The following is a 142,926-nucleotide window of genomic DNA, read 5'->3' as shown; positions in this document are numbered from 1 at the left end:
ATAATTAAAGACCATATTTTTTGTTTGTCCGACAGAAAGTTAAACCAAGTTTGGCAATTTTGAATATACTTAATTTTAAATTTTGCGCCGCCTCCGAAAAATGTGCATTGCATTTAATATGATGTATTTAATAATTCAACCAAATTCATCAAACGATGGTGAATAACATTGCCGTTTAAATAGAAATTATTTCGCACTTTTCACTGCATTTTCTCATACTTTTAAGCAATTATATTTAGAGCTAGTGCGTATTCATACAAATTAACTAGAAATTATTTCATACATTTCACTGTAACTTTTTTGAAGTCAGTTAAATTTTCTTTCCAAAAAATTATTTTATCTTCAACTGAGCCAACAATCACACCCAATATAGGCCCCACGTTACTTTCAATATAAAGAGTCAACTGAAAATTTCTTTCCGTAAGGCCAACTCCTGACTAGGTACAATAAACCAACAGTAGGCAGACAATTGGCTCTACTACATTTCAATAAAACAAGAGTCGAAAGACTTGCCCCGTCGTTGTGCCGGCAACAAAGCTTTTCATTTGTTTTCATTTTTGCTTTAATTAAAGTAAAAATTAAAGTAGACAAATTTGATGAATAATCAACTAATAAAGTTCAATATACTGTACATAACAAAATTTCAGTGAGCCAACTATGGCCCAACTATAATGGCTATTATTCATAAATAACAATAGAGAAAAACTCATTTTAGAATATAACAACATGTTCTTGTTTGTAACAAGATTTCCACAACGTCTAAGGACAACGTTTAAGCGTTGGGATGCTTTGGTTGGTCCGACATAGTATTATTGTTGCAAGTTTCTTGTTAATTAACCAACTATAGTAATTGTTGGCTCAACATTGGGTAATTGTAGGAAAATGTCATAATCCTTTTAACGTAGACCCTTATTTGGGCATTTGTAGGCAAAAGCACTAACTATATCCCAACTATTGGAAACCGTTGGTCAACCATAAATGCTACTAGGGTACAGTGTACGACGTAGATAGCACCGCGTCGGGGCGCCTGACCCTCGCGACACCAGGTATGTCTTACGGTAGTAGAGTCTGAGACGGAGTTCTACTCCTTGCACATCGTCAGGAGTCCAGGACCCGACTTGCATCCGTCTCACTGCACTTTTGGGACTTACTGCGCCGCGCCGAGAACCTGGACTTCGTCTGACGTGTGCAGAGAGTAGAAGATTCCTCGGAGCCGTCGATTAGTCTTTCTCTCGAATCAGGCGCACTAGAAGACGGCAACTGATCTCTGGCCATTCACACAGTTGGCTACTACACTTATGACATGAAGTAATAGTGACCAAAGTGAAGAACGGAGTTGCAAGTCCAATATGGACTTACGAACAAACAAAATAACTGAACAAATGATTAGTAATTATTTGGCAGAGGATAGACTCGTACACGCATGCCTTAAAACTAACCAAACTAAACTAAGATACCCACAACCAATACCAAGCTACGATAACTAAGGGAAATTGCAAATAGGAGGGACGCGAAACGTGGACGCGCGATCGCGAGATCCATACCGACCGCGACCGAAGGATCGTCGAAGAATGAGCTGTCACTCCTCGTGTACCTGTGTCGGTCGAGGGTCGCGGCTCGTTTGTGCCTCCGAAAGTAGAGAAGGGGAAGGACGAACAACAACCGCGTAACGGTCGTTTCGAAGGCTCGTTGAATAATTTTCGTGAAAATAATTCGTGAAACATTTATGTCACGGCAAAATCATATTCCCCATCATTGTTTAAATAATGAGTATTGTTAATGATGAACGATAAAAACAAATGCAAAATATAATATTAATACGGTCTCGTATTTGTTAATTTAAAAGATTAGTCTCTGTTGCTTCTAAAATTACTTCTAAAATTTGTTTAAAGAATACAAACAATCGGATTATCACTCGCCAAATTAATATCGAGTGATTGATTCAAATGGATCGAATTTACGGAGTGCGTGCGTTTCGTCTCGGAATTGTCAGTAGACTCATCGGTAGGGCTGCATCTGACAATTCCTGCCCTAGACGCGTCGTTTTTCTTGTTATATGAATTTCGATATCGTTGGTTGAGTCTCGATATTACGACTCTTTTTCGACCAACGCACGTCGAGTACGCTAAATGATTGGATGAGTTCCGTGTTGAACTCTATTCTACCAATCACTCGTAATTCGATATATCAATTGGCTGAATCCAAAAATTATTCGGCATCATTCGACTGATTGATTATGGAAAACGAAGATGGTTGACGAAGTCTCGATGATCGACCTCAATCAATCAATCTTACGTTGATTGCTGTACAATCAGAATAAGCCGAATATTAAGGATTCTAACAACCAATTGATATGTGATTTTAATTCAGAACTGTGTCTGATATCGCGTCTGTTTACCTTAATACGAACACTTTTTGATTAGAACCGTGTCTGATAAGCTCGATCGTTTTCGGTCTAAGATCTATGAAAAACTGAAAAACTGCAGCTCAATTCGATTATTTCGTTGACCCCTCTTGGGGAAAGAGGAGAAAATCGAGTGAATTGCACTCAAGTATGCGGGGAACTCTGTCAATGGGTCAAGACAAATAAATTCAACATGAGTGAAACGAAAAATATATTAATTCTGTCTTTGTCTGATTAGCCGTGTCCACATCCAATCGATATATTGATTTTTCGGAACAGCTGATTCGTCGCTATTTGGCTAACGGCAGGTTCTCGAAAGATCAAGACGGTTGAGCGACTTTGAGTGAAACAGAACAGTCTCCTTCCTAGTCGTTCATTTTTCAAATCTCATATAGGTTATCAGAAATACTAATCAATATTAAATTGAAGTAACATAACATAATAATTACTAAAATTAGTTTAATAGGCGATTTAAGAATAACAAGAAGAAAACTAATTAAAATACGCAATATTTTCTGTGGCCTTGTAACAAACCCTTGGATTTTATAATTTATAGTCAATAATTTCGAGAAAAGAATTGAAAGTACTTATATTAATATAACGTTTATAGATCGGCAGCACCAAACACGAAGTAACCAACTTCATCGTGTCAGACTTGAAGACAGACGTTCCGTACAACTTCAAAATAACAGCAAAGAACAGTGTTGGAACTGGACCACCGTATATAGCAGAAGAATCGATTGCACCTGGCAAACGAATCAGTAAGCAAATAAAGCTACTTGCATTTCAAACTATGCTATTAATTTCTCACGTGCTGAATTTTAAAAATTTCATTATGACCAAATTTAGCATGAAAGCTAATAATGGTAGAGGAATTTTAATAATTCTGTACTGTAATTCATTTTCTTTAAACTCTCAAATGACGTTGTGAGATCTTTTCCATTTAACCCTATGATGACTTTTGAAGTATATTTATATTATTTAATCAAGGTTAGATAAATAGAATGGAAGAATTGTCTGAGTTGCATGTTAAGAAAATTATAATTAATTTTAAATTTCTGTGTCATATGACTCCATAACAGTATTTACCATAGTAAAGTATACTATATTACTATATTTTTAATGGAACGCCTGCACATGCCTGCAAAGTACCTATAATTTAATTAAGCGGAAATTAATAATTAAATAAAGCAAAATAAGTTATAAATATTCTAGAAATGTGTAGATTCAAATGAGATCTCCAAAATTGCCCAAGAATTGAGTGTATTCTTTATTATCACAGGATCAAAAATATTAGCCACACTTTGATGAATGAATACGCTTGATTCTTACATTGATACAATTTTTTAACTAACAACGTCATTTGTATATATAAAATGACAGACACATCACTGAAGGATAAACCAATTTGTACCTAATGCTTCATCATTTTATCGATATTATTTTCTTCTCTATAATATACTCTGCATTTTTAAAGCTTCGCTTATTTAATGCTTTCGCTATCTCTCAGAAATAACAAAGCTCACCGAAACCAGCATGTACGCTCTGCTAGGCATATTCCCATCGACGAAAATGATCGTCAGCAAAAGTGAGTGCCATGATCTTGGCGTACCCTGCTTATTAAATATTAAACCTGTCCCCTTTCTCTCGTATAACTATCTCAAATCAATTTCAGCACCACCATCGAGTCCTCAACACGTACAGGTGACGAACGTTACCAGCAAGAGTGTAACTCTCAGTTGGTCACCGCCGGCTAGCACAGGAGGCACCGAACTCACAGGTGATTTAAACGAAAAAGGAACTTTTCTATATATGTATCGAAGTTTCCAAAAATATTTTGTCTTTCAGTCGTCCCCTTCTCAGCTATCATATTTATATCAATATTAAATCGACTCTACCCATAGTTTAAATATAGTAAAATGAAATTCGTTAAAAAGGAAGGTAGGCATTTGTTCCTTGGCTTAACAAGTGGAATATAATACAATGCCTATAATTAATTATAACGACCAACTCTTTGTCATATACCAACATGATGAAATAGCATATTCTAATTATAAACGTATCATAATAAAGATAAATATCAATCTCAGTCACTTTTAGACTACGTACACTTTGATTCAATATTCATAAATGCAATAGATACAGTAGATCCTTGATTATTGCATGATGCTTCGTTCATTGCAAGAATTTTCAACCCTCTCTTCCTGCAGTAATTAATGTTCTACCATACCTTTTCATCTAATCTTTGGGGGTACTTAAAATTAAAGAAAATTAAACCTCTGAAGCCTGGTTATGCATCTAGTCAAGAATTTCTACATCTTACTACTACGACCAAATAACTAAACATATTTCGACTTTTAACAGGATACGTGATCGAGAAGAGACCACTAATTGGAAAGGGAGCAAGATGGACGAAAGTCGTCACTTTGGACGCCACGACGCTTCAGTATTGCGTTGAGAACTTAAAAGAAAGCGAATTTCTCTTCAGAATCTTCGCTGAGAACAACGTTGGGCTCAGTACACCGACAAATTCGGAACCAGTAACGTTAAAAACACATGCTAGTGAGTAACCAGTCTAAGGGCATTCAAATTTGTTCTCTAATTTTATATTTAAAATTGTGAAATTTTCTTTTACAGCTGTACCCTCACCACCCACGGCACCATTGGAAATCAGACAGATCGCAGGCAACACAGTGGTGATTTCCTGGGGCAGACCAGAGTCCGATGGCGGGGCGCCATTAGAGGGCTACAAAATCGCCATTAGGGACGCCAAGAAGACGATGTGGATGGAAGTAGGTCGCGTGAACGCAGACGTCCAGAAACTTAACATCAGAGACCTCCAGGAGAACCACATGTACCTGATCAGAATCTTTGCCAGGAACGAAATCGGCTTCAGCGATCCTTTGGAATCCGACGAACCATTCAACATTGTACCAGTTTCTGGTACGATCTCTCTGCATTATATCGCCGTATTTGAATTACACTGTAACTGCGCCAAACTATAGTCATATTATAATTCAACCAAAGAATTTTCAAATTTTTTGAAACTTAATTTAGTAATCTAATTCGAAAAACGACAATATTTTTGTTACTTTTGTTATCAAAATTATTTTTTCAAGCAAGTAAAATTGTGATAAAACAAAGAATGAAACAGACTGTACCTATAATAATCCTAGAATTAGACATTCACTATCGAAGGCAGTTTTCATACTAATTGATACCATTTGCAGCAGACTTAAAGGGGGTATCCTGAATTAGGAGGTCTAAAACAAGCTGTTTTTCGTGAATTTTTTTAGAATTAAAAAAATAATTAATTCCATCGATCTTTTTATTCTATTTTCATGCATATTTGAGTCGACTGTAACGCACATTGACATTCACAATTGAAACCTCCTATCGGCAGAAAAGATACAGGTCGTAATTTTGGTTTGACACAAAAAAACCAAAAGAACTTTTCATTTTCATACATTTTTCTTCTATGTGAACTAAGAAAAACCCGCAAAAATGGTGAAATGTGAAATTACTGCAAGTTTGATGAAAAGAACGAGTTCTTTAGGTGAAAAAATCACTTTAACCTGATAAAAAAGTGGTTTAAAATTTTTTTTGTATGAATTTTCTTAGTTCACATAGAAGAAAAATGTATGAAAATGAAAATTTCTTTTGGTTTTTTGGTGTCAAACCAAAATTACGATCTGCATCTTTCCCGTCGATAGGAGGTTTTAATTGTGAGGTGGTCTACACCTCAATGTGCTTCGCAGTCGACTCAATTTGTATATTTCTTCTTGAAAAAATGTTGTACAGACTACTCAAATATGCACGAAAATAGGATAAAAAGTTCGATAGAATTAATTATTTTTTTCCATCCTAAAAAAATTCACGAAAAATAGCTTTTTTTAGCCCTCCTAATTCAGGATACCCCCTTAAAGGGCTTGTATTTGTTTAACAATTGCGAAGCTAGAAATATGATAACTGAAACAACTCCTAATTTCACATAACTACAATATACCAAATGTCATTAGCAAATTCCTTACACAGCACAGACCTAGGAAAGCAAACGATTTAGTATACATATACCCTCATTCATAAGTAACTAAACACTCTCAATCAGAATGAATATCTATATAATGTCACTAATCTATTAATGAATATCACTTGTTTTTCTATATTTAGTTTGTGTTTCATTAAAGAATATATTTTATCAGCAGTTTATTTACTAAGGCTCTACTGAAGTAATCAACGTATTTTACGTTTGTTAGAGAAGTTCCGAACTCTAAATTTGTCTTATTTTCCAGAACTGTCGGTAGTGGAACCAATTGCGGAAGCCACGGAGAAAGGTGAAACTGCATCGCTGAGCTTCAGTACAGAAAACACGAGTTCATGGCTTCGGGAACACAACATGGACGCCGACATTCACTCGTACGCAAGGGCGAGACTTCTCAGACAAGACGAATACTTCTTCCGCATTTGGCACTATGCTAAGAAGCTCTTCGAATAAGCATTTTTACGATTTTATTGTGGAGAAAGTGGGAAACGAACCCGTTTGTTCTCCTTCTTATCAAGGACCATAAGAAATTTAACTCATAAGATACCAAGAAAGAAAAAACTTAGAAAACAGTGGGGCACAGAATTAATTACCAATTTCGTACGATACGGAACATAAATCTTTCTTTTTCTCTAAAGAGAATTCGAATCAGGTGTATTTATACGAATTTTTTCTTTCACGAAGTTTTTACTACACGATAAAGAGATATATGGTGAAGAGATTAGGAAACGAACCTGTTCGTTCTCCCTCCTACCGAGAACCATAAGAAACTTAAGTCATAAGACACGAAAGAAAATGAATTATGGAAACAGTAGAGCAGTTTCAATGATCAATTTCATACGATATAGAAACAAAATCTGTCTATTTTCCAAAGAGAATTCGAATCGGGTGTATTTATACGATTTTCTTCTTCCACGAAGTTTGTATACAGTTAGGTAACGACTTCTGATATGTACGATTTTCGATGTTTCATCGTATTAGAAACAAAGAACGATGTATCGTTGAATTGTTCCTCCCTAGAATCGAACGTGTAGCGGCTAGATTTAAACTAAGAATCGATACTGGATGGGTGTAGAATCTAGTCAGCGTAGAGTAATGTATTTTTTCTTTTTTTTTTTCTTTCAACGGACCAAGACTTCCTCACGCATACTTGGAATTGATACGGGGAACCGAAGGGTGCCGTTTAGCTCTTCCGGTTCCCAAAATATACGCCGTCTCTTCGTAGTCGTGTCGTTGGAAATTCGAGTCGAATAGACAGGATACATCGCCATGTTCGTTTTCTTCAAAGAAACCAAGAAATAGTATAAAAATTTCTAACATGGACGCTTGCAGGTCCAATTTAAGACAATAGAATAGTCTGGTACATGCGTGTGTTTTTAATTGACCTCATGTTTGAATTCTCTTCGATAAAATATTATTATAAAAGTAACATCAATTTTATTAATATTATTAATTTTATTAATTTCATTAGATCGGTGGTACACTTATTTCAGGATTTTACCAAAGAGGACCCAATCGTGTGAAAGAATAATATACTAATGAAAAATAAACTCATGCCTGCATCAGACTATATCATTGCTCTAAATTACACCTGTATCGAAAGTCTTTACGATGATTTCTTTTGAAATACACATTTTATCTTAATATTAATATTTAAATAAACAAAAGCCTTAAAGATTTATTAAAACCCATCGTAAAGCTTTCAGTATACCGTTTCTTTGTTTCAAGACTGCATTAAAATTTAACGAGACGTTCATTGATAAGAAAAAAGGTGAATCGAATCGACCCGTCGTTCGGGCGAATTTCCAGTTACGCGAATGTAAGAAAGAATCGTCCTAACTTCCTCGAGATTCCTTTTCATACAAAGAATGCTCTGATCGAGCTAAGGAAACCTCATCAACCCCCGAGACTCTCGGAGAATGTGATAATCGATCGCTGGTAAATCGAGTACCTTGCGCAATGAAGTGATTTAAGAACGACTAAGGATATACGTATCCCCCTCACAAAAACCCCTTGAAACCATATCCACCTATATTCCTCCCCAATGTCACAGATGTCCTTTGTATTTATATTATCGCGAACGGAAAGCAGCGCTCAGTTACACACCCGAGTTTGCGAGGATTACTTTTAGTATTTATTCGTAATTGTAATAATGTATATTTTATTGTTACTTGTTACCATTACCGTTATGATAATTCTTAATAAATTGCCGTCGGTATCGGTGCCGACGTTGATGCGACTGGTCGATAAAGACTAGAATTACACAACGAAGAAATGCCACGCGCGGTTGGTGTCGCGAGACGTGCAAAATATAGATGCAAAAACACCATCAAACCATTTCACCAACGACGCGTCGCATACTTCACGTTATATACAGTAAGACATTTTGCGAATTAAATTATTGCAAATCGTATGGTTTGGTGTTTCTTTATTAAACGGACCTGATTATTGAAAGACCTTAACACTTATCCTCAAAATGTGAATACTACTTCAATGGGCAGAAAATCGATAAGATTTTCGTAACAATTAATATTCTACCTTCTTTTGTAAACAATTCACATTACTATCCTTGTGAAATATATTTTCAAATTCAACTCTTCACAATTGTAGTTTTTAAAGGTGGTAATTTTTATAATAGCCGTATTTGTGAGAATTGTCTTTTAATAGCAAGCAATTAGTCAATCATCAGGAAAGCGCGATTCAAAGTTTCTAGGCGTAAAACAAAATTTTTAACGAAAAAATATGTATTGATGACTTAAGGATATTCAACAATTCTCTTTTCGAAAACAATCGATTTAATAGAAGATCTATTTACTCGGGATTGCTATTCATATATTGAGTAACTAGTCTTCATTTTTAAACTTTTAAACTATCACAGTTTCTCTTGTGTTTCCCGGGTATTTACGCTCAATTGAATATCCATCTAGTGGCGAATAAACCGAACTAATTGAATTGAATTGAAATACTTTTTTATTGGGTAATCCTTAACGGACTGTTTACCCCTTTATACATACGTATTTGCATAATTAAACTAATTGTCTAAACACATTATAGGTTAATTTAATGCCTGGCTTGTTATCAATATATATACTTATATAATAATAATATTCTATAGGAACTCAATTTAATATCATTTTTAGTTATCTTATAAATTAAATTTCTTCTTTTATATTGAGAATTATGGAAATGAGAGTTTATTTACTTAAAGGAATCTTTCTATAGTCTATTAATATCTAATACTGAACTTATACTTAACTTAAGAACTTTTGTTTTCCTTTATTTAATCGTAATATCAACTAAAACTTTTATTTTTCTGTTAATTGCATGTCTATATTTTCATTACACTGTCCTCACTCCTCTACTCCTCTCTCTCTTTTTTTTTTTTACATACTTATAAACATATGGTATTATATGAGTATTAACATGTATTATATTATCTAATTATCTTTGTAATATAACAATATATAAAGTATCGTCTTAACATTATACAATATATACTTATTTCTAAACCTTATTTCTATATCATAAACATAAATCTCTTTTCATTAACTTAACGAAATAATACTGTTCTTCTTTCGATTTCCCTTTTTTTTTTTGAAAGCGATATTAATTTGTATAAGTAAATTATTTATTTTAATTAACTACCTATCCGTTCTTAAATTTCTAAATTACAACTTTTTAAAAAATGACACACATTTCTGAATACCTTTAATTTATCTAGAAAACCGAACTAATTTTCAGAGTTCAGTCAGCACCTCTATAGGGAAAAATTTGTCCTCGAATAGTTCAAGCTATCACCGCTAGAGGGTCCCATTTTTATGGTATTTACCGACGTATTGGTAATTTACCGACAGGTGTTGGTACATTACCATCATGTCGGTAAATACCATGGAAATAGCACCATCCAGCGGTGACAGTTTTCCCAATAGAGGCGCTGACCAAATTCCGAAAATTAGTTCGGCGTGTTCACCGCTAGATGGCAAAACCAATTTTCGGTGGGAAGTTTGAATTTGTTTTTATTTAAAATTAAATGAAGTTCATTAGAAGCATTTATAGATACTATTGAGTCTCTCGTTGGCTCCCTTTTGTCCTTAATAGATATAGACTAACAGATTAATGTTTCGTACACCTAAACCTTTCTCGAGAAATGCTGTATAAAAGAGTGAAAACCGCACAAAAGTCCGTCAAGTCGTTCTGGAGATTAGCCCAAGCAAACAGATAGACGCCTACCAGGAACTTTATTTTATACCATGTAGAGATAAATACAGCTATAATGAAAGTTTTTATTTCTTCTAGGACAAATATCATAGATGATTTATATTGAAGTACGTTTCGCATATCTCCATAGTGTTGTGCAAATTGTTGTAACTATTTCTCAAAATTTTTTAATAAATTTGTCAATTATGACAACAAAATTATCACGAAGAAAAGTATCAAAAAAGATGTAAGAATACAATAACAAATATATTGACACAATATTGCCACTAATTAATGATGTTCTCAACACTGAAATAATTATGTTTGCGGTTCCAAATGTGTAATAGTATTCAAAGAACTCATTAAAAGCTACACTCAACCAAATAATTAGGAGCTTCGATGTAAAGCAATTTTACTCTCCCCCAAAGCTGCGGAAATTTTCTTTTCGATTTTATAAATATTCAACATTTGTATCTGGATCAAAATGTCGAATAACGAATAAAAGATAAGTAACCTTTGTATTTAAGTATGTATAATGTAAATTGTATTATACATTAAACGAATATGGGCTCATTGATCGAAAGCATCACATATCGTCGTTATACATTTTTTATGACCTCATCCATCATATATTTATTACAGTACAATAACGTGTGAATATTACTAAGTGCAACGAAAAAAGATCACGTATATACAAAATAAGTTATTTCGAACTTGTATAATATTTCTAAGACATTCCTGCAATGTTCCGTGATGTAATGGAAGCACACAGTTTGTACAATAAATGTGATATTGTATATTCAAACGATTTAAGGTAGGTCTCCACGATAAAACATATCATTTGCAGAGATTAATTTTATTACAGGTATACTATACCGATACTTTTGTTTTTCCCCTATTATCGGAGGTCGCAAAACTTGTCGGTCAGTGACCAGAAGCTAGCAAAAGGCTTAGTTATTTTCGATCTTCCGAGAGTGAGCATCTTGGCACCACTCTCTAAATAGTAGCTTTAAAACACAAAATAAGACCGAAATCCAGGCTCACGGCCGGTTATTTACCGTATCTTATTATTTCTTACGTAATACGACCAAGCTTGATCATAATTAACAAAGACGAAAGCGTCACAGTATTTTCTAACTTTTAAATTTAAGATACTAACATACATATATTTGTTCCAATAATTACATCAATATTCCAAATAATTTGATTATATCTATGTATATGCTTATACTTGAAATGAGTTGAATTTCCATTCATTTGGATTAATTACTTGATGTTTATGAATTGTGCTATCTGTTATTATCATTTAAACGATATGCAAGCCCATCCGTTTTCGCTTACAACTAAATCGATAGTTATTTATTTTCAATCGTAAAATGCACTTACAATGAGGGACTCAGGCGGGGCGTGTTAGTCATTTGTTTGCTGCTGTATCCCATGCGATGAAAAATTTTCCATGAAAACTTACGGCTTCGACTTTCACCCGTATCGTGGTAGAAAAGTTTCCATGACCCTCCGTGCTGGCTGTTAAATTCCTATGAAGAAACGCGATAACGTTCAATGACTCTCTTTTTTATAGGAGCTACACAATATATTGTCATTATCAAGTAATTCTTCAACGTACTCGGTTACATAAGGACGTTTGAATTGCCTGCACGATACATATTGTACGATAGACGAAAAATCAAACAGGGTAATTCATTAGTACTCGATGTAAACAACTTGTGTATTTCAGATAATTAATTGGTAATGGAGCGTTTGTATTCAACAAAGGCACTTGTTAAAATAAATACTTCAGTATGGCACCATCTTCAGAAATACAAAAATATATTTGCGAACGAACAATAATTATTGAATTATAAACGAAAATCGAAATACAAATTTTTATATAGTTATTCTCTTATATCACTTTTGAGAGGTATCTTTATTTTGGGCACTCTATTTTTGTCTTATACCCATTGATCCCTTTCATTATCTTATACGTAAGTAATGTGTTTTGCTTGTTCGTTTTTTATCAATTTAATATGCGTCAATAATTTTTATCATATTTTCTTGTGAATAAATGCGAACATTTATAATATAGAGACGACAATAATCAAAAAGTGTCATTTATTTATTGTATGTATTGTTTTAATTTATATTATTTGTGACGTCACAGCTTTGTATGTATATAGTTCCATTATTTTCATATACCATAAATAACAGGATGGACGCTCCCCTTTGGTTTAAAATATCTATTTATTTCTTTTTTAATCAGTTGTTTATTTATACTGCATTTCTGTGGAAACTGCCTCACCTCGTATATGTTTTATTTTTTAAGGTTCACATTATATTTTTATTATATTTAAAGAAAACCTCATCCATGCGATCTAATTATGGTAATAAATGAGAAACGTTTAAAGTATTGTTCATGAACCGAAAACCTTTCTTCACGTCTATTTATTAAATAGTTATCCAAAAGAAGTTTTAGAATTTTTTTTAATTAGGACACAAATGGTATTCAATATATCCAATTTGTCATTTTAAATGAAAGTACGCATGATTATAATTAAGCGTGCAAGGTGATGTCATTTATGACTAGATTGAGAAGCGTAGTTTTTATTAATAAACAAAATTCTAATACCGCTTTTAGAAGACTTTTTATTTATATTCCAAGTTCATTCGTTAAGTCGTGCTTGTCTTTTATGGAATATCCTTCTTACACGTAGCCAGTAGTTATTTTCCAGGAAACTAGCAAACCCAAGGTGCATTTATAAAAATATACATATCGATAGTAGGAGTCGAATAGTTGTACGATTGATCGCCTCAGCGTGGTCTGCGTCATTCGAGTGGAAAATTTGAAATGTGTTGATGCCGAGATATCTACATAGATAAAATGTAATCGTCCCAAAAAAGACCCCCTCTTGATGGAAAATTAGGGGTACTACCGTGATTCATGGATGGGAAAGAATTACACAAGGAATATTTCCTTTTTCCTCTGTTATACAGTGGATGTAGAAAATATTCGTACACCGATCAATTTTCAAAAAGACTGTGTAAAATTGTAATTTATTAACTTATTTTTTATAAACAATGACATTCTACACATTCTCTACAATCGATCTCTAGAATAAAATCTCTAGAATAGATAGATATAAAAAGAAATATAGCTATTTATGTAAGTTGCGAAATTAACAAGAAAAAAACAATTAATCGATAAAAATGTTGAAGCAATAAGTATTCGCATAACTGTTTAATTTTTAGAACTTGATTAAAAACAAAAGAAATTTACATTAATTTACAAGTATATAATACTTCCTTCGTGGGATTTCCTTTCGATTTTATTATTGATTTTATTATTTATTATAATTATTGCATCTCTTCTAAGCGTTAAATTAACTAAATTATTAGTTATTCGAGGTAGGATCTTTTTCCTCTATTAGAACCTTTTTTAAAAGTACTTTACTGGAAATTTGATGTTTTCTAATTCGAACGGAGCAATAAACCAATGTGTTTACGTTACAAACTCTACTGTAAATGGTTCGTCATAAGAATCGTACAAATACTTATTGCTTCTATACTTTTAACCACTTTTCGCTTTTTTTTGGTAATTTCACAAATTATATTAACTAGTAAATGTTGTTTGGACTATATCTATCTTAGAGACTTCCGAGAATATGTAAAATATCATTGATTACAAAAAAAGAAGTTAAGAAACTACAATTTCACACAAAAGTTTTTTGGAAAATTGATCGGTGTACGAATACATTCTACATCCACTGTACATGTAAAGAAAGTTAGCAGTAAGCAGTCACTGTGTGACTAAAAGTCTTGTTTCTTTGAATTTTTGTTTTATAACAAAATGTGTTTTCATTTTATATCTTTTTAGAGCGTAAATTTTATTAATCAATTATTTTATTTTTAAGATCACATATTCCTTTTCGAGGTAGCAATAATTTCATGTGTGCTCTTTATTTTGTAATAATATGTAGTGTAACAGAATAAATTGACTCTGTAATAATTTTTTAACAATTTCGTATCTACACTTTGATGTAGTGAGTACTATTTTAAATGTATGTATATTTTGTTGCAAATATAATGGAATTGCAAAATAATTAGGTCAAAAATTTAATTTTGAACCGTTTGATCATTGTATCATTGTACATGATTAAAGGTGTGCCTAGCTCAAAGAATAATCTTTGGAAGGATAGCGACAACTGATATTGTAATAAAAAAAAAAATTATCTGAAACTGGCTTGTTCCGAAAACGATATCGTATATTGATATTAATAAGGAATCATTGAATCAGTGAATTATATAATTTTATCGCATGATTATACATCGTTAAGTTGCGGTTGGATGATCTTTAGTTTCTAGAATTACGTCGTAGGAAACTTTTTAAACGTATTTATTTAGTATTTTTTCTATTTTGTACTAACTATTCCAACACTTGTAGGTTTTCTAAGGATAGCTCCAAGGAAAGAAACCAAAACGTTAATTTAAATTAAATCCAAATTAAGATCGTTAACGACCAATTTTATTTATTTGTACTAGCACTTGCACTTTCATATTGACAAAGTTCTAACAGAGAATAATTGTTAACTTTGAAAGTGGAGACCTGAAGTCTTGAAACGACACAACTTAAATGAATGTTATGATGACTACTTAACGTGTTTACTTTATGGTACGTGTACAAGACAATACAACGTTCACAAGTTTCTCATTGTTCTTTAAAATACAGTGGGTGTAAAAAGTATTCATACACCAATCAATTTCCAAAAAGACTGTGTAAAATTGTAATTTATTAACTTAGTTTTTATAAACAATGACATTCTACATATTCTCCGAAATCTCTGGAATAGATAGATTACAAAAAAAATAGCGATTTATGTAAGTTGCGAAATTAAAATATATTCGCACACCTGTACAAGTACTTTCCTGGATCTTTTCTAATTCGTACGGAGCAATAAACTAATGTGTTTATTGCTTCTATACTTTTACCCACTTTTCGCATTTTTTTGTTAATTTCGCAAATTATATTAACCAGTAAATGTTCTTTGGACTATATCTACCTTAGAGACTTCCAAGAATATGTAAAATATCATTGATTACAAAAACGAAGCTAAGAAACTACAATTTCACACAAAAGTTTTCTGGGAAATTGATCGGTGTACGAATACATTCTACATCCACTGTATACATATTGTACTTTGCAGACAACACAGCTAATATAACACTTTGAAATATACTAGCTTAAAACTATTGTATAGAAACAAATCGAAGTTACAAGTCGATCAGTGTTATCAATGTCAGGATGTGGTGGTGCGTATCAAGTATGACTATTCGAGGAATTATCATCTGAAATCGTGACGTTCATATTAATCCTTAAAATGACGAGAGCATTTACTGCTATTTGCAGTACACTATTTAAACGGTAACAAAGGCCCGGTTTTTTCTTTTTTTGCAGAGGTTCACGCAACACTGCGTGTTCTCTCTGAGTTCGATGTAGTTGATAACGAGTACAAAGCAAATCTGCTGATCCCTCAATGGCATCGGTTTTATTGATAAAGTTCATTGTGATAGCAGTTTCTTAGATCCATGTTATTAAACTCGTCAGATAATAATCACCGAAAGTTGATCCACAGTAACACGAAAGTCATATCGAAAATACAGTATATAGGATGATTATGATATTTTGATTGATCCTGGATCCTCGCAATAACGTGAAAATGAGTATAGTGTATCGTTTGTTCAGTAAAACTATGCTGTTTCCTCCAAAGTAAAGTAAAGTGAAGTAAAGAATATGATAAACATACATTTTATATATTTCGACCGCCTTATGTTACAGTGTTTCAATATATCGCTGGCTATTAACTTATAATAAAATAATTCTTTCAGGTATAGATGAGTAATTTTACTGGTTTTGTTTTGAGTATATAAATTAAAAAATGTATGGATAGTTGCGAAAGGGACTAATGCTAATATTTTATATTTTTACGAATTACGAGATGAGAAGTAGTTATTTTATTTAATTGAATGGTCAAATGAATATGATGGTCTGTAGATTAAGGATGAAATAATAAAATTATTAAATCTATTGAACGGACTCTATTCCTCAGACTTAAAGAACAAATTGTTCAATTTGTTTCATGTTTTAAAAATGGCATACTTAGACCAAAAGGAAAGCGTGTACAAACAATCAATATTAAATAAAGGATTTGAATTTATTAAGCGATGCGCAACAAGAATTTAATTTAATTTAAATTTAATTTAAATTAAATAATTATTATTTTTATAATTTTATTTCATTAAAATAATGTAAACACACAGACGCTATACAAACTAGTTTTAAGTTAATCTATGTAAAAAAGGCGCATTAATATATGTTATGTAACGTATGCTATATAAACCATATTCGGTTTAAAAGCAACAAATAAATAAATAATGTTATATGTTCTTCGAGATGTCATTAATTTTAATTTGATCTTGTTCATTAAAGACAGTCCAAATGGATATAATACACTCCAATACTAACTATTCCTACACTGTATTCGAAGCTAAAGAATCGTTGTCCTGTTGCGAATGAAATACAGGTATATGGCGTCTCTATCTTTTCCATGGACGATTAATTTTTTAGAAAAGTATGCAAATATTTCTATTTATTACAGAAAGTTAGCATTGAAATATATCTCTATACACATACATGCATAGCCAATACGTGTGAGAAAGACTGAAAGTCTTCGTAAATATGAATTTACGAAGTACACAAGCAAAGTTCAAGGATCATTTCAATATTTCATTTGATTCGTTGTCCCTTTAATAAATGTCCTATGCTATTTGTTCATATACAGTTCCACGACACGGATCCTCTTCCATGTTTCATTGTCGAGCAGATATTACCATTCCTGTTTTCAGTATTTTTCTGTTCCCACACTATTTGTCCTTCGTCGTCCTATCCAAATAAATTAATATTTGTTTCGTCGGAGTAGATAACAATTTCCAAACAGTTTTGTCACAATTCATGTATGTTTTAGTTGTGTACGATTTTCTGTCTATTTGCATTTGAGATATGGAGGCTTTTTCCGAGCGATTTTTCCGTGGAACGTGTCCCTTTTTACGTAGAGTTCGACGAACTGTCTCCACTTTCTGGTTAATTCGTGAAAAATTTGTTGTGGTTGAATCTGGCACATTTGTCTTGGGAGTAGCTGCAATACATGTGGTTATAAATAATTAATCTAATAATCTTCTATCGATAATATTTTCTTCCTTTCTCGATCATTGGTACTTCTTATTATTTCTTCATATCAATATACATTTATATTGTTATACATATATTTATTATACATTTTTTGGTGGAAACTGTTCTATACTCTTCGCGAACATTTCTCCTGCTTCAAAATATAAGTTCCTGATGTATTTGGGTGAGGAAAGTATTGGCATGCTTTTCTTTTACTAGTCATTAATCTTCAAATTACATAAAACTGATACTTAATCATCTATTTTTAGTTTCTTAATGATACGTTATAATCAAAGCATGCCTTTAAATAATACTACATAATTTAAGAAATTCCCTTTTCAAATGTTTAGTTTACCCCAAGGACGTTCATTAAACTTTGATAGCGCAGAGATTGATGTCTCACTCAGAATTAACGAAACATATCATGTACATTTATAATATGGATTCGTTCATGGCTGGTTGAATTTAAGGTCGTTCCATGCCCATAAAAATATTACATACTCGTACGACCTCGTTTCCGTTTATGGTTCGTATAATATGAGAAGGTACAGTTGAACAATTTGTAGACCGTATAGCTGTAGATAATCGATACATTTGATTAGTTCTACTATAATTACATATTTATTTCTAAACTTTATCTCTCAATCTTCATCTTGTAATAAGGTAAGGCAACGTCTAATAACAATAGAAAAAATCAATGTAATCCTTGTAAATTAGAAGATCAAAATAAATTCGAAGTTAATCAGGACAAGCATGTTATTATTTTTAAAAGGATATAGTTAACTCATTAAATTACTTTCCATTATTTCTATTTATCATTGTTATACTCTTATCTATAGCTAATTATTCAATGCTACTAATTCAAACAATCTATTTTATTTTACTTTATCTTAGTGCCATAAATTTATTTTATTTTATCTTAAGTCCCTTTTGGTGATATAAATATCTGCCAATAACGTACAAGAAGTTGAAACTCTAAACCTTACAATGTGCAAAGTTTTCATTATATACATTTTAATTAAAAATCAAAAAAAAAATAATAAGTAATTAAGGCACCACCCAATAATTAGGAACGGAAAAATGTTCAAAAATGATTCATAGAATACTCGTTACGTAAGGAAAATAAGCAACGTAGATACAAACAAAAAATCGAGGAATTATAGCAGCTATATCGCTGCGTTAAATCAAAACATTGCTGTGGATGCTTCTGGTTTCAAAGAATTTTAATGAGAATATATGCTACCATGCTGACATGAAGGTATCATAGTAGCGAATGATAAGACGCAATAGGAAGTTGGATTTATTTACGCGAAGTAGTAATCGCGCGATTATTTCACAGGCACGAGCTCCGTGAACACTGAACCAGCAAAAAGGATTTCCATGAAGGCTAAAGAGTCGCTGATTTCATTGTCGAATCAGAGTTTCGCCGAACGTCCTTAAACCTAAAGCTACACTGGGAACAGTTTAAGATGTCGATGTACAACCTCGGCTGTAAGGAGCCGTAGTGAGACATCTTGTATTTTTAAAGAAAACGTAATCTTTTACGCAGGTTAAACGATTGCATATAATTATTCATGACTATATATGTACTTTGCACGACTTTTTTTACCAAGTTTATTTGAAAATGAGTTATTTAAAAATAGTCCTTGGAACTAGATTGTATTAAGTTGTCCCGAAAGTTTCTTCCATTTCAATATAAGTAACACATACACAATATATTATGTTTAATGTTACATTATCGAATTGCGTACGATCCATTTTGCTCCATTACTGTCACAACACTAACGTCTAAGAAATTAGGTTGTCTATTTATATTAACACTTCCACACGAAATAACTGAATGCAAGTCACGAAAGAAACTTTTGGAACAACCTAATATATATGTTCCTGTAACTTAAGAGATCAGTAATAAAGTATATATTACTGTTGTGAAATTAAATTAATATCGAACAGTTATCATGTTTGAAAGTCAGCAACTTTGGCAGAAACATTAAAATGGAGAAATTGTTTAACAGGATTTAGACTTGATTATCAAGACAAAGTGATCATGAACAACCGAAATTTTACAAATTTCGTGTAAAATAATACAAAATATGATAAATACGTATATTCACCTGAGTCCTTCAATAATTTTATACTTTCTTTTTTTTTTAATGTATTTCACTTTCGTATCATCCAATACTTATAGAATTAGAGAGTTTTCAGTGACTCAAAGGCTTTTTAACTATCGTTGGAAAATTGAGAGTTATTGTAAATGATAGTTATTCTAATATAATCTTAAATAATAAGAGACTTCGTCATATACACCTGTATGTATAACACGTGTTGTACTAATGCGTACCAGGTCGAATATCGGAAAATCTCTAAGTTTCCCATTGAAAGATTATTCTTCAATCTATTATCAATGATAAGTATCAGAGTAATAATTCGATTTATTTGCCAACAAATTTTGTAGCTATTGTCTTTACAAGATTGAAATCGGTCGACCTTTAATCAATTTCGTCACCAAGCTGCTGGTTTTCCTTAATTAAATATTACATAACCACCACCCTAAGGACTCCTTAGTAAGGAGTAATCCTGTGTTCGACTTGACTCTAAGTAACACGTCGCTAAGTACATATTCATAAACAATTTTCTACTCAGACTTCATTTGTTTTCGAAATTAATTAACAACATGTAACCTTTCTTTCGTTCTTCTACATCATTAGATGGGACTATTATTAAAAATGTATCTAATGGTATAATACAGTGAAAAATTAATACATTCTTTATATATTTCACTACTGTGAAAGTTAGGATAAAGGTAATCGTTTCGAGTACCATACAAACACTTTCCGATATCATATTTCGACTAGCATCAATCATATTGATAAAAATGGCGATTAGCCAATAATTATCGTGATACATCGATTGAAAAAGAGTGAAGAATGATTTAAAGCTTATTTCAAAGTTAAATTCTAATATCATCTTCTGTCATACTGTGTTAATGTTTTAAATGAAAGTATGTAAGCATTCACTAACTAACACATTACAATACGAAACTAAATTATAGAGAAGAGGTACGTTAACAATTTATACCAAACTATTTATTTATTGTAGAAACTAAAATTATACTAAAACATTTCGCTTTGAAATATAGAGAAGTTAGACTAAAATAGTACATAAAATAGTATACTGTACATCGTCTTCTAGGTGGAAAAATGGTCTACGTCATTAAAAGTCTTAAAGTCTCTACATGTCTCGAAGTCATAGAAGTTTGTCACATTTATTACAGTCTTATCAGTTCTATTGTTAGTTTCGAGGAAATATTTTAATCCTTTGTAAATCAATTGTTTTATAGAAAATTACACCACAGTACCGATTTAATTTTTAACATGGAGCCATCCTAATCTTACGATACACAACTTGAAGAACTATGCAAACCTGTCGAAGTCTACCAGGAAGTAATTAAAAAACACGAGCAGGACTTGCGCAACTTTGGCAGATTTCTGTTTATTATAAGTTTTTCCTTGAAAGGGTAATCTACAATCATAGCAAACGCCACGGTTTTATCAATTTTTAAAAAAAATAGCTTTGGAGAGAAAAATGTCTTCATATTTCTTTCAGCCATCACGTATTGTTGTACTTCAAATAAAAAGAAGTATTCTTCACGTGTCTCAAGTTCTTTGGAGACAACGTGTACAGTGATATACAGGGTGTCCACGCTAAAGTGTGACAATGGTGGACACCCGGTATATTGACTAATTTCCGACGTAAAACATAGCATGTTCCATAATAAAGATATTGTATATTATTTTAAATCTTTTAGCTGCAATATCTCGTTTATGATCCACTGTATTTCATCAGTGTTAAATTCTTTCTAATGTCGTTTTACAAATGTCACTGTTCGTGGAAAACTCTTTACTATAATATATCTGAAGAGAACTACAATTAAAACTGTAGATCTACAAAAAACAGTACAGAAAAATCTCATTCATTTCTGTTACAGGGTTAAGGGTTTAGCTTGAGTATAGCTGTAAATTCTACAACGCTACTTTTGAATCAAATTGTAGTTTAATCCACTGGTCACTGCGTTTATGCAACTCTTGACGAGCTTGTACTGGAACTAAACAGAGTTCCTGGGATTGCTTGAGAATTGCGTATTCGTTGACGTAGTTCTTGATACAACTTAAAGTAACCGTGAGTCAGAAATGAAAGGTTCATGCACCCACGTTTATTAGAAACATTTCCTTAGTTCTACGTAGAATCGATACGCAATACACCTACACGAGTACGTGCTAAAGAACCGAAAACAAATAGTTGCGACAAAACTGAATCTCTAACGGGAAAGTTAAAATAAACATGCATGGATATAATTATAGACATAATGTGCATACTTACTACATTTCTTCCTGAGTTTCTTTAGGTAATGAGGACAACGATTACTTTACATAAGTAATAACGATTTCTCAAGGTAAAATAATCGACGAGGAAATCACCAAGTAAGCGTATGAAAAATAAATAAAACTGTTGCTGCGTGAGACCAACAACTCACTAGTCGTTCGCCAAACTCACATTTGCATATGTATCCAAAATTAGCTGCAAGACCGGTTTCATTCTTGTAATTTATACGAGTTTTGATATTGCTAGATTATGCATACAGAGCAAGGGAGAATGATCTTTTTATATGTCGAAAGTTGCTAATAATACTTTTGACTCATCTAAAGAAAATCGGTGCTCTTTTAATTGAACGTCTTATTCTCTTATATCGTTTAATCGTGATCACCGTGAATGTTTATGCAAATTCACGTTTTCACAGATACAGAGAAAGAAATAAGCTTAAATAATAATAAGTTTCATCCTTTAAACGGTGTAACATGTACAGTGGGTGTAGAAAGTATTCGTACACCGATCAATTTCCAAAAAAACTATGTAAAATTGTAATTTATTAACTTATTTTTGATAAACAATGACATTTTACATATTCTCGGAAATCTCTAGAATAGAGTACAAAAAAATAGCTATTTATGTAAGTTACGAAATTAACAAGAAAAAAACAATTAATCGATAGAAATATTGAAGCAATAAGTATTCGCACAACTGTTTAATGTTTAAAACTTGATTAAAAAAAAAAAAGAAATTTACATTAATTTATAAATAATTAATACTTCGTGGGATTTCCTTTTGATTTTATAATTATTGCAACTCTTCTAACCGTTAAATTAACTAAATTATTAGTTATTCGAGGTAGGATCTTTTTCCATTCCTCTATTAGAACCTTTTTTAAAAGTACTTTACTGGAAATTTGATGTTTTCTAATTCATACGGAGCAATAAACCAATGTGTTTACGTTACAAACTCTACTGTAAATGGTTCGTCATAAGAATCGTACAAATACTTATTGCTTCTATACTTTTATCCACTTTTCGCATTTTGTTTTGTTAATTTCACAAATTATATTTACTAGTAAATGTTGTTTGGACTATATCTATCTTAGAGACTTCCGAGAATATGTAAAATATCATTGGTTACAAAAAAAGAAGTTAAGAAACTACAATTTCACACAAAAGTTTTTTGGAAAATTGATCGGTTTACGAATACATTCTATACTCACTGTATATTATTATCGATCTTTTATGAATGTTTACATTTATGTACATTCACATAAATTTACCCGTATTTTAAGTTGCCATAAATGCATAAATATCCGCGGTGTAATGATCACTACAGCATTTCCTCTGATTATTACAAAAATTCTTCCTTCTTCCTTCTTCTTCCTAAATGTTTATTTGTGGAATACTATATCTTACAGGTGAATTTTTAAGCACTGATACCATTTTTCGTATGGCTATGATTATGTTTTTAATGGTCAGCGAGAATTAAACACCTATGACGTATACATATATTTACAATTTTAGAATCGATAGTTGGGAATCAATTTTGAGCAATGTATTACTAACTAAACAAATTTCATTATAATTTTTTGAAAACTGAGTTTCTTGGGAAATATAGCTTCTCAATAAAGAAAAAAGAATCATAAACAAATTATAACTTCTTTTCTAGAATTTGATTTTTCCCACAATCATTTAAATCAGCAATCTTTTATCGTCGTTGTTCGTGCCTTTACTTTTAAATCCTCCTGTATGTATCAGATATAGTCCCGCAAGGACACCGTGACCGTGACATCCTCCAAGTTTTCCGGAAGTGTATAATTCACCAGTTGAACGTCTTCGTCGGCCCTGAGCACACCCTGTCTTTTCAGATCAGAGATGTTGAATACGTCAGTAAACATAGTGACGACGCTCTTTAATTACCTTCTGTACAAGGTGTCCAGAATTAAATCGATTGAACTGTGCCAATATCTTCTACGAGTATAACGAGTCAATTTCAATTGCCTATTTAAAAATACTACTATTTATACACTAAATAAATTACTCAGAATTTATAGTTTCTTTGCATTCGTAATATTTTGTCATTTTTCATACACCTGTGTAAAAAGTAAATCTTAAATTATCTAAACAGGCCCATATTCCCTAATAATTATGAGTGATTTGAAATGTTTTCTGTAAATAAAGAATTAACTCTGATTCATATTACTTTCAATGCAATAATTGTAATTTATAATTTCAACCAGGTTTTAATTATTTCTTTCATGTATTCTTTTTATAGGACATACAATTTATATAAAGAAAACCACAGATTAGAGGATATACGTTCCAATGAATTACATTTTCTTCTGCTCCTTGGAATATTTTAGCTGTTCGAAACCTTCGAGGTCGAAGGTAGTTCCTCGCTTCAAGGTGAAAAATCGGGTCTGCCAGATACCTTGAATCGAGTCGGAAACGTATTCTATTTCCAGGCGAGACTCAGCCACGTGTGAATCATCTGAAAAGAGTGAGCAGGATACGTAAAGTGTAAGCGCAACTGCGATTGCATTCCGTGTTACATGCGCTTGGTGACCAAACTTCAAATCGACGCTGCGCGCATATCGGTATGACTTTCACTCTTGTAAAGTAAAACCGTTTGTATTTGTAACGTGTAATTTGTGAAACTAACTTTATCTGGCTATTATTAATGGGGATTTCTAACAACTTTATTCGATCGATGTTTAATTATACGTGAGACATCTCTCGTCGCGAATGTAATATTACTAGTTATCCAAGGTTATTATTGTAATTAAATCTCGATTGCTCTTGAACAATATAATCAAATGGATATCGGATATTGATTTCAAGAAAACATTTTGATATGGGTAATCATGATACTTATGGGTAAGCCCAGCCACTTTGGATTTAGTGGTAACGTGTTAGATTGGTTAAAAAGCTATTTATCTTTGCGGATTCAGGTTGTCATGGTGAATGACCTTAATTCTATTCCCATTCATGTCGCATTCGCTGATTACAAGGATCGTATTTAGGTTCATTATTATTCACAATATTTAATAATTATATTTCTAAAGGGTTCGTTAAGTTTCTGTTTTTTGCATCACAGGTATATATTCGAATGTATCAAGAAAAAATAAACTATAGTGTATTCGGTATCAAAATAATAATGTAAGTGTAATAATACCATATAAACGGACTCGTCTTCTGAAAAGGGAAAATTCACTTCTGTGTGTCATAGTATGTCAATATACTATCACTTCTTATCAATTTATTGCAGGTATTATGAAAGCTTAGGCCTATAGGCAGACTTAAAAATTAATATCATATTTATGAGAAATACTTGGTATTGATTGAAGAGTCATCCTCTACGTGTAATGGCTCCAACATCGCTATTTTATTAAAAAAAAACTTAAATAAAAATCATTTCTTTATTATTAAGTCAACTGTTTTCGAAACAAAAATTATTTAATATATCTACGATTTTCACGCGTCCAAGGTCCCCTTAAGGGGGGAGAGTTTTTCAGGACTAAAACGTGTTTGATTCGTTACCATTTTGTGCAAAATTATTTTTTCAAAAATACAACTCGATAGCACTTCATATGTGCCTTTATCGCCTGAACCATAGTTTTCAATATCTGATTATTCTAAATAATTTTTTTTAATATACTCAGGACAAAAAAAATTCAAAAAATCGATAAATGCAAAAATTTTAACATGGAATTACATTGGATAATGCATGAATTGTATATAATTCATATATAGCATGTATAAAACTGTACACAAAAGTTTGAAAACGGTCATTTGACCGGTCGTGGAAGGTTTAGTGTTAAATTTCAAATAGTCCCCATAAATTTGATTGATGTTCTCTGATACGGGAATATAGTAACCCTACAAGTGCAGTCATATATTCTTCAGTTAGAGTGCTCATTAATTTATAAACTTATTAGTAGACTGCGAATATTTATGTACTTATGACAAATAAAAATACGGATAAATCTATGATAATGCGCATAAATGAAAAAATATATTACATAAAACATGTTAACGATAAGAGATACTTTCATTTAAATTTCAATTCTTTTGGTATATCTGCGAAAATATGAATTTGCTTAAACATCTACAGTCTAGTGTAATTATCTAGGTAGGTTTAGTGTTAAACTTTCTTACCTTAACTCTTTCCGGCACACGAATTCAGGTCATAAAATAGACCCATGTTGCACAGGAATTTTATTCGTTTTAAATCAAACAAAATTGTTATATTTTTATTAATAAAGGTATCACATAATGTAACAAAATAAATATAACAACAAAATAATATAAAATAACATAAATATAAATAACATAATAATAATAACATAAAATGACAAAATAATAATTATGTAATCGAATTTGTTGTTAGAGGGCGGGACTCAAAAAATAGTCCCACCGTGCGACATAGGTTCATAAATGATACTTATTAAAGCATATATTTTTTCCTAAGCACAGGGGCACTCTGCACACAGTACAAGACCATCGTGTTCGAACTTCCTTTTTTTTATACTACAAAGCGCACATCGTTTACGAGACGAACTTTCTGGAAAATGTTTTGTACCACGTTTTCTTATTTCTAATGAAACGTTACGTTTGTGTTTACTTATTTGGATTTATAACCTATACACATGCAGCTATTGCAAAATTTCGAGGTGGGATTAAAAATGTCCCGCCATGCATTACAGTCCATCAAAAAGGTGGGACACTTTTAATCCCACCGTGGCCCAAAGAGTTATGCCAATTAGATTCAAATCTGTACAAAAACCAACGCGTACCAACACCATTTCATTGTGGCGCAGATCGCGACACGGCAGATTGTATTCGCAAAAACTTTGACCATGACTTGCCCCTCGGGACTTCCGGAAGCAGATATCACGCCGGTTGAACGTCTCCGTCGACCCCGAGCCGAGCCCGTTTCGACCGAAATTCTAGGGGCCACCGCGGTCGGCTCGGTTCGGTCTTCGGATCGTCGAGCGTCGGAGGAAAGCCAAGAAAGACACGGTCGCACCGGGCAAGCCTAGCAAAGTAGCAGCAAGTAGTCGAGCAGTCTTTGGTGGTTTGGCTCGAGTGTTCCCGAGTACCGCGGCTCCGTTTCAGTCGCGCGGAAGCAGCCGACCGTTGCACGTGCTCACGGATCGGACGACAACCGCCACCATCCATGGGTTACCAGTACCCGTTCGCACATCTGGATACTTTGAATTGATTACGAGAAAGTAAGTCATCCAGTATCCGACATTTGTTCGCTCTTTATTCCCGGGAGCGTGTCTCACCCTTCGAAACTTTCACGAAACGAATCGGCCGACGCTTCTCCGTCGCCTCTCTTTCAAAAGCGACGGACATCGATGGAAGTTGGCAAATCGAGTGAAACGATTTGCTCGTGAATCAATCGTATCACGTGTTTGCCCAATTCGCGAATAACACGATCGATTGCGGTGGTGCGAGCGAGTCGATCGCTTAATAACATCAAAATCGCGATACAAACGGTTTTCTTTATACGGCGATGATTACTTGGGTCGAAAATAAGGTAAGTGCAATTTATTTGGACGCTAACCCAGTCGTCGATACTTTCAGTTTATTTCGTTGATCTGGTTGACAGTTTCATGAAAGTTTATATTCAGTTTTGATCGCTTGTAAATTTCTAATTTATCGTTATCGGCGGTATCATTTTGTTTCTTGTTACGCTAATGCGCGCTGATTATTGTATGACGATGGCTAGATCTAGATATAAAGTGTACTGTTATCTATTCAATAAAGTAAAAGGTTCCGTTAAATAAAATTCTCTATTTCTCAAAAGTTAGTTTCCTCGTACCACCGAGATCACTCGTGTTATTCTAGAAGTTTTCCAACACTAAATCAATTGACACAATAATTGAATCCATGCGTACAATTTCATTAAAATGTCACGTTTTCAAACGTCAAATTGATACACAATAAAATATTCACTCGGGCCAAAAGTATTGGAATATATAATGTTCTGTCTGTATCAGTGCTCCAAAGCGATAAATTCAAAGTTGTGTCGAAGTGTTGCAGCTAATCAACGAGATTGGGCAGTTTTATTCGCTGGGTGGATTTTGAGCGAACTGTTTTATTTTTGGGACGATGCGATTACACGGATAAAAGTTCGGTTTCGGTTGACGTTATTTATGCATTTCACGTGTGTACGGTTGGTCGCGGGAGAAGTGATTAAGTGACTTGCAAGATGCAATTATTTCAGTGTTGCACGCGTCGAGACGCAGTCAACGTATCACTGAAATACACATGATACACGTGTGGCTGTGACGTTTTGTGTTTTCATTTCTACTCACGCTCGTGTTTTTACGCGTATTCTGATATTTTTATCGGATAATGGCTTTTAATACGGACAGTCTTCTTCAGTCAGTCAATGGACTCGAATGAGAGATGGTTACAATTTTATTTAATCTCTTGAGGGACGAATTTTTTAATATTTTACAACAAAAATTGTTTATAGTAGATTTTATCCAAACTATAACAGCAGTTAGACTATGTAGAGTATAGGCTTTTTACTTTAGCCTCTTGAGGGATATTGACACATACAGTGGGTGTAGAAAGTATTCGTACACCGATCAATTTCCAAAAAAACTATGTAAAATTGTAATTTATTAACTTATTTTTGATAAACAATGACATTTTACATATTCTCGGAAATCTCTAGAATAGAGTACAAAAATATAGCTATTTATGTAAGTTGCGAAGTTAACAAGAAAAAAACAATTAATCGATAAAAATGTTGAAGCAATAAGTATTTGCACAACTGTTTAATTTTTAAAACTTGATTAAAAACAAAAGAAATTTACATTAATTTATAAATAATTAATACTTCGTGGGATTTCCTTTTGATTTTATAATTATTGCAACTCTTCTAAGCGTTAAATTAACTAAATTATTAGTTATTCGAAGTGGTATCTTTTTCCATTCCTCTATTAGAGCCATTTTTAAAAGTACTTTCCTGGATGTTTTCTAATTCGTATGGAGCAATAAATTAATCTGTTTACGTTACCAACTCTACTGTAAATGGTTCGTCATAAAAATCGTACAAAAACGTATTGCTTCTATACTTTTACCCACTTTTCGCATTTTTTTGTTAATTTCACAAATTATATTAACTAGTAAATGTTGTTTGGACTATATCTATCTTAGAGACTTCCGAGAATATGTAAAATATCATTGATTACAAAAAAAGAAGTTAAGAAACTACAATTTCACACAAAAGTTTTTTGGAAAATTGATCGGTGTACGAATACATTCTACACCCACTGTATGTGTGCTTGTATATAAAAATTATCATTACTTACAATCGCAATACCTTTTAAAATTTTTTAAATATACCGTATTACAATGAGACAGTATATTTGAATGTTAAAATCGATTTACAGATAAAAATTGCTTTGGTTTGTGTGTATTCAAACAGAAGCAACAGAAATCCATTTAGGATTCGTCGCTCAAGAAGTTATATTGTACATTTTAACAAATTTTGAAAGGGTGTTGTGATCGTGAATAACAGTAATTTTTATGTAAAATCGAACGTATAACAATTTATTCGATACATTCATTCGATCTAACAGTTATTGAGATCGAGATACATTTTTGTTCCTCAACACGAGATATGATATTCATTATTCATATTTTTATTTTTTTTTTTTATTCAATCGGCGAAAGATAAGACACTGTTATTCAATATTCGATACTTTTATTTAGACAAGAATTTTGCTTACCTTTCCTTTCAATGACACTGACGAATTGAGTTGATCGCAACAGTATCAGCGATTTACAAGAACAATTGTTTATTCGTTACTAATTAAATAAAAATTGGAATTAACATCTTAGAATAAAATATCTTGCAATCGAAGAAATAAAAATTGAGCAATTAAGTCGAATAAATGTCGCGAATAATACTCGAATAAACTTATTATTCGCATCAAGGTATACATACCTTTCGGTTTCTTTAGATGGGAAATCGATCTTAATGGCATTTTTTACAAGTTTAATATCTGAAAATTAGACTCTTCACATTTTGAGACGACATTCAAAGGTACTCGAGAAATAATCAAGCACTTGACTTGAAATCTTGTAATCTTGGAAACATGTGTATTTAAAATATATCTACTTGTGATTGGTTCTAGAATTATTGCAGCTGCAATTACAGTTCTTAAACAAGTACATCAAATTATTCGAGGGATTACTTACTTGCAGCTGTATATGCAATACGAACTTAAAGTATTCTTTTGTTTTTGATATCTCCGAGCAAAATAAATTCCAGAAGAACATACGCAATACGAATTATTTATTTAAACGCTTCGACTCTCTTTCTATGAACTCTCTTGAGATATAATAACAAGAATTCAAATACGATTCTGTATAAGTAACATAAGCAAATATAATAGCAAAAATGTTATGAGAATAATTTTTCTTGTATCGAACAAAATTATTAATGAATTATAACAATAATTTTCCTTATAACATCTTTGTATTCACCTTTGTTGTCTAATTGTGAATTCTGTAGAACTTTGTTTACATTGTAGTGTATATACACATTTCTGATGAAGGCTTGTAGTAAATAAACCTTCTCACATATGTTTTTCTGGATCTTGTACTGTTCGAAAACATCAACAAGAAAGTATGGCTACCTTCACCTACTACGTACATATCACATGTATTGAAGAACTATTTTTATTACAGTAAGCAAAATTACTCCAATTTTAGAACCAAAGATTATTCATCTGAATGTCGTCTTTCTTTGGAGGCTACCACTTGATACATCTTCTAACTATCTTCTAGTTTTAATGAATCACCATTACAAATTAATCGAGTCCTTTGTTTGATCGCTATTAAAAATTAATCGTGACGTTCTTTCTGTTTGTCGTACAAAAATTTGTTTCTAACGCACACGTTCCTAAAAATGACTCATTTTATCATTTAACAAACGGGAGCCTTTCCTTAGTCTCTTATCTCCGTTACTTACGATTCGATCCGCTTTCTGTTTTCATACCTCGAGTATCATACTCGCACTTTCTTCGGTTGGTGTCGATTGCTGCATCTCGTTCGTCCGTGGTATCGTAATCAAAGCGAGTACGGAATAAGTTCCTCTCGGTGTTTAATATTTTGATACACTATATTCAGCCACCGCGATTCATGGATGCCCGTGTTTACATTCGGTATTGTACACAGTTTACATTAATAAGTACATTAATTAGCAAACTTCGATAAGTGAACGTATAGTCGTTTCGTGGTGTTCTTTTCGTACTTCTTCTCATGAAGAAACTCTCTTCTTACCGAATTAATATATGACGTAAGTGTTGTGGTCGATGAATTTAATATCCTTGGGAAGAATGACAAAATGAAAGATTAGTATATTCATTAGTTTTAACACGCAAACAATATTTCAATCCTTAAGGTTTTGGGTCCTCTTCGAAGGTTATTGAAAATAAGCATCAATTTTTCAATGAAGTGAGGACAAAATTATAACAGAAATGAAACAATCATTTTGCACGATAAGGGACGATGATGGATTGTAAAACGTTTTTATAATCCATACCTTATAGACTACATAGTTTAAAAAATACTACGAACTCAATCTTGCGTGGGTATGTGATTTCAATTTATTAATTGTAAGTAAAATGTGATTCATGTTGAATTGATGTTATAAAAAATATAAATTATAAGGCAGAGTGTGAGAAAAATGAAGTTCCTTAAGTTTTCTATTCTTCAACATATTTGCTTTTTAATATTGTTAGTTATTCTATATAACCTTTGCAAAATTTGAAAAGGACCCAAACCATAAAGATTGAAAGTATTTTTGTCTGTTTGTTTAAGTAAAATAAAGACTAATACCCATTATTATTTTGAAAAATCAAAATCGTTGAAATATCATCGATACAAAAGGCGTTGTATATTTGTTAGAATAATTGGTAGGATGATTGGAATGAATCTTCTAATTATCTATATAAATACATGTATTTCAAGTAGCAGAGATTTCTCTGTGAGTCGAGAGAATTTGGTATTCGAGGAGGATCGCGGTTGTTGACAGTGGAATTATAATTTTCAACCATGGATTGAAATGTAATTTCTATTTTGATAAGAGTACAATGACATTTCGTCGTATTTCCTCTCAAAAGTTCGCCTTAAAAAAAGGTCTATATTTCCAGCAGTGCCTGAAGGGAGGGATTGATTTTATCGATATGTTACTTCAGGGGTTCTCATAATCTCTCGAGTGAATTTGCACACGCTTGACAACGCTGTCTGCCACTTTATCCGACGAAGATGCAACGATACTGCAATTAAGATAGAAGATATCCGTATCGTCACTATCATTCAATTTTGAAACGTGGTTATCGTGCTCGTTATGCATGTCATATTCGTGTTAATAATCTCTCAGCAGGTAGAATGGTCTTGTTTAATACAAATACCTTTAGAGGTATTTATTATTATTCACCAGGTGTGAATAATATAAAACTTGTCGATCAAATTTTAATACTCTGGACCTCGAACTTCGAAAAAATAATAAATTAAATGATTATTAAGTTTACCAGGGGAAACAATCTGGAAATGTATATTATTTTTAAGAACAAATCGTATTTATGAATTCATAGCTCTCACAATGTGCCAATTCTGTGCTATCTTTAATTGAAATTTTTTCAGAGTAATTTTTCATATCAATTATTCAATTGAAGAATCTTGGTAACTTATATTATTTCAAAGAACAATTTGTATTTAAGAATTCATAGCATCAAAGCATGGGCATTATGTATGATTCAACCTACTATACATTTTTAAGAAAAATATTCATGTCACTATTAAATTATTCAGTAAAAGAAATTTGGAAAGTCATATACTCTCTATAAACAAATGAAATTTATTAGATACCATTTAATCGCAAAATTGATCAAATATAAAATTATGGTAAAATATATTTAAGACAAACATTGATGTCACTGTTAAACCGCTCAGTGGAAGTATGTTAAAAACGTAGGCTAATTGCAAAAATCATTTCCATTCATTAGCATAACAAATTGCATGTCCTGCTTCTGTCAATTGTACTCTTCGTTAATAATTACATAATTCATTGGATCAAATGTTGTAACTGAAGCAAGGTCTTTTCTTTTATATGTTTATCAATAAATACAATTTAATATTAGCGTACTACTACATATTTATTAATATATTTCGATACAAAGTCAGGAGCTTCTTGAGACATCGGGAAACTACGTTTTAAATGCAACTCGATCACGTCTGCTTCACTTGTCCATAGCTTCCTGCAATGATGAAGTGTTAAGTTCGTTAACAGAATGTTTATTACGTCACGTGACAAATGCACTGTACTCACCAGCGACCGGTGTGGCGCAACATTTCCGTCAATTGTTCGTCATTGATATTTGGCGATCATCCACATCGAATGCAGACACATTAGATCATGCATCGTACTCGAAAATAAAACTGAACCTATCTCACTTTTTTCTTCAACCACAAAATCTTCAAATCGAAGCGACAAATGAAACTACGATTAATATTCAAACTTACACGAACAGGATACGTGTTTTTTTAATTATGCAAATAATAACAAAGAAACGGGGAACACTATCGCGTTAGTTGATTGCAATTTTTCAAACAGCTGCACATAAAATTCGCATCCGACCTCGAAATACTGGTTTTCCTGCTGTTTCGTCAACTTTGCTTGCCCGTATTTAGAGACGTTTGAACAGACGAAAGATGATGTCTGGGCAAATATTGACAGGCCATTCGACGATGAAACGTTTGACATTTAAGTAATCTTGGCCGATGCACCGCTGCACGTGCAAGAAACGTGTAAAAGAGATCTATCTAATGCGTATCTGTTGCCTAATTCGGAGCTCCAAACTATGAATTGGGACCCCTAAGGCAGTTTAGGTTTTATAAAATCTTAAAAAAGTATACTTATTAATCATTTCCGTGTTCTACGTATGTAAGTGATTAATATGAACTGATTTTATTATTTTACAAGCATAGATCGTTATATTAAATGAATTAGTGTAAATTATTAGAGTACTACTGAATGAAAAATATTAATGAAGAGATTATTATAACAAATTTCAAGTCGTGCTAAAGATTGTAATAAATTTTACTCTCGACTACATTTATATTTTCTCCGTTTATTTATTGTCTGTTGCATGTACTTTAACTTATACATGTTACCTGTATTCTCACAATTTCCTCTAACAACTGAATCTTTTAAAGAGGATCGTTAAAACGACTACAGTATCACTTGTCTGCTTTTTTTCTCTTCTCGTTCGAAAAGAAGTTGTCTCTCAGAAATCGAGTCAGATATTATCCAAAATTCCATTCTCCTCGATGAAATCATATTTTGCACGTTTCACAGTCGATGACTCATTGCTACTTATTATATATGTAACCGAATTTCGATGAATTTGTTTTAGTCATTTTCGCATGTATTTCGTCGGCAATTTTGTCTGTTTATCACCATATTAACATTCAAGGTTTGAAAGCGATAATAGTTCCTTATTGTTACTGCTAAGTATGAAGCTTTTCGCGCAATTTCGTCGCGATAACGAACCACATTTTATTGTAAGCGCGACAATAAAACAGAGACAATTAGCACCGAGATTATTGCATCCCATGTTAAAGAATATCGTCATACGAGGTTATTCTAATTTATTATCGGTACCCTTTTGCGTGTTTAACGCATCACGGTTATTAATATTAATTGAAATGTATCGGCACTTAAATCTTGCGAATCTATCGTTTTCACTTTGAATAATGACATGAATGATCATTTTTTAATAATAATTACGAAAACCAAATTTTTAGTGCGAAAGAAACGATTTGTTTGGATGATTATCGTTTCGTAGTCTTCTACTACTATTATTATAAAGCATATTCCTGATTTCTTGTATGTGTACTACATAACGTATTAAAACAATAAGTAACAATACAGTATAAATGTATACTTTACAAATTATGGCTGTCGATCATCATGTACATATATAGGATTACATATCCTTTAAGTGTAGTTGTAATCCTTTATCTTGCTCACTATCGTTCAGTTTTCTTAATGCGTACTTGTGTCCAGACATGTAGTATTACTCAAAAGTGTGCGATATTTTTTGATCTTTTAAATAAAAGAGTGCTTCATGTACACAAGTTTTATTTATATTAAATTTAGGTGAAAATTATAGTTAAATTTGGATTCATTTCATAGAAAAACAATTCATATATTGTTGTTTAATGATGGAAGGATATGTTGTCATTCATCAATTAAAGAATATCAAAGTCAAATCACCTGGGTAATTGATCGTTTAAAGAGACATATATGGTACATTGATTGAGCACAATACCTTTTTATCTTTACTTAAAACAGTGGTTTTTAATCTTCTTATTGCTCAGCTAAAGCTTATTGCTCAGATTCAAAGAAAATTATTGTATGTAATATATCACTTACGAGTGATTTTCAAAGAAATTACTATTCCACAATAATCAGTAGTTTACAATGAAAAAAGTACACAGTCTTATAAGTATAATTAGAGTAATTTGTATGCAGAACATTCATTACATCCATTTCATTCAACTCTTGACATTTGTCTGTTTTTATATTTTCATTATTTTAAATTCAATCAATAATTATAATATATACTTACTAAATCATTCCTCCTATATTAACAACGGTACGAGGTCTCAACACTGGGGGTTGAAAACATCTCGCATAATTGCTTCCAAGCCTAATCAACAGATTAAAATTATTTAATTAAAAAGCTTGAGGCCATAGTGTTTTTTCATTGTTGTCTGTAACTGAATCATTCCTTCTACATTAGCTTCACTATGAGGACTCAACACTGGCGGTTGAAAACATCTCGCGTAATTGGTTCTAAGGCTAACCAACAGATTAAAATTGTTTAATTAAGAAGCTCAAGGCCACAGTATTTTTAAATTGTTAAATGTATACACTCTTTCATTGATAGTTCGTACTCCAAAATCGGCATTTAGCTTCTATTCTTCGGTTATATCTGCCCATCCTCCAGTTCTCATAGCGCAAGGAAGATTTCTCTGACCGTTGTCCTCGGGATATACCATCCGCGACGATCAGCTCAACGAATGATGCAATCAGGTCGGATAGTAAACGATAAAAAACGCACGTGAACGAGCAAAACAGGCGTTGATCGGGCGATTAGGTTCTTGTGCTCCGGTCTTAAGGCGTTTCTCAACGGACGAACTGCCCGTATCGAGCAATTGGGCCGGTCAATGCTAAAATACAGAGAACCAATCGTGTTCTTTCCCTTTTCCTTGTCGCGTGACGTTTGAGGAAAGTGCATCGACATTCCTTCCTTGCGAAAAAATACCCTCAGGGGCTGTAGCTATGTTTGAATGTAGCCTCGGTGCGGTCATAAGGGGGCCAGTGGGCCTCAACAGATATGAAAAGCATTGTAATGTAAGAAGTTAAGGATTGACGTAAAACAATGTAAATGTGACTAGGAAAAACACGCATATGTGCAAAACTGGTGATTTGTAACAAGCAAGACTGGACTAATAGACACAATAACCAATATAAAACACATTACGTACACTTATCAAATGAAGAAGCAAACATACATTGGAAAGAAGGGATTAAGGTGTTATAAAATTTATCTAAATATTTTTCAACTTTGACCTTTGGAATGTTTTTTTTTAATGTACGAAGCCTTGAGAATATGTTCTTAAAATATTCTTTAGGATTTACCAACTCCTATTTTAATGTATGAAGTCAAGGTCTTGACAAAATTGATATTTATAGAGGATGCTATTCTGTGAAATTGGTGTTAATTATAATTAGTTGCCAGTGTCTTATTTATAGGACACACAGTGAAACTAAATAGAATTTTGTTTCACCAGTAAATTATTTCCTTAGCTTTCTAAAGTATTTTTGAGTACAATATGCAAGAGCTAAACATGCATTTCGGGAAAATAACAATTTATTACATAATGCGTTAACCATTCAGGTTAATGTAATTTCTTAAATAATTGGATTGTTTTTGTAAACCTAGTATTTCTAAATTCACAAATCTATTAATATCTACAGTAGTTTGGACAGCATGCTTTTTCCAATGAATTTGAGAAGCAGGCAATGTCTAACAAATTTTCCTCGCGTTTATTTTTAACTGAAAAGTACCAACTACTGTAGTGAATTAAACACCTCAATTCACTATTTATATCAAAATGTTCTTTATTTTACACAATATTGTTCGTTATGACACTGCCTTGTCTCGAAGTATTAGCTAGCAGCCCGGACGACGGCTTAGTCTTCCCTCTGGTCGTTCTTCACTCGCGTATCCGCTTGCCCGTGCGGGTGGCCCTTGCCGATGGTCCGATCCGAGGAAAATGTCGAGACGAAGCCATAAAAAGTGGTAGCGCCCCTGCTTGCACTTGGGACCTTGGTTGAGTGTCGAAGAGCGACGATGACTATATTTTCGACATACGCTTTCCACAACTGGGAAAACTCGACTTTCTCTCGACTCTCGTGCCCGAATGTTTACCACACTATTAACTTAAACAAAATAATCTTCCTCTGCGTCAATACAGCTTGTGGACCGCGTAATTAACATTTCGAAGGACCTTTGTAGCTCCTGTTTTGGTACCCCGTTTAGTACGGCGGTTACAACAGCCTCCGAAACGTTGCTATAATGTGTCCCTTTCATTGGAATTTTCAATTTTGGGAAAAAAAAATAATCGCAGGGTGGCAGATCAGGCGAGTAGGGTGGATGATCCAAGGTAACAATGCCTTCTTTTTAGCCAAAAATTGACGCTCAATTGCGGCTTTGTGTGCAGGTGCAGTGTCGCGCAGCAACATCCAACTTCGTCTTTAATGGACTCTCGATCGCTTTTAAATCTAGCGAACCACTCGTAAACTTGTGTATGGCTTAGCCATTCATCCCTATACATTTGTTTTAATAACGTAAGCGTTTCGGTAAAAGTCTTTTTCAATTTAATGCAGAACTTAATATTAGCGCTCTATTGCGGTGTTCCAACAATAGTCACAAAACGTCCGTTACATTTCAAGTCACACAACGGAATGTGAACGATTGATTCAAATGATATTGTGCACGGTCAACAATTAACGTTCAACCTATCGTCTTTTATTATCTGTAACTAGATGGTGCGATTAGAAAAAATTTTAGAGCAAAAATTTGGTTTCTTTTTAGACAGACCGTGTAAGTAGTAAAAGCTTAAATAGAAAGAATTAATTTTATTATCAAGCCTTGCAATTCAAATGAGAAGCATAGTATTTATCTAGAATTTATCCGAGAATGTTGCATCAAAAGAATGCGCGACGAATTATACAAATACTTCTAAAGCGATAAGTTAATTTAGCCGTTCATTGCACAAATCGATTAACTCGATAAAACAAGACTTAGAGCAGAGGCCACTCTAAGATAATACACGAATTCTTAATGTATAAAACAAATCCTCCGCGATGCGGACATGCAACAACGAAACAACAACCAAGCACCTACTATTCGAATGCCGAAAATACGATACAAAAAGACCAAAATATAAATTGAACTCAGACTTGGCCTTAACATCTCAAGATCTTGTGCAAAACACCATCAAATATTTAAGAGACACCAACCTGCGTCACAAAAGCATGTGTTCGTCGCTAATGACCTTTCAGTCGATGTGACGTAAAGCCTCTATTTAAAAAAAAAAAGATAATTATAGTAATATTTCAAACTCTATTTTTCTTTCATGAAGCCTGTTATGGTTCAGTTTACACTTGTACCTGTAAATGAGAGGAAATTATTTGAAGGAAAAAAAAGAATTCTTTGTTACTCGAACAATACAAGATCATTGTTTGACTTTTCACAGAGTAACCTACATGGATTGTTTCGCAGATATTAATTTGAGATTTCTACATCTAGAGGGTTTTTGATCTTCTTCAGATGTAATATTTCAGGTTACGGTTAAAAAGAATTTCTTATCTTAGCTGGCGTTTTAAAGAAAGTTTTATTTTGGCCTTTGGATGGAAAGCTTAGCCTACCAAAGTATAATGGAATTTACCCAAAGAACTTTGTAAAACGTTAGCTGTAGTTGTATCGTCTTTTGTATTACGCAGTCCGGTGATCGATGCCAAGTTCGATCGATATATGGGCTCACCACCCATGTACACTAATAGAAAAGGCTTTTTTGTATTATTTATTGCACTAATTATTTTTATCACATAACTATTCGTTTTTTAGACACTGCCAGTTTGCGTTACTTAATTCTACATAAGGATGTGGTCTGCAAAGAAATTCAGATAACCAATTGTACACTTTATGGGGTAGTAAGACAATGTACACATACCTTTCACTTGTTAAAGTTAAAATATTTATTGAATTAAAATATCACACTTATGTTTATAGTACTAGTTTTATTAAAGGTCTGATTATTAATCTTTGTCATGTATGTCTAGTGTAAAAGTGTTTGTTAAGTTCACGTGACCACATAATTTAATTTGTGTTTTAATTTGATTTAGTAACAAAGGATCTGGGTCTTTCAACTCAACTTTTATAATTCTCAAAATTATATTTAATTAAATTTCTTATTACACTAATACATATAAACAAAAATTATACCGCCTTGCACTGGTCCTCCTGAATCATCGATTGAAGAATTTTTCTGTACATTTTTTTTTAAAGATGCATGATTGATAGATCTATCAAGATTTCATCGCTAAATGTAATAACATAGCAAAAATAATTTTGTATATTTAAACAAATCTAAGGTCTTGTTAACTTTCATCGTTGCTAATTTACATGTTTACAGTTTGGAAAGTTCAATCGTTACCTGAAAAATATTCCAATTTTTCCTACACGAAACCTGTTAAAATTAATCATATAATTTAAATGATCACTAACAAAATTAAAATATCCTTTTTTTAAGGAATTAAATATTCTGTTCAGTGTTATTTGTATCATGTTACCGTTCTCGATTCGATGTTTTCGAATCGTTATCTCATATCACCTCAGGCTGAGATTCTCAGCTCGTTGTGAATGAAGCACGTTATATTTATACATATTTATTATTTACGCTTGCATTTCATAGCGATGGATGATATTATGCGGGGTTACTTGGCAAAGGTAGCAGGAATCGTCGTGTCTCGGAACACGTAGAGTTTTATCCAGTAATTTCATGTGTTTTCGAAAACGAAGATTTTCAAGTCCATACCTTTCGACATTGTAGTTATTCGCGCAATCCCGCGCAAACGTTTGTCAAACACTCGCACTCGCCAATAATCAATGTAAACATTCTATCGACGATATATAGGTTGTTTCTTAAACGGCGTATTTCGTGTACGTGGCACAGTTCCTGCTCTTAAAATAACGCGATTTTCTAAAAGTGTATCTCTCGGTATATTGCTGTCTAACCTCTCCACAAAGTTTAAGGTCTAGTTCGAATCAAAACCTATTTTGCAAGAACAGTAATTAATATAACTATTTTTCCTTTAATACCAACGATAAACATCGACAAACGTGTAAAATTTTGATTGAAAAGCAAAAGTGAAACAAAAATAGTAAAACTGACAGTTTAGCGTTTGTTTGTCAACATAGTGTCGAGTGATAATTTTAATTTAAACGAATGAAGCTCAAGTCTACTTGGGGAATGTTTTTGCCAAATTTATTGTCAAATATTAATTGAAAACAGCTTGTAGGCGGGAATCAATCAGCACAACTAGAAATAGTCTGGCCAATAGAAAGACTAATTCTGGCCAAGACGAAGTTCTGGCTCGAACAACGCGTTTTTTCCTGGTGCACGTGGTGCATACGCGAATGCCTAAACTTCAACTGGGCGCCGCGTTATCGAACCCAATCTTGTCGTTGCAACGTCGGAAGTTTGATGCAAGAAATAATCTGGCATTGGCTATTTTTGAATGGGCGCCTTTTATACGCATGTATGGGCATACGACACCAATCGAGCAAATCCACGTGTCCGAGAAGAGATTTACTTATTTACTTATTTAACTTTCTGCTTAAGGGATGAAGCCACATTAGAAGGCCACGTATTAAATATTTCCCAAGATATCTTTTTTTACAGAGAAAAAGTTATGTAAGGTTCTTTATTAACTTAGAGAATATTTTAGGCACATTTTAAAGTACATTTGGTCAGTTTTACGATTCATTTCACGCATAAATCCGTGAGATATCGCGTTTTGTTCGAAACTATATTTTTCCAATCTGTAAGAATGATACATAATAATAAACATCATAAAATTTAAAATACAAGCATTTTTGGATAATATATTAAATTACCTAAGTTCTCATACAAAACGTTAAAAATGGAGCCTAAGATTTTAAGTATACATTGAGAGAAATAAACGCGAGGCAATTTAGGATCGAAAGGTAATACTTTCCATGTAAAATACGACTTTCAGTTCCGATAACGTACGTGATGTTCTTCTACTTGTGATAGGCTGAATCGTCTGGATAAATACAGACTGTCGATGGTAAACGTAAATGACCTCACTTCAGGCTGCGTGAGAGTATTCCATTAAGAGAAACATAACAGCAAAAAGTAATTTAGTAGACTTGCAACAGCGAACTGATCCAGGAAATATAGTACAAGATTTATGATTAGAAAATGTCTTAGAATCTGTTGTGAGGTTTATTTAAACAAAATATTAATTCCAATGTTATTGTTCTGCAATTATTTACAAACTTTTTGACCAAGTAGTATTTATAGTCCTCTGGAGCAGTGAAAATTTGTTAATAAAAAATACAATGTTATAATTTTTTGAAGAATGTAAATGATGTAAAAGTAAAATTTATATATTTGTATTTGTATAAAAAGGGTTACTTTGTGCTCTTGATATAATAATAATGTAAATATATTCAACTCTATGTTGATACATTCGTTTACATGCTTCTTCCACTCATAGTATGGTATCATCCAGATTGTCTAAATATGTCTGTACATGTCTAAATTTTCTTGTTTGGGAATATTTAAAAATTTGCAATTCTACCTTTATGATCTTGGACATATGCAAATTGATCTCGTGATCATTTTCATGAGCACTGATTAAATAAAATTTAATATTCCATATACCTGTAACATTATTACAAATTTTCTTTCAAAACATTAACACTATTGATAAATATATTTTTATGTTCACCGATGAAATAAAATTCAATATTCCAGATACTTGTAACATTAATAAAAATCTAATTTTCTTTCAAAACACTATCGTTATCGAAAAATGTATTTGAATTCCGTTGCTTCACTTCCCTTGAAAATGTCTTCCCATACATTTAATGAAAATCTATTGGGTGAAATTATCTACAGTTATAATAAGCCATTTATTCAACATCGTCCTTCTAATTTAAAAATCTATTCAAGTTATTATTCGTAGAAACGATCATGTCCGCGAAGAGCACGCACAATCACTGGACAAATGACAATAACGATTACCATAAGTGTACTGGGAATCGTAATTCGTGTCAAGAATCATATTAAAGGAGTAATTGAGTTAAATGCATAATTCATGTACTTTGGCATCGTAATCATGCAGACGTTCCGCTATGAATCAAAGAATGGACCCACTAATTTATAATTGAATGAGTATTCTTCTGTCTACGAACGATTATTCCAATCTTTTTATTTGCGCCAATTTTCAGGCTCAATTGGTACTAAACTTCTTCTAGCATCCTTCCTGTGAACATTACATTGCCCGAGCAAATATTAACGTATGCCTCTGTGAATAGTAATGTCGTTGAAGTTGATTCCCTCTGTTTTTAGCCTTTCGTGGAAATTTTTCTGTGGTTGTGAAGTGATAATCTTCAAGATAAAGATTAATTGGAGATAGAATACATACTTTAAGATGTTTGATGGACATATTTTGTTTTGTTCAAAATAAATGAGTAAATGAAGGATTTAATTACGTAGAGTTCTTGTCTTTTTTTCATATTTTTACTATCATCTTTTCACTTTTACTGGGATCTATAAACGTGCATTGCTCTTGGCTCTGCGCGCTCTACTAACCCAGACACTATTGCTAATTGGTTAAGCAAGCACGGTCGCAATTTGTACCTGGAGAAAAATAAACGTCGAAAGTATGCAGTTTACGTAATCTCGGGCGAATAATAGTTTCTGAGAAAGATTTGCAGGCTCAATAAATATTGTCCGTCTTATCAGACCTCTTGAAATACAAACAGAATGAAGACAAAGTGTGTCAAACTAACATGAAATGCAAACCTCAAAAAATGTAGAAAGAAATACCTAATTTTTTAAATAAATTTTACATTATCATTGAGATACATGTTTTATAATTGCGTAAACCGTTGACTACACTTATTTTTATCTTGTGCCATTTATTTGTTTGTCAGAATTATCTCTTTGAATATTGCTTCAATATTATCTTTTATATCAAGAAGAAGAAGATTTGGAAATATTTAGAAAATGAAGTATTTGAATTTATTTTATTAGTTTGTTATTCTTCAGTATTTTTCAAACTTTACGTTTACGCAGATCTCTCTAAAGAAATATATTATTATTCCTGTAAGTGTAGTTTAAAATTGTTTATTAAAAAATGTATGTTTATTTTCAAAAACTGCAATGCAATTTAAGTGCTTTCATAATTTTTAATTAAAAGTTTTCATACACTGCTTAGTGTAACAATATACAAAATAAATGTGAAACAAATTAGCATACATGCAGGGGTCTATTTTTAATAATATTCAATAATCAAATAGTAGATCGTTAAAAAGTCTTATTGATAGGCTTGCAGATAAAATAGCCCCCCTTGTATTGAAAAATTACACTAAATTGTTTATTTTGTATTACTTTTAACAGAAGCAGAATAAAATATAACAAATAAGAAAGGGCCTAGCCGATTAAGATGGTCAAAACTGCCCTTAGAGCTTTATCAATGGCTCTTGAATCATTCGAAAGTTGACCAAGAAAAACCTCTCTGAGTAAAATTTTAACCCTCTAGCTTGCCCGTGAGGGTAGTTACAGGGTAAAATAGATTTTACGCTTTCCGGCGCATTTTTCGGTCTCAAATGTGTTCTGTAGTTCTGAAAAAAATCTGACACATTCCGGATCCTAAGGCACATTTTTCAGATTTTTTCAGATAATTTTTTCAGATTTTTTTGTTGGAAACTGTGGTTGTAAAAAATGTCAAACCTCAAAAAAATTGGAAAAACTTTTTTTTCTCAAAAATATAAAAACATGCTATTTTTCTGTTTGGTTCCCTTATAAAGTACTATAACAGGCAGTTTCGTCAAATATTTTATAAATTTTTTATTCGGCTGCTTAATTGTCAAAAACAAAAAAAACTGAATTTTTTCGACGTTTTTGCTGGGACGTTTTTTATTGTTTTTGACAATGAAGCAGCCGAACAAAAAATTTTTAAAAATTTAACGATACTGCCTGTTATAGTACTTTATCAGGGAACTAAACAGTAGAATAGCATGTTTTTATATTTTTGAGAAAAAAAGTTTTTTCGATTTCTTAGGTTTTTCATTTTTTACGACCACAGTTTCCAACAAAAAATCTGGAAAAATTCTCAAAAATGCACCTTATGATCCAGAATGTGTCCGATTTTTTTTCAGAATTATAGAACACATTTGAGACCGAAAAATGCGCCGGAAAGCGTAAAATCTATTTTACCCTGTAACTACCCTCATGGGCAAGCTCTAGAGGGTTAAAAATGTACTCAGAGGAGTTTTTCTTAGTCAGCTTTCGAATGATTCAAGAGCCATCGATAAAGCTCCAAGGGCAGTTTTGACCATCTTAATCGGCTAGGCCCTTTATATACTTATTGATAAGAAACTTCAGCTATTTCAAATTTTGAAACTTGTTAGAGTCCAGTTCCGCTACTGATCCCTTTTGGCTTGAAAACCCTCATCCTTATGGTTCGTACTTCCACTTTGGAAAACACCACTGTAAAGTGTCTGCTGAAACAAGTTTATCAAGAAAATATATCGTGTAAGTCTAATAAAAGAGAGTAAGCAGAAAAGAATAGCACGAATGGTCATTTAAGGACTTTGAGGACTTCACCATCATTACGTCTAATATTTTTAACCGACCCGAACGTCCAAACATCATCGCATTACGTGATATATTTTGAATGGCGATCCCACTGAACAATTTTTTTTATTCAAAACGTTTACCTTGTTAAGTTTCTCAAGCGTAGGACGTAATTACTGTCGAATTAACGTGATATATAAAATGACGCCGGCCCTTTTCTACTCGATTGAATGACACCTGTCGTAATTGTGCACTTCCTTGTTACGAAATCCTCAACCTTGTACAACGAAACGATTACGGTTCGTCGAATTCACTGTTCGTTTTGTTTCCTCCATAAAGGAACGCTTCTTTTTTCGCGATACAATAGTACCTCGGATATAGATAACATTTATTGCTCTGATTCGCGATCTGGAGTCATCCTCGTCAGCGTTTACGTTTGTTCAGCTGGAGCAGATGCCACGTGGAACCCAAATCGATATAAAATAATAGAAATCATTTTAAGAAAAGTTTCAAGCAATGAAATTCTCACTGAAAGAACACATAGCGATACTTTGAAACGATTAACTTATTCTTCGATCGAAACCAGAGAGCAAACTTAATGTATTAACTGTACATCGTAACTACAACAAAGAATAATTTCAGGAATAATGATTTATGGACTTCTATCGTCATACTGAAAGCAAAGTTGTGTCAAAACTAGTCTAGTGAAATGTATTTCGTTGTGTCCTATTTGTGATTCTCTTCGAGCAGCTTATTTAACATGTTGACTGTCAAACTAATATTCATGAAAATTTATACCAAGCTACAGTTTGGTTTTGAGACACTTGTAAACTGTATAATCTAAAATTGTACGTAGCACTTGTTTTTTCAATCTTATACAAAAAATAGAAGTAATTTAAAATTTGTTATCGTAGTGATCTTAGAATTAATGTTGTATTATAAGATTGTTACAAATTCTTTAAATAATACGTTATAGTATTCACATTTCTCGTTTTCCTATTACCTAGTAGAACAATTTACATCATAATAAGCTAGTTATAATTAAATGAAACAGAAGTCAATAACTAAAAAGCAAAATATATTGTACATAATTTAGAAATTCGTAGAATCATTCGAAACATTATAGATCCTTCTACGATTTATGCATAACAAGTTTTGAAAGTATTTGCACATCTTAGAAAAAATTTTGCAATAAATCACATTACTTCCTGTTATTTCGAAATCATCTCTTGAAATAAACTATATGTAATAATACATTATGGGAAAACTTTTAATGTGCTCATTACGATAATGTATCTTGCATTTATTTACACTTCTTTGTTGACTTTGCTTACATTTAGAGTCAGTTTCGTGTTTTTTTGCAATTATTATAAACGCTGCTATAAATCTGTAATTAAACCTACAATTCGCGTATAATCTAGACTTTGCTCCATTTGGTTATCAACTCTTCCGAGCAATGACTTTTTGAACGGAAGATGATTCAACGATGATGGCACCGAATGAGACTACGCAGTCTCCTGCATTCGGAACCAACGTGTTATTACACAGAGATACAATTGTTTTCAGTATGATAATAGTATGAAAATGTAGAAGTTCACAGATCATTATTCGTGCAATTATTCTTTCTTTTATTTACTCCGAGTAAAGAATACGTGGATGGTTACAAAGGATCACCATGTGTCCTTTCAATGTGAATTGTTTGGAATTTTTTGTAAAATGATTTCTATTATTTTATATGAATTCAGTTTCTATCTCTTAGACACTTATCAAAAAGTTTCCAATAAAAATGAAAAGGGATTGTGTCATTTTTTAATCGCGTAGTACAGTAATCGCACATGATTGAAGTCTCAGAGTAAAAAGGAAAAAAGAATAGCAGGAACTGCATGACCCGGTTTCCACGCTTGCGAAAGATTATCTGCTGTGTACACAGTGTTGGAAATGCCGTAGAATTAATTCGTTTTCACCTTGTCCTCGTCACGGTGGCTGCTCGCAATCAGAATGTTTCCGTTTAAAATATTTTGTATCTAAAATATATACAATATTTCTATAGAATTATCGTTCAACAATTTAGTTTCAAACTTTTGAAAACTGAAGGTTTTTATTTTTGTACTATTCTGAGATTATAATCCAGTGTTTTCCAAACTTGACAAGGAAAATTTTTAACAGGTTTTCTAGGGTAGTAATTATTTTTGCAGATTATTATTTTTGTAACATATTGCAAATATATGATATATTTATTTTAACTTGATATATATAGAAGAACAAATATTAATAGACTTGACACATTCACGCAGTTTTTCTTAATATTTATAATTTGTATTGAATAGTATTATAAAATCCGTATTACTTAACTGTCAGATAAAATTATGTAATTGTAAGCGAAATATCTAATGACATTTGTTATCTTTGATTACTTTTAATAGACGCAGAATATGAGTGATGAATATAAATCAGTACAGAATTACGTTGTATTCAAGCGTTTATTTTGGTCTGGTTAATGCGTTTTGCAAATTAATGCCTCAGATTAGCTCTGACTACGTTGTATTTGATCTTGATATTCAAAATAGAATGTCAATAAATGGTACATAATTATAGGTACATTGATACATATATTAACAATAGATTTACGAAGAGGGCCATTTTGATCCATTCCAAATTTCACAAAGTTTCACAGAAATCGTTAACATTTTTCCTCAACCACTTATGCGGACCTTTATTCACGTAAAAAGACAAGCATATATACAAATTCATTTTTGTTCAAGTTTCCTATTGATTTTAGTAATTCAACTTCACTTATTAAAGTATTGCTTCGGTAACAGGAATCTGATAAGAAATCTCCGTAACGTATTGTTAACCCTTTAACGGCGGGACGATTTTTGGTGCAAATTCTAAGAGGCACAGAGGTGTGCATTTAAAAAAATACCAGCTCATAGGGAATGATAAAACGGAACTTTCGTATATTTACAGTTTATTCATACAACGTTTAGTTTCAGAGATAACAATTGAAAACTTAGAAGACCTTTTGTCTGAAACTCAATTTTTGCAACGAACTTCCAACTTTTAAATTTTTATTTTCGAAACTAAGCTACCCATAAATAAACTGTAAATATAAAAAAATTTCATCTCATCATCTCCTGTAAGTTGATATTTTTTTTAAATTGATGTAACGAATACAAACACTTCTCTGAACCCATTTCTCGAGAGCTTACATATACGCCTTTCGCAGCCAAATGGTTAATGATACATAATGAAAGATGTAATTTTTACACAGAGGTGCATCACTATCCCCTCCATTTCTCGAACGTCTGTGATTTATCAAGTCGCGAGAAACAAATAGAGAAATCCCTCAACAAATGAGTCATGTCGAACTCAATACATCTGCTGCGGAATTCGGTTAATTGTGATTACGATGCTGGCTGGTGGAAGCGTGTCAGGCATTCGGTGAACTGTCATATCAATGCGATTAATGCCGGATGCATGTTTTATGTGATTCCGAATGCACTGAAACGAATAACGGCTCGGTTATCGTTCGTCTCCTGGTTACGCGAGGAGAGGAGATTACTTATCTTAATATGCTAATAAAGAGTTATCTCGTGAAAAGTTTTCCAGCGTGGAACCAGTGAAAAACCGGTTAAATAGGGGTTGTGCGGGGCTGAAGTTATCTAACACCGATAGCTGGTAACCCCTTCGATTATTGTATTAACAGTCGAAAACAGACGAACGCACTATCACTCATTGTGCATTGAGTATTGTGTACTATGTGCGTTCAGACGAAACAAAGTTCAATTGCCTTTTGACACTATCAGGTTGATGTGAAACTTTTGTTATTTCTGTACGAAGTTATACTTTGAACAAAGTTAAAGATTTCCATTTGACGACAAGGGACCAGAAATTGTGAATTACGACATACTCAATTTTATCCGAAAGATACGCTTCATCATAAGTTACTCTTGATGAAAGATTGAACACAATTGTGTTTGAAGTACAACTTCAAGCCAAGAAGTTTCGAATAATACCTAATTTTTGTACTTCAGTGCATATAGTTAGACCAATACAGCTATTGTTTATTCTTTTGAATCTTATTATAACCTTATTTTTAAATGTGTATAAATTTTGTTTATTCTTTTAAATGTGTATAAATAGATAGTGTACTTTTATTAGCAATTTGATTTAACAATTACGGTTAACTATCTCGCACCAACTTACACAATCCAATCATATTCTGCCTGTAATCATTTATATAATTAGGTTTCCGTTGAAATTTGAGGGAATCAATCAATTTTAATCAATAATGATTACTGAAATCAGATACAGTTAATTGGATTTTCTTCTTTGTTGATATGGATGTCTGATCAAGATAAAAGTTTAGGTAGCTTTTTCAGTATTCCTATATTGTACCAGTACACTAAATCATGTGAATTGTTTATCAGTCTATGTAATTGTTTATCCACAAATGTTATTTACTAATATCTGTCGTCAATATATTGATATGTTATTGATAGATTATAGATCCTTAAGTTAATAAACAGTTCAGTTATTTGTTTTCATGGATTATTTTGTTTAGATTCGAATACATGCTTGCCAATTATTATTTCCAATTTTGTATTCTAATTTCAATAGTTATTATCTTTCACAGTTCAATAATGGAATGTTATCATCACAAGTAACGATCTACTTTGATGTTTGAGTAGCATGTGTATATATCATGATAAACGGTTCGATTCAGAGATAGCATTTGTTAAAATTGTTTTGTATCATATTTACTTTATAAAATTGTTTATTTCTTTGCAATCTAGTGATCGATCTATAATAACTCACCTACTTAATTAACCTTTGAGCCTACATTATGTTCAATAAGTTAAAGGAAACACGAGGTACACTAATTTTTTAATTTTCGAAGATAATTCTGTACCATTTTTTACTTCCTCGTTTAATGTTTGCCTATGTATACGTGTCAGTATAATTATTCAAAAATTAACTGTGAAATTAATTCAGCTTAATGAAAATGTTGAAATATATGTTAAAATTAGCAGGGTAAAATATCGTGTAATTTACGTTCAGAGTACAACGTAGATAGCCTACTTCAAAGAAGGTCTGCATAATAATAAAATTTAAAAACGTTAGATACACAAATTATCTTTATACAGCTAATTTGTACATTCAATAAAACACGTAGGTCCCTTGCAGATCTTATTATAATTAGTATTTCTATTAACGAAAAGAAAGAAAAAAATAAAGGTTTGAAAATCAGTACGTTGTCTTCTTTAGTGAAATGACTCCGTCCTAGTCAGACAATTGTACTATACTGTGAACCACACGACGATATACCGCACAGTGGTCCAGATGCCCGAAAACCTGGCCAAAATGCTATTTTTGAAGTTTCGAACACACTTTTTTCAATATTGTCCGTGTGTTGTATACATATGAGTGCATTGAATGGCGTTTGAAATTTAAAAAAATAGTAATCGGTTACTGATATACAGAGGTTCAAAGTTGACGAAATTTCATGCTCCTTGATATCGTGAAAAGTGGCGCATATTTATTGTGTCACAGAAAATTTATCCTCAATAGATTCATATATAAATCATTTTACCATAAAAGTAGATATTATAAACATAAACTTTCCACAAAAACAAAGTAAAATATCTTTAGATTCACTATTGTAATTCCCTTCTCAATGTGGTATAAGTTTTAGTTATCTTACGATGAATCGGAAGGACAACAAAGATGATAGTCACCGAGTGACACGCTCTGCCAAATTTCTTGATATAAAGTAACATGTCAGGTATGACATCCAATTGAGAAAACTTGCGCAAATTTGCGCCATTTTAAGTTATTTAAATTTAGAGTCCATGCTTACAAAGAAAAGAAGACTCTTTACGCGGCATTAAAACAAACCTTATTATCCTTAATTTTAATTTAACATTTATTTATTATTGTTATTTCTGCTAATGTATTCTAACTATGTTGCCCTATAAACCTAGAAATCCTATTTCATAAAAACATCATAATAATTTAATATTTTTAATACGAGTGTCGACCATATTGGATCTGCCATTTTGAATTTTGCAATTCTGATACTAAATTCGTAATTTGCGGCCCAAATAACTCTTAAATATGAAGTTTCATGAAAATCTCATAACTTTGTAATATACATGTCGGCCATACTGGATCCGCCATTTTGAATTTTAATATTCTGATACCAGATTCGTAATTTGCGGCCCAAATAACCTTAAAATACCAAATTTCACTGAGATCCGAAAACTCCTTCTAATTTTGGCCAGGTTTTTGGAGATCCGGATCACTGTGCGCCGCGCGCCACCGCGCCGTATCACTGACTCTCGAATGCGTTCGAACACATTCAGCTGATTTCTAATTGTATCGCACGCATTGTCCATGTATTCCTGCAATTCCTAAAGAGTTTTTTCTCAAGCAGAGTGGACCAAGCTGCCTGTAAATAGAAATCGGTTGGTTCTCTCAGAGTAACTTATGCTATAACTTCGAGTGGTGCATCCCAAACATAAAAATTGTTCAGTTTAACTCTTTGTACTTCATGAATATTCTTTAATACGAAATATAGCTATTTCAAAGTAGTTTTACGGCTTTGCATTTGAAAATTCAACGTATTCTTTCTCCAAGAATAATTTACAAATTCTTGTAATTTAAATTTGATTAATCTATTTCGTTAATTTAATTCCTCGTAGTATTGAATAATACAGTAAACAATTATATATAATTTATATATCGTACATAAGAAATGTGCACAATATTCTAAAAAGTCATTTAACCGATCGTGATATGTTTAGTGGTTATTAAACGTCATACATTGCATAAACTGTAAATAAATAAACCATTGACATGATCACTAATGACCTTGTAGTTGGTGCGACTTTAAATAAAATAATTAAAAGATAACAAGCGTTAGTGTACAAATTCCATGAACTCGTGATTCGCAGCCTGTCGGAACGAAGCGATAAATAGTTTACAATTGCTTGATCGTGTGTGGACTCGAGCACGCGTGCACGTGCCATTTTCGTGCGTGCAGCTCGAGTCATCTGTCGTTTCTCGTTCGCTCGTCATGAAAGAGTTTAAATCTATCGCTGGCACGCACGGATTACTTAAGAGAAGTCAAACAGCGACACGCGTTCGTCTGGCCCGTCGAACCGCTCATTTCGCTCTGCGAATCGTTTCGCGATACGCGAAACTCTTTGCGGTCGTATCTCGGGATATTCCCGACAAGTCTGTTATTTAGGCAATGAAACCTAACAGTGTTTATTTCGTTAATTGCATCGATATGACACGAAACGAGATTAGAACATCTCAAAAGACACAAATTTCTACAATTGCGTATAGTTTAATTAATTAAATAGAAACTCAATTGAAATCTGTCGATAATGACCAAACAGTAGTAGATTCGACGTAAAATTAAATTATTGAACTATTTAAAAGTAAAGAATTTAATTTGGATTTTATTGAAGTTGTGTTCAAACACTATTTTATTTCAAATAAAGAAATTTTATTTGGCAAATCTGTCATCAAAGGATGAATTATATTTTATATTTTACAAACTAAAAGAGGAACGAAACTAGGAATTGGGATCATCGTATTGGTAGACTTTAAGGGAGTACTCTTTTTTCCAATTTTAGGCAATTTTCGTGATTTAATCTTGATATAATCTTTTGAAATTTTCGACTGTCCTACTCAATTTGTTTACAAGTTACGCGCAATATGCTACGATACGTCAGCCAGAACGGACCAATGAACTTTAGCAATTTAAAATGTATTTTAATGTAACTTGTTAGAAATATTTGAAAGAAATAATTGTTTAATTCTCTAGAAAAAAATACCCCCCTAATACGTCATAAAAGGAAAACTAGGCGAATCTATATAAAATATCGAATACTATGATACTAAATAATATGCGTTCAGCCTAAATGAACTCCTTTGAATATTTATAAGATTTTTTGTGGTAATAATTGACCGAACACGCGTTATCCAAAAATAATTCCGAGCAGTATGACTCCAATGCCTGCGGCAATTACGACTGCAAAGAGCTAACGATGGAATATTACCCGAAGGCGACGAAGGGATGTGTCGATCGAATAAATTTCGCGCGGATTCGCTTCGACGAATGTGCCTATGCAAATGAACGCTAATTGGAAATTCGCTCGCGACGTTCGTCTTCACCTATTTGCATATACTTTTCTGGACAATGTTACTTGCATCCATAAATACGTGAATAATGATCGATGGTTAGGCACAAAAATTGATCGTGTATACATATATGTTCATTACTAAGGTGGTTCCTAAAAGAAACTTTAGGATTTTATTTTTTAACAAAACATTGTACAAATGGTATTAATTTTATATGAAAATATGATTGACATTAAATTTCAAAAATCATGTTGTTTAAGTGTTTACACACTGTAACTACACTGACAATTGAATTTTTTTATTAATAAATAAAGTCCTGAAGTTCCTTTTAAAAAACACTTTATGTAGGCTGATTAAGAACACGTACAAGTGAAGTTGTCCAGAAGTAAAATTAGTTTAAAAAAATCAACTGATATCCTTAAATTACGTGACTTTATAACGTGTCTTTATCCTCTAAACATGTTTGTCTGCTTAATAACTTCCGGAAACTTTATAAGAATGATACATGAGATTCTTGACCTATTCCTATCAGCATCATTGACTGTAAATTTCATACAAACAAGTAGGTTACGCAGTTGATCAATGACACAGCAGGAGTAAAGAACATCTCATACAGTTGTTAGGTGTGAATAACGAGTATTTGGAAGAGTGTAAAACGGTTTGAGCGATTGTTTGGATTTAAAGATTGGTTGTAAATGAAATCTGTATTTAAATAGATTCTAAGAATCCACAGGGAGTTTTTGGCATAAGGTGTCGAAATATATTTATTATTAGTCGAGGACTCGCAAAATACTTATGGCACCAGTTTGTGAAACACGATTTTTGTTGTTAAATATTGTTTACAAATGCATGTAATACTTTTTCATTTTGTAGCTAGCTGAGCATTGACATTGTAACGTAACACAGTACGTGTGTATTTTCTTTTCTTTTAATAATCTTTTAATTTTATAAATTTAATTTTGGTAATCTTCAATCTGTCATCAATCAAACAGATACATATTTCACAGGTTATCTTAATCATACATTTACCGACTTTTTCTTCTGTTTTGTAAGAGTAAGAATAAAATTAAAAAGCATGTCAAAAATTAATTAAAGAACAATATATCGTTATATTTATTTTATTATTCTGACACTATAGAACGATATCGATTAAAATAATATCTATAATTATAACAAAATATAAATCACGTATCTTGTTATTTTCGAAAAGCAATAAAATTTCTATTTTATTTAACATACTTCTATAATATAGTTCACCAAAATTATACAATGTCAATCATACCACTTCAATTTGTTAAACATAAATTTCGTTTTAACGGATTACTAAAGAGAATGTTTTTAAATCTGCATTATTAATTGTCACGAGTAATTTGTAATTTTGGATTATTCATGGTAATGTGTTTAAATTCTTGGCTCGTTACGTGTACATTCCTGGAGCCGTAATCGACATGTAGGGTGAAAAAACGTTTGTTATTCGCGCAATCGTTATCCACGTATGTTCCACGACTGTTGTACAAAGTCGGCTGGTTAATAACGGAATAATACAGCGAAGATAATCGAAGGAAACCGTTGGACAGATGTTCAGTCACGTTTTCGTGTGAAACTGGATCGTGTATCTTCCATTGACTCCGCGCGACCTTAATTCGATCGACCATTGCCGAAGAAAAGCAGAAGAGCCGCCATTGTCGAGACTTAATTAAAGAACACGCGTGGTTTAGTATCTCACGAACACGGAATTTCCGCAAATGAATATCGCTAAGATCAAGTTCAATATGTACAAATATTTAATCAATGTAACACCTTCTATGAATCATGAAATTTATTTTCCTCGTAAACACAGCATGGTAGCATGAAGCTTGTTAAACATTAACAGATTTAGATATTAGAACAAAAATGAAAAAGTAATCAAAGGGACACAGATCAGTTTAAAATAAATTTCTAAAAAATAAATTGATAGTAATTGAAACTGAAATAAAATGAAACAAAAAACGAGAAAAAAGTTGTGTGATAAATATAGAATGACTGAAGAAGAAAAAATTAAGATGCTTGCAAATATCTTAAATTTATAGATTGGAGTGGTAGCAGTAATTATTCATGAAACTAAAATTTATTAAAATTGTATTACATATTGAATGTATATTTTATATATTTATAAATGTGTTTAGAATATATATACTTTTTACATGAAATGCATAAAATCTACAGTATTTAAATTATTAAATTAGCTAGCCTTTCTTGATTCTGTACCTATAAAAAATCTACAAATTATTTCTAACTAAAAAACTATATACATATTTACAATGTATCGTTTAAATTATACAAACACGAGTTAATCAAATTATCTGCTTGAAATGTAGTAATCATCGAATTTCTTCAAAAGTCATCTGTAACTTATTCAGTATTATGCAACAGTTTTTATGTCTCTTCTCAGAGGCATTGACTCATTTAGGTAAATATTAGTTCTCTTGCTATAACAAATGAAACGACCGTGTATCAGCTATCGTATACGTGATTATGTCACGTACTAGTAATATCTTCGATCTTCGAATCTGTACTTCTATCATTTCTTTTAAGCATTCGTAACCAATGATTAATACAGATGTAACAAGAATTTCCGTTGCGAATAAAAATTTCAGAACTTACTTAAAAGATAAGCATCGGCAGTCTTATCTGTGTCACCCACTCGTTTGAAAAATGTTTAAAATCTGTGATATAGCATTATGTTGTGCAACATAGTGATTCATCACTATTTTGGCAATATTATTAGCAACTAAAAAATATCTTGATGGAAGGCACTTTTTACAGTCGTGCAGTTTAGTATGGTAACAATAAATCGTTAGTACAAAATATAACAATCTATAGTTCTGTCGAGTCTGAGGAATCTGCAGAATATTAGTTCTAATAAAATAAAAATATAATATAACTATCATAAAAATTTAATAAAATATAAATATAACCATTACAAGGAACTATTTAATATAATTTATGTCTTGATTAATATTGGGACTAATAAATTTTTTTTTTCAAAAACACTTCCTTGTTGATTGTACATTGACAACGTTGCTTTTTATATTATATTTTATTCCTCGAAACATCGTATGTCGAGTTTGAATGTATACATATAGGTATCGATATTGCTCTTACGACTTGCATGATCGATTCCATTATTACGAATCAATGTCTGAGTATAATTCCTGGAATCACGTTGATAGAAATCAAGCAAATCTAGCTTCCTTAAGGATGCAACTATTGTTAGTATCTTTCCTCTGGCGAAGGAGAAATTAATCGATCAAAAAATCGATTCAATACACGTTCCGCAAACTAATTATTCAATTTCTATTGATGAAACACTTTGTTCCCTTTTTTGACATAACTTTCTATTGTATTGCAGCTTCGTTTCAGATGTGACTGAACTAAAAATTGCAAAATTCGTTCAAGCAATCTTGTAACTCAAGATTGAATTAAATGTTGACTTCAATTATTTTTTCAGTAAGTCTTTATACTTGTTCGTCTTTAAAGAAATAACAAAATTACAGTAGTAGTACATTTCAGGTATGTTATATAAGAAATAAGGCTCTACTAAAAAAAAAAAAATATCGTCCTTTTATGACGATGTTAATAATCATATTAATAAATTAAAAGTATCCCATGATGCGGATGACTGGGTTAGTGTCTAAATTAGGTGCGCTTAAAAATTAATTAGCACGAACTCCATTAAAATGTATTCAATGTACAATTTCCTCGTAGTTTTAATACTTTTGTCTTGTTTCTTTATAACTGATTTAATATTTGCTTACTGATTGTTACAGATGGAACTGCATAACAGCCCCAATCTAAAGAAGAGCAGCTTGCGGGGTGACGAAATGACGCTCAAGGAACCTCACAGGTGAACGAATATCTTGCAGTATTAGTATTATTATTACACTGTTACTGATATAGCACTATTTGTTCACCAGTATTTTCTTTTAAATCAAATTCTTCGTACGTTATTAATTTTCCGCAATGTTGCAATTGAATTATCTACCGTCAGCAGGACGGTTCCGTTATTCACTATGTTAGAATGTCACGTAACTGCAGGTTGTGTAACCATCAATGTTGCTAATTAGAAGATCATTACCGGAACGCGTATGTGTAATCTTCTATCGTTGTATTACTTCCATCCCGTTCTTTTTCTTATAAATAGTATTCTTCTTCTCGTGTAGACCAAGGATATAATCAAGAAAAACTTAATTGAAAATTTCCGAGACACAAAGTGTCAGAGAAACATCGCAACTATGATGGATGGCTCTTCACTTTCATTTTATTCGCGAAGTAATGCCCATAATTAAGGTCTATTTACACATATCCGTAACGTGTCAGTTCTGTATGCGAACCGTATCAGTAAAGGTCGATTCAGACTATACGACACGGACCGTCACGTTCTGGCAACGACACGTACCGGCATCGACACGACAAAACATTAAAACACGCGTTTCAATGGAACTATTCACACTTAAGGTCTATTTACACATGTCCGTAACGTGTCAGTTCCGTATCCGTACCCTATCAGTAACGTCACGGAGCGATGTCGGACGTGTGTGAACATGTCCATTCAAAAACAACAGAAGAATATTTAAAATCACTAAGACTAATAGAACATTACGGAACTGAACGGATACGGAACTGACAGGGTTCGAATATGTGTAAATAGATCTTTAGTAGGCAATTTATATTTGTTGACATCCAAAGTATAATATTTGCGTTTATGTTGTTTTACGATTGAAAACCAGCACACAAGCGAATAAAGCTTAGTATTTAGTTAGTTAATTTGTACACAAAATAGATAATAAATTAATTATAACCGTTTCCCTTGAATTGTAGAATTTTCTTCCAAATTCTTACAATTGGAAAAGTATTTTATCGGAATTCTTAATTTTCAGGTAAATTTGTTGCACCTTATGGTTTCTGTTTGAAAAAATATTAATCATACTGTTATATATCCATACTCATAAATGAAACATTTTGACTTTCAATAAAACTGTAAAAATTGAAAGTATGAGCTAACTACAATCAAGGATTCGTTACAATAAATAATGCTTGTATTGAGCCTGAGGTTTGCCTTTTTCATTTACTACATTCAAAATTGGTTGCATGCTGCATCGAAGTGTGCGAATTGCTTTATAAATTTCACATCTTTCTTAATGGATATGTTATGGTGTCCCTAAAGGACTGTTAGTGGTGTCCAAACGATGCTCATCAAAGACATTGCAATTTATGCAGTCCATCGATGACCGAAATAGTTAGAGGAATAGACTGGTAGCATTAAACGAATAAATTGCGAAACGCGCAAGCTTATATACATATGTGTTCCTGTTTCAATGGTAAGACCAGAGCCAAGTGTGACGTAGCTGGTTGGCATCCAACGATATTTCTCCGATCTAGCATCGAGGCATAAAACTTCCACGGCATTCGATTCGGTTTTCAACCGTTAATCTATCTTTCATAAGGTCGAAGCGTCAATTATGCAGATAATATGCAGTTGCGTCGAAGGAAACGAGATTTTCCTGCATGTACAATTCGCAGAGAGTTCGTTACGCAATCGATATTATCTACAAAGATTGGTAAACACTATCAGATGGATAGAAATTAGATTCTCAATTGTGATATACAATTGTTTATTACCCAGAAGTTGATCTCGAAGATTCATTGTAACCATGTGCGCACATTGTTAAATTATTTTTTCGTCGCATTATTCATTAAGTTTTCGCTAATTACGGGTTTCATCAAATATGCGCAACTGACAAGGTCAGTTATTCAAATGGACGACCAATTTTATTTTAAATCCCTGTTTAGTCAATGCCAAGAAGTTCTCTAACTATAGAGGTGAAACTTGAACGATTACTTTTTAAAAATATAGAAGAATAGTAAGCAGCTTTAGTCAGTCATCTTCTGGAAACGTACAAATATAAAAATTAAATTTACGAATTTAATTTCATCGAAGTGAGTAATAATTTCTAAGCATAAAATTGTAACAAGATAATTCCAAAATAGTTATGTGAACTTGAGAATTTGAAGGAAATGCAATATATTTGCAAAAGTCTTGTTTCCTTCAAGAATTGTTTTTTGTTCTATTCTATTTGAATCTTCTTTTTTATCCACGCTCTCAATTTTATTAAACCAACTTTAATGAGTCATCTAGTTATTATTCTTCACAGTCATTTTGTGCTTTAATTCATTCGAATATTTATTCATAAATGCACACTTAGTAAGAATACTGGTGAAGACGGAAATGACAACATTAGTTTAATTATAGTGTCTCTTTCTTTGGGTATTACTGGAACTATTTGGGATGACGTGTTGGTTTTTGAATGGAAAATCAGACGGATTGGTCAAAGAATTATAAATAACCCGTGATAAATTGGACGCTGTTTCGTGTCACTGTTGTTGGTACGAGGAGGGGAGTCTGAAATATTTGTTCAGTTTAAAAAGACGTCTCTGACAAGACTAAAAGGAGTTTACCTTGAAATATTAATGTCAGATCGTGCGTACAGGATACAGGATTCTTGAAATAAAGAACGGACTAGATGTCACTTTCACTGTTTTAACATTCTTTCAACCGATGCACTGACCATGGTGCACTCTATTCAGATAACGATTTTTATATAGTCTATTCTTTTTTGAAAATTCATTTTCACTAAATCAGTAATGCAATTGTTATAGTACATAAATTGGAGGTCGTTTAACTATTTCTTATTCGTTCAATATGTATTGGAAATGAAAGTTTAGATTAATGGTGTACAAAAATTCACAAAATAAAGATACAAATGAATTAAAAGATCTATATGAGAAGAGTTAGGGTGTAATTCTTGTCACTCTTAAGTTTAAACCAGACGACATTTCTACAATACTACATTCTCGGGAGTAGATTCAATACCGTTTACATTTGTAAACAAGGTTTTTAATTACAAATATGATTAAAATTCAAAGTAGGAAATAATTGAAATATCAGAATTTAAATACAGGCGTGCATTTTAAAACCAGTCTTCGTAGAGTCCTTCAACCCCCAGAAGACAATAGTTAAAGTAACTTAACAAACCTTCGAGCGTACATATTTCAATTAAACTTGACATTTAAATTAATTCATGTATTTAAATTTAACATTATTATCTGAAATTTGCCCCATCAGAAAATGTCATTTTATCTTATTTAGCCTATCACGAGAGAGCCTACACACCACTGATCAAGATCAACACAGAGATCAACTTTAAGATCAATTTCTATCGCATGCTGCGTTGCCTTTCAGTTCCGTTCTCAGGTCATGAGATTACGTCATTCTCTTCGTTGGAATAATCTTTATGCCGATTGACCGTGCAGTTTTGACTACAATTCAAGTGAAAGTGTAAATGTTTACGTCGAAAATGATCGCCAGCGTCGTGATATCCGATTCTGTTAGCGCCAAGAAGTCTACCGTAGAACATGGAACTCGTGGTACGATAATCGTAAATCTCGAAAGCAACTGGTTTGACGTTCATGGAAAAAGTTAGACGTAACTTTATACAGATATAGGGTCGCCTGCGTTGCATTCCAGTTACACTTGTTGTGACTGGTCTCGGGTTTCCGCGATAGGGAGGCATTCGATAATTAGAAATCTCATTAGTACATTTGTCCAGTAATCCAGGGTTACGAATTAATGTTATTACAGTTAAGATTTCAAGAAATTACACTGTTCTACATAGTCAGTTACAAATATTACGCGACTTCTATCGTTCTACCTTTCTAGAGTTACATCACCATTGCAACAGTTAGATAGATATTATTATGTTACTAAAGTAAATTATATGTTCTTACGCTTGTTAATTTCGTAAATTTAGTCTCTTTATTAAATTTTATAAGCAGCAACATTATATTTAATAATATGTAAAAAAATGATTATAACGTATTATTTTAATTGCAGAACTATTTCATTAATGGTAAACTATCTTGGATTGTTTTTAAATCGTGGTTAACGATTGCTTCAACAATTTTCCTAATGTGTTAGCTTCTCCTTGTTAAATCCTCCACAAATATACATATGTATATCTTGAACATATATCACATGTCATAAATACTTGAAAATTATGGATAATTTCACGTATACTTGTATGTTAGTGTAGTTTTTTACATAGTGAATTTTAGAGATTACGAGCCTATTCCTACAAATAATAATATTCCCCTTATCTTTTTAATCGCTAAATGAATTGTAACTTGGAGAAAATATTTGCTTGCATAGATAAATATAATAATTGTGGGAAAAAATGAAAAAATTGTTGTCTTAACATCCGTTTAGCTGTCAAACAATTCATAGTATGGCTGACCATGCCTCGTTATAATTTTTTTATAAACACGTGTAATATCGACCAGAGAAATACCAAATAAATTAAATTTTCTTAGACTTAAATATCCTGGAGCCTTGAAAAAATTCATTTCGAAAACAAATCTTTTATCGTGGTATAATTGACTTCCTGAAAACATTAATCTTTTGTTGATACATTTCTTTCACAGTGTCAAGCCAACAGGGGCTATTAAGATAACCTGTTTCTAGTGGATTACCTTGTATAACAAAGTCGCATAACTTGCCAACAGTGTGACTAGCAGAAATACTAGACATTTAAAATTATTTGGTCCTGAACAAAATTAATAGCCTTTTGAATAATTACATAAATTATCATGTATGATATTACTTTTATAAGTATCTTGACATCATAATAATGTCGTAATAGAATAAATGAAGCAGATGATTAATTCGTTTACATAATATCATACATAAATCAATTTTTTCGACGTTTAAGTCTTCTATATTATGTCATGTTGGATTTTAAATCTTTCAACTGTATTTTCATATATATTTTTTCATTACATATGGTGTATATGCTAGTCCTAATATGTTCAAGTACTTCTATAATCATGTTTATTTAATTACAATCCAGTAAATAATTCCTTTAATTTTTATTGTCTTTTTTTTAGTTTATCCATGATTCATTATGCATATGGTAACCATTGTTGTCGAGAATTATTTACAACAAAATGTACTAAAACAGAGCCTTGCTTAACAATGGAAAAATATAATATTATACAATTATTATTTAAGTTCAACTGACTGATGTACGATTTCTCCAGGAAAATCGTTCATAATTATGCAATTTTGTACAATATTAAATTAATACGCGAGTGAATGAGAAGTGAAGAGGAAAATAACGAACCAGGAAAAATTTATTTCGCAGAAATGGCAGCACATATGGAGCCTTCCAGTCGAAGGATCCCATTTTGGCTGTCGAGAAGGGCAGCGACATGGAAGGCGGAAGTAACGAGCATGGGATTTCCGTCAACCATCCGACCTCGTAAGTACAATAACCTTCTTTCTAGCTCTTATTTCTTTGTTTCTCCTCTTTCGAGACAAAGACCTATGAGGCTTTGATACTCAAAAATTTAAGTAATAACAAAAAAATCAGTAGATCGTATTTATTTAAGGGGGGAGGGTCAAGTAAACAACCGCTTTTTTGCGAATTATTTTTGAAGTGTGCGTAATATATATTTATTTACAACTAATTACTTGTTATTTTGTAGCATCTAGATAATCTATATAATTTTTTTTATGTAAAAATATTCACAAATGAATGAACAGCAGCTGTTTGAAGTTAGCTTCTCGAAAATGCGTCGTGCAACGCACAGATCACTCTAATTATTTGAAATAAAAAATACACTAATTTTTCGTTAAAATATAGTGACACACTTTGCATAAACTTAGATTTAAAAAAAAACATTTTAAATTTAAAATTTCACGCCACATTAAAAAAATCTTGTTATAAAAATAATGATTAAAAACATTGTTTATTTCAATTTTTATAAAAACCTTTAGGTTGATGCAAAGGAGAATAGTTTAAGGAATATTTTGTGCCAAGTTTCATAGCAATCGGCTGAGAAATCTCTAAGCTACATTGCACGGCACGCGAAATTTTGTGTTTTAAGAAAAATGCGTTTAAAGTTTCCGGATCTAAAAATAGTCCTTCGTGCACCGTTCGGAGCGCATCACTTTAATGACTCTGTAGATACACTTACTTAGACTTCGAAGTTTTAGCTGAAATGATCGGAGCACATTCTCCAGATGATAAAGTAATTTTCTAAACAAAAAAAATGGTCAAAATTTTGAATTTTACTTGACCCTCCCCCCTTAAAAAATTGAACGTAATATTCACAAATATGCTTTGACCTTTATATGATTATATTATTATATTATATGATTGATCTTCTTACGAGGATTATCTTAAATCTAATTAAATTTAATAAATTCACGACTAACAATGAAATATTTGAGACTCTGAGCGCAGTAATAAAGCGACGAGGTAAGAATACGTTCTGTTACCTGTGTGAATGTGTTGTCATGAAGCCGCAGGATAGGTTCCGTTTTGCGGTTTTAGCTCGCACACAATTGTCTATGGTCACTTTCAGATGCCCACGAATATACACTCCAGTTCTATCTCTTTACAGTACTATCTGCCATGGAAAGGTACCATGGAAAGTTCACCTGGTTTACCTTTTGTGACAGGCATATTTATTATATGTATATTATAACTCTACATAAATAAATTTTCTCGATTACATTTATTCGTAGATTGACATATAGTTCTTTGTTGACGACGAATGACCGAAATGAAAAATGCAAGATACTCTTTCCCACTTTCTATATCATTCTTCACTCAGTATAGTAATATTTCACAGTAAAAGTACTTGTCTTTTGTGAATTTTACCATCTAGTTCATAGTCATTTCATTCATAGTCTTCGTAGTCATTTTTCAGATTCGTTGACAAGTGCACGACAGGATCTTTAACAAGTTTGACCGAAAGTGTGTTCATTATTTTATTGTTACAACTGTTGCAGCATGCTGCACCAGAATTTTGGCAAGTATAAGCCAACAGAGTTTAGAAAATTTGCTTGTTTGTAGCTGTAGATTCTATTAAATCTAAGTGTCTCGTGGTATTGTTCCTTTATTTATTATGAACATATGTACATTTGTAGTCCCGCCAAATACTAATGGTTATTAGTCGTGTTATCTATTTTAGTTATATTTATGGATTCTGAATGTCTATTTCATTTTTCCTTGACAACATTTCTGATACATCTTACAATGTTGTTATTTGGAATTAGTATGGAATTTTTGTTTTAATATACTATGTAATATTGCACAATACAATTTATAATACATCTTGAGAAAAATTGTGAAAACAAATGGTACATATAAGATACATGTAAGTAGACTGCAGATATTTATGCAAATTCATATTTTTATACAATCAGATTAATTGAAATTTAAAGAAAAGTAGGTCTTATCTTCTATAAACAATCTAACATGTACTTTATTGTTGATGTATTATACATTTTTGTATATTCTGATACACTTTTATATATTCCCATATTCCACTTGCCATAAGTGCATAAACATTCACAATCTACATATAATGTAAGTCTTTAGTAACGTTATAAACGTTAGACTACACAGGCTGCCCAACTCTTGTCTTCTTTTCTTGACCCACACGTGGCCACACCATTTTGGAGTTGTCTTGACAAATTTGGCAAGACAGGGTATGACTCATACAATTTGCAACTGTAACTTGCATGAGTCATACCGTATTCTCTATAGTGGAGTGAAACTTGTTAAGTCGCATCGACTTTTGCTTCTAGGATTCTAACCGTTCCTCGCTCGTTCCCACAGTTCTCTCCTTGATTTCCCACACAGTATCCTACAAAGGCTCGGAACCATAACGATACATAAGTTCGTGTCGCCTTATATCGAACGGAATTTTGTCCTAAGCAGAATAATTTATTGACTAATAATTTCTACATTATATCTATATTATTCGACAGGTCTCTGTTTCTTTACAATATTGCTTTGTCTTCAAAATTTTATCTAATGGTTAGAAATTTCAGGTTTAATATTAACCGCCAATAAGAATGCCTTGCCATTAGAGTAAAACAAAAAGACCAATAGCAACAATGTATAGAAGTAAAAATAGAACATGTGTAATATTTATATGGTTTATTGTGTGTCCCCGAGGGGCTTTTCCTGGCCACACCACTTTCCTCGTTTCTCTTTTTCTCTCATTTTTCTGTCTCTTCTCCGCATCTTCTTATTCACTTTTTTTCCTGCTCTCTTTTGCATTCCCCTTTTCCATTTCTTCCGAATGCTCTCCATTTTCCTTCCCCCTATTCACTTCCCTCCCATCTTCCTCCTTGCTTCTCTTTCCTTCCTTTTCTACCTCTTCTCACTCATCTTCCATTCATGGTACTAGCAAACAAAAATGTTTATATCTCAGAAACCGTTGACCTTTCGACCTATGTTTACTAAAGCTTTTTTACTTGGTACAGTGTGGCCTATATACCATATTAATATTGAATGGCTTTTCTTAACACTCTATAAATTCTATTCAGTCTTTACAAAATTTAACGTCCTCTTAGTGTTTTCTTTTTGCGTGTAGAGTGGCGTTTCGTCAAACGAAGACACACAGAAGCACATATAAATCTACATATTTTAGTATCTTATAAGTATCTCTCCTAGTCTCTCCTATAAGTATCTTCATTCAAAAATATTTGCAACAGTTTTCATACTAAGTGATGCTGACTAATCCATCATACAACCAATAAACACATATGAACTTGGCAGTTTCTTAATACACGATTAAGGATTAAATCCTTGCTCCTCTTCCCTCGCGATCTTAAACTGCGACCACGATAAAATCGTCCACTTTTTTAACAATAACCACATCGCCTCAACGAGTATTCCAAGTACTATGTGGAATCGTTCCTGTTACTTTGCCGCGCTCTTCGTGCAGGTATCTCATACGTGGAGGAAGGATGTAGTTCGGCGTATCGCGATTCAACGTTGAATCAGGATAATCGTGGTTTTCCGCGGGTATTACTTTCCAAGAATAACGTAAATTTGAGACATTCCGTTGTTCGCGGCATTCCCCACCGTTCTTCCTGTTGGACGTGGAATGGCAGGATAATTTGAGGGATAATGGATCCTTCCTAACAACTCATTGGTCGTTATTGCGGCGGTTAAATCACACCGTTCAGACCTGCATCTTTTTCCTCATCGCGATCGTCACGCGCAATTAAAGTGCAGTATTCGGAACCTCGGAGTGTAAAGCGTCGTGTATCATGAGTCTACTTTATAGGGTCTTCCATTAGGACATTTTAAATCGTCAAACATATACACGGTCTGTTTAAAAAGAAACCGAACTTTTGCTATAAAAAGAAAAAAGTACAAGTAAAGTTTTTACACACACGTTTATTTACTCAGAATAATCTCCCTCTGCGTCAATACAGCTTGTAGACCGTGTAATTAACATTTCGAAGGACATTTACAGCTCCTGCTTTGGTAGCCCGTTTAGTACGGCGGTTACAGCGGCCTGAATCTCCAAAACGTTGCTATAATGTGTCCCTTCCATTGGAATTTTCAATTTTGGGAAAAGAAAATAATCGCAGGGTGACAGATCAGACGAGTAGGGTGGATGATCCAAGGTAACAATGCCTTCTTTTTAGCCAAAAATTGACGCTCAATTGCGGCATTGTGTGCAGGTGCAGTGTCGTGCAGCAACAACCAACTTCGTTTTCAATAGACTCTCGATCGTTTTTAAATCTAGTGAACCACTCGTAAACTTGTGTATGGCTTAGGTATTCATCCCCATACACTTGTTTTAATAACATAAGCGTTTCGGTAAAAGTCTTTTTCAATTTAACGCAGAACTTAATATTAGCGCTCCATTGCGGTATTCCAACAATAGTCACAAAACGTCCGTTATATTTCAAGTCACACAACGGAATGTGAACGATTGATTCAAATGATATTGTGCACGGTCAACAATTAACGTTGAACCTATCGTCTTTTATTATCTGTAACTAGATGGCGCGATTAGAAAAAATTTTAGAGCAAAAATTCGGTTTCTTTTTAGACAGACCGTGTAGCACTCCTATCAAACTGCTGGGATAGTGAAAATTCGCTATAAGTAACGAAACAATCTACCATTTACAGGGTGTCCCAGGTTTTAATAGACAAACTAGGGAAGCATATACTACAAGTAGAAATAAGAAAAAAATGTTATTTGTAGTTTTCTCAGAAAGACTTTATTATATAGTTATAAGCAAATAAAGTTAGAATGAATGACGGCAGATTTTACTTTATGAACATTCAAAGGCATTCTAAGATGATACTGTAAAATAAAAAGGACGAAAAATGCAGGAAAAAAACAAGAAATACTTCTATTTAACAACAATGAAGCACATGAGCAGCTATATATTTATTGTTCTTATTAGTATTTTTGTTATGAAATGTTCGTAATGTTTTTTCTCTGATAAATCATGTTGATTGATACTTGTAAGGAAGGGTATTAACGCATGACATTTGCATAGAAAATCGCGTGGTCGTTCAAATAAATTCTCCGCCTGTCTTGTCTTGCGTCCTTAAATGATATGAAAGACGAAATCGTCCACTTTTTTAATAACAACCTCACTGTTGGCACGCTTAAACGAGCACCGTGGCGGATCAAGTATGACTGTCACGTGCGACAGCAATTTCCTTAATTTGCGAGCATGCGTAACATTAATGAAAATCACAATATGAAATAATTCATAGGAATGTAAACGACAAGTACGTTAATGTACGTTGATTTTCTGAAAGCACGATTATCACTTGTTCCTGAAATCTTCTTATCTTATCAGAGAAAATGCATACAGCACGTGCGTGAATGTATAAACCAGTGTTTTCCAATGGAGAGCTGAGTAATATTTTATTTGAATAATAGATGACGAAAGGGAACTGTGTAACGATTTATACATAATCTATATTCGATTAAACAGTTATTCGAATAAGTTGGGGTTAAAATGAATAAGTAGTTATTCGAGTAAAATTCTATTGCTCAAATACTGCTGTTACGATTAAGTTGTTTTATTTATTTTATATTTTTTATTCTAAATTATTTCAAATCTATTCTTCTAATCTTTTAATCTTTATCAATATATCGATCGTTGAAGTTTAACAACTGTAAAAGTATATTTGGCTTGTATTATTTTAAATATAGTACTCATCTCGTGTAAATATCTCAGATTTAGATTTTAGATACCTATTTATACAAACAGCGAACGTGATTAATGATCAACATTAAGCCTAGACTTTTCTCGCATTCGTAAAACCCGAAGACGTATCTCGAAATACATATTTTGGCATAAGTTTCCATTGGTTCGCGTAATTTCCACATTTAACTCTTCATTTAACGTAACGTTCGTGTCACGAAACGTTAATAGATGTGTAATTACCAGTTTCATTGAGACGTTGATTAATTAAAATGGCGGACAACTCGTGCACTTACGAAGCTTGACAAACAGTATCCATTTAATTACACAAAACGAACCAATTTTTCCTCGCTTTGTTACGTATCGCAATTCAAACTGTTTAAAGTGATAATTATTTGAACTTTCTACAACATTTGAAACTTATAATTATTTGCAGAGATTACGTATTTTAGTTTATATGACCATTGTCACGATTAAAGTCTTTTATATAATTACATATTTATACTTAAATTATTAAAAGAATTCACCAGTTTTATTACTATTTTTATTCACTTTTTTAGGGAGTCTTGTAACAATTTAGAAATAAACTGCTCGATCAAATATCGTTGCGATAATATTATATTTCAAATCATGTATGAATGAAACTAGAACGAAGCATTCACTTTAGAAATATCGTTGCACTGCTGTTCTTTTTTTTTAATTTTATTCAATATAACACAAAAATTAATTTTACACATTACACATGCATTTCTTACACCGAGGAAGACTGACTGACACTTGGATCGAAAACAAGTATAAATTATATTGCTGATTTTGATACAACTCGAAACTACCGATTGTAATTCGGAATTTGTATCTAGATAAGAATTTTGTCTATTTCAGGAATATTAGCAGGAAGACACTCAGCATATTTGAAGTGGAATGCGCTCACATTATTTTCGTCGTGGTTATCTATTTCCGTTCACTCCTCTTATTCGAAGAATGATCATGCTCGAGAATGGTTATAACGATAACTATGGATTACAGCCGGCACGTGTTTAGTCACGGTATAAAATTGCAAGAACGAACATAGGCGAACGTTTTCAAACTCGGTCGACCGGTTCATTCGCCGGTGATTTTAAATTAGCTCATGCGACGGGTTGCGGGAATGCTTGGAAAATTTCCTGTCAGGCCTACAGGCCTTTGTAACGACTTTTAATCTAATCTTCGATGAAGACAATTTTTTATTAGACTAAAGTAATAAAAAACTCTTTGATGGGTGCTCAAGATATTTACACAACTACGAAAAGTATTTAAAAAATGTAGATTCATGTATTTAATGACAGTTGCATTTGATTGCATAAAATCTTATTTATTTTGTGTAATTGAAAACAATTTTATTTAATCATTAACACTTTTATTTATTTAAATTATATTTAAAATTTTTTAAATGTTCTATATATTTAATAATAAGAGATATAAAATAATCATCAAGCAATTTGATCAGAAAATGTATACTCCGCAAAAAGAATAAACTATAACTAACTAACTAACTAACTATCAGAAATTGTATCAGATTTATGTACATATCAATATTTTTACAAATCACAATTACGAAGCTCCATCGATACAATTTGTATCGTTTGACTATTTCGACGCCATCTGTATCTTTTAATTCGACGGCTCGTCCAAAGAATTATTTGTTATATTTGCTTTTCTTACGGTTTTCTAATCCTTCTTCTATACTATAATTATTTTGTTTATTCGTGGGGAGCCTTCGAAGACTAATGTGTCTGGGCCTTACGAGAGTCTTAACGCGGCCCTGTAATGTTAATATGTATATACATAATTGACAGAGTTACTTATAAACGATAAATTATTACAGGTATGTAGAGACAATGATGCACCTGTTCAAAGGTAACGTTGGCTCGGGTATATTTGCGTTGGGGGATGCTTACAAGCATGCTGGACTGCTGCTGGCTCCACCGCTCACGATCTTCCTTGGGGTCATTTGTGTTCACGCGCAGCACATTCTTGTACGTAAAATTAGTTTGTTAAATATATACTTCAATATTCCAATAATTCGACGTGCTTGCATTCAAAATGAAATAAACATTTCTAGAAATTAGTACAAGCATCATATTTTAATATTTTCAGTTACTAGTTTGAAATCATTTCAGAAATTAACAATATTATCTGATCAATGAAGCATTTTTTTTATACAATTCATTGATATTTAGTATCAACACTGAATCGAGTCAATATAGTTGATAATGAAAACACTTGTGGGGTAGTCATTCAGCAAATTAACAGAAAGTGATGACAAAAATATTTAATAATCAAAAAGAAGTTAAAAAATGTATGTTTATTTGTCTACATTTTCATGTTACTCAATTCATTTTTGCATAAAGTATTTGCCACCTGTTCCTTAATCTTATTAAAATTTAGTTATTTTGAATAACGTTTCCCTCTTCAAGTCATCTTTTAATAGTATGAAATCAGCAAATATTAAAGAAATGCAAACAAAAAAGAATCTCCATAAATATTATTACTCTCTTCAATTTAAATCTAAGACAAAATCTCTCTCACCACTTAATACTTTTTTACTTCTATACTGAAGTATTTCGAATAAGTTCTCTTATTTTAAGATCTCTAAATTTCTTCTATCAATATTGCTGTATGATAAGTTGACCTCAATAGGGTCCATAAATATTGATTTTCTTACGATTATAAAATAATTTGAGAATTAACGGGCTATGTAAAAGATTACGCCATGCAAGTGAAATTTAATAATCAAAAAATTTAATTAATTTTATATTATATTTGATTGGCAAGATGTAACACTGGAATCATCCTCAATAATACTGATACAATTGTATGATCACAGGTTCAGTGTAACGAGGAGGTGACGCGTCGCGTTAATGATCCACAAGCTACGTCTGGATTCGCTGGTACCGTGGAAATGTGCTTCGCCACCGGACCTCTTGCACTCCGAAAATACTCTGTGCTTATGAGGTTCGTATGTGTGTCAGCAGAAGATGAAACAGGGACACCATCGACTGTTTGTTTAGCGTTACATAGAAATCCGACTGACGGTTTGTTTTGAGACATGATACAGCTTCAAATGAAACAAATCGAGCGACCATTACTACCAGAAAAAATTATTACCATAAAAGTGATCCTCGAAAAATATTCGTTTGACTTTTGTACAACTTTTGTTTAAATATTTTTTTAAAGAATCACTTTCTTCCAAGCCATATTTCTTTTTTTCTGCAGAAATATTTTTCTCATAATTAATAGAGATTGTTCCTGTATGTTATTTAACGAAATATGCATGATCTTGACTGAGGAAGGGAAAAATAATTTTTATAGATAATTTTAGATTTTGACTTCCTTCCATTTTTAAAAAATTAGTTTTCCACTTTAGAGAAAAACTGTTTATATGTTTTTCGTAACGAACCGTGGGATCTACAACGAAACAAAGTTTGAATTCAAAATTTTCATTATTAAGAGAGCTACGCATTTTTGCAGATTATACAACTTTCTACATATTTCCCCGTCCAAAACAAATAAAAAAATAGGCTCTGTCGATATTTTAGATCCTCTACGATATCTCTATGTCGCTCTACTTTATCACAATTCTTGTACCGTTATTTATATTGTCGATATTTGTTCCAGAAAATTGGTTAATGTATTTTTATGTATCACGCAACTCGGATTTTGCTGCGTATACTTTGTTTTTATAGCTAAGAATATGAAACAGGTGAGTGTTACAGCTTATCACTTATATTTAGTTCGAAATTTCGTCTTTTTAATGGAAGAATGATATTTCTTGCTAGGTGTTGGACGTGTACGGAATCGACATGGACGTTCATCAACATATGGCTGTAATCCTGATTCCCATAATGCTCAGCACGTGGATAAGGAACCTCAAGTACCTGGTGCCTGTTTCATCACTGGCGAATTTTCTAGTTATCGCTGGCTACGTCGCCACCATGTATATAATGTGCCACGATCTACCACCCATCCATGAGAGGCGGTACATAGCCTCTTGGCACGACCTGCCTCTATTCTTTGGCACTGTGATATATTCTTTCGAGGGTATCACGCTGGTAAGCGTCTCCGTCGTCTACACGTGCTCCTCTCGTATTTATGTAACACGTATAAATTTGGCAATCGGTAACTTCGTCGCGATTCCTTTCTCTAACAAGGCGCACACGTAAACTGTGTGACACTGACACCGACAAAAGTAACATTGACGCCTTTCCACTGGAGAAAAAGCAATTTTCTGACACCAACGATTCTCAACGCCTTTTGAAAGTATTCTGAAAAGCAACGAAGATACTAACAGATTTTTTTTTATATTAAATTGGTTCAAGGTTGTGCTCTCTGTAGGTACCTTGGAAACTGTTGGAGAAATAAATAATTTCCTGACCTGAAACTGTTCCAAAGTTTCAGGCATTTGTATAAAAGTACCTTGAAATCTTGCGGCGATATTCAGATATTTTTGTCATTGAATCATTCAATGATTTCTGTCTCTTCTAGGTATCCTAAAAACCACTGAAGATAAATAATATTTTATTTTAAAGAATTCTAAAGTTTCAGCATCCTGTGCTTGGAATATTAATAAAAATGATGATCATTTTCTAATGTCAAACTATTCAAGATAGTCAAGCTTTTTTATGAAATCAGCTCTAAAACTAGCGAAGACGTTAACATTTCCTTCCATCCTCAAATTATTTCAAGGTCCCTGCCTGCTTCAGTTGCCTTGAGGATATTAGAAAAATAAAATCATTTTTTGTATTTAGAAAATTAGTAAAGACGCCGAAACTTTACAAGCTATTCCAAACTCTCAGTATGCAGAATGATTAGAATAATTCATGATACTTGACATTCTATCAAAAACACATCATTTCACAATGAGAACTACTTAAGGGAGTATACTGAATTATGAGGTCTAAAAATAGCTGTTTTTACGCAACTCACAATTAAAACCTCCTATCGGCGGGAAAGATGCAGGTTGTGATTTTGGTTTGACAAAAAAAAACTAGAAATTTTCATTTTCATAAATTTTTCTTCTATGTAAATTAAGAAAATTCATACAAAAAAAATTTTAAACAACTTTATTATCAAGTTAAAGTAATTTTTTTCACCCAAAGAACTCGTTCTTTTTTTCAAACTTGCACTAATTTCACATTTCACCATTTTTGCCGGTTTTTCTTAGTTCACATGGAAGAAAAATGTGTAAAAATGAAAATTTCTTTTGGTTTTTTTGTGTCAAACTAAAATCACAACCAGCATCTTTCCCACCGATAGGAGGTTTTAATTGTGAGGTGCTCTACATATGTGCTTTGCAATCGACTCAATTTGAATATTTCTTGTTGAAAAAATTTGTACAGGCTATTCAAATATGTATGAAAATAGGATAAAAAGTTCGATAGGATTAATCATTTTTCTCCATCCTAAAAAAATTGACGAGAAACCGCTTTTTTTAAACCTCATAATTCAGGATACCCTCTTAAACACACAAAACATATTCTTGTTAGTTCCTTAACAACGTCGTCTTTGTTCAAAGTCGGTTGTCGTTGAAACACGTGTACAATCTTACCTAATTTACATAAATATTGTACTATCGATCCGTGCCTAACAGTTCTTGAACGTTATGAATAGTATAAAGAAGATAACGAGCATAATTATTCAAATTATTCCACGTGTCGGTAAAAATAAGAATTACATTTTCACTATGAAACCAAATTATTCAGTGTATGTATAAGTGCCTACAGATATTTTGAAATTCACCGCCATTAGAATAATCATACTAACATTCTAAGTTAACTCTTAGTTTTCAGAAATAATGAAATAAATAACAATATTGTTCTTTACTAATTGGATACTAAGTTGTTAAGATAAAGACACCAGTTTTGTCATATTAAAGTGTTGAGGCTTTCTGTTTTTGAATTATTCATTTGAGACTACACGCGAAAAATCTGAAATTCCATTTAATGTTTTTTTTTTCTTTTTTTATTAGAAATAGAGAGAAAGCTTAAAGAATTTTTGTATGTAAAACTTTTGTTAATCAATTACTGGTGCCCCTATTAAATTGAAAATATAATTTAAGATTTCGTTATTAATCGATGCCGTTGCGTTTCAGGTTTTACCCCTGAAGAATGAAATGAAGAAACCAAGTAATTTCAATAAGCCACTCGGTGTTCTAAATGTCGGAATGGTCATTGTGGGAACAATGTTCGTTGCGATGGGTTTCATATCATATTTAAAGTACGGCGATTTAGTGGCTGGATCTGTTACGTTAAATCTCGAATCGTCGGAAGTGTAAGTATAAAATTATTTTCATTACTCGTTTCACGACGTATTTTACGTTTTGCTCGGCCAATGATAACGTTTCTCTCCTATCGATATTTCAGTGTACATGTTAATCACTCGCTAGATTAGTTTGTACAACATTTAACACTAAAACTATCGACGTTCAATGCATATTTCTATTATCTATAACACAATATTTTTTAAATAAAAAATTATATAATTGGTTTCTTATTTGAACAATTATCATCAAAATTTATCGTAAATGTATCATTAATAATCGAGTTATTTTAAAAAGAAGTTCAAAGTACATGAATTTAATTGACCAGGTAGTTTAAGTTTTATATGTTATCTAGACAAAAGTAAATAATTTCAATTACCATTCTATTTTTGTACACAAATGTTCATCAATTTCATTGTTTTTAAATTCAATAATCAAGGAATTACGCAAGTGGTTAGCAAACTTTGTATTGACTAAACGTAACGCTTAATGGTTGTTAATGACATTAAACTAAAATCGCTTTGCCGATTCTACAGTAGATTATTATGCGTCCAGGTGATAAATCGTACTGCGTTATGAATAATCAAAAAAATTCTATCACACACAATGATAGCAAAAAAATAGCGAGACGCAAACGTAGTTAAGAGAAACTCTTTGTAACATAATTTTCTGTTGCATACGAAGGGTGGATGGGAAAAACGTCGTCGAGCATTCAAGGTTTCTACCATATAGTTCTTTCTAGAAGTGCTGTACTGTACAAACACTTACTTATATTAAACAAAGTTTTTCTGTGTTTCAATTTTTTTTTTTCAACGACTATAATAACAATCACGGATGTTTACTCTTTTGCGTGGCCGCCTAATTCTGCATGCAGCCTTAACTTAATGTATGAGTAACATATGAATAACTGGTGAATAATTGTACCGTTTGCTCATGCGACGATGAAAATGAACCGTTAACCACGTTCACGAACGCTCGACCAAATTAATTCTTTTATCTTTCTAGTTTACCGCAGTGTATAAAAGTTGCCATCTCGTTGAGTATATTACTCACGTATGCACTCCAATTTTACGTTCCCGTTGCGATTATTTGGCCGGGGATCGTCGACCAATTTGGCCCTTTCAAGTGGCCAGTTCTATCAGAGACTGTTTTCCGCTCAGCGTTATGCTTCCTCACATGTAAGTTCAAACATCAGCATATTGTTACACGTGGTACTTATGCAATTTCTACAGATTTAACACTTTGATTAAGTTTACTTATGTTCCCATTTTTTTTACATTTTATATCTTCATATTTTATTTTTTTCATTCCATTTTTTTATACCCAATTCCTTTCGAGAAAGTAACTGCCACACGTTACATTGTCGCTTTCGCTATATAGAAATTTTCGCTTTATTTTCAATTTTTTCATTTTATTTCTACATATTTTTTTCATATTGTAAAAGTTACTGTCGCACGTTACATTGTCTGTCGCTGTATAGAAATAAAATATAAAAATCATTGCAACTTTTCACTCGATCATCTGTTCTATGTGATAGATACTATAATATATATATATATAGATAATATTTGTCATGTTTTCAGCTATTGGTATCGTTACAATTTCTCTCCAAAATGTGTTCTCCCTCTGTTATACATACTTACACACCACTATTTTACATGTGCCTAATAATAAACTCACTAATAAAATACAACAATAATAATGCCTTTCATACTACATACTGTGAAATATAAGCTCTAAGTCTCTTCTTTAGATTCCTGCTCTTAATCTGACTTTTCTCTCCTTGATTTTTATTCTGTCTCTATTTTCCTTACCCAATCTGCCATTTTCTTTTCTACCGTTGTCTTCCTTTTTAATTCCCTCTTTTTATCGCCTTCTATTATACGTAAAGTTCCTTTCTTTGTTACACATTCTTACACGTCTTTGTCCTACATACACCTAATAATAAAATTACTATTACAATTCGACCATAAACTATAATAAGCTATTGTAATTTAACTTCTTCTTCTTCTTCTATTAGTACTTTCCTCTCCTTGATTTTCATACTTTCTCTATTTTTCTTACCCAATCTGCCACTTTCCCTTCTACTGTCATCTTACTTTTTAATTTTCCCTTTTTATCGCCTTCTAGGAAATGTTTTAGTGCCTTTACTTCAAATTTGTATAGTTCTTTTTGTCCTCCTCTCTTAGTCAGTATTTATTTCCCTCTCCTTTTCCACACATCACCGCAGCAAAGGGTTAATTTATTATCTGCATATAGAAACAGGAATATACGTAAATTACTCTGTTGCAGTTATCCTAGCAGAGGCGATACCTCAATTGGGCCTGTTCATATCCTTGGTGGGCGCAGTGAGCAGCACCGCACTCGCGCTCATATTCCCGCCGATTATCGAGATGGTTGTCTGTTGGCAGAACGCGACGTTAGGGCTCTTCACGATATCGAAAGACATTATCATAGTATTGATTGGTCTTCTCGGTTTCGCGACCGGAACGTACGAGAGCCTCACCTCGATCATTCAGGCGTTTAGCAAGTAATTTAGCTGCCTGTTGTACATATCGTTGTTTATTGTACTCATACACACGCGACATCAACGGATCATGACATCTACGCGAACATCATAGCCAACGATTGCTGGAAGAGCCGGGGTTTTCATATTATTTCCTGGATCATTATTATTTATTAATTCGATTCTTCAGTTTCAATCAGCGCAAACGGATTACACGCCCTGTTAATATTTTAATCCGTATTTCTTGTAATTTTTTCCTACACGCCTTTTACCGTTTACTTTAAAATTCCAAATTTTATAGAAATTTAAATCTCGAATTGTTAGCGAAATCCTTGATCAACTTCCGAGTGATTTTTGTCTATCAACTTTTAACGATATTCTAAATTTACAAGATAATTGTCTTTTATGATTTGTCTACTTTAAAATTCAAAATTGTATAGGAATTAAAATCTCGAACTGTTATAGGAATCCTTCACCATCTTCCGAGTAATTTTCTCGTCACCTATTCAGCAATATTCTGAACTTACAAGACAGTTGTCTTTCGCGATTTGTTTACATACATATAAATTCAAAATTGTATGGGAATTAAAATCTCGAATTTTTAGAGGAATTGCTGGTATCAATTCGAATATTCCCACGTGTTATTATTAATATCGAATAGCGCTCGTTTTCGAGCGACGTGTTAATTAGTGTTTAATTGTAGAAATATGTTCATTCGTATCTGAAAGAAACCGCGAAGCGATCGATAGGAAGATTCCAAGGTTGATAACGGCAATCGGATTACCATGCATGTCGCGTTGCACGCGTAAGTAACATCATAGCCCATAAAGAGATTGATAGTGTTAGTTGTTTGTGTCCTGAATACGACGTAAAGCTAGCCGTAAGAATTAATGCCGTAGATTCGTAGTAGAACTATTCGATATTAAGATATTACAGATATATTCTACGTAAAAGTAAAAAAACTGACTGTAATTACCGTGATACGTAGGTCGTACAAATTAAAGGAAACCAATGGAACCAGACAATAACGCTGACCACTTTTTGTAATCGTTGTAAATTTGTAATCGTACTCGACGATCGTGTGATATAAAAGACAAAAAATGTAGATTTTACTGGAGACGTGCAAGTGAGTTACGAATAGATAGGATCAAGTTTGCGGAATGTTTTATAGCTTTCCGAAGGCTCGAGATCGTGTTCTTTTCGGGGGTGCATCGATTGTGACACTTTTACGTTGTAGCTGTGAGAAAATGATCATTGTATCGTAGTTGTGTTAGGGCGACCAGCGATTCGATTTCATAATTCGAGACGAAGAAATATATATATTTTTTATAAATACATCTTTGGTACAGTCTTTTTTTTTTATGAGAACAACTCTGATCTGAACACGAAAAGAATACAGGTTGGTCACCCTGAATCACAATGAATTATTAATTAATATTGATATACGCGTCGAACAATGTTATCGTTACGGAAATCGCTTCATCGTAAGGCCACCAAATTTTATTATGCAGCTATCTCTCGATTTACACGGAAGATCATGGCTTTTTTTTTTATAAAAAACTATATAAATCGAAAGGAAGAGAAAGTGTGTATAACTTAAAGTAGAAGAAAGTAAGATATAAACAAGAAATAAAAAGATAATTCATTCATGAAATGAGAATAGTATAAAGGTACAGCTCTTTTCACTTGTTTTTTTATAATGCAAACACTCAATTCAATTATAAAAATGTTACATAAATTATAATTATTAAACATAAAGTTTTAAAAATTTTCGATTAAAAAGCACAACTTTGAATTCATTTAGTGATAACAAACAGAAATTGTTCGCAATTCGTCAGTACCTATTGATAAATGGTACTGAAGAATAATTGAACAAGTACATGAGTAGCATAACTTTCTGGGTTTACAGAATGTTTTTATAAATCCGTTATTTTGAAAACTATATAAAAAAAGGTATCGTGTAAATCGTGGGTTAGGTGTACTCACGAAAGTACTTGCGATGCGAATTCTTTTCATAGCGAATAAACACCTTAAGCGGGAGGTGAATCGTATCTGTAAGTAACTGATGTAACATCGATTTAATTGTACATTTTATTTATTTTTTTTTGTTTCGCAGTATATGGTCAATATTTATAAAAAGAAAAAGAAGAAAACGACGAGAAATTGAATATTGTTTGATTGCACGTTATCATGGATCGATGAACCTATTATACTTTAATACCGAACTTTTTCTATGTGTATAGATATATAGTGTCACTGAAAACGTGATGAAAACATGTTTTTTTTTTTTTTTTTTTTTTTTTTTTAAGAAGAATAAGAAAACAGAAAATTAAGTTAAAATAGTGTAAAACTTCGATATCCGTTTTTAGAAATGGATCGATTTTCCTGTGCGCATGAATTATTGAAAGAGGGTTACTGGCATGCTTTTTCATATGCAAACATTGTCAAATGAAGCTGAAATCAGATATGTAAGGTCTTCATGGCCTGGTTCTTCATAGTTGATATTAAAACTAAGGCTTTCTAAGCCATGTTACTGTGTAAAGTTCACGAAATATTTGACAAACAGGTGGCAAAGGCTTTAGAGTGTACTCCACGCTTTACGAAAACTCTATACGATAATATGGTTCAAGTTAAACTTCTATAACTTCTGATACATGCAATATTCAAGCACAAATTTTCTTTATATTCTGCATTATCAGTACATCCTGATGGTTATGCAAATATTCAATGACCTTTCATAAGTTATAGTTACATGAAATTTTAATTCAGACTATTGTGGGTATAATTTTGTTAATACAGTTCCTACAAATTGTTCACAATTTGTAGGTACAATTGTCACCTCATGAAATAATTTATAAAGTAATAGTAACGATGTATTTAAGAAAAAAATGTTATGTAAAAATTATTTTATTAAGACATATAATTGGAAAACAAAAATTATTTTATTGAGAAAAATAATTGGCAAATAACCGTTTTCTTAAATACAGTCAGTGAATCTTACGAAATATACTTGATTGAAGCTTGGCAGTAACTCAAGGAGTTCATATAAGACTAGGAACATAAGTGATCTCAAATTCAAAAAATCTCAAAAAGCACCCCCTTTGAAAATTAACTCTTTCTCCTACCTGTCGATATTACCTGTGATTTTAGATCGCATCCTGTTAGTGTAAAGACATTTTTTGTGAATGTTTGCGATCGTCCAATGCGTCAAGGTACAAAGAGGTAGATCTTGATCGGGTGGCAATGTGTTAATATCAACTATGAAGCTGAAATTCTTTATACCACAATCGAAGACAGTCAAACAGGCAAAGGGTTTCGTCGAGTAGATCAAACGAGAAAATCAAGTAAAACATATTATTAAGGATATACAAGAAATTATGGAGAAAGTTACTCGATCATTCTGGTACAAACGTTGTGCCACTTCGTGCAAAGATTCGACAGTATCGATATAAGAATGATCATTCTCAGTGACGCAAAATTAAGGTCAAATTAAGCTTTCCAAGATATTTGTTCACTTGGTCGAGACGTCATTCGTCTCGTGGCTAATGTCGATTTTTGTGCAGTTCGCGAACTGACGACGGACTTCTAGGATTTTTCGTTGGCGCCATTGTACCGATATAGTATTAATTATTTAAGCGACTCGCCGATATTTGAAGGTGGGGTACAAATTATTGTACCTGCCACCTTGGAGTACAAATTCTCTCAGGGAAACTTTATACGTGTAGATAGTGAGGTGTCTTTTTTTTTGGTATTTGCAGTGTAAAGTGATGCCCTTCTTTTCTTGGAGGTGGAATGATGATCAATAAACATGCGTGACGAAACGTATTGTCTATTCATGTACCGATGTATTCAGTGTTGGTCGATCGGTTGATTAATTGGCGAATAAATTGTTTGATATTTTAATCGTTACTACTGACAATGAGTGCTGGTCGGATTTTGAGACGGAAGGATCGATGGGATCGATGAAAAGATTTGCTAGCATACCTACGAGAGTAACTTGGTGTCGTTAAAAATGACATTTTTAAATCTTCATAATTTATTCGATTTATACGATTCGGAGGACAGAGTCTTTGGATGATGGAACGATTACTTTTTCGATATAGATCATTCTATGTTTCAGAAAAATTACATAAATATCAGTGGTAGAACTGAACAAATATGTACAAGTACGTAAATAATACGTATTAAAAAATGGTCTCTTAACAAGTGGTACTTTAACAAATTTAAGAGATGCCAATATTAGTTCGATAGTCAAATTGAATAAAATTTTAAACACAGTTGCCTCTGTGAAACTGTAATACAATATGTCGTGTTTGTAAATCCTTTTTTGATATCACGTATGCTTTGAAGATTCTTAATAAAGACATTGTTAATGCTAATAATTGAAACTTTTTCGATACAGCAAATATTAGCAGATAGCAGAAATACAGCAGATGTTAGCAAAAACAAAATCACACATTAAATAAATATGCGTTAGTAATATATGTTCGTGTTTGTATTTTTGTTTTACTTTACAAAAAATTTAGGGCCTTAAATCGTTTCCTGCACCCAGGCCCCTTTATAGAGAAGGCCGGCTCTGCCTTCAACTATAAATAACTCTAGTGTTATAATGATAAAAGTATAGTTTCTTATACTACTAATATTTCTTGAATATTTTTAATGTTTCCGTTTAATTTTCTTAAATATTTTTAATTATGTATGTATTTCACATTACAAATTTACTGAACATTCTGAATATATCTCTGTCATGCATAATTGCAACGTGAAGTTCGTCGAAACCTTACAGTAATATTCAATAATACATGTTTAGACACTTCATCTTTAAAAGGTCTGACTGAATTATTCCTGTACTGAATAAATTAGAAATTTAATTTTGTTTCATTAAGACATGGATTGCACGAAGGAGGAGGTATGCCTTTTAGGTTTACGTGGGAAGTTTCCTCTTAATTATACTTATCTATTTTAGTTGGAAAAAGCAAATGTCTTTCAACTGAGTATCCTGATTCCGTTAATAAAAATTTTGGACATTTATATGCTAATGAAGCACGAATTAAGCCCGGATGAATTTTGCATTTGGTTATTCGCTGGAGAAGAACCAACAGAGAAATGTCAAATTGATTACAACCCTATTAAACGTTTATCTGTAAATCTTGAAGAGTTTAAGGTTAAAGTTCTTCATTTTTTAATGTTGTTAACTGTGACGTAAACTCTATGTTTTCCGTTCCTCAAGGCTTTGTCGAATTCGATACAGGATGGAATCGTCGATTTATTTATGAACATTACTCGTTATGAACAGTTTTTGAAGTCGATAAGCAAAGATTTTTTAAACAAACGGCGCCGTCGAAATCACGATAATTTACACGAAACTATGGGTAAGTGATTCGATAATTATTAAAGTGTTTCTTCTGAATGAAGGTGTATTTATTTTTTTGGAAGAATATATAATTTTATTGAATTCGAGTATCAATGAATATATGTGTACAAACTGCTTACAATACCTGTATATAATTTTTTTAAATATTGGCAATCAGACACACTATTAACTTGAATTAATAAAGCAATTATGTTAAATAATGGTCTTTTAATTCCTTCTTATTTTCAACTTGCTCTCACTTACAAAATTTTTACAATAAGTTTAGGGCTCAATTAGGTAACAATTACAATGTTTCAGTGCTTTTATATATCCTGACGTATCGAATATTCGCTTTATTCTTCGAAGACTCGGTCGACTGCTTCAATCACTTTAAAATACAGAAAATGTTGTTTTTGGTTTCGTACCTTCTTCTCTCGGAAACCTCGAATCTTTTCCACGAGAAGGGTTGTTTATTTTTCGATGAGGATTTCGTCGAACAGAAGCTAGTTTTGCCCCTCTTAGAAGCAACTACCTGTTTAGAGGTTCTCTTCCCATGTTTATTCATTTTTTACTATACAGTATGTTTCAAAAAAAAAATGAAACAATAATAATCGATACCTTCCGAAATAATGTTCGATAGAGACTACAGGATCACTTGAGAGAAGAATTACGAAAAATGGAATACCCTAAAAAGAAACCTACTACTCCCTTATTCATGAATGTCTTGAGTCGACCGAGACGTTTGAAAGTACCTCCTCCAACACCAGAAGTAAGCAATTTCCTTTCTCCACACTTTGAAGAAGAATACATTATTCAAATCGGACAGACAAAATTTATCTAGTTCCTGTGGTTATTTTTATTATTGAATAATTTTTTTTCGTATTTAGAGCAGTACTGCCTTAAGTAGATGAGTGGAAGTTTATTTATCTTGTTTTATGTGCAAATTGAACCCAACGAATCGATTTATGTACAATGAAACCAGATAATATCCTTTAAAGACAATATAACTTCACTTTGCAATTACATCGATCCACTGGAGACAAAAATTGTATCTGTGAAAAATAGAGGTCATTAAATCGTATATAATATAATCCGTGCAGAACTGTGGTCTGGCTCAGTTGCTAAACTCGCCCTGTATATAATAGAATTATTATTATTATTTTTATTATTGAGTGAAAATATTAAGAAAATTATAGAAGGAACAAATGAGTTCCCACAGAGATATTTGAAATTCATGAAAATGATATCATTATTTTAAAACGTATGAAATCATAAATGTTGATTTCCCAGAACTAATTATACTCGTTAAAGAGAAAAATAGAAGAAAATAGTATCGCAAAGAATTGCGACAAAATTATGTTTACGATTTTTACGATGTTTACGTACACGTTAAATATAGCCCTCGATTAATCATTACTGACCGCAATTTTTGTTGACTGCTGGTATGTCAGCACCAGTCTGCTATCAGGGTTAGTTGATAAACGACAATTAAGTAACAAAAGAGTACACAAGTTCAAAAAGTAGCACAGCAATAGAAATAATTACTACACTTTAGTAAACATTCTTTGCGTGACTTGTGTCATGTATTACAAGATAGAGAGCCCATACTGCGTTGAGTATAGTTAAGAGACTATACTGGATACCTTGAAAAGTATGATACCTTACATAATCCAAAACAAGTCATGCAGTCAACGAACATTTACTAAGTAATTAATATTAGATGATCTAAGATAAGTATTAGAAAATGTGGTATTATGTCGAAATTAAAAACGTTAGGAAGTTTACCACGTTGGCTGCCAAGTTAAAATTGATAAAATTTTCTACAAAGTTAAAATATTGTCTCGGGATTATTGAAGAATAAATAATTTAACATTAGTTGTAGTATTTAATTTTTTAACCTCACCAAATTCACGAACCCTATCCAGATTTATTTTCAATGTCGCCTCACTTTCGGAATTAATTTTTTCTTTTTTTAATGAAAAGTCCTGTCACTCATTTCTGGGTGTCGTGGCGACCAACGTGTAATTTTAGTTGCAAAATGCAAAGGAGGGTGTGGTGATTACATAAATGTACAAAGTGTGTCATGTTTTTGAATTTTTCATAAATGTAACAGATTATTGAATTTAAGCCGTGCGTTTATCAAGCACGTTTAGGTGAATTTAAAATCGTCGAATTAACGAAACCTGAAGGTTTCCTTTTTTCTTGAAGACCTTTCCTCTTTCTTATGATGGATAGGACGTGGCAATTATGAGATTTGCACGAGAAGTTCCACCGACAAACTACCTGAAGCCATCGACAGAGACGAAATTGGAGTCGTTGAGGGCTAAGCATAAGCTGCAGGCTATGAATTTATTGAAGGATGCGAACGAGATGGCACCGAGTTGTTCGCAACATCGTAAGGGTTTGGTCAAAACAATGGAAGAAGAGAAGCCCAAGGCGACTTTCGCGAGGAGATCAGTTCCAAAATTCAAAGTGAATTATAAGAACTTTGTGTAAAATGTTTTGTTTACATTCGTAAATGAATAAGTTTGATACTCTTATATGGGCAAATCCACAGAACTTTTAGATTTGCAATTGAAAAAAAATTTTTTCTTTTGACAATAGTTCAAATATTGAAACATCGAAAGATAACGTTAAATAAAGGCGCGAAATTGGAAATCTAAAAGTTCTGTGAATTTGCCCATATGAATTATAAACTTGTAAGAATGTGTAATTCTTTGACTGCAAAACGATAAGAGAAATCTGTTTATTTCGCGTATGAATATGAAATAAACCAATTTCTCTTAGTGTTCTACAGTTAAAGAATAACATTTATGAAGTTAAACACTTATGCATTCGTCATTTATTATTATTATTATTAGTTATTTATATTACCAAAGAATTACATTTTATCTGAGTATGTAAAGTATTTTATTGCCATTACTATACTCGTGACTCAGAAAATATTGTGTATTTCAGATTCATATTCATTTAGTTTCAAATACGATGATCTATGATCTATCATCATCCTGAAAGAATCTATATCATATTCCTCTATAATACCATGTTGGTTGTTTGCATGTTACAAATTTTTCAAAATAATGTTTAATATCATCATCATTGTTGAATCACTTGTTTAACTCTTTGCGGCCCAGGAATTCAAGTCATAAAATAGACCCATGTTGCACAGGAATTTTATTGCGTTTTAAATAAAAAAAAATTGTTATATTTTTATTAATAAAGGTATCACATGATGTAACAAAATACAAAAATAGTTTTAAGAATATTAAAACATAAACAATGAATAAAAATATGTTTTTTTTGTATTACTCCCCAAGTTGCATGGTAAGACGAATAAAATCCCACCATACTTTCATCATTTGCAAACAAATTTAATCTTTAGTTTTTATTATAAAACACTTCACTTGTTTATATAGAACTAATTTTTATATAAATTAACTTACTTCTACGATTTTTCACATAAAACCAGGAAAGAAATATTATCGCAATAAACCTTCCGTTTACAACAATTGTTGAATCGGTATTAGCATGTTGAAAGTTGCCAACATAAGTGCATACATTTGTAACATTGGATGAATATATTACCAACTGCTTTACGTAAACAAGACGAAATATAAATCTATACACATGCAGCTATTGCAAAATTTCGAGGTGGGATTAAAAATGTCCCACCATGCATTACGGTCCATCAAAAAGGTGGGACACTTTTGATCCCACCGTGCTCCAAAGAGTTAAAAAATACATCATTACTGGTAAAACATTAGGCCTAGAATTGTAGTTGTTTGCAAAATCTTAAATCTAAATGAAGGGAACTATGAAAAAGAAGAATAAGAATAATTTATAATGAAAATAAAAAACAGGTTACCAAAAACAAAATATTATCAAAAGAAATCTTGATCGCAATTTAATTTTTCTTGGTTTCTTAAAAGTTCAATTTCAAAATAAAAAGAAACATTTCGACCGTTGTACGATAGTTTCCACTGGATGATCATCGTGACTTATCTTTGGATTATTCGGATAAACGTGTTATAAATGTAATTAACGAACTGCCAATTGAACTTTGCCTTCTTATGTTTGTATCGTAGAAAGTACGCATACACTCACACCGAGATTGCGTTGTAAGTTTGAAAGAATTCCTAGAATGGTCATGTGTTCTAAATTTAGATTGCTTAAAATAATCAGTTGTTTGCCCAGATAATCGGCGACTTCATGGATTAGTAAAATATTCCAATTTTTGTTAAACTGAAATGGGTGGAAATCTAACGGAAATTTATATTCAGTACACTTCAGGTGATTGCGGAGTTTATGGTAATTAACGCAAGGAAATATTGATTTCAAATATCGTATTTGATAATGTAATATTTTAAATGTAATTTAAATTTTGGACAATGTAGCTACACCGTGATCTTCCAATTGTAGATAATATTGATTTGTTTAACAGCCTGTGGAGGTGAAACAGACAGCAGCTTCGATTTTAAGGGAGTGTGCACGCGTGATAAACGACGAAGAGAAAGAAATAAAAAAGTAATTCTATGAATGTATAGGAAATGTATAGTAATCGTGCAATATATCTTCTTCTATAAATTTCTTCTTTATTATTTTCTTGAGTAAATTTTAACTTTTTTATATAATATTTCTACTTCTTACGGTAAAAGAATTTTCAAAGGAACTTTTCTTAATTAAATCTCCGATTTATGTTTGCTGAATAAATAAAAAATAATGTTACAGGACATTTAAGATATTCTTTATAAAAGTTTTACAACTAAAATAATCTTCCAAAGCTTCTAGAATTAATAAAGAAAAAGTAATGATTAGATAAAGCATATATTGTTTTCTCTCAAAATTCACAGTGAAGAGTTTTTATTTGCATATATCAAAAAGAAGTAATTCTGAAATTCTGAAAATCACTTCTCAAATAATAATATAACATTTGCAGTCAATGGTAGAATAGTAGAATTACTACTACTTAAACAGTAAATTATATTTTTTTCACTTGCAGAATTCTATTTTTCCCGTTTGCATTTTAATATATTTTTAATTTTCTGCTGAATAAGATTGAAGGTATTAGTGGAGGGTGGATTCGACTCGGCGTCGATATTAAAGCTCGAGGAAGAGGAGCGACAACGGAAACGGGAAGCGGAATTATTAAAAATTCAGGAAAAGCATTATTTGGCGTTGCTGAGCCGTGAGGGCGCCTTCATAGCAAAACAATCGCTGTTGGATGATATCAAACATCATGCAAAGAGCGTGCGAAAGGAGGTAATTGCTAACTTCATTTAATGCAACATCACGGACGGACATCGCTAATGGCTACTGCGACATGCAATGGAAAATTATAGATCACGATAACCACCATGTCAAAAACTGGCTATCGTAAACCAATAATATTAATAAATCTTAAATTATGATTAGATCAATTTCATAACTTCTTATCGTCATATAAAATGATTATATTATATTATCAGCGACATCTACAGGATAGATAGGTGTAGAAAGTATTCGTACACCGATCAATTTCCAAAAAAAACTGTGTAAAATTGTAATTTATTAACTTATTTTTTATAAACAATGACATTCTATATATTCTCGGAAAGCTCTGGAATAGATAGATTACAACAAAAATAATAGCTATTTATGTAAGTTGCGAAATTAACAAGAAAAAAACAATTAATCGATAGAAATGTTAGAGCAATAAGTATTCGCACAACTGTTTAAAAGTACTTTACTAGAAATTTGATGTTTTCTAATTCGTACGGAGCGATAAACTAATGTGTTTGCGTTACAAACTCTGCTGTAAATGGTTCGTCATAAGAATCATACATACACTTATTGCTTCTATACTTTTACCCACTTTTCGCATTTTTTTGTTAATGTCACAAATTATATTAACTATTAAATGTTGTTTGGACTATATCTATCTTAGAGACTTCCGGGAATATGTAAAATATCATTCATTATAAAAGAAGAAGTTAAGAAACTACAATTTCACACAAAAGTTTTTTGGGAAATTGATCGGTGTACGAATGCATTCTACACCCACTGTAGATGAAATTAAATTAAATTTTTAAATGAAATCAGTCTATCTTTTGGATATAAATAGAGGTTTTGCAAATTTTGAAGAAGGTACATGTACAAAAAATTAATTCGATTACAATGAAATGTTAATACAAACTCAATAAGATTTGATTATTCTATGAAAAATGCTTAAAATATAGTTAGCAGATATAAAATTTATTATCGGTAACAGAGGTGTAAAGACTCTAAACTTATTCACGTAATCTATTTTTTAAATGTGTTTCTTCGTTAACTCCAAAGAACATTGATTCTCCAACAGGGGTTCTTTAATAACATTAATATCATCATTCCGGAATTCTTAGTTCGGAAATTCGATTGCTTTATCGGTAAGAAAACGAATATCTATTTTAAAAATAAGGAGTTCAGATAAGAGTATAGTTATCTAATAGAGTACATGGGTTTAAAGTATTAAATTATAATACATGTATTATTGCTAATTCCTATGGTCAAATTTCAAAAAATAGAAATACATATTATGCCAATGCTGTGTCATTCGATGGAACCGATAAATATCTTTATATATAAATAAATAAATCAATATTTATACAGGGTGTCTATGTATAAGTTCAGACATACGCAGGGTGTCAATTCTTTAACAAATTTCCAACAAAAAATTACTTTCAGACATTTTCTTTGTGTCCCCTGATTCTCGAGAATTTTCACTTTTAATATTTTTTCTGCGTTTTCGACTTGCCACTCTTTAAACGGCCATAACTTCATCAAATTACAGCACAAACTTAAAACTAAGTATACCATTCGAAAGAGCGTTTAATTTCCCAACTCCCTGATGCAAAACTAAAATTTATTACGTAGATTTAACAAGTGAAAAATTTAACTTTTCCCCTATCCGTTTTACGGTTTGAAAAACATAGTTGTTTGGCGGGCACACTTCTGAAAAAATTTCCTCGAAGTCTCAGTTTTTGAATGGTATTGTCAAAAAATATTGTACGGTGGTATTTTCGGGGAAAAATGACGTTTAAATGCAGAAAAGCGTGGGTTTTCAGGTGAAAATCGATATTTTTCAACAAAAATCGACTTGTCACTTTAAAACTTGACATCGGGTTTGATGTATTTTTTAGTGACACTTCCGAGCCTCCCTAATTAAGAAAAAAAAATATTTTTTGACACCTCAAGCCTCTCCCAGCCTGAGTAAGAGGTGAATAATAATTCGTTTTGAACATGTATCCATAGAATTTTCGTTTTTAGAGACTATTTAAACAAAATCAACTTTGGTGTACCGATAAATGATATGGAGATTGGAACACGATCGATTTCACACAGCAAAAAATCGATGTTTTCAACGCAGGAGAACCGATAAGTTTTGATTTAGGAGGCAGCCATTTTGAACGCTTTTCTGCATTTAAACGTAATTTCGAGGAAGTTTTTCCCGAAGAGTTCCCGCCAGACAACTGTGTCTTTGAAACCAAAAAACGATTACAGAAAAAGTCAAATTTTTTGAAATGTTCACAATGCAAAGTTTGGCCTAATTTTGTACTTGTTAAATCTACGTAATAAATTTTGGTTTGGGATCGGGGAAATGGGAAATTTAACGCTCTTTCGAGTGGTATACTTAGTTTTAAGTTTGCAGTGTAATTTGGTGGAATTATGGCCATTTAAAGAGTGCCAAGTCGAAAACACAGAAAAAATATTAAAAGTGAAAATTCTCGAGAATGAGGCGACACAAAGAGTCTAAGAGTAATTTTTTGCGATCGATTTTCACCTGAAAACCCACGCTTTTCTGCATTTAAACGTCATTTTTCCCCGAAAATACCACCGTACAATATTTTTTGACAATACCATTCAAAAACTGAGACTTCGAGGAAATTTTTTCAGAAGTGTGCCCGCCAAATAACTATGTCTTTCAACCCGAAAAACGGATAGAGGAAAAGTTAAATTTTTTAAAATTTTCACAATGTAAAGTTTAACTTAATTTTTCACTTGTTAAATCTACGTAATAAATTTTAGTTTTGCATCAGGGAGTTGGGAAATTTAACGCTCTTTCGAATAATATACGGCAGATACCGTCGAAAGCTGTCTACAATTTGATTAATAAATGTTACATGTATAATCCATGACGAATTTTTTTCATCGTTGGGCAAGCTTCGTTTTTATCACTGTTTTATCTCTCCATTAATACTGGTAATGACTTGTCGATATCGTCGAAAACGCTTTTGATTTCATCAGTAAAGGATGAATTGGCAATCCAGTATGAATTTACTTTATTTTTTGAGCAAGCATTTCGTTACTAAATCACTATCTCTTGCATAACTTGAAAAATGACCTACAAATAACGTCGAAAACATTACATTTTTGTTTAGTATACTTTCAGTAGGTTATCCAATGTAAATTAATATTATTTTTAGGCAAGCATTATTTCGCCAAATATTTATCTTTTCACATAATATTTATCGTTTCGTAATGTATATCTTTTTATCTTATACCTTTGGTAATATTCCTGTCGATGTTAGTGCTTTAAACAGATAAAATTGTCTGGGAAACAATGACCCGTTTCTTTCAGTGATAAATATATGTAGATTAAATTATATAAGTGAATTTAATAATAAATATTTTTTTGAAGAAACAAGAATTGTATAAAAAACTGGAGAAATGGAGGGAGAATCATAACAAAGAAATGACGGAAATTGTCGAGAGATGCCACGAAATTGAACGAGCATCCCGTGATGCTTTTAATGCCATGGTCGACGAAAAACGACAGAAAGGTGAACAATTTCTTTACAGTAGATTACCATCATTAATTTGTTAGTTTTAATTACAATAGAACCTCTCTTACATAAATCAGTAGGTGAGAATTATCAGATAATACAATAGATATTTTCTCGATACTGGTAATTTTATACTTACAGTAAAATAAGGAAAATGAAAATAGTATCCGCGAACGATTATTTTAGTGTTCATTGATATCTGAATGTTATGAATGAATATCAAAAGTTTACCCAAGCTTTTTAATTCTTGGATCCCACAAATTTCATGAAAATATTTAACTACGTGGAATTGTTTGCCTTAAATCAGCTGAACCTTTTTTTAAAACCATACATGCTTAGAAAGTATTCTAGTACTGTAATGATTAAATTGTACTGTTAATAATATAACAAATATATTACAAATATATTACAAATAAAATTCAGTAGCTTTACATATTTTATAATCGTATTTTTGTATTGAATATAGTCTTGCATAAAGATTCTTCAAAAGTCTAAAATATCGATTACTGTTTTTAAGTAAAACAACTTCTAGAAACAACTTTGTAATGTAATTCCTAGAATTAACACGAACGAATTATTTTGATCAGCCGCTGAAGTTTCGGAAGAGTCGCGTCAGCTGAAAGCGCAGATGATTAAACAAAGAGAAGAGGAGACTCAAAGAAAAATCAAATTGATTCAAGAAATAAAAACAATTCAGTCATTGCGTGCGTTGCCTTTCAAGGACTTCGATCCAACGGAATCTAGTGGCTTGGGACTTTTCTGTGAAATGTCCTTGGCAGAGGTTCGATAAGTTTTTACAAAAATATGAAACTTACAGTGATTTTGTTTACTTTCATTATCAACAATCAGAGATTCGTTCTGCTTGGACTTCCCTTTTATCTTCTATTAAGTGACTATGTACAATTGGATATTCAAAAAGACTATTAACATTTTCTAAAGGCTGTTATATTAAGGGGGTATCCTGAATTAGAAGGTTTTAAAAAAGCGGTTTCTCATCAATTTTTTTAGGATGGAGAAAAATGATTAATTCTACCGAACTTTTTATCCTATTCTCATACATATATGAATAGTCTGTACAAATTTTTTCAACAAGAAATATTCAAATTGACTCGACTGTGACGCACATTTGTAGAGCACTTCACAATTAAAACCTCCTATCAGCGGGAAAGATGCAGGTCGTAATTTTGGTTTGACACAAGAAAACCAAAAGAAATTTTCATTCTTATGCATTTTTCTTCTATGTGAACTAAGAAAATTCATACAAAAAAAATTTTAAACAACTTTTTAAATCAAGTTAAAGAGATTTTTTTCACCTAAAGAACTCGTTCTTTTCTTCAAACTTGCAGTAATTTCACATTTCATCATTTTTGCAGGTTTTTCTTAGTTCACAAAAAAAAAAATGATGAAAATGAAAATTTCTTTTGGTTTTTTTTTGTGTCAAAATTCAAAAAATGGTCAGCACCCGACATCGAAATTTTTGAAATCGCTTTTTCCAGATTCTTTAGAATCGTTTGTATCCGCCGGAAACGTTTTTCTTTTCGTCTGTACCTCAATAGTTGAAAATTAACGAACTTCACTCTTACGCGGATCAATTCCTATAAAATTTGAACTATTGAGGTAAAAACGAAAAGAAAAGCGATTCCGTACAAATGATTTTAAAGAATCGGGAAAAACCGAATTCAAAAATTTTGATGTCGGGTGCTGTAGTATAAAATAAGTTTTATTTACATAACGTACTGTAGTTGTTAAATAACACGATTTAAACAAAACATTGTCTGACTTTCGCGTTACTTTAATATTCGGACACTTATAAAAGCTATTTATTTTGAGGCTAATTTTTATAATAATATGTACTTTAATATCTTGTTGGGTAGCCATTCTGTTGTATCGCTTCTTTTAATCGTTATGGCATATTGCTAATGATTTTTTTTAAATATTCGATAGTTATTTTGTCCAATTCTTTCGATTCTGTCCATTCACATACGGTTTCTTCCTAGCTACTCTTGCATTGTAACCATTATCTTTTGAGGCTCTGCGGATTGTTTAGGGATGTACAGTCTTCCCAGTCTCGTTTAAGAGCTCTGTTACTAATTTTAATGCACTGAGTGAAGGATCCTTCTTTATTTTTCTTATTTGTTTCCTCTTATCACGTGCATTCAACTTCTTCGGTTGGCCCTTTTGGGGTATAGAGTCTATACGATCCTCGTATTTGAATCGTTTGATGATATTTGCCACTGTACTCTTACTCATGTTGAGTATGGCAGCAATTTGTTTACATGATTTCTCTTTGCATTGTGAAAAATCACAAGTTGTATATTATACGTGGTATTGGTTTCGCGTGGCATTATACACGTACACGTAACGGTTATCGAAGAATAGCTGATGAAATAAAGCTTGTTAGTATCATCCGAACAGTCGACTGTGTTTTTAAACAAACACTCCTTCTGTCTAACTCGAAGTAACTCTGCGTTACAACACTCAGAAAAGGTGCTACATTACCAAGTGTCCGAATATTAAAGTAACGCAAAAATCAGACAATGTTTTGTTTAAATCGTATTATTTAACAACTATTGTAAGTTATGTAAGTAAAACTTACACTATTGTTTACTGGAGATATAGGTTAATATAATACTTCCTTATGTTTTTTTTATTTGTTTTATTAGAAACGAAGTTATAATGTAACAAAGTAAAAATCTCATAGTGTCCGAATATTAAAGTTACTCCCTGTACATCTGCCAGAGTAAAACACCTGAGAGGTGCGCTGCAGTGCGCATAGTTGGGGGACTTCGCCTCCAAACCCCTGACCGGGAATGAGCGCTCAGGTCCCCTTTTTTTTAACTATATGAATAAAGATCGTGGATGTTACAAACTTTTGGAACGATTTTAATGTTTTTAATGTCTTCATTTCATCAAGTGTTTCTTGTATTACACGACAGTAATCGTCTATTCATTATCGATCTAGCATATGATTTTCATATGTTAATAACTTTTTAATAAAAAACGAGCGACAGCTACCCCTCTTGGATGTTACTCAGGAAGCTGCCCTTGACAACATATGCCAAGGTCAAGGTCATTGGAGCGAGGTTTGCTATTCGAAATTTTCATCAATATTATTTACATGATTTGTCGGTCCATATAATTGACTAAAAAGAAAGTTGAGATAAATTGAATGAAATTCGATTGTTACGTAATAATAGTGCTAATATACTTTAAAAATTCATTCCTTTTCTTGGCACTAGTTGCCTCATTTGGTTAATATTATAATACACCAAAAATACAACATAGAAAAGTGTTATACAGGGTGGACCATGAATCATGATCACCTTGAACTGCTTTGTGCTAGTGGGTCGACTGAAATTTTGTTTGCCGAATGTAACATAGATCAATGAGGACTCCAAAATGATTGTAATGAATTTGTTACATCCACCTTTCAGCAGACATTATCACGACATCAGCTAACATTATTACAAATATTTTTATTTTATTTAAACTGAAGAAATATTTAGAATATTTCTTAGTTTCAAGAACAGTACTGTATTTTACTAATAGAGTAAAGTAATGTATTTTACTTCTTGACAGAGGAATGATTCTTGTCCTATGGTTGTTATGATTCGATCATTTTGTATACTGTTTTTAAACATTCCTCGCTGTTACATTGGAACATATTGACTGAGATATCAGAAATGAACCGATAGTAGTCACTTGCGAGTCACGTATTTGTACACAACATTCCAATATGATTTGCAGTACAAATGAAAGGTCTAGATGACTTTCATTTATGGTTAGTATGAGCGTAACAGAGTCCTTGCTCAGCGTTTATAAGCTGAACTGTTTTTTATTAATTCGAACGAGGCTAATGGTTTCAATTCGTGGAAGAATGTTTCCCAGAAAATAAATATAAACAACGAAAATATTGTTGCCAAAGAACTCTCAAATTAGTTCAAATAAGATTACATGTCATTGCAACATGTTTAAAATAGAGTATAAGGAGTTTTTAACATATTTCATTGATTTAGATAAATTCAAAATATTTGTTATAATACTCGCCGATATTGTAATGTCTGCTAAAAGATACGTGTAAATAAATTAGACAGTTATCTATACAAATCTGCGAATTATCTTGAAATTTCAGAGAAGAAAGAATTGAGAAAGAAATAGTGAGTCACGTAATAATGGACAAACAAAATTTTGATTGCTCACTAGCAGCACAGCAATTCATCGTCCACCTTGTATAAGTGATAGTGGTTGTAGTTTAATGATTGTTTAATAGTTTCTAATTATTTTTCTCTTTAACTTAGTTGTAGACTATATTAATCACGAATATAAAAGATTATAGAAAAAATCAAAAGGTCGATTCAAGGAACTCTTTTTAACTTTAATTTAACTGACTATCGATCACCTTAAGAAACACCTTGGTGTCGATAATTGATTTTCCTTTTTGCGATTCAGTTGAAGGAGAGGTTATTTTGGATGAAAATGAAATTCAACGAGGAAGTCGAGAATCGGAAGACTGTCGTCCAGCGAGAACGCGAGAGACAGAAAAATTTGATCAGGGACAGTCAAAGAGCCCTTGAAAACTACAAAGCTAGCAAGTAAGTTATCAAAAAACGCTTCTCATTGTTTATAACTACTATAGAACTCGTTGAACTGGTTCCATTTAAAAAGATTATGGTTACTTCGATTTTTTGCTAAAGAAAATTTTGTTTGGCTATTTTTAAAATTGCAGTATTATGGCGATTAAATATTGATTATCTTTTGTTCGCTACATTGTTTCGTCAGATTATCAGAACCGTCTTAAAAATCGTGGGAACTGATTTGTGACACCTTATATATAAGTCATCCTACCCATGATTTTGTTATCAATTGCTCGTGAGGTATAAAGCAAAACGTATAATGGGTGTAGAATGTATTCGTATACCGATCAATTTTCCAAAAAACTTTTGTGTGAAATTGTAGTTTCTTAACTTCCTTTTTTATAATCAACGATATTTTACATATTCTTGGAAGTCTCTAAGATAGATATAGTCCAAACAACATTTACTAGTTAATATAATTTGTGACATTAACAAAAAAATGCGAAAAGTGGGTAAAAGTATAGAAACAATAAGTGTATGTATGATTCTTATGACGAACCATTTACAGCAGAGTTTGTAACGTAAACATATTGGTTTATTGCTCCGTGCGAATTATAAAATATCAAATTTCCAGGAAAGTACTTTTAAACAGTTGTGCGAATAATTATTGCTTTGATATTTCTATCGATTAGTTATTTTTTTCTTGTCAATTTCGCAACTTACATAAATAGCTATTCTTTTTTTTTTGTAATCTATCTATTCTAGAGATTTTCTAGAACGTGTAGAATGTCATTGTTTATAAAAAATAAGTTAATAAATTACAATTTTACACAGTTTTTTTTTGTAAATTGATCCATGTACGAATACTTTCTACACCCACTGTAGGTAAACAACATACACACGTACAGCATGTTTTCTTAAATTCTGTGGTATCGATAGTTTCCTTTGTCATCAAAATAAAGATTCTATCGAAAAGAGCATTATGATTATATTTTTTAATAAAATATAGATGGTCAGCAGGGCCGGCGTGACCTTTTGCAGGGTCGAGTTTAAAAATTTTGCAGGGCCTGAATTCACATTCAAATCCTACACTTAAATTTTATAACAAGGAATTATTTATTTATTAATGCTATATATTTTTTATAAGCTGAATATTAAATAATAATACTTTGATGATTTTTGTCACTCCTTTCAATTTAATCATTGCTACTAAAAAAATGTCTTGCACCTCAGCAAAAATTGCTTCTATTTGTTAATTGTATCATCAGTCTGTAAAAAGTTAATCAGAATCGGTGCCTTTTAATTGAGTAATTTTCGTAGACCGCGGAGCTTTTAAAACGCGGGGCCGGGTTCCAGCGAACACGCTGAACCTACCTTGCGCCGGCCCTGACGGTCAGCGATATATCTGCTTTTTGAATCTGAGATGTCAGAAAACACGTGTGTTAATTACGTCGTGTAATTAATAAATTCATTTTTTTTTTTGCAATTTATTCACTTTAAAAAAGTAAATCCGAATAATTATACTCGTAGAATACACATGTATCCGTGTAATATGAACACGGGTATTTACATGAGACCCGAGTACAGGGGCTCTAAAGATAACGTTATTCCACCACGCTAACAAGCGTATTTATTATTAACAAACAAAAGCGCCCACTGGAAAACTCTTTATATCTTGTCAAAACAAGAAAACTGCAACCAAGAACAGTGAAGAGACTTCACGAGATAAATACAGATTATTTTTTATTTTTTTAGACGCAGCCTCTCATCGTCTAAAGCTCGGCAACAATCTTTGTCGGTTAGTTCGCCCGAAGTTGATGGCTTACGAAAACAATTGGAGGAACGAAGAGCTTTAAGATTGCAAAAGGAAACTGCACCACGCTCGAAGTGAATTTAAAGATGATCTTCTTAATTTGACATGAAACGATAATTATGTGTCGCGTAATATTATTCGGTTGCAATAGATTCATTTGCGACTGTTGTTGATTTCTGTCGTGAGTAGACTGCAACAAGTTACAACATAATTATCCCCTAGCGGAATAACGAATTACTATTACGAATACTATTGCATCATGTTCGACGTTAACTTTTTATTCTGTGATCTGTGAATTATTGTTGCATCATGTGCGACGTTAACTTTTTATTCTGTGATGTCTAGTCACGGTTTATAAACGCCATTCAACTTCAGTTAAACATCTCAGACACTTTGTGAGGAGATTTTGTATATGAAGATAATTTTTTTTTGTTGAGGTAAAATTGTGGTTTGTTGGGTTACAGAATGAGCAATTTTTGAGAACGTCTATTATGGAAACGAATTATCGAAAGGGAATCAAATTTTTCGTTACAATTTCTTCAAATTCCAAACCTAAACATATGTGTAATTGTAATTTGAATAAATTAACACGTATTAACTATTCATGTATAAAGCTTGTTTGTATATAAATGGATGATTAGTATTCATACATATACAATGATGATGGTAGTTTCTCAAACGCTATTACTTATTTATGTTTGGACTTTGTTTTGGTGTAATTCTCAGAACTTAAATGTTACAACGAATTTAGTAAATTGATATATAAAAGGTATTGCTAAATTAACGTACAAAGTAACATATTTGACTTCCCATCAATGTAGTATTTCGAAATATAATAAATATTTATAATAATAAATGGGAAACATATTAATTTCACACATTTGTTAAATTGTGGCGTATATTTTCTATCTGCTTTTGTATATACCAACATCAATTTCAATAATGATATTACAATTTCATAAATGATATTCTCATAATAAACAAATAGTATCTAAATTTATGGAAGTGTAAGTACTGTAGCGTTACAAGTACATGGTCACCGTGTTCTAGTATTTAATCACGTTGGGACATGCCTGTAGTGACGTAGCAGAAACATGAACTAATGACTACTTATCTATCGCCAAATGACAATCTCAATCGAATCACGAAATCCATTGTGTAGGATGTATGTATGAGACATTCCATGTCAAGGCGTGTTGCAGTCCATGAGATAGCGGGGGTTATACAAATTATCACTCCGATATTTTCGAAATTGTTCCAAAATTACAAACCCTCGAAATTAACGATTTCGTTGTTAAATATTAATTCATTCAGGAACAAATATTTATCTCTACAAGGCATTAAGAATCGTGCCTTTTAACTATTTTCTTTTCGTTTCATTCGTAAAATGAAAGATATAAATATTATTATTCTAAAAATTGGACTCCCAAGCCAATCTGAAATAATTTGAAAAAACACATGACCAATATACGACAGCACGATTGTTTTTTTTAGTTTCGTGAATCAATAGTTTTCTCATGTCAGCAATATGAAGGGTTTCAGAATTCCATTTCTTTAAATCAAACATAAATATAAATACAATAATCATACTTAATGTTCTGTCCCTTTCGAAGTACAATCTTTTAATTTTCAAACGCTCTAAAATTATAGTTGAAGCACGATAGCAATAACTACGACGCAAGATGGCTCGATGAAATATAATTGGAAATATCATAAGCTGCGTATTGTTTGTTGCTTAATTCTGTTTTCTTTTCTCTTTCAACGACCATGTCGCGTATCAGTTCAGATAGGCTGCAGACGATGTTGCTATAAATGCATGCAGTAAGAGAATGATAAAGTATGTTTTCTTTGTAAATAAAGGTATTATCATTGTATATGACGTTAAAAATCTCTCTACGTGTGGTAATACAGTAAAAAGAGCTTCTCACTGAACCTAAGCAAAATTCTACAATAATTCTATAATTACGTGAACTTGAATTATGCAACGAGTTATAGATTTCGGTTGATCCGAATCTGTGTAACAGAAATAAACAGATATCGTGAGATCTTGAAAGATATCTACGATAAAAACGGTGTTAGGGGAAAGTATCGTCGCGGAAATTTATTTTCTGGAAGTCGATACAAACTTATTCGATAAAATCGAATGTAATATTTTGTATAGTAATAGCCAATAGGATAATTTCATTTGTACATGCTAGTTTCATATGATAGATGAACAGGAATGAAAAGGAATTGCTCGAAGGAGCTACAATTACAATAAAAATATTATACTTAATTTTGTATTACGGAAAGAACAGAAAGGTTATTCTATCTCAATGGAAAATCGTTTTGAAAAAGGAAAAAAGTATTAGCGATATTGGAAAGTTAATAGCTATGTATCGACTGTCAAGAAATGAATTTACAGATAGATACTTTCTCCCGATATCGCTGATATCTCTTGAGATTTCACGATATCCGCTTGTTATTGTTGCGTAGATTCAGATCAACCGACGTCAATTGATGTATCCTAAAAACACCCACGGTTAGGTAATTATTATTGAACCCTGCAGTGAGAAGCTCTTCCCATTACGACTCGAGCAGACTTCTAAAATCGTATAAATTGATTAATAACTTCATATAGAAAGAAAAAGATACAGTGTATGATACTTGGTATTATATGTAGTTAAGGCTTCTTTCTCCCCAGTGTTTGTTGTTATGGTTCAACTATAGTTTTAGCTTAACGCGTCCACGGTTTCAAAAATATGGACATTCAAAAATTTTTTTAGACCTGCACCTTTAAATTTACAAAATAAAAATCTCTTCTATTGCAAAAATGATTATGAAGAAGAATACCTTGATACTCTAACGTAACCGAATGATTAGTAAATATTTCTGCTTAAACTAGAGTTATAACTATGTACAGTGGATATAGAATGTATTCGTACGACGATCAATTTTCTAAGAAACTTTTGTGAAATTGTAGTTTATTAATTTCTATTTTTATAATCAATGATATTCTACATATTCTCGGAAATTAACAAGAAAAACGAAAAATTGGCAGAAATATGGAAACAATAAATATTCATAGTTGTTGAAATATAGTATAAGAGTTGCAGCAATTATAAAATCAAAATGAAATCCCACGAAGTATTAATTATTTATAAATTAATGTAAATTTCCTGTTTTTTTTAACGAAGTTTTGAAAATTTAACATTTGTTCGAATACTAATTGCTTCTATATTTCTATCCATTTATTGTTTTCTCTTGTTAATTTTGCAACTTATATAAACAACTAATTTTTTTTTTACAGCATCTATTGTAGAGATTTCCAAGAATATGTAAAAGTTCTTTATTTATAAAAAAGAAGTTAATAAATTACAATTGAACGAATTTTTTGTTTTACTTGACCAGTGTACGAATACTTACTACACTCACTGCATGTGAATGTAAGGATATAGAACTAATTTCAACACCTAACAATTAGCGAAAACATCAAGGGTTCGTATTAGATAACCGTTATTACCGTTCTTACATACATACTCTGTGAATCCATAATCTCTATCCACTACTTAACTTTTACAATTCTAACAATTTTTCTTGCCAGCTAATGTATTTACTAAGTACTTCGTAAATTTATTTCCTGTTTTAATAAAATTCCTAATCCAGTTATCCTTATTTAAATTACATCTTTCATATAACACCTCCTCCATTGACAACTCACGTTTTTCTATTTTCTTCAAAATCACACATAAAGCAATGCAATGTCTCCCTTCCTTTATTGCACATCTCACACGAGTATATTATTTAAACGATTTGAAAAGTAACGATGACTTAAATCCTCCACTATCATATGTGCATGTGACGTATATTAAATCGAACAAAGTCCCTGAACCTACGTATATACGTATAACCATGGTGAGGAAAGAGAACAGTCTATAGACTTTTTCTTGCGCCCCATCACTGATAGGACGACGAGAGTGGGAGAGACAGGTAGATACCAAATAAAATAGAAGCATGGGTAAGAATTCTCCGCACAGTCGTTTGACAGATAGCGTTACGCGTAACTAGTCTCGTTTTCAACCTAGAACCCCAAAAAGGTTGTTATCGTGTCGACAACAGTTTATACCTTGCTCTCGCAATAAACACTCACTTACTTCGTCAACATGGTCGCGGCCGATACGCCGATGGACGTAAGACATCTCACGATTCATGGACATAGTTCGAAGCAGAATAGTTCTGCTTTATAAAATTTAAGAAAGTATAAAGTTAATTTTGGAATGTATCTATTGCTTGTAGGAATTGTTGAGCTTTACCATCGAAAACAATGTGATCAAAGGAAAGACGAAACCTTACACGTCCCACTACAAGAGTGCCGGCGCATTGCTATTCGACATTCTGAAAGAGACTCCGTCTACCATTAGCCAGGTATATCGTATATTCTTAATACAGGGACCTGGTTAGATCGAATGGAAAACCGATTTGTTGAGTTGAATTTTCTGTTACGTTTTCTGAAACGAAGTACATCTTTATACTGCATCGTGTTAAGGGGGTGCCACAAAAAAACCAAAAGAAATTTTCATTATCATACATTTTTCTTCTGTGTGAACTAAAAAAATTGATACAAAAAAATTTCAAACAACTTTCTTTATCAAGTAAAAGTGATTTTTTTCACCCAAAGAACTCGTTCTTTTTTTCAAACTTGCAGTAATTTCACATTTCATCATTTATGCGGGTTTTTCTTAGCTCACAAAAAAGAAAAATGATGAAAATGAAAATTTCTTTTGGTTTTTTTTGTGTCAAACAAAAATTACGACCTGCGTCTTTCCCGCCGATAGGAGGTTTTAATTGTGAGGTGGTCTACAAATGTGCTTTGCAGTCGACTCAATTTGAATATTTCTTGTTGAAAAAATTTGTACAGACCACTCAAATTAGTATGAAAATAGGATAAAAAGTTCGATAGAATTAATAATTTTTTTCCATTCTAAACAAATTCACGAAAAACCGCTTTTTTTAAACCACCTAATTCAGGATACCCCCTTAAAGAAAATCAATCTGCATAGAATTCGTGAATTTGATAATGTTATAATAATAACTACAAGTTTAAATTCAATAAAGACAAGTATCAATTGTATAAGAATAAAATGTTTGGCCATATTTTTCATAATGGTCTCTAAGTTCGAAAAGGTCTGTGCGAACGCGCACTCATATTTATTTCATAATTGTAATGTTTATCAATCAACGTCTTGTAATCAATGTACAAAATTTAATTAACGATAAAGGAAATCGCTCAAATTGAACGAATACTAGAATATTGTCTAAATATAAAAACAATTTTAATGCATTCTAATGTCCGTTTATATTTTTAAATTTATCAATTTCCTGTAAGAAAAGTAATTACGGAACAATTGAATTGTTTAGGTGGATGGGCTAACGGGTATTGAAGATAGCTATGAAGATATGCTCGACCGCGCGATAAAATGCGCACTCTGGCTAAAAAAACAAGGAATCGGAAAAGGAGATATTGTCGCAACTTCTACGGACGTCCACCGTGAATGTCTCATTCCCTGCCTTGCTTCACTTTTCATCGGTGCAATTTTCAACGCATGGGACTCCGACATGAACGTTCGTAAGTGACCGCTTTATTCATCCGAATCACTGCAATGTGCAAAGTATTTTCCTCTAGATTTCTAATTTTTGTCCACGTGATTCTTTGATTATTATTATCCGTTATTCCATAGATCAGCCGTCAAAACACAATTTGTATTATATCGCATACGTGATACAGATTGCAGTAGGCGAGATTATTGATTATCTATGCCGTATGGATAAGATTGGTTACGTACCTAAATTGCTAAATCTCCGATCGTAATCGTCTAACTATTTTTTTCCATCATTTTGAGAAATTCTTCCTTTGGACAAATTTGTATGTTCAGATCGCATCAAGATCACAAGTTCATATTTTTTAAAGTTAGTTTTCACTTTTGTATTTCTGTTTTTTCTTCAAATTTTCGGTATTGCAGGATTTATTTATTTGTAACAAAACCATAGAAAATGTTTTCAAAATTGTCTGTCAAGAGTAGGTATTTTCATGTTTTAATAATGATAACTAGGTTGCTGATGTTTATGCATTTATGGCAAGTAAAAATGTGGGAAAATTGCAAAAATATATAAAACATCAACAATAAAGTACATATCACACTTTTTAGAAGATAAAACATATATCCATATAACTATCAATTCTTTATCTGAATGTGTAAAAATATGAATTTGCGTAAACATCCGCAGTGTAATGATAACAGACTAGATAAATATACTTCCAGAATGTTTGTATCTTCACCTTAAATCTAAGACGATGGAACATATTTTAATGAAATTTTGAACATATCTAGAATACATTGAACATCTCGCTAATTTAGAGAACATGCTTATTTCATAAATTGGGATTCGTTAGTTCTCTAAGTAACTCTAACTAACCTCTAATTTAGAGTATGTTCAAGAGCATTGCCGTGTCGCGGTTAATTAGTCTTGGCCACGCGATGATGCCTAGTCAATACCAATGTGTTTTTCCTGACATGCATCAGAAACTCAAGGCTTGTTCACATCTTAACCATAACGGGCTTCCAGCTTTACAGTCATAAACATCCATGTTCGAGGCTACTGAGCAACCTCTAACAATGTTTAAACATTTAAGGTTGCCCAGAGGAAAACCTTCACATCGCTATTCATATAACTATTCTTGGTCTGGTAAAACTTTAGACTCCATCTACTAATCTGAAAATGCTTGGAAATAATTCACAACGTCATTAAGTATAAAAATTAAAATTAAAAATTCAACCTTACTGCTATGGTGTTTCCTTACTAAAATGCCGTTGAGGAACATATACCTTGCTCGTACACTAGTAATTTAAAAAACCTTGACTCGAGTAATAGATAGACATTACAGTAAATAAGTGCCATCCTTTATGATTTTATTCTTCACGTTTACGTAACTGAAAAAAATTACACGATTACATAAATCATTAATCCTTAAGGGAGTAAACGCAGTTGAAAAAGTTCGAGAATTTTTTGTCAGGATCTAAATACATATTTTAATTCAAAACAAAGCGTAATTTTACAGTACAAATATTGAACTTAATATATGTATAAATTTTGTACCAAAGATATATTTAAAAATGGCCAGAATTAGCCGAAAATGTTGATACTTAACCCTTTGCACTCTGCACCATCTCGTTGCAAAACATGCAAACAGGAATCGGATTACATAAAATAGAGTAACTTTGGAAACGTGTCGTTTTTGGTATTATTAGACTTGATTATTAATTCTTCTAGCTTTCTTGATCCAGTGACACCACTACAAACATAAATTCTTTATAGTGTTACTAACAAAATTTCTTAAACTTACGATGTCCGCTCATAGGGGACATCCGAGTGCAAAGGGTTAAGATGCTGATCGAATTGAAATCGACAGTAATGGCTCATTATGGTGACTCGGTAATGACGTCGTTGATGATGAAAGTCTATCTAATAGGATTGAAATTTCTTAATTTCTGGAAATGTTCAACAGCTTATAGATTAATAATTATTTGAAACTCGTACGTTTGTAATACTCCTTCGAAAAAATAAATAATTTTGAATAAAAATATTGTTCTTACAATACAGAAGATTTTTTGCACATTTATTAAAAGCGATTACAACCTAGCGAGAATCATGATATAAAAATACAATGATAGATATATACAGTGACTCACGAAAGTATTTGAACACTTAGTACGAAATACTTTATTAATTATAATAGTTATATTATATAACATTTACTGAAATATTATTAACACTGTAAGGAGGTACGACTCTGCAGATTATGTAGGTAAAGTTTCAAAGAAATCGAAATATGTAAACAATAGATTTGAATTATTTCTTATAAACATAGAGATTGTTGAAGCCACAAAAGTATTTGAACAGGTAATTTTTAAATCTTTAATATTTAGTAGGTCCGCCTTTGGCACGAATAACATCCTGTAAGCAAGTATGCATACTATTTACTAACTTTTCTGTAATACTTGGCGAAATAGAATTCCAAACTTGGAGTATTTTTTCCTTTAAACTTGCCGTGGATGTTATATTAAATTTTTGTAATTCTTTCGCCATTATTGCCCATAGATGTTCAATCGGGTTAATATCAGGGCTTTGTGATGGTCTAACCAGCATGTGGGGGGTATTATATGTATATAACCCATTCCTTACCAATTTTTGCGGTGTGCTTAAGATCATTATCCTGCTGAATGTAAAAGTCTTCGTATACACCCAATTTTCTTGCACTTTCCTTTAAATTTTGTTGTAAAATGTTCAAATATTTGTATTTATCCATTGTTCCTTCTATGAAGATCAAATTCTCGGTGCCGTTTGCCGCCATACACCCCCAGATCATAACTGAGCCACCCCCATGTGTCACCGTAGCACATAAGTTCTTTGGTTCCATCTCTGTATTCGCTTGTGTTCAAACAAAATTGCGTCCGTCTGACTCAAAGACGTTAAATTTTGATTCATCTGAAAATATCTTAACTTTATTTCAGAATACATTACCTTTACTAATAAATTCTTTGGCGAACTCCAATCTTTTCTTCAATCAGATCAGTATCACTAATATATGGCTTCTTTCTAGGAACCCTGGCATGGTAATCATTTTCACGTAGCACTCTTCTGCATAGTTCTGGATGCACATTTTTATTAGAATTCTGTATAACTACTGTTGCAACTTTTGTAGCAGAAAGTTTTGGATTTTTTTTATTTCGCGGTGCAAAGCTCTTTCTTCCCTTTCGGTTAATTTCTTTGGTCGGCCTGAACGGTATATATTTTTTAAAGTTCTTTCAGATTTCGATTTTTTAATAATACAATGTATCCTAGATCTACTTATATTTAATAATTTACTTATTTCACCATACGTTTTTCCTTCTTTACGCCACTGGACAATTAATTTTCTATTACTTTCAGGAATTTCAGTTGTTTTTGGACACATGATCAATATCATACTATTTCACAATGAATGCTAGACTCAGACAGACCCATGTATGTACGATGATGACTAACAACAATCAATGTTTACGTTTAGTGACCGAAAAATTGAGTTTTCATTGATTCTTGGAACTCACTCTTGTGTGTTCAAATACTTTTGTGGCTTCAGCAATCTCTATGTTTACAAGAAATAATACAAATTTATTGTTTACATATTTCGATTTGTTTGAAACTTTACCTATATAATCTGCAGAGTCGTACCTCCTTACAGTGTTAATAATATTTCAGTAAATGTTACATAATATACCTATTATAATTAATAAAGTATTTCGCACTAAGTGTTCAAATACTTTCGTGAGTCACTGTACAAAGATAACGTCCAATTAAAATTATGTTGTTACGTATGTTTATAGACCTGGCTCGTCATTTTATAACAATGTCGGAGCCGAAAGTTCTCTTCGCAAACGAGGAGTCGGTTAGGGTCGCGTTGGAGGCGGCGAAGATCGAAGTTTTCCCTGTCAAGGTGGTGACGTACGGCAAATATGCTGGCACGACGCCATTCTCAGAGGTGTTGAAGGGTCATAATAAATCGGATGTGGCCGATTTCCAATGCACGGAAATCGACAATTCACAGGACACAGCGTATATTCTTTACTCCTCTGGGACAACGGGTTTGCCAAAGGGCGTGATGACCTCGCATCACTCATTACTCGGTGTCTTGCAGATGACCGATCTCATGAACATGAGTTCGTCTTCACTGATGTGGTTCAGTCCTATATACTGGGTCAGCGGTTTGTTGTTAAGCCTTCTAAGCATCTCTACTCGCCGCAAGAGGATCATCACGCCGAATTACCAAGACAAGATAGCCTGTGAATTGATCGAAAAATACAAGGTATGTGTTTAATCAGGAATCGGGAAAACTAGATTGTGGGTATACAGATTTTCTGTTTCAGTGTAAAAATTACGATTTCCAGGATTATGTTGAATAATGATTATGTACGTTTCAATGGTTACATTACCTGGAGCAATTTAATTATTATGATTAACATATATTCGCGATCGCTGACATGAATTCACGTCGCTTTACATTCTATTCCTTGTTGTGAAAATATTATGAAGATCTTTTTATTTTATGCACTCGATATTTACAACACTGATGTTTCAAAATGTATTTTGTTATTTTTATCTTCGCCCTAACGATACGAATTTGCGATGTCCAGCTTCAAAATTTTATTATTTTCGTCACTACTCGGTATGAGAAACCGAGTAAAATACCTGCCGGTCGAGAATGTGTTAAGAATTATAAATAAAACCAAACAAAATACAATAAACAAATTATGACTGTATAATGAAGGAACATTTCATAAAGATTTGTAGAATTATGTTAAAAAATTATTATAAACTTAGTAAGCTTTAGTAAGCTATTACACTCTAGTATAAAAATTCTTCTCAATTTATAATAATTTGTTACCATAATCTTAAAATTCAAGAAGCTTATTATTGGACTCTAGCATATTCTGTAGACATTCTTCTTAATTCATAATCATTTTTTATTACAATCCTATAATTCTCAACTTTTATAATGCAATTAAAATAGAAATATAAATTTAAATATCGTTAACACTATTAAGAATTGTAAGCACTCATTTACAAAATCGTCCCTAATTGTTTTCTCATCCATTAATCATCTCTAGATCGGATGGGTGATGCTGAGCACCAGCATGGCCAATCGGTTTGTCCGATACAGCGGTCTGCATGACTACGACCTTTCGAGTTTGAAGGTTCTCTTCGTCGGTGGAGCTTGCTTGAAGAAGGAATCTCAGGATTTGTTGAAGAAGCACCTGCCTCAAACGATGATTATACAAGCATACGGTAATTTGTACAATCTGGATAATAATTTTCTGAACTCCAGCCTCCATTAGGTATTGTAAGTATACAGGGTGTCCCAGGTTTAGTGATACAGCGCTCTAACTCCAAAACTATCGGCTGAATGGAAAATTTCAAATATGGAAATTGCATGGTAAAGCAAGTTTCGTTTTTCAAATGGAACTATATATTTTTTTTATACCATGCGATAGTACTTTTCAAGACGAATTCATGAAGCTTTAATGTATTTACCCGATTTTTATTAGTTTTCAAGCTATAACGCATCGAAGTTTGCTAATTTTCAAGGAAAAACCTCGATTCGACCCCGGGCGGTCCCATTGATGCGGTAAGCACCATGGGGTTCTTGAAATCTATATGGAGGGTCTCACTTGTGATTCCAGGCCCAAGGAAGGAAAACAGGAAAAGTATTACTTACCTAGAAAATTTTCGGCGCTACAAATAATGCATCAGTAGCGGTCAATACTTTTCTCGTTTTCCTTCCTTGGGCCTGGGATCGCAAGCGAGACCCTCCGTATCGATTTCAAGAACCCCATGGTGCTTACCGCATCAATGGGACCGCCCGGGGTCGAATCGAGGTTTTTCCTTGAAAATTAGCAAACTTCGATGCGTTATAGCTTGAAAACTAATAAAAATCGGGTAAATACATTAAAGCTTCATGAATTCGTCTTGAAAAGTACTATCGCATGGTATAAAAAAAATATATAGTTCCATTTGAAAAACGAAACTTGCTTTACCATGCAATTTCCATATTTGAAATTTTGCATTCAGCCGATAGTTTTGGAGGTAGAGCGCTGTATCACTAAACCTGGGACACCCTGTATATTAAGTATAGAAATTAATTCTATGCCTTTTTAAGGTAAACTTTATTGTTTATTTATAAAAAAAACATCATTCAATTTCAAATCCTTCTTCCGTCACATATTTAAGAACAAATTACATATAGTTGTAAAATTATTTCGTTAATATAAAAGTTGGGACACTAACGAAATCAAATGGTCAGAAAATATTATTATTTAATCTAGTGTTACAAATAATTGCATGTAAAAACACAGGATTAATTTATACGCTTAATGATTGTCAAATACACTTATAATCTATTAGAAGAATACCGACAAGAAAAATTTGTTGAGTACTGATTTTCGTACGAATAGATACATATGTACATTTCTAATGGCCGTCAGGTTGAGACTTAGATTATGACATATATAAATACATTGTAATAGAGATTAAGTTGAAGACCTACAAGGTTAGTAATACATAATTTTACTTAAACTAAAGATGTAAATGATTAAACGTAAGGGTACAGAATTATTTTCTGCATCTAGTATAATACAACATTTGAACATTTACTATTACATGTAAGCAAGTAAATCATTTTTTCATCTTAGGTATGACAGAAATGGGTGGATTGATCACCACCCAAGTGTCAGGCAGTAGCACGAGCGGCTCTTGCGGAATCGTCAACGTGAACTGCCAATTGAAAATCGTCGATATCGATACAGGAAAAACTCTGGGCCCGAATGAAACTGGCGAGATTTGCGGGAAGTCGATTCACATGATGACGGGATATTTCAAGAATCCTGAAGCTACTGCGAACACCATCGACAAAGAGGGTAAGCATAAAGTACATAGAGTTTTAAATTAGTTTTGAAGAATTCAATTGTCAAGGATTCACATATCCATTAGTATTTTAAAAATAAATTATGTTATAGAATTATTCCTACTCCTTTATACGCTGACCTTAAACAAATGAAATTTTTTTAGGAGAAAATGTGAAAAGATCCTTGTTGATAAATATACCCCTTTCAACGAACCACCCCTTTCAAGAACCTTAAACATTTTTAGGACATTCTACGTACACTATGTTAATAAAACTTAAAAAATAACAATTACTATTGAATTCCAATTCTATTTTCTCTTAATAAGAAGTGATTAAATTTTGAGCATAATCAATCTATAAATAATGATGACTGCCTTTCATAATTTTTTTTTACATGGATAGTTCATTATGCAACTTCTATAAGTCTATATTTTTTATAAATATCATGTTCAAAAGTACCTTAATTATATTAATACATAGTAAACTATACATAGTCAATTAGATAATGAATGTTTATTATTGCACGTGATAATTTCACTCATTGTCAGTGAAAGCTCTCGAGTGGGTCCCAAAATTTATAATACGAAACATTGAATTGTTTATATTGTGTTTTGACTATCTTATTACAAACGTGAAACATATTCATTTTTAAACATTTTTAAATGAGTGTTTTTATTATTTCTTAAAATATTTGGTACCTTACAACTTTTACTTTAAGTGTTAAATGTTGAATGATAAAAAAAAACGTCGTATAACTGCTAGAATAAATATGTTAAAATTCTAATCCCAGGTTGGTTGCATTCGGGAGATATCGGTTACTTCAACGAGAAAGGAGAGCTCTTCATCATCGACAGACTGAAGGAGCTTATTAAATACTTGGGATACCAAGTAACACCAACTGAAATCGAGAATCTATTGCAGTCGCATCCGGGTGTTCTAGAAGCCGCGGTCGTTGGCATACCTCATCCTACGGAAGATGAACATCCTATTGCCTTTGTCAGCAAGGTTCCTAACATGGAGGTAAGCTTGTACAAGTATCAAGTACTGGGTAGTGCAGCTCACTGACCTGAATCAGAGTTGTGCACATTATTTAATTTATTTTTCTAGGAGAAAATTTTCTCCAAGTTTAGGAATAAATTAAATATAAATGAAAAAAAAAATTATAAATTCCAAGATGAATGATAAAAACAATTTACAAATTTCGTGAAATTTACTCTTAATTAGTTTCCCCACTTAACATTCAGTTTGTGACGTCACCTTCTACTAACACTGATGGCAGTGTGCTATCAATTAGCTATAATACGATTGAAGCCATGAAAATTTTGTAAGGATAAACTGATTAAATGAACACTTTTTGAAAACGAGTACTCCATCAAAATTAATAATATTGTATACCATGTAAATGATAATTCAAAGTTTGCTTTACTATTACATTTTCATTTCTTTGATCACGTTTAGCATTTAAATTATTCGTAGCCTGAAAATGGAGATTGGAATTATTTATGTGATTATTAATATATTCTACATTATTATGTATGTTATACGTGCAATTACGTGATCACTGTTGATTTACTTTAAAGGTGACAGCGGAAGAATTGATCAAGAAAGTAGCTACCACGTTGACAGATCATTTCCATCTACGTGGAGGAGTGCAGTTTCTACCAAGTCTCCCACACACTCCTAGTGGAAAGGTTTCAAGAAAAGAGCTGAAGGCAATAGCACGATCAATGGCTACTACTTAAAAAGTTTTTGCGTACTGTTTATCCCATAAACAGAACAAAATAGCGATATTGAATGATGCGGTGTCTAGCGTAGGGTTTTTCAAATTATTCTCATCATGTAACACTTTTCATTTCACTATATATATATATATATATATATATATATATATATATATATATATATATATATATATATATCATGATATTATATTTCACAGTAATTTGGGGTTCAAGATTGAAAAACAGTAAACGACTTTTCCATTTCATTTTTCCATGAAAAATTATTCCTGAAAGAGGTTATTCGTGCGAAGAGGTCTATTGGTTCGAAGTAAATAATCCTCTGTGTAGTAATGATGCGAAACTAATGTGAGTTATAAACATGGAAAATTTATTTATTTTACTGTATCTTTTTAATCATAAATTGCGATTTTTCTCGAAATAATTATACATATTATATGGATCATTAGTGTTACGTACAGTTTGTGTCAAACTGTAAGACTTGATGATAGTATTGTTTAGGGGTTTAGGGATTCGAGAGTATTTATCAAGAGCTTAGGGTTGGGTCTGACGCGATATTTTTTGGGTACTCGAAAATTACAACTAATAATGCTATACTGGATGTTCTTATGAAACACCTGGTTCATTGATTTGTTAACTTTTGTGGGCGAGTCTAAAAAATATGTTATTTTTTTTTTTAATGGGTATGTATACTTGCAAATATACCTTTTTTTGCAACGATTGTGAACCGAATTCAGTATTGAGGCTTTTCCTACCGCCAATTAATTCAGCAGTGAAAAATTCAGCACAATAAATTGTAGTAGTAAGATAAACTTTAATTTATTTATAAAAAAAATGTATTACCATCTATGTCTGATTACACTCTGTTGTTTAAATATTGAGAATTTGAAAGTAGTATTTGTAAAGTATATTACATACAACTATACTGCAGAGCTAACTCATGAATCTTGAAATGATATATTATGCATAAGATTAGTATGAAATTATAATATTTAAAAATTAAAGTAATTAAAGGTTACAGTGGCAACATATTCATAGCATAGAATTCATAGTAGAATTATGTGATTCTATTACTGTTATTCCTTTCCCTTTTATCTGACCTCGTTGAATTACCTCATTTAGAACTACTTAATTTTCACGATAACATTTCTTTTCTTATGACAAAGATTTCGATAAAGACATGTACTTTGTAAAATCGATTCGAGTTGTTCTTCGTAATGACATGCACATATAAAAGCAGAATAAATTCTGCTATGAAAATAGTAGTATTTATTTGTTTCTCTTCGAATAGATGGAATCAAGTTTCCAAAATATTTCTTCTATCTCTGATAATACATTTGCAATTATGGGAGGAAGCAAATTGTTTATCTCGACTGATGAAATTAAAGAGTGAATAATTTACTTAATGGTATATTTCGATCCCACCCAATCGACAGCTGCCATGTCAGAATTATAAATAAGTCCTATGTCTTTCTTCGTGCCTGTTTCACAGTCAAAGGATTAATAAAATTAGTACACTACCGTTTCATTTCTGACAAATCAATTTGTTGTATTATTTCGTACAATTTATTTAAGTAGTTTTCAGATAAAGAAACCTTAGGAGTTGAGTTCTAATTAACGTTCGAGGAATTAGTCTTACACTATCGTTTCAGCGAATTGATATAACGTGCTTTGTATTACATTATCATTTATCTGATAACTATAAGTATCTACCAACGATATTTGCATTCATCATTTATTATTAAAAATAACAATTTTTCTGTGTCTGCAGTTTATTGTCCTCTACTATGCCTCATCATTCTTAAATTCTATATTATTTATCACACATTTTTATTCTTCCTTCGTACGTCACTATGATTACAATTATAACAGGTACGATAATGAAATAATTCTATCTTTCATTTATGATATCTATAAAAAAAAAACTTTATTTTTCATATATACAATTTCTATATCAAAAAAGTTTCAAGAACAATTAAAAAACAGAAGGGAAAAATAATAAAAACCTAGTATAGGTATTTAAAAAAGTTAGTAAAATTTATTGTGCAGATTTAATAATAAATGCGTACATTGAAATATTCACTATTGGATTAAAAATCGTGTGTTTTTATCCCGTTTGATATAATGATCCATCCATTCGATGTTGGTGCCTTTAGTCGTAACCACGTGCCTTGGCTTCCTTGAACATGCCAACCAAGGAGTCCAGGGTTTCCAGGGCGGTGGGAGCAATTTGGTTAGCTGGCAACAGGAAGCCGTAACGGCCAGTGTCGCGCAACTCGTAAGTGAAGGTAACAGGTTTGTGGAAGGTTCCCTTCACCCAGTCCATTGAACTTCCGCTGGCAACATCTGAAAACAAGTACCAAACGTGAAGAAGAATCTCTATAGCATTCCTTGTTGATCGATTCTCAAGACTGATTCAATATTTTTAAAACCGTAGGACCATTTATTTTCACATAATTTTGGAATACTTGTCAGGCAAAAAGTAGACGATAAGTAGGTACTATTAATTGTTGAGAGTAATTTTCAAAGGGCCTAAGTCCCAAAGCACGCTTTTAGATCACCGAGAAGTACGAAAATCATTTTTCTTCAAGCGTTATGAAACTTGTATTTATTTGTAGTCGTGTGATCGTATAAAATAGCTTAAAGAGGAATTTTAATTAACAAAATTTAGAAATTTAGAAAATTTGAAGAGGGAGTCTAGATATAGATAGGGTGTTTTAGAACAATTTATCGTAATATCCTTTTGGTAGCTTTCACTTTATAACTATCACTGATCTAGGAATCAGTAATGATCATAAACAGTTTAATCATTTTTGTTCGTCAGACTATTCTTCGAAGAAACTATTTAACTTAATATCTTGTTATATTCCTCTTTACACTTCACAAGAAATGAATATATGTACTTACAGATCGTTTCAGCGATATTTCCAGTTTTGTATGAGGTTCCATATCGTTTAGCCAAAGCTTGAATTGTCTTCTGACCGATGCTGAGCTGAAACGCAAATTATTTCAATTATTGCAATTATCTTTATATACGTTTATCAGAACGCGGTTGATGAATGAATCAGTGATTACCATTTTTATTTTTAAATGAAAATTGATCGTTCGACGTGATTAACGAGTGTTGCGAAGTCTCGATAATTGTTCAAAATGTCACGAAGAATGATTGATACTATCAACAATGTAGATAAAATCGAATGGACGCAATACGTGCTAGATAAAATGTGAAATTAAACGTGAAATTCTCTGGAACCTAATAATTAATTTTCTATCTATTACGAAATTTGTTTGAAAATATTTTATGGTCTTTAAAGCAATCCTTGTATATCGAATCAGATAATAAGAACGTATAGCTGCACTTTGTCTGATACTTATTCTGAAATCTGTCTAATATTGTACATATTCACTGAACCTGAATTTCTTAATATATTAAATCTTGGTACAATAGAGATATTTTATGGTTAGTGCTAAGAAAAGAAACAGAAAGACATCAATTTGTAATAATAATGGAGATTTTCTATATTTCAGTCAGTTTGTGAAAGCTCCCCCAAGGAAAAATTATACAAAAATTATAACTGTCCTAAAAAAGTGGACAATACAAACTATTATTAAAACTTTATATCCCATTTTCTTTCTTGTAAACTTTAAAATTGTCCTAAGAATCAGTCAATATCGAATGTTCAAACATTGTCATTTGAAGTAACCAAAGAACAAAATAAAATACCAACAACAATAGATAGTATAACAATAACAAATAATTGAATGAAAATTGTCGTGGTTTCACTTACTTCGTCGCTGTAATTTTCCAAGTGATCCTTGGTGTGACCGTATGGGAACATCAGAAGCTGAGAGTAACTGTGGAAGGCAACGTAGGCGGAGAATTTTCCAGAGATCGATCGGAGGTACTCAGAGAAGGATTTCGTTTCAATGTCAGAGAACGCAGAGCTTCCGGCATAAGTTTCAGAGCATGGGCTGCTGCTGGAACCACCGCCTGAAATTGAAGAAAAAAAATATAATATGTTTATTTAGCCTCCACTATCATATACACAAATTTCTACACGAATGAATATCAAATACAATATTAATCGCTAAACGAAGTTTGTCAGATTTCGATTCGAATAGTAGATGACGAATAAAGCCTCTAGTCAGCGATTCATTCGCAACATTCATTTAATTGAACAGTGATTATGATAAGCTTTGATTTGTGCAACGTGAAGCATGATTCGATTGCATACGGTATGTCGAAACATTGGTAATATCTTTGTTAATATCAGGGAATGTTTATTTGGATTGTTGAACAAATAACAAACCGGAATTATGAATTTAAAATTATTCATTAAATAATGAAAAGTATACGTTGAATGCCTTTTTGTGCAAGCCTTTTGTTCAACCGTTGTATATCCTTAATGACAAGCCTATTATTCTTGATTTATATTTTTATACTCTTTTTCGAAGTTGTTTACTCTTATTGTATTGGCAAGCCTGTTATTCGTGATTTATATTTTTGTACTATTTTTCGAAGTTGTTTATTCTTATTGTATTGTATTTCATATATTATAATGTAAATATATATATGTACTGATAATATACACAGCTATGTACATATTGCTAATAATCTCATATGGGGTTTAATAGCTTCAATACAAAAAAAATTAAAGTAAAAAATTCTGTCAATGTCTAGCGACTGAGAAGAGGAGCATTTCGACTTTTCTTCAAGTCAAATGTTAAATTCATCGCTTCTTAATGATTATAAAATATTACTGAAGATGTAGACGTATAAAACTTAAAACTTACTCATCCATTTGTATCCCCAGTTCCTGTTAGGGTCAGATCCGTAACAGAGACTGCCGTATGGTTTGCGTGTCTTTCTCCACATGCGGTTCTGGAACACAAACACTAAGGATCAAGTACACGATCAAACTTAATATTGGTGACAAGTTCAATTAAGTGTCAGATCAAACTCACTCTAAAACCTTAATTCCATCAGGTTTAAGTGTAGGTTTACGAAGATTTCTTATCAGATTTTCATTACTGAAGTAATGCTTTAATAAGTGGAGTCGATTTACTAAAATTATTTAAGAGATTTGTACAAATATGAATTTGAATATACGCTTCCCTTTTCATGTGGATAAAAGTCAGCACACATGGCTGGTAAAAAATATTAGATTTCTGTTAACGTTGTGAAATATGGAATAGATCAAAATGATCGTGCTGTCTTTAAATCTGATTTGAAGACTCCTTTCATAATTTGCTCTAATGCTAAAAGTTCCCCTTCGAGTTTCATTTGAAACTTCTCTCAGATCTCAGATAGTTAATCAAACTCCCAATCTAAATAAGTACCTAGCTCGCTAAAATCCAAAACAGTCAACCAATAATCACATTTTAAGACTCCACTTATAGTTTGCTCTAAAGTTAAAGGCTCCTATTATAATCTTACTTAATGACACCTCTCACAATTTAATCCATAGCTAAGGTCCCTCTTCTATCATGATTTCAAACTTTATTCACACAGTTATTCAAACCTTTTCAAACCTATCTAGACAAGTATCTAGCTGATTCAAGTCCCAAAGAATTCCCAAAAGTCCAATTTGTTCATCAACTCACCTTTTCGTGCGTGTAAACATAGCCATCAGGGTTGACGACGGGGAAGATGTACCAGGTGTGGGACTCAGCGAGCGATCGGACGTCGGCAGCCTTGCTGTTCAGCAATTCGTTCACCATGTAAAGGATCGTGGCAGGTCCGATCCATTCCCTAGCGTGGATTCCAGCCTCGAGGACGACTCCAGGTTTGTTACCACCCAAAGACAGCTTCAGACCTTTGATCTGACGTTTCTCGTACGTCGATCCACCTACGATCACTTCAACCTTGCCAGGGTGAGCCTTGGCCAGACTATCCAAGTAAGAGTAGATCTCATTCAGAGTGTGGTAGTTGTTCAAGTCGAATGCAACGAGGGGTTGCGCTGGTGGCCTTTCGCTGTCGATCAAGGTTTGCACGTCGGGGATGAAGGTCTCGTACTTGACTCCCAAATTGTCCATCATTTCGGTGAAATCATGGGTCTTGTGGGGGGCAACCATCACGTCGGCGAAGCCATTGACTGCGGTTGGCTCCTTCCAGAAGGAGAACTGCGAATTTTCATGACGATTAGAATGTTATTAGCAACTAGGATAAATCTTTAATTTATATTCTTTTTAAATTGAAACAACATTTTCTTCGTTTAATTTTCATGACGATTAGAATGTTATTAGGAACTAGGAGTTATTTTTAATATACATTCTTTTTAGACTGAAACAAAATTTCATTTAATTTTGTTTTGTGTGAATATTACATGTTTTAGGAGTGTGATTCAAATGTCAACAAATATGAATAATTTTATTAATTTTGATCTCTTTCGAAGAACCAAAGTCTATCTTCTTCAAAAAAAGGTTTAAAAATAAGCGAAAAAAATAGAAATGGATAAGCTGTCGAGCTCTTATCGATTATGTTATGATTTTAAATGTTTAAATAAACTCTTTCATATAAATGCAAAGAATGGAAAAATGTAAATTTATTAAAGATATTGATATACGCAAAAAAGGATAAAATATTAAGAATTTGCCAAAATAGTGGTCATGGTTTTGTATAGAAGTAAGTTATACACATACCGAATCGGACAAGGATTCCAGGTCGCGTACAGTTTGGAGTTGCTCCTCTGATTGAGGAGTCACACGGAACACCTTGTAATTGTCATATCTGACTTTTTCGGCTGTCGCCAAAGCGAACAGCGCAACTAGGACTATCTTCCACATGGTACTTCTCCTAAACAAAAATTAACACTTACGATAAAATTACTAGAAATAATACACCATAATTTAATTCAGTTTTCATCTTCTTCGTTTAATTCGTAAATTGTCAAAATTAACGAATCGATGAAGCAGAGATAGGCAAAATTCTCAACTATTTAGAAAATCTCGAATAACGAATAAATGATACATAATTTCTAATCCGTTATGTGTTCAGTAAAAATAATATTCTAAATGATAAAATGAATTTACAGAATTTATATTCAACGAATAAAAATTGATCTAAGATTCGAAAAAAGATTGCAGAGTTTCTATTTGTTAATTATTATTCAAATAGACTTCTGCTATCTCTCTCATCAAACACCACTTAATCTACATTCAGATTATACGATTTTGGAAGTGATTGTAAATCTGAGAACTGCAAGAAACAAGAATAGTTACGAGCAGAGTCGAAGCTGTTAGTTGTTTCAGGTTTCAGTACGATCAGAAAATAGAGTGACGTGTGAGCTTACCCTCCGTGGTCACGAAAGAAAAGTAGGTATGCGATGATCGGTCTTTCCTTCGTTGTATTTAAACGCTTTATCTGCGCACGGCACCAACAATCATTTCTCATGGATCGTTATTCAAAAATCATATCAACGATCAATTAAGAGACGGTCTGAATCTACCTTATCGGGTTTGTTCTGCGCGAATTATCTATCTGATCTTACGCCAGGCCACTCAACGTTCCCTCGTAGTTTCGCAATCAGTTGCAGACGACTTTTAATTCCGGGTTACTCCACTCGGACACTGATCGTTAATATCGCGACAGGGAATAATGTGTGCCGTTTCAATCCCCCTGTGGACCTACAATTTGGTGCATGAAAGGAAAGGAAATTCAGGATGATAGGGTGTGTAGCTAAAAATGATTTTATTCAATTGGTACATTTTATTTTAATTAAATGAATAGTTACGCGTGTAATAATTATTTTCGTGGTGAATTATTCGGTAATGGGAAAGATCTTTGCGTTGATTTAATTTTGTAATGTATTCTTCAATAATTGTAGCTTAGAGGGGATTTTTTTAACTTAATATTTTGAGTAGCAGTTAAGAGTTTAATATTAGCAAAGTGATTGTGGTATGCTTATACACAATTTTTAGATTTCGAAGTCTTACTTACTGTAGTTTGCCTTTGAGATATGGATATTCGTGTATGTATTTCATAAAAATCAGCATCTAGAATAATATATTACTGAGAATCATATCTTTGTCATTAATACGATTTCTTCCATAGCACTCTTCTTATTTTATTTTTATTGTAAACAGATTTAAATTCTTTTCGTCACGAGGATGTCATTCCTTAAAAAAATACACAAAGCATCGGTTTCGCGAAAATTTAATATTCATTAACATCATAGAAATATTTAGTATATAGACGTTTATCATCTACAAAAGAATTAAATTTTGGACAATATAAAGAAGGATAAAGTCGGCAGTAAAATTAGTGTATCAAAAGTCTGTTTGTTTATAAGAAAATCTACTAAATTCCGATTTGCCATATTGATCGACAAATTAGTGATAATAGTTTTGTCAACTTGTCTTTTTTAAAAATTCTTTAAATATCTTCTAAACCTTCGGAATAATTTCCTTTTTGAAGAATAAATAAATAAATAAAATTCACTCGATAAGGTGTTAAACAAATTAAAATAACGAACATTAATCCGATCGTTCGTGTGAACATGCTAGTGTTTTAAGTGTAGGTGAAGAATCAAGATCGCGATTACAAACAACCTTCCCAATTTAGAGTCTACATTTTTGGATGGATATATCAAATCGCGATAAACCAAAAGCCTATAAAAGAAAACACATAGATTATGATCAATCTCTGATTATAAATGTATGTTTGTAATCAAACATGTTCCTAGGACGTAACGCAATGAAAACTTCTTTGGAGTTTATTATAATAAATTTTATCATCGCGAAAGAACAAGTAGTAGTTTCAAAGTTTCAATCGTAAAAGAAATAATGGAGCTTCAGTCAAAAGGTGAAACAATAGTAAGCGTGTTTAGTTTAATAAAAATAGTATGAATTAGTAATTATTTTAAAACAATACGAAATTGTAATATTCGAAACATTAGAAGAATAAAATTCACACTTGATGGGCCATGAATTATTTCAACTATGAAACTTGATTTTATAATACATATCGTAACAATATTTGTATCCACTTAATACTAAACTGAAAAACGTTAATACGATGGTATAAATATTAACACTATTTTCGCACAATTTTGTAAAAATATAAATTAGGAGATTCAAACGTAGTTGACTGCTTAATGTACCTTGGAGTACTGATAAATTGAACTCTGTTTAAAAATAATTATATTTAAATAGTGTTGTCTAAGACGCTCCATAACCGAGCTTTGCAGTTTGCTCGAACATGGCAACCAATGAATCCATCGTTTCCTCTGCAGTCGGTATAATTTGATTTGCCGGCAGAATGAAACCATTTCTTCCTGTATCACGAAGCTCGTAAGTGAATGTTATTGGAGTGTTGTAGGTCCCTCGTACCCAATCCATCGATCCACCGGATGCAACATCTACAAAATTAATAGTATACATATACAATGGAACGGACTGTGCTTACAGATACTTTCATTTCTCATCTCAAAATAAAAATAAAAGGTTACAAAAATATATAATGAAACGCAATGTGACATTAACATTTTACTCTTGCTAAGTTATCTTCTTTTTAATAAATACAATGAGAATGTGGTTACAGAGTAACTTGACGGATAATTATTGTATTTAAATAATAATACACTTATTAAATTGTATTAAATATTTACAAATATTAAACTTTCCTCCTAGACACATTCGAAGTGCTCAACAAAGACACTTATTCATTTATTTATAGCCAATTATCGAAGCCTACACAGTCTTTACAGATTTGAAATATTGGAGTACTGAATCGTTTATGAGTTAATTGTACTCAAACAAAATGATGATACATATTAAACTCCTTTACAAGGAAACGTCTATATATACAAAATAGAATTTTGTAATATAAAATACAAATTTATATACGAATGCTATAGATATATCAAAGTTTATTGAAGTTATTCCAACTGATTAAAAATTCATATCCAATGAAAATATTTTGTTGTTTTATTACTATCATTGCTAATGAAATATTCCTTTCTCTTACCAAATAATATTATTATTATTTAAAAAATTGTATTGGTTTGTTCCTTCGAATTTGCAGCAACTGGATATCGCAACCTTCCTATTGAACGTCGAATCGAATAGCAAACGTTGACCTTCGTTTACGTCAGTCGTTCTATTCGTATGCGAATGATCTACTCACATATAATGTCGACGATGTTTCCAACTCTGTATTTTGTTCCGTATCTTTTCGACAGAGCGTTCGCTGAGTAATTTCCAATTTGAAACAGATCGTTGTAGTTGTAGACCCTTTTGTTGGTGTGGCCGTAAGGGATGAGCAACAATTGACTGTAACTGTGAAATGCTATGTAGGCGAATATCTTTTCGTGGATGCTGTCAATGTATTCTGACATGGTTCTCGTTTCCGTTTCGGAGAATGGCTTATCGCCGGGGTATATCTCGCTGCAAGGAAATGGACTGGTACCACCATCTGGAACGATGATAATTAACAGGTATTTAATAAATTAAGAAAGTCTTTGACGTTATGTGACTAGCTTAAACGAGCATTTCACTGTGAACGCACAAAAAAAGCATATTTTCAATCATTTTTTTCTCGCGAACTATTGCATAAAATTGAATAAATGTTTTTTCTCCTTAAAGGTATGATTAAGAAAAGTAAATAAAAAATTTTTTTTTAGTAAAAAATATTTCGTCATTTATTTACAAAATAATATGCATGTGTGCAAAAAAAAAAGTTATCCGCCGGCGCAGGTGATTTTGGCTCTCCTGGTAATCTGAAATAGAAAATCGAAAAAGTTTATTAAACTATGTCGTCACGCCTATGGTCGGAACCTTCAAGTAGTTGATATTTTGATCTTTACTTAAAATTTCACTTGATTTACGGTACCAAAAAAATGTTTTTCTTCTCTCTTTCACAAGAAACGCTGCCATTTTGTTTATTTTCGATGAAATCAATAAATGGAGGTTCGACCATAGGTGTGACGACATAGTGTAATAAACTTTTTTTGATTTTTTGTTTCAGATTACCAGGAGACCTAAAATCACCTGCGCCAGCGGATAACTTTTTTTTTGCACACATGCATATTATTTTGTAAATAAATGACGAAATATTTTTTACTAAAAAAAAATTTTTTATTCACTTTCCTTAATCATACCTTTAAGGGGAAAAAACATTTATTCAATTTTATGCAATAGTTCGCGAGAAAAAAATGATTGAAAATATGCTTTTTTTGTGCGTTCACAGTGAAATGCTCCCTTAAGTATGCAAATATATTTTGTTTGGTGTGGTCTTAATTTTATTTGGAAAATAACAACTAATAACACAATTTAGTTTGATATGGTGTTCTTCGATCATTTATGTTTGAGCCAGTAATAATAAGTTGTGTGAGTCTCCATAGAATAAAATATTTTAAATAATCAGTATTTCATCGATGTATTATAAAATTCAAATAGAATTCTAGAAGAACAACAAATTGAATGGAATTCAACATTTATATTAGAATCAGAATGGGAGATAATAACGCGAACTTAAAGTTTTCAAGCAGTCAAGTCACTATCAAATGAAATTTTTCTTTCGCACAATGTTTATATGTACCTTAAAATTATGACAAAATGTTTTTAGTTATATATCTATGTGATTAAACTGGCCCTGGACAATATTTAATGAACAGCCAAGTTCTGTTGGCTTTGAAATAATCTGAGTTTATAAATAAAAGTATCAATATTTTCTTATACAGGGTGTAGCAGGACGGGTGGTACAACCCAACAGGGGGTGATACTACATGTAAACATAAGTCGAAAAAAAGGAATAACATTTTTTCGTTTGACGCTTCGTTTTCGAGAAAATCGAGTTTGAAAATTCTATGCAGTACGCGTGGCACTGGACTGTCTCCCCGAGCCATTGTTCGCTACAAGTTCATGACACACTAATAAGGCGAGCAATGATATGTACGCGTCAACAAGGACAGCACTTTGAACAGTTTATTCAATAATGTTATGTAATTATCGTTAGTAATGACAATAAAACTAATAAACATTAACATTTCTTATTTATAATACATATCTAAGCCTACAGGCGGTCCAGCGCCACGCGTACTGCATAGAATTTTCAAACTCGATTTTCGCGAAAACAAAGCGTCAAACGAAAAAATGTTATTCCTTCTTTTCGACTTATATTTACATTTAGTATCACCCACTGTTGGGTTATACCACCCGTCCTGCTACACCCTGTATATAGTATTCTAGAAATTTGTGATTTCCAAAAGAGGCTTTTAGAGAATTTTGTTTCTTAACACCAGTTCCATACCATTTGTGTTTGATTGAAAAGAAAATACTAAGATTTCATTTGGAATACCCTTAATGAACAACGAGCTTGGACTTTGCTGTTTATTTTATACTTATTGATTATATTAATTATTACTCCAATACTAAGTCAGCACCTGCCCAATGGAAGTTCCAGTTTCTGTTGGGATCAGCACCGATGCATCCTCCTCTAGTCGGTCGTCTTGTTTTTCGCCAAAGACGATTCTAAACAAAAAATTGTATCAGCTCTCGCAGAAATTTATCGGACTTTCTAAAAGGTAACGATCAAATAATATAATTTTAATCATTAAAGTGGTATCTGTAGCATGTAACAACCATAATGAAATGAATTAACTGAATATTTTACAATTGGGCTGTCAGTTGAAGTCATATTCCACTTTTGTCGAGAAAAGAGTAAATATTAATTTTAAAAAAATCAAGCTGATTCCAGTATTTGCTATAAAGGAACATCTCATATACCTATATGCAGTTAAAATTTCAAAGCGATATTTTTAAAATAAAATTTAAACTGTCTTTTCTTAAAGATACATACTTCCATAAAATTAAAAAAAAAAAGAAGACTTGATTTTGTTGAATTGAAAAGGTAAAAATCATTCTAAAAATAATTGAAAATGAACATTGAATTTTGAAACGCGCTATTGAAAACAAAGCAACAGAACTTTCTACAGAACCCAGCACTCCATACAATAACACTTCATTCCGTGACTCAGCTTTTATCGAACAGTTTGTCTAAGCAGTTATCGCGATCCACATTGTACCTATCTGTTGAACGCACGACCGTGTGTACTTTAATTTAAAAAAAAAGTCGCAACTGATTGAAATTTCTATACTAATTATAAATAGATAACGAACAGAGACGTTGTCGTCGATAAAACGCTAAGAACAAATCCACAGTTTATCAGCAATCAGTGCTTCAATTAATCACGTTCCTCAGATCGTCATCTCGTCACATTCGCATGCAGTCTTTATCTTTATTTGTATACAAATTAAACAGTCACCGATCCAAGTTCAAACGGGGATTAAACAAGGAAATGCGATATTGAGATTCGTTACGAGATTCAACATTTATCATCCATGTAGATTTCAATACGAATCCGCTTAATTAATTAATACAACCTTTGTTGATAAATTTCGAATCTAAATTAGTGTGATTAAAATAAACATCGGTATATCTCGAATCTAAATCCGATGGATAAAATTGCAAATTGAAACGAGTATCGAAATGTGCAATCTAAATGCCTCGAGGATTCTTTCATCGCGATGAGATTATGTAAGGGTTGTTGATGTCTTTTACCGTTGTGTGCGTGTACTCGTAACCATCCGGATTGAATACGGGGAAGATGTACCAGTCGTAAGACTCAGCCATGTATCTGATGCGTGAATCGTCGCTAAGTATCAATTCATTCAGGATGTAAGTTACGACAGCCGGCGATATCCACTCCCTGGCGTGGATTCCACCTTCGATGAACACGCCAGGATTGCCCTCTTTGTAAGAGAGCTTCACGCCTCTTATGCTTCGTCCTTGGTAGCTGCTACCACCTGTCACTGGTTTCACGATTTCGGGGTGTTGAGTCACCAGAGAATCCAGCCATCGATAGATCTGAAAAGTAAAGACTTATTATCCAAGAATGGCTCGAAGTGCAAATTTTTATATTCGTTCTTATTCTTTATTATTACAATGTTCGATTGCATTCAATTTTTATATTATTTTTATATCATAGTATATACATTTATATACATACTTTCGTATTACGTTAAATCTTACATATAATTCTTTTTTTAAACCAGTTTCGTGGCAATTTTCACGATTGTTTTACAGTCAAAGTACTTAATAGTAATTGTGGTCTATAGATAAATTCATAAACACTTCGTGTGTTATTTGAGTAAGTGTGAAATGGTACACCTTGGAATAGTGATAACATTTTTTTATCACAAATATCAGATGCGATTACGGTTTCGATAACCGAATCTCGTATCGAAAATCTTGGAGAAGAATGCGGTCTCTGTAGTTAAATGTTACTCTATTACAAAACGGTGTCACTTGTAAGATAAATACAAAGTTTGATGTTCAAAGCTTGTGGTTTTGAGATGTATTTTTAAATTGAATATTTGACAGAATATTTAATGTTAAATATTTGTCAGTTGTAGGCTTCCAATTTTCTTTTTCCTTTTGTTTTTGCATAATTACGTTCAACCCGAATAAAAAACTATGAATTGTTTGAAATTTACTAGTGCAATCTTCGCTTAAAAATTCATAATATTTATCAATACGTTGACGTTGGTATGAATTAATAAGGGTGAATTTTGTAACCTAACCAGACTGTAGGTTTAGTATGTAAGTCTGCTAGTGGATCTGTATGATAGTGTAGTAGTATGATAGCATAATAGCATGGTAATATGTTGCCGTGACAACATGAGCATATGACACTAGACAACATGATACTACAGCATTATCATATTAGAGCACTATCACACTATCATATTGTCATATTAATATGCTATCATACTACCAAATTATTATACTGTTATACTGTAATACTATCATACAATTGCATTGACTTGTCATCATACTCTTTACATTTTTTACAATACCTTATCATCATGCTTTACATATAACAGTATAAAATATAATCATAACAATTTTGTAGCATAATAACAAGGCAATATGGTAAAATAAAAATATGCTGGTACAACAATATGGTCATAGGATAGCTCTATAATATTATCGTCTTGCAGTGTTATAGTATGGTATCATAAATCTTGTACGTCAGATCGTATATTTGAATATGATGACATTGTGGATAATATTATAATACATGCATTTCGTTAAGGAGCCATTATCAATTTTTAGTTAAAATAAAATTAATACACTTAATGTTACCAAAAATAATACATACTTTTCAATTAATTAAAAGAAATTAAGTTTGTATACACCGAGTGTATGCTAATTCTTGATAAATGCTGAAAGTAAACGTTGTTTTTAAATAATACTTATGATCTTACTACGTCCAATCGATGATATCCCAGCCAGTCAAAATTGCCACGCACGTTTCTACGAGGATTTTCATCGTCGATATACTTCTGCACGTTCTCCATCATCAATTCAGGTTCAAGTTCCGACGTATTTGCGATTTGCATGAACTCCTGAAGTTTCTCCGGCGATATCATAACATCCGCAGTGTAATTGACCCTTGGTCGTTCCCAGAACGCGTAACCATCGCTGTCTCGCATTGTGTGGAGCAGTTCGAGTTTAGTATCATCCGTGACATGCACCTTGTACAGTCTATACCCATCGTATCGCACTTTATCATCATCGGCACAAGTTATTCCGACGATAACAAGGAAATACAACGAAATCACTTTCATCGTACAGTTTGATTTCATTTAAAAAAAAAATGTAGAGAAGAAACTTGTCAAGAGGTATTATCAGAACTTCTGCAAACTCTTACGACATTTTCCCAGTAATATGATTTTTTGTTATTTAAAAAATTCAACGTTTTTGAATTTATTTTGTAAGTCTCTCTAGTTCTCAATTATGTACCTGTACTTTGCAATTTTTTCTAGGTTTTGCAATTCACTGTTCGCAACTTTTGATTACTCGCGACTACTTTATCGTCACTCTCCGATCTCTACTCATTTATCATTATTACTTTGTTTTTATTGTGAATTAGAGAATAATAGGTACGACGAAAAACAATTTCAGTTGAATCTCGATGAGATTTTCTAATAAAATCCACCGTCCAGCGAGGGCGATGTTTTTCCACTGGGAGAGTTCAGCTTTCACACAAATGGATCAAACCGGAAATCTACCCGTACCGGTTCTAACTTTGGCCAAACCGACCTTGCTTCCTCGAGATGCGATACTGGTATGCGCGTTTCAGGTGAATCCTCCCGTGTCTTTATATACGCGAAGCGACAGCAGGAGGTAAATATATCCTGTACGTGAGATAAGTTGTAAACAAAAAAAATACGGGTAAACACATTTGAATGCAAGATGGGCCACAGGAATTCTTGCGAGGTTGCAGGCAAGCGAAGCCTCCTGATGGTGAAAGACCTCGGAGGTACCGTTTAGAAATATCGATAAACCGAGGTTGTCGACATCCACCTTATCGAGAACCCCGACTTTCGCGGAGGACAGTGCTCCAAATTAATTTAATATATTAATTTTAGCCGTGGATTTACTCGTTTCATTTCAAATATTAATTTAATGAATTCATTTTAAACGTGAATTTAAGAAATCAATTTCAAGTATTGATTTAATAAAGTAATTCACAATATCTATTTGATAAATTAATTTTCGATAATAGTTTAACAAAATCATTTCAAATGTGATTTTGACAAATTAGATTTAAAAGGAAAATCTAATCAATTAATTTAACACATTTATTTAAAATATTAATTTGACAAAGCACATGCACACGTGAATTTCATTAATTTATTTATTTAAATATTAATTTGGTAAAGCATATGTACACGTGAATGTCATTACTTGATTCATTCAAAATATTAATTAATAATTTAATTCCAAACGTGAATATAATAAATTGTTTTAAATGTAAATTTAATAAATTCACTTTTTATTTTAATTACAGCAATATTTCTATCTCCATATCTAATTGTTATTAACATTATTTTATTAGAAGAATTGTATGTACCGATATTTACAATGAATTTATTAAATGGATTGAGTGTACTAATATTTACAATGAATTTATTAAGTGAATTAAATGTACTTATATTTAGAATTAATTAATTAAATAAAATAAATTAAAATAAATTCATAATCAATTTCCTTACTACAGTGACTTTCTTGTCTAACTGTTAACGATTAATGATCGAAACGTTTCTAGTAAACTATTCTTATTTGTACCCACACTTATCAATATCGTTTTATATCTGTTGTTTGTTTATTGCCTCCTGTTCATATCTCCCTGGTTCCCAGTGATTCAGTTGATTCTCTAAATCATATTGTTTACGCGAAGATCGTTAAATGCGCGCGTTAACGCGATTGATGAATAAACAATGCGTGAAGTTACATGACTCCGCAAAGACTGCAAGTGCAACGAGCCATAATTAAAGCCTAACGGAAGAACACACAAGAAGACGATGAAATCAGATAATCACGAGCCCCGACCATTAATTGGCGTACTAATGAAGGAGTGAAAAAAACGATTTTCTCGTTAGATCCCGTATTCTTTTTTGCATACCGCGATTATGTTAAATGGGACAGTGAACATTGTTAAGCGTCGTCCTTCGCTTCTTTTGTTAGATGGAGGCATTATCGAATAGACACAGTCGTGCTTACGTGGAATTAATACCAATTTACAGCGATATCAACACAACTTTCTGGTTGTAGAACTGTCGTTATCTTTGTCCGCTTGTATTATGTTTAGCAATTTATTCAAACACTTCCATTACCGTGTTTCTATTACTAATTACTGTAATGCTAATTTCTCAGTTTGATATAACACTTGTTATCTTTATCTGTTTGTACTATGTTCAGCAATTTTTTCAAACAGTTCTGCTACTACGTTTCATATTGCTTATTTCTTTAATTGATATAATAACTGGTCTATACGAATACACACACAGCTTCAATGTTTAAAGTATGACGTCTAGGTCGAGACTGACCTATTAATGTACTAATCGTCACGACGTGGGTTCGTCGCACCGAAATTATTTTGCATATCGCATATGTTTCGCATATCTTAGTTAAAATGTATATGGATTATGGTTCATTCCACGCGAAATCGGAGACGACATTTCTGAAGAAATTTGGATACCTTGTAGTCTTTAGTGATGTTCGAAAGTGCCTCGAAGGATTTTTTAAAAATTATGAAGATTACTATAACTCTATATTACATACAGGGTGTGCTAAAGTGCAGTATCAGTACTTGTTTTAACTGTTTCAACTATACAGCCATAGTTATTACACTCAAGCTTTCTTCTTAACCTCTTCAGGGATGATTTCTTTATTATCAAATTTTTGTTGTTTTTATTATTGACAGTAATTAAGAATTCAATTTCGCACAAAATGTAAGTACATTACAAATAACATAATTTTGTAATGCAAAAGAAAACGAAATTTCAGAAAATACGTATGTTGTAGTTTGATCTGTAGTTTAAATACACAACTTGTCGTGCAAATTAACTACCATTTTACAATAAAAATCTATTAATGTTAACCCTTGGCACTCAAGGCCTTTTTCGCTTGCGCAAACCAGCAACTCCAGATGATTTCTGCAAAATTCGACAAACACTTTACAAGTACTTTAAAAACATTTATAAACAAACAAACGTATACAAATAATAAGATTTCACCAGTTTATTCATTTATATGTCGAAACAACAAACTTTGATAAATATTACACTCTGTAATTAGTTTTGGTGTGATATTTTGGGAAACAATATCCAAGATGCATCCTAGGTTTGTCTGGAGGCGTACCACAGTAATACGAAATTTCCCGCCTACCTCCAGGCGTGTTACGGTCAGGACAAACCTTTCAGTCTCTTTTTGGCCCTTTTAGTATTTCGTGAAGTTTCCCGTTTAGTCGGATTTCATCGGAATGCGACGTAGACGCTTGCTCTCGTTGCTGGCGATATAATCCTCTCAATTGTTCGACAAGTGTTTTCAGAAATCGCAAATGGCTCAATGGCTTTTTCCCTTTTTTGGTCTTTTTTAGTTTATACAAAATGTATGAATCGATCAGGGAAATTTCCATGCCCCCCAAAAAAAGCTTACGCCATCATTTAAGACTTCAAATCACTCGGGCGCCGCAGCAGCGCCGCTCGAGTTGTCACTTCAAATCGGCGCCGCTCGAGTGCAAAGGGTTAATACGTAATTTATACAAATGAATTTTTCTGGAAACCAATTATATTTCTGCTAATCTAAATCTAATCTCACTTTATACTTTACACTTTACACTTTGCACTTTTTATATCTAAAGATCTTATTACAAGTTCGCAGCCATTAACTCGATATTACTCGCGACAAAGGATTGTTCGTCACGAATAATACCGATTACCAGGTCTCACCACGTGGAGGTTGCTGCGACGAAGACCCGAAGATAGAAGGAATCAAACTTCCTTCGATCTCCCTCTACATAGAGTATACATACGTAGATCCATACACTACATAGAGTCGACGAGCTTAATACTAAGTACGAAACGATGAAAATCAAAGGAAATCAAAATTCCCTTCGATTTACAAAGTCTAAGTCTGACTGCCAAATAATTATTTGAACTAAGAGGGTGAAGCTACATTGAGATCGCGACGCGACGTGACCATGAAACTGGACTTACTGAGTCAGTCCCGTTTCCTCTTGTTGGATTTGGACTCGAGAGGAAGACGACCGACACCTCCAAACCAATTCTCCACACCCTGCACCCATCTGGGAACCATGATAGAACTCGACTTGCACCCGTCTCACTGCGCTTTGGACTTACTGCACTGCGCTGGAAGCCTGGGACTACACCAGACGGGATACAGGGAGTAGAGAACTGATCCGGAGATGCCGATTGTCTTCCTCTCGAATACAGATCCACCAGGAGGACGGCAACCGACCTTACTCTTCAGTTACACAGTTGGTCACTTCACTTATGACATGAAGTAATAGTGACCGAAGTGAAGAACGGAGTTGCGAGTCCAATATGGACCTACGAACAAACAAAATTGTTGAACAAATGATTAATAATTATTTGCCAGAGGACAGACACTCGTACACGCATGCCTTAAAACTAACTAAACCAAACTAAGATACCCACAACCAATACCAAGCTACGATAACTAAGGGAAGCTACACAAGCAAAAATAGGAGGGACGCGAAACGCGGACGCGCGATCGCGAGATCCATACCGACCGAAGGATCGTCGAACAATAAGCTCTCACCTCTCTAATACTTGTGTCGGTCGAGGGTCGTGGCTCGCTTGTGCGTCTCGAAGTAGAGAAGGAGAAGGGCGAACAACAACCCCGTGACGCTTAATTCGAAAGCTCGTTGAATCCATCGAGAAAATAATTCGTGAAACATTAATGTTCCGTCTACAACGCGATTAGAATACTCGAATCCGCGGAGTTGTAAGGCCCATTACTATGAGTAGTACGTCGAAGACTCGTTACATTATTTGTGAGGGTTTTGAAGATACTCGCAGAAGAGCGTGTGAGATACTGACTTTCGTGATCGACCTCAGGAACCTCCTTAGCGAGAGGGTGGACTTCCCCTTCCTTTCGCTATTTCCCAAAACACACCCATTGTTCCGTCGAGCCCTAGCGGATTCGGCGGAAAACCAATCGAATTAATTCGCATATATCAGCGATTAACGCGACATCTCCAAAACGGATGAAAGAACGCGTACCTCCCTACATTCGATCGCCACGCCATGCGGCGCGAACACCTAATCGACCAATGAAGCAACATCGCTTCTTTTGTTCGATGCTACGAGCCTCGCGGCTTCCCTTACGTTTTTCGAACACTTGGCTCTCGCCGGCTCCCGCGAACACACGTGTTCCGTCGACGCATTCAGTGTAATTATACCTTGCTATCCAGCGAGTTTGTGTGTTCAATAGACTCAAGGATCGTGTTATTTCTTCGATTCAACAACGCCCGATCCGTTAATTGCTTTATTTCGCTATCGAAACCCTACGCGACACGGATACGACCTCGTGTGCGCGATCCCGTACCACTACGTGGCGACGCCATTTCGACGGATTTTGTCCACATTCTTAGCTTCCCTTCAAACCTAACGATCATCTCTTGACCTTCTTCAGGGATTCTCATGCCAACGAGCCACGCTCAGGCATAATTCACTTTCTATGTTGGCATCTGCCCATAGAATTCCGTTCTTCGCATCCACGCGAATCCATATCGTTTGCATCCAGCAACTCATCGCGTTCACTCGAACTATTTCGACGTGTTACCGCAATATTTCGTTTCTACAGCACATTCAAGGTGATCGATTCACCAATGCTGCGTGATAACGCACACAACAATCGCATCGTAGACTTCTCATCTCCTTCCCCGTTCGGGATTCGAGCCCACCACGCCTACGTCTAATCTCACACAAAGCCGATCGGCCGATCGCTCTGCAGGACGTTCCCAGCAACATCCTGACCGTTCTAAACAAGATCGCATCGTCGATCAACACTTGCGACGATCCAGCTCGCCTTGCATCATCAATGCTCGGTCTCTCCGACACAGCGAGAACCACCGACCCCTGCGTCGCCCACACTACACACATAGGTTCACTGCAGTTCCATCTCTGACTCGTTTCTGTTCTGAGTGCGATATTGTATGTGATTTGTACCGAATGACTTGATGTATAATTCATCAAGGGGTTTTTTACCGAAAGGTTTTCCCCTTAAATGAGCCATTAAATTTCTTCGTTGGTGGCTCAATTGAGCTGATGTTTATTACTCTGTCTAACTCCTACCCATCCTTTCATTTCTTGTTGGAATAACTCGCAATAATACGCCCCGTGATTCCGCGTTGGAAGTGATTATATTTTTTCTTTCATAAATTTCTTGCAATGAGACTTCATGCAATGCGTTCCGCGTACTTTTGAAACCTTAAAGGATTCAAACTGATCTCCCATTTTCTATTATTTCAAGTCATTCACTATAGAAATTAGCTTTGTAAAAAGAAGTAAGATCCCTATAAAAAACTTCAAAAAACTAAAAAAATTACGCCAAGTACATGAAAAAGTGGAGGACTTAAAGAGTAATCATAGAAAAATAGTAGGTCCCCTTAAAAAAATTCAAGAAAGTAGAAAAAGAAGTGAAATCGAAATGAGCTGCCAGTACATAAAGGTGCTTTCCAGCAAAGTGCAAAGGCGACACTGTATAACACAATGAAAAATTCGGTGCTTTCCAACTATGCGCAGCTAAAATGCTGTGTTCAACAGTGCAGACGTTCAAACCCTAATGACAACTCATGTAAACTGACTGCTCCGCACTTTGGCGGTGAAATGAAGAAGCTAAATAGTGTATCAACCACAAACTGAGACTGTTTAGACATTTGCCTAGATGTCCGTGCCCTAGAAGTCAAATGCTTGGCGTGGCCAGGCAAAGCATTCTCAGATCATCAATACCCATACTTTCTCTTTCGCAGACTTTCACATAATTTGTCAATTTAAAACTTTGACAATATGAGTACATTTTCATTTTATTGTGTTAATATCACAGCAAAATCATATTCCTCATCATTGTTTAAATAATAAGTCTTGTTACACTCGCTTTATTCGATTGTTTGTTACCTTCCTGTAAATAATTCATGCACTTTGCCATACTCGGAATTAAATATAGACTATTAGCAGCATTCAAGAACCAATCCTGTTACAATCCTCATTGGTAATAAATAGTTATAAACAATTATTATGCAAGATTTACGGTCACATCGTTACCACTCGATTTATGCGACGATTTATTAACTTTCTGAAAACAATTTTTAAACTTTATCACACATAGAATAAAGTATAGACTAACAGTTTGTTAACTTTCAGGATAAAGTATTTTGGGATAAAGTATACATGAGTGACAACATTCATGGACTGGTTTTGTTACGATTTTGATTGCAGTTAAACAGTTATCAACATTATTCGAAGTCGGTACAGCGCAAACTACAAATTTCGATACCAGTGGCGTTATCTCTTGGCTAATTCTTGAAACTCACTTGCCGCTAGTAGAAGCGCAAATTAATCCAGAAAGTTAAAAACCGACTGAATAAAGCGAGTATTAACGATGTCGTAACCGTAAACCTTGTACAAAAATTGATGATAATTATTTAATTGCAATCAGAATCGTACCATAAATGGTACTTGTACCTATCTAAGCTTAATACCTGGAGTTCCAAAGTGCGTAAATTCTTTGCAGAATATTAATAAACAAACAAATAAAGAAAGTAGTTATTGGTAAGTTTCCAACGTACCCATATGTCAGGACGGCACTGCGTATGCTGACAATTATAAAAAATGTAGATTCCTAATGTATTATTTCTTTTTCAATGAATTGTTTTGAAACATACAAGTTTCAGTTTCGTGACACTGACTTTATGTAACACAATCTCTGTGGGATTTATATAGTTCATAGTTTGTTTGCTCGATGCACAGTGATATCGAGTACCATAAGTATTGTACTTACGTAGATTCTCGTTTCCATTTCAGTCACGCGAGACAGTGGTTCTATTTATTACGCACCGTAAATTTATTTTCAGAGCAACACGGTTGTACCAGCATTTTCAGTCCTATGTGAACAGTCGCTTTATTTTGCAGCTTCTCGATTCGGAAACTGTCCGTCATCCTTCGAGAAATTATGTTGATATTATAATCATTCACGGGTAGCGACACTTGACATTATTATGAATTATGATATTTAAATTTGAAATTTTCCGAGCAAATTGTTCCATCGCAGAATCGTGTTTATTTCTCCTTTTACAAGAATTTAATTTTGATCAGAATAACTATATAAATAAATTTTCAATATTAGTACATGCTCAAGATTCACTTTCCAATTTAAGTAAATAAGTTGAAAGTGAAAGAATAAAGAATAAAAGTTTGCTGTCTCGTTGAGCACTATTTATAACTGCTACATTTAGTTTATGAATTTTAATCTTATTTTTTCGTGTTCATTGTTCAAGCTCATTCACGTGTCCAGGTGCCACTTATGCAAGCGAAGACAATAGACACGAGGACTTAACGTGCATGATTTACTATAATAATCTATACGAGCTGTTTAGATTGTTCTGACGACATACTTTCTGCATTTAGTTATGCTGTGGAACTCTATCGCTTAAAAATAACTCACCATCGAAATGATATTGAATAATTTATATCATACAAAAAAATGATGAAACTATTATTGTCATCACAAACTGCCTGAAAATTTTCACGTTACTACGCGCATATTTGTTAGCATATACGATCATATGGATATAAAAAAATAAATTCTTTGTGGAATATGAATGAATGTTGCCTCTCAATCAGAGCTGGGTAAAATACATATTTTAAATAATAAACAGTAAATAAATATTTTATTTCGTATCATGCATGTATTTTTAAAAATAAAATATTTTATTTGTTATAAAAAGTGTTTAAGATAATATTTCAAATAATATTTTATTTGAAAAACACTGAAAATATTTGTGCCATAGTTCGGAATATATATATTTATTTTGGTAATCTAAAACGAACAAAGTACTTTTCATCTGGATTATAAACATACATTCAATGTAGTTCTTCAATGAATACTTCTATTAAGAATCTTCAATAAGAATTTTCATAAAATGAGGGATGGAAAGAGATATTCTTCAATCGCAAGAAATAATTCCTCCATCTGTGTATCATATTTGTATAGTTTATCTTCAGGTTAAGAGCTATGGAAAGTATTCTATTTTATGCTTTATGTTTTTAAAATGAAACATATTTTATTTGATGTGTTAGATTATCAAAATAAAATATTTATCTTCATGCTTTAACTATAGATTACCAAGATAAATTATTTTATTTTACGCCTTACATTATCAAAATAAAATATTTTATTTGCTGAAATTTTATATCTCATTTGAAATACTCCATTATTTGAATTCTGAAGAATCTATTATTTAAAATTAAATTATTTAAATTAATTTCATATTTCTCACTGTCAGATGACAATAGTGTATCCTACTGTGTACCAGCGTAGAATTCAAATTCATATCGATCTAGAGTTTGATTGATTTCGAATAAGTATTTGTCGATGCAATTAGTTTCAATTCTTACCGCTAATAGCGTTGAAATTTTATTCCCAACTGAATCGATAAGGTTGGAAGCGACACGAAAGTGATAAGGGACTTCGCGAGTCCTTGTTTTATAAAATACTACCAATGGAAGTTTTGTGGTTTTTTATTTCGTAATAAATTTTTTTAAATAAACTTTAACACAAATTTAAAAAAGATTATTGTGATAAATCAACAGAATAAATTCAATCCTTGACGTCAAATTTTCTTTTTATTGTTCGTATACTACTCGTGGGATATAATTAAAATAGAACAAAAAACTACGTATCAGTTAATTAATAATTAATTTAACAGAAAAACTATAATTAACGATAATCACAAAAAATTAATTACTTTATTTGTTCACTACATTACTTATACATGTCTTTCCATAGTCCGTCATTATTTCTGATAGGTTTATACCCTATTAGTAATCTATTTAATAATTAATTTAATGTTAGTTCCATAAATGATATTTTCTAGCAGATTCAACTTTTTTCAATTTTTTTCAAATTTGTTATATATAGATTTTTCATTTATGTTTTATATCATGCATGATACCATTATCATCTAGAATAATAAAAAATGTTATCGCTATTTTTCATTTGTAAATTAACATTCCGACAATTAATAAAAGCTTACTTAGAATTGCAGGATCGCTTAATCATTTCTATTAATATCTAAATTTATTTATAAATTTGTTTATAAACACAAAGTGTTCTTGTACAAGAACAACATTAGTAAAAATTTGTTACAAGCGTGTATCTCCTCGCGCTGGATTGCTAAAAACTAAATACAAACTATGCGTTACGATTCTAATCGATCCTTGGATCAAGAAGTCCTTGCAGTGATCGACAGTGAACCATTCACCAATGGGCGAGTCCTTGCTAGATTCAAGATTGATATCGATCATCAATACGTACACATACGACAAAAAAACTGCACGATTAAAAAACCCAAGACGCATTTCCTGTAGGAATATGTAAAATAGTCTTACTTCATTCTCAGTTCAGAAATCAGTGTTTCATAATCAACGTATCGATTTTAAGGTGTTCGTGTGCGTCAACATAGCAAGAATGCGAAACGAGCCCAGTTCCGTATGCGGTAGTATTATGATCGGGAAATCGCGAAATGATTAATTGGTAAGAAGTAAAGAAAAATATTAATAGACAAACACAGCAAAAACATTCGTACTATCTGTTTATTGAAGAAATTTATCTAAATTAAATATTATAGTTACACTATAAATATGTACATGAATGAACTTCACAGATACAAACATTGATTTGGAAACATAAAATCAATCATTTAATTTAGACAAATTTTTTCAATAACTAAGTATACATCAATCTGGTTGTTTTAGCTATTTTGCAATTAATTGTATTACTACATAGCCTGCAACTGTATAAACTACACTATTGCAAATATGTAAACGATTGTGTGAGTTAGACGGATGTTATTCAAATTTTCGACGGTATTTTTAGTTTTCTAATTTTCGACTACAGGTGGAATTTTCACTACATAGAAGAAAAAAATTATTTTCTACGTTTTTCTAGGTTTGTTTTATTTTTCTATTCCCATACATAGTTAGAGTTACGTGTATTTTAAAGAACGAGATAAAATAATCATAATTACTTTATGATAAGATGCTTTGGTCTTCTTACAAAAGAGTTTATTGTTACATAAGTGTAATATTAAAGTAATATTGAAGTATATAATTTTAAAGTAAAAGATATGCTTGAAAGCACTTTCTTTGAAAATATCTCAAGTAATGTGCCATTTTGTATAACCATTTACGAAAATAATCATTTTTATCCTTTGTTTTTAATTTTCTTTGCCATTTAATTGATTTATTGTTCCGTTTTAAATTAAAATATCATAGTAGAACCACGGTAAAAGCTGTAGCAATTATTACGTCTAAAACTGTGTTAGTCAATCAATTTTTGTAAAATTGATAGCCTTCCTTTGAGAAAAACTATGAAAATCTTTTGCAATTGCCCATTCTTATTTACGTACGTACATAGTAGAGCTGTGGCGCTTGCATACCTAACTATACTTTAAATAAAATTACTGACCATTGCTCCGTGTATTGAATCTAATTTTCCTTATAGCCTTATTAATACAATCAGTTCGCATTAGTACATAATGTAACGGTACATTTTCGTGAAATCAAATCTACACATAATTATAAAATTGCATTATGCCATTAACATTAGAACAAATATTTTGAGCTTACTTTTATAATTAGTCGTAAGTTAACAATGCTCGTTTCTAATTTTAAAGTTATACTAGTATGCATAATACGTACGAGTTAAAGAGTTAAAGAGTTTTATAAAAGGTTTTAAGACTTTATTTTTTAATAACGAAATGGGTCTGTCAACGTAGTCGTAGTGGACACGTAAATAACAATGTCTTTCACGATTAAAAAAAAAATTGAATACAGCTGATTTAGAGTTTTGAAGGATTTGATGGTGTTTTATAGAGCGATAAATTTTATATGCACTTGCGTGTAATTAAGAAGGGGTTGAGATTAAATTATCATTGTAGGGATATCAAATACATGGCTCCAAGGAGAGGTCATAACAGTCATTATGAACCATTCCCATCAATTTAATCAACATTCTTTATTAATTAAGAATCGAAGCGAGGGGATATCCACCAGAGAGTTTGCGTAAATCCGTTTTCTATACCCTAATATATAGATTTGATAGCGAATTTAAATTTCTCCAGATTTGTTACTGTTTTATCAACAATTTAGTTAGTATGTATTTACAACAGTAATTGTGTTATATCAATAATGTTCTTAAATAATCATTATTTTTCATTTTGATACTGCTGGAAGTATTAAGAGATAGGACAGTTTATTAGATTGTTGTATTGCAACAAGATAGCTCTATCTAAAAAACAATACATAACAAAAATGAATTGATTATTAACCCGTATATATTTAATTTGAAAAAGTCTTACGTGTCAGCTAAATTTTGTTTAGATTTGTTTTTGTTCATTATTTCGACAAAGCATAAAATATTTAAACAAAAATAATAATACAAAACTCGTGAAATTAAATGGGAATTTTGAATGAATAAATATAGCTTTTAAATATATTTAAAAAATAATAGTTCAATCTGGGATTCTTAATGGGGGTCGCGTGGGTTACATAATACGTATTAAATAATACTACTTTTCCTTCAAATATGCTTTCCATAAAGTATGTAAATGTATATACATCTATTTAACTTGAATTAAGTTTTAAAACTAAGGGAGAAAAAAGTTCATTGTAAAAACTCGTAAAAACTCCTTTAAAAGGAAGAACTTTAAAAACCTGGAGAAAGAAAGGTCAGTCTTGAAAGGAGAGTTGAGTCGTAATGGGTCAGACGTTTTAGTTCGCATTGGTAACGTCCACGACTACGAACAAAATTACTGAACATTGTCCACATCCTCTTTACTCGTGAACATATATCTTTTCTAACACGAAACTGATCTTTCTTGTCTCACGCAATACATCGTAATTATGCAATTCGACTTGTACAGTACTCGACTATTGTAGCGAGCTTTAGAACGAATTAACCGTCTAAGTCGAGAAGTTGCCGTACCGTAAAATGGGTTTACTTTGCACCTATGGGGTATCTTTCCATCCAATCCTAAACTGGATTAGTTATGGTTCTACACGGCGACGGTCATTGTGTTACTGTTTACAGAAATGCACGATAATGTACGTATACAGTTGGCACATTACCAAATCATCGTGCCAATGATGAAATTGATTTGAATTTGCTGTTTTTATTAGTTTTTTTGTCACCATAAACCTGCCATTATGTTAGAATAGAAGACACCAATCTTATTTACATTAGTCTCCTTTTAAAATGACTTTATTATTAACGGTACGTTTGCCACCATTTTTTATAATGATTGTTATAATAAAAAACTTATTATTTGATCTCAATTTGAAGGATATGGTAAACGTAATGCTGAGCCAACGTGTCTATAGAAAATATCAATCTCATCTTCTGCTTCTCTTCTGACGCAACATTGGACGGTATTTGTTTACGTAACTCGATATTGAAGCCATATTTTGGTTGGATTTTTCATACTATTTCAATAAAAAAAAATGTCAAAGAAGCATACATGTCTCAAAAACTTGCAATGATCACTGATCTTGCGTAATCATTAACAAACTTCAATATTCCTTGAGAAAGAACTTCAGAATATTATATCAGGTTCTCTCGAAAGTTTCTTTTACGATTTGCATTTAGTTGTTTGGCAGTGATTATATGAACAGACACCCTTATCTCTTAGAGGTTTAGATTATAACAGTAATAGAGCAAAATGGATTTTACACAATTTAGTCATGTAACATAAAACATAAAGTATTGTGTATGTATTACATACTTATTAATAAAACGAAAGCAACTTTTAAGACAACTTAACACATTTACGACTGGCAGATATTTTACGTTTTTAATACCGAGTACTAACAAAGATAATAACACTTTGAAGCTATACATCGCAATTTTGTATCGTTAGGGTGCAGATAAAAGTTACAAAATATGTTTCGAAATATTGTAAATATGTAATGTATAAAATAAAAATGATTTCGTAATTTTGTCATAACCAGGAATAGAATTTAAAGTAACGCGAATTCACGTCAGCGGTCGCGAATTTGTTAATACTGGACTTACGATGTCCCTCCAAGGGGGACAACTGAGAGCAAAGGATCAACAAAAATATACAGGGTGTTCCAGTTTTTTCCAGCCAAACTTTGCCAGCGTGTTCTATACACAAAAGCAAAAAAAAATGTTATATGCTTTTAAATGTTTTATGAAGGAGTTATAACTATTAATACAAAATGATAATGAACTGGCATTTTGTCTACACAGCTTACGAAAGTGTAATGAATATCTCTATTTGCGTTTACATAAACTCTTATATTTACTTACTAAAGTAGTTAATATCGACATTTTTTATTAACATTTTATGAACGAGTTAACATTTCAAAACGACGTCCATTATTACGAATACAGAATTGGCATCTAACAAAAATTGACCCTATCGTATTACTAATTTTTTTTTCATTTTCTCTAGTCGCAGCAAATGCGTTTGTGATCCTCTATACTAACAGTACTTCAGCAAGTAAACATAAGAGTTTATGTAAACGCAAATAGAAATAATCATAATACGTTCGTACGCTGTAAATGCCAGTTCATTATCATTTTATATTATTAGTTATAACTCCTTAATCAAACATTTATGACCATATGTTCATATAACATTATTTTCTTATTTTCGCAAAGTTTGGCCGGAAAAACACTGGGACAGCTTGTATATAATTTTCAAGTAACACTAGTTTACAAAATAAAAAAAAATGTACATTCAATGCCACAATTTTTTCTTATGTATTTTGGCCTACTAAACTCGAGAATCGCAAGAAAAATTTTTTCTATGAATAGGTTTTTTTTTATATGAATTTTTGCATTTTTTTCGATTTTTTTCAGACATACACTCCTATTTTAGGCCATATCTTGAGTTAGAAACGTCCGATTGAGTCGCGCAAGACGTGATTTTAAAGGTAATCGAATTTCCAACAATTGGTTTTTACATTATTATCCAATCGGTTCAATAGTTTAAGTGTTAAGTGTTGATTTTTTCGGCTAAAATAGAACACGAATATTTCTTCCATCGCCTTGGAAAAATAGAAATTGTCAAATTATGTCCAATTTCTTATTGTTTACGTATAGATCGCACTTTTACGAAGAAAATAAGCTTTCGTTGAAGAAAATCTATGGATAAATACCGGAGTTAGGAACAATTGAGTAAAGGTGCAAAAATTCCAATTTAACTCTGTTTTTGTATTTGTTTCCTATTTATATAGGAAACATATATTTAATTAA

At 32.4% G+C, this 142,926-nt stretch overlaps 6 protein-coding genes and 1 long non-coding RNA gene across 9 annotated transcripts in view; 5 read left to right on the top strand and 2 right to left on the bottom strand.

The window, feature by feature from the left end:
• LOC128894818 (titin-like) overlaps window positions 1-8,859 on the top strand; it is a gene marked incomplete at its 5' end in the record, with an annotated part of 62,998 nt that extends 54,139 nt beyond the window's left edge. The window contains 5 exons of the mRNA XM_054156831.1: window positions 3,015-3,165; window positions 4,080-4,184; window positions 4,769-4,966; window positions 5,042-5,347; window positions 6,697-8,859. Of these exons, the coding sequence (XP_054012806.1) occupies window positions 3,015-3,165; window positions 4,080-4,184; window positions 4,769-4,966; window positions 5,042-5,347; window positions 6,697-6,899 (963 nt within the window). The remainder of the gene's footprint in view (window positions 1-3,014; window positions 3,166-4,079; window positions 4,185-4,768; window positions 4,967-5,041; window positions 5,348-6,696) is intronic.
• Window positions 8,860-27,274: 18,415 nt separating this feature from the next.
• On the top strand, window positions 27,275-79,565 carry LOC128895085 (proton-coupled amino acid transporter 2-like). 3 transcript variants are annotated; one of them, XM_054157346.1, is made up of 11 exons: window positions 27,275-27,466; window positions 57,200-57,276; window positions 62,630-62,746; window positions 70,337-70,487; window positions 71,339-71,466; window positions 72,130-72,214; window positions 72,291-72,563; window positions 74,603-74,781; window positions 75,455-75,487; window positions 75,776-75,948; window positions 77,063-79,565. In XM_054157346.1, the coding sequence occupies exons 2-11, from the start codon at window positions 57,200-57,202 to the stop codon at window positions 77,302-77,304; spliced, it is 1,458 nt and encodes a 485-aa protein (XP_054013321.1). In that variant the 5' UTR covers window positions 27,275-27,466; the 3' UTR covers window positions 77,305-79,565. The 3 variants fall into 3 exon arrangements, with proteins under 3 accessions (XP_054013321.1, XP_054013320.1, XP_054013323.1); XM_054157345.1 differs by lacking the exon at window positions 27,275-27,466 and adding an exon at window positions 27,519-27,777; XM_054157348.1 differs by lacking the exons at window positions 27,275-27,466; window positions 75,455-75,487 and adding an exon at window positions 27,523-27,777.
• Window positions 79,566-82,164: 2,599 nt separating this feature from the next.
• LOC128894817 (cilia- and flagella-associated protein 99-like) lies at window positions 82,165-98,509 on the top strand. The gene is given in 12 exon segments (XM_054156830.1): window positions 82,165-82,185; window positions 82,243-82,440; window positions 82,507-82,648; window positions 82,948-83,171; window positions 83,270-83,398; window positions 84,865-85,101; window positions 87,071-87,153; window positions 87,684-87,888; window positions 91,283-91,424; window positions 92,015-92,208; window positions 95,877-96,046; window positions 97,727-98,509. Coding segments are annotated over 12 exon segments (1,911 nt in total). The 3' UTR covers window positions 97,893-98,509.
• Window positions 98,510-101,767: 3,258 nt separating this feature from the next.
• LOC128895082 (uncharacterized) lies at window positions 101,768-112,154 on the top strand. The gene is made up of 8 exons (XM_054157330.1): window positions 101,768-101,983; window positions 102,090-102,218; window positions 103,212-103,419; window positions 107,216-107,694; window positions 108,497-108,674; window positions 110,078-110,302; window positions 111,080-111,309; window positions 111,870-112,154. Exons 1-8 carry the CDS (start codon window positions 101,957-101,959, stop codon window positions 112,029-112,031), a joined length of 1,638 nt encoding a protein of 545 aa, XP_054013305.1. The 5' UTR covers window positions 101,768-101,956; the 3' UTR covers window positions 112,032-112,154.
• Window positions 112,155-114,040: 1,886 nt separating this feature from the next.
• On the bottom strand, window positions 114,041-119,474 carry LOC128895089 (zinc carboxypeptidase-like). Its single transcript, XM_054157360.1, has 7 exons — window positions 119,321-119,474; window positions 118,671-118,824; window positions 117,633-118,151; window positions 116,823-116,910; window positions 115,817-116,019; window positions 114,936-115,020; window positions 114,041-114,374 (listed from the first exon to the last, which is right to left on the bottom strand). Exons 1-7 carry the CDS (start codon window positions 119,419-119,421, stop codon window positions 114,181-114,183), a joined length of 1,344 nt encoding a protein of 447 aa, XP_054013335.1. The 5' UTR covers window positions 119,422-119,474; the 3' UTR covers window positions 114,041-114,180.
• Window positions 119,475-119,589: 115 nt separating this feature from the next.
• Window positions 119,590-123,185, top strand: LOC128895118 (uncharacterized). Its single transcript, XR_008461717.1, has 3 exons — window positions 119,590-119,698; window positions 122,243-122,464; window positions 122,995-123,185. It is a non-coding gene; the product is annotated as an uncharacterized LOC128895118 (long non-coding RNA).
• LOC128895091 (zinc carboxypeptidase-like) lies at window positions 119,871-128,934 on the bottom strand. The gene is made up of 5 exons (XM_054157362.1): window positions 127,299-128,934; window positions 125,590-125,895; window positions 124,412-124,499; window positions 122,155-122,442; window positions 119,871-121,387 (listed from the first exon to the last, which is right to left on the bottom strand). The coding sequence occupies exons 1-5, from the start codon at window positions 127,677-127,679 to the stop codon at window positions 121,188-121,190; spliced, it is 1,263 nt and encodes a 420-aa protein (XP_054013337.1). The 5' UTR covers window positions 127,680-128,934; the 3' UTR covers window positions 119,871-121,187.
• Between the last annotated feature and the right edge of the window lie 13,992 nt (window positions 128,935-142,926).

Source organism: Hylaeus anthracinus, unplaced genomic scaffold (assembly GCF_026225885.1).
Source record: "Hylaeus anthracinus isolate JK02 unplaced genomic scaffold, UHH_iyHylAnth1.0_haploid 4, whole genome shotgun sequence".
NCBI lineage: Eukaryota > Metazoa > Arthropoda > Insecta > Hymenoptera > Colletidae > Hylaeus > Hylaeus anthracinus.
The sequence above is the reverse complement of the archived record's forward strand: the minus strand, read 5'-3'. Positions and strand labels throughout refer to the sequence as shown.

Coding starts and splice junctions, on each gene's coding strand:
- LOC128895085 (XM_054157345.1), top strand. CDS start 27,754: ATGATTACTTGGGTCGAAAATAAG. Junction 71,467..72,129: donor AAATACTCTGTGCTTATGAG/GTTCGTATGTGT, acceptor TATTTGTTCCAG/AAAATTGGTTAATGTATTTT. Junction 72,564..74,602: donor CTTTCGAGGGTATCACGCTG/GTAAGCGTCTCC, acceptor GTTGCGTTTCAG/GTTTTACCCCTGAAGAATGA.
- LOC128895082 (XM_054157330.1), top strand. CDS start 101,957: ATGGTCGCGGCCGATACGCCGATGGAC. Junction 107,695..108,496: donor AATTGATCGAAAAATACAAG/GTATGTGTTTAA, acceptor AATCATCTCTAG/ATCGGATGGGTGATGCTGAG. Junction 110,303..111,079: donor GAACACCATCGACAAAGAGG/GTAAGCATAAAG, acceptor TTCTAATCCCAG/GTTGGTTGCATTCGGGAGAT.
- LOC128895089 (XM_054157360.1), bottom strand. CDS start 119,421: ATGAGAAATGATTGTTGGTGCCGTGCGCAGATAAAGCGTTTAAATACA. Junction 118,825..119,320: donor TTCTTTCGTGACCACGGAGG/GTAAGCTCACAC, acceptor ATTTTTGTTTAG/GAGAAGTACCATGTGGAAGA. Junction 118,152..118,670: donor TGGAATCCTTGTCCGATTCG/GTATGTGTATAA, acceptor GAAAATTCGCAG/TTCTCCTTCTGGAAGGAGCC.
- LOC128895091 (XM_054157362.1), bottom strand. CDS start 127,679: ATGAAATCAAACTGTACGATGAAAGTGATTTCGTTGTATTTCCTTGTT. Junction 125,896..127,298: donor GATATCATCGATTGGACGTA/GTAAGATCATAA, acceptor TTTACTTTTCAG/ATCTATCGATGGCTGGATTC. Junction 124,500..125,589: donor ACGAGTACACGCACACAACG/GTAAAAGACATC, acceptor TTTTTTGTTTAG/AATCGTCTTTGGCGAAAAAC.